The 144,179-nt window shown below is 44.0% G+C and overlaps 1 protein-coding gene across 1 annotated transcript; it reads right to left on the reverse strand.

Annotated features, from left to right (window-relative positions):
• Positions 1-40,980: 40,980 nt before the first annotated feature.
• On the reverse strand, positions 40,981-118,986 carry LOC139538271 (uncharacterized). The gene is made up of 6 exons (XM_071340119.1): positions 118,922-118,986; positions 82,883-83,533; positions 81,965-82,777; positions 79,839-80,566; positions 41,089-41,171; positions 40,981-41,004 (listed from the first exon to the last, which is right to left on the reverse strand). The coding sequence occupies exons 1-6, from the start codon at positions 118,984-118,986 to the stop codon at positions 40,981-40,983; spliced, it is 2,364 nt and encodes a 787-aa protein (XP_071196220.1).
• Between the last annotated feature and the right edge of the window lie 25,193 nt (positions 118,987-144,179).

Raw genomic sequence — 144,179 nt, forward strand, 5'->3', positions numbered from 1 at the left:
ATCGTCTGCGCCCAGGGAAGAAACAGACCAGGGTTTACATAACAGCCGAGTGTTCGCTGAGCTGGATGAGCATCTGAAGAGCTCCGATTGGCTCCCTTCCCCTGTCACTTTCTCCAGTGAGTTATGTTCCACGCCACCCCACATGCCCTCGCTATCATCAGTGATAATTACCTCGTAAAAAAGGACACACACTCTGCCTCCCTTCTGGGGTCGTCAGACCAGAGCTTTTTTTCCCCCTTCTTTCTTTCTTTCACTCGTAGTTTCCTGTTACCAACTGCATGAACTCCTCACATGTCTCTTGCTTCATCTGGGCCCCTGGGAAAGCACGTGTAAACTTTCTCTCTCTCTCTCTATCTATACATCTATATACACACAGAGACACACACACAACTCAATACAAAGGTCGAAGATGACCAGTTATTTAACAAATTAACAATGCTCTAAAAATAGAATATCGTCAAAAATGAATTTGATGTTATTACTCCTCCACCTCATCCCCTGCTCCAATAGGACACACCCCTAGGCCCTGCTGCCAGGGATCTCTTGAGTCTGCCACTCTGATATGACTGGGCCAAATGACTGATTTAGACACAGCTTTTTCCCCCAGCCCATTTGTCCCCGCTGTGATCCTGTCAGCAGACTATACAGCTGACTGTCAATACATGGCCTGAGCCCTGTCATGTGGAGACAGGAGGGGCTGACACTGGTGTTCCACACGTACCATACAGGCACTTCATACTGTTAGTTAGACTGCTGGGTCAGCAGAGAGGAAGATAGAAGAGAGGAGAGGGGACGAAAGGCTTCAGTATAACAGTATAACACGTTCCATCACGCAAGGCAGAAACCGTAATGCAGAGAGCTCTGCTTCAGGGACTCACTCAATGAAATTGACAGCTGAGAAACGGATGCTATCGTCTGAGTTGTAAAAGAAATATAAGGAAGTTGAAAACGTTATGATTGGACACAGACAAATAAAATAACACAAAGAAGGAGATGTTGAAAGTCTCACGTAGCCAGAGAGAAGAACCGTTGAAATGGCAATATGGCAAATACCTGAACAAAGATGTGTGTGTCCCAATGACATTGAGAGTTTTGCCTGTTGAGGGAAATCAACTATTTATATCAGGAGTGTGCTACAAAAGCTGAAAATGGAGAAATAGAAAACATGAATAGAAACACACACCTTGGCTTGGATAACGCCATTACCTCATCTTCTCTAATACAATAGACTACAAGATGAGAGGACAGAAAGAATGGGTGCTTCGAGGATCTTGCCAGAACAATCGTGCTGTCCTCTCCTGGAATAGCTGCTCATCCATGACCTCCAAATGAACCCAAACCAGGGGAAATAATACCAATAGTACTGAATCCATTTAATATCGTCTAGAATCCTTGTCAGTGAGCTGCATCTGACTTATAATTCATAACAGACCAAGTTCCTCACTGCTTCTACATCTGCATTGCTTGCTGTTTGGGCTTTAGGCTGGGTTTCTGTAGAAGCACTTTGTGACATCTGCTGATGTAAAAAGGGCTTTAAAAATAACTTTGATTGATTTGATTGATCAACACTTTCCGTGTTACAGCTGTAGAACGTAGAGGAGGCAGTGAACTTTAGCCATGGTGACGTATTAAATATTGTGTTTAATGTTGAGGTTCACTTCCGGCTCTGCGCAACTCCCATTCCCATGCTCCCTCAACTTTTCCAGCCGAACAACTAGAGCCGTACTACATAAGCACTCTGTCATGTTGAATCAACAGTTTTTAAATAAACCTCTGTGTTGCTGTTAACCTGACTCAGATGTAGAGCAGCAAGGTGAAGCAGTCTCCTGAACGATTCTAACGTTTTCCTCTCATTAAAGGGTGCAGCCAACCAGAGAGACACAGGCTGGATGCAAATGAGTACGCAGTCGGTAGGTTGCTCAATGTAATGCTCTAATTAGGGCAATTTGATCAAATCTGGTCCAGTTATTAGACATAGTTATGTTTCCTTGATCTGTCTTCCCTCCTGATTGTTGAAATGATGAAGATAACATGCTGAGAGCTGAAGAACTCCACTGTGGTTTCTTGTGTCTTTACCTGTGGTTGAAATCAACAAAATGTACAAAATTAGTATTGATGAAAATTATTTGAATATGAAAAGCCTGCATGATTCATTCCATCAATCAATATTTTTCTTGTCATATTAAAATTGCAAAATGTACATTAAGTTACTCTTATACCTATGTAATAATGCTGTAATTACTGAACTGTAATGCATACTTGTGCTTTGGCACAAGCGATACTCAATATGACAGATGAACTACAGTACAGGCTATATGGTAATTATTTGTATAACTATATTTCATCAACAAAGTCAGAATTGTGATGAAGAGTTGTACTGTCTACAGAGAAGAGTCATGTGATTTCACACTGAGTCTTGTCTGGGATGGATCTTTGATGTTTATTACAAGGCCTCAGGCTTCTGTCAGGAGAAGAGGACGATAGGAGGGAGGGAGGGAGGGAGGGAGGGAGGGAGGGAGGGAGGGAGGGAGGGAGGGAGGGAGGGAGGGAGGGAGGGAGGGAGGGAGGGAGGGAGGGAGGGAGGGAGGGAGATACTCTTTGAAGAGGTATGGTTTCAGGTGCTTTCGGAAGACGGGCAGGGACTCTGCTGTCCTAGCTTCAGGGGGTAGCTGGTTCCAACGTTGGAACGTAAGATACCAGGAAAGGGTATATAGTCTAAAGCACACTTAGGCTTACACACTCAGTAAAATGGTATTCTGCCGGATCTTGTATGTTTACAGCTTGTGATGTTACAGGAGCTCCTAACACACCATTAGAATGCATTTGTCACACAGTTATAAAGTAAATATTTGATTTCAGTCAACAATGGTAGCATTTAATGTCCAATGGGACATGTGCATAGACACACACGCACACACACCTGTAAAGGTCTGGGTATAGCTGGTGCAGAGGAGTCAGGCGCAGGACAGCAGAGATGAGTAACACACGTAACTTCACTCAAAATTTCCAAATACATGTAGACATACCAAGCCCACAAAATCGGACGAAACATACATAAAACAATCACGCACAAAAACCATAGGGAAAACAGAGGGTTAAATAAAACAAAGACAAAACAAATGGAAAATGAAAAGTGGATCGGCGATGGCTAGAAGGCCGGTGACGTCGACCGCCGAATGCCGCCCGAACAAGGAGAGGAACCGACTTCGGAGGAAGTTGTGACACACACACACACACACACACACACACACACACACACACACACACACACACACACACACACACACACACACACACACACACACACACACACACACACACACACACACACACGGCCGGTGTTGGGAGACATCAGGTGGTGTTAGCTCAGCACTGGTCCCACAGGGACAGCTCGTGGGTAAGGTAATCTGCCACAGACCTGATTGCTAACCAGACACTAGCCATGCTATTCCCACATGCTCAGGCCATTGTGTAGAATTTACTAGGGTCATCACTAGGTTAGTGACCATGCCGTTTAAAGGGTTAGATAAGTGGTTTCTATATAATCTGTGTGTCACTATTTAAGACACTAACTGAGCAATCACTTTAGCTTACCGTTTCCTCTGCTATATTAAATGAGTGGTGGGAAATAGAGATTCCCCCATTATAGCGTCTATCTGTCAGCATTACAAGCCCACACTAACTTACTCTGCCAAATCTTGTCTGCAAATTCCCATATATCGTGGGAAGCTGAATGTGTCAGCTTAAATTATTTGGTTTGTAGAACTTGATGTATTCTCAAATACCCTTCCTTCACTAACAAGGTATTCCTTCCCTCACTAGCAGGGTAGTCCTTCCTTCCTTCAATAGCAGGCTAGTCCTTCCCTCACTAGCAGGGTATTCCTTCCTTCCTTCACTAACAGGATATTCCTTCCTTCCCTCACTAACAGGGTATGCCTTCCTTCCTTCACCAACAGGGTATTACTTCCTTCCTTCACCAACAGGGTATTCCTTCCTTCCTTCAATAGCAGTGTAGTCCTTCCTTCACTAGCAGGGTATTCCTTCCTTCCCTCACTAACAGGGTATTCCTTCCTTCCTTCACTAACAGGGTATTCCTTCCCTCACTAACAGGGTATTCCTTCCCTCACTAACAGGGTATTCCTTCCCTCACTAACAGGGTATTCCTTCCTTCCCTCACTAACAGGGTATTCCTTCCTTCCCTCACTAACAGGGTATTTCTTCCTTCCCTCACTAACAGGGTATTCCTTCCTTCCCTCACTAACAGGGTATTTCTTCCTTCCCTCACTAGCAGGGTATTCCTTCCTTCCCTCACTAGCAGGGTATTCCTTCCTTCCCTCACTAACAGGGTATTCCTTCCTTCCTTCACTAACAGGGTATTCCTTCCCTCACTAACAGGGTATTCCTTCCCTCACTAACAGGGTATTCCTTCCCTCACTAACAGGGTATTCCTTCCCTCACTAGCAGGGTATTCCTTCCTTCCCTCACTAGCAGGGTATTCCTTCCTTCCTTCACTAGCAGGGTATTCCTTCCTTCCTTCACTAGCAGGGCATTCCTTCCTTCCTTCACTGGCAGGGTATTCCTTCCTTCCTTCACTAGCAGGGTATTCCTTCCTTCACTAGCAGGGTATTCCTTCCTTCCTTCACTAGCAGGGTATTCCTTCCTTCCCTCACTAACAGGGTATTCCTTCCCTCACTAATAGGGTATTCCTTCCCTCACTACCAGGGTATTCCTGGAAAGTTGTAGATGTAGAAACTTGAAGATGCTATAGGAATGTAGTTGGCCATGTTGTTGTATTCCTGTCCATGATTAATGTGCAGAATTTTTTTTTTTAATCATGTGTCATTTTTTCTCTCCAAGAATTAAATATATATAGTAAATACAAGGCATGTGTTCCATCAACATGTGACATAATTTAAAATACAAAATAAAATCCCCTGTGTTCATGTGTAGACTAGTTATTTGCTATAGTCCATTTCCAGTCAGAGAGAGCAGAGAGCCCTTCACAACGATCTGTTATGGTGCTTCATCTTTCCTGTTTTAGCCTTGTGCTGTTGGCGCTCCGGGGCCCTGTCTGGTCTGGTCTCTTAAGGCTGTGTGTTATCCCCTGGGGTGAGGTGGGGATCAGGGCCCCTCAGTGTCTCCGTCCCAGAACAAGAAGAGCCCACTCAGACCAGACCCAGTGAACAGGGCGTCATTGATCGGTGATATCTGAAAGGGTCACATCTGGGCCAAACCTCCACAAGCAGCCCACTGTGTCGCCACAGATCCCCTTCGCTTATGAAATCAAACGCACATTCACAACTGCCTGTGGTTCTCCTCTGTCCTCATTCCTCAATCCTTTCACATCCAAATCGCCTCCTCTGGGGAACGAGAAGAGGATCAAATCATTATCTGTTCTGCCCTTTTGAAAAACACGTTGATTTGTCTCTTTGAGATGTGTTTTTTCTTCTCAGGAATATAAGAGTAAATCACAGCAGGCTGTTGAAACAACAGGAAAGCCTTTGGGAATATCCAGCTTCCTGTGACGAGACTTGACACTTGTGCTGCTTTACCAAAAATGCAATGCTTTAGTATCCAAGGGTGTCCTCAAAATCATTTGAATGGACATCACAATGTACAAATGTCCTCAAATTATTGATGCCATACTTTTTTAAATTATCCTTATTCACATGTGTTTTTCTAAAGGATCAATATCATTACATTAATTTAGAACATGTCCAATGTAGAATATCAGAAAGAAAAGTAAAGATCTGACACTCCCCCTCTGTAGAACTTCTCTCTTTCTTAAAGGTTTGCTTTGGCCTAGTTGTTGAGTTCAAGAAGGTCACTCATGGACCATGCAGGGACAAGTGTTGAGCATAGCATGGGAAGTAAACATGAGATGGTCACTTAATAATTCACAGGAGAGGAGCTGCATACTGTGCCTGGAACATTCAGCAGCTTCTAATGGCTTCTGGCTTCTTACAGGCCATTCATCCGGTGGGTCAGTGGAGGCAAATGTTCATCGGCGTCAATGAATGGTCTTAATCCTAACCTTGAGGAGGTGCTGGGATCTCCTCTGTAAACCATCACTGAGAGACCCAACTTCCTGGTGATTTCTGTAATATTGTATACAACCAACGCAACTTATCATACAGTCATTTGCCTCATCTTCTTGGCTCATCCTCAGGCTGTTTGTACTGACTTCCATGAACCAATATAATAACTCAAACAACTCTAGTGATGCTGCCTTCATTTGCATCCTCTCTTCCCTCATGGGTTAGGGTTAGAGTCAAATTAATTAAAGCCACAGCACATCTCTGTGATTTATGGTTACTTTTAGCGAGACGCACAAACTTAAACAGTGAGTCTCTTTAAGCCTTAGGCCTGAGGAAGATCCGTACAGCGTCCACATTGATATATGTTGTCAGTTGTCCCTGGTCTCGCAGTGCACAGCTGTGACCAGCGGCCATGAACAGTGGTCGTCTCTCTTTTCCCACAATGTCATGCCTGTGATGCCCAGGGACCTCCCTGCTCTATTGGGTCGCCATGGTCACCACTGACCTCCTAGCTCGGGGTAAGTGTGACTCTAAAGACAACAAGAGGTACGGGGGGGGGGGGGGCACTCCAGCAGGTGTCTCTATGCCATCTGTCCTGTGTGAACGCTCCGGCAGGTGTCTCTATGCCATCTGTCCTGTGTGAGCGCTCCGACAGGTGTCTCTAGGCCATCTGTCCTGTGTGAGCGCTCCGACAGGTGTCTCTATGCCATCTGTCCTGTGTGAACGCTCCGGCAGGTGTCTCTATGCCATCTGTCCTGTGTGAGCGCTCCGGCAGGTGTCTCTATGCCATCTGTCCTGTGTGAGCGCTCCGACAGGTGTCTCTATACCATCTGTCCTGTGTGAGCGCTCCGGCAGGTGTCTCTATACCATCTGTCCTGTGTGAACGCTCCGGCAGGTGTCTCTATACCATCTGTCCTGTGTGAACGCTCCGGCAGGTGTCTCTATTCCATCTGTCCTGTGTGAACGCTCCGGCAGGTGTCTCTAGGCCATCTGTCCTGTGTGAGCGCTCCGGCAGGTGTCTCTAGGCCATCTGTCCTGTGTGAACGCTCCGGCAGGTGTCTCTATACCATCTGTCCTGTGTGAACGCTCCGACAGGTGTCTCTAGGCCATCTGTCCTGTGTGAACGCTCCGACAGGTGTCTCTATACCATCTGTCCTGTGTGAACGCTCCGGCAGGTGTCTCTATACCATCTGTCCTGTGTGAGCGCTCCGGCAGGTGTCTCTATACCATCTGTCCTGTATGAACGCTCCGGCAGGTGTCTCTATACCATCTGTCCTGTGTGAGCGCTCCGACAGGTGTCTCTATGCCATCTGTCCTGTGTGAGCGCTCCGACAGGTGTCTCTATACCATCTGTCCTGTGTGAACGCTCCGGCAGGTGTCTCTATGCCATCTGTCCTGTGTGAGCGCTCCGGCAGGTGTCTCTATACCATCTGTCCTGTATGAACGCTCCGACAGGTGTCTCTATACCATCTGTCATGTGTGAACGCTCCGGCAGGTGTCTCTATACCATCTGTCCTGTATGAACGCTCCGGCAGGTGTCTCTATACCATCTGTCCTGTATGAACGCTCCGGCAGGTGTCTCTATACCATCTGCCCTGTGTGAGCGCTCCGGCAGGTGTCTCTATACCATCTGTCCTGTGTGAGCGCTCTGGCAGGTGTCTCTATACCATCTGTCCCGTGTGAACGCTCCGGCAGGTGTCTCTATGCCATCTGTCCTGTGTGAACGCTCCGGCAGGTGTCTCTATGCCATCTGTCCTGTGTGAACGCTCCGGCAGGTGTCTCTAGGCCATCTGTCCTGTGTGAACGCTCCGGCAGGTGTCTCTAGGCCATCTGTCCTGTGTGAGCGCTCCGGCAGGTGTCTCTATGCCATCTGTCCTGTGTGAGCGCTCCGGCAGGTGTCTCTATACCATCTGTCCCGTGTGAACGCTCCGGCAGGTGTCTCTATACCATCTGTCCTGTGTGAGCGCTCCGGCAGGTGTCTCTATACCATCTGTCCTGTGTGAACGCTCCGGCAGGTGTCTCTATACCATCTGTCCTGTGTGAACGCTCCGGCAGGTGTCTCTATACCATCTGTCCTGTATGAACGCTCCGGCAGGTGTCTCTATACCATCTGACCTGCGTGAACGCTCCGGCAGGTGTCTCTATACCATCTGTCCTGTGTGAACGCTCCGGCAGGTGTCTCTATACCATCTGACCTGTGTGAACGCTCCGGCTGGTGTCTCTATACCATCTGTCCTGTGTGAACGCTCCGGCAGGTGTCTCTATGCCATCTGTCCTGTGTGAACGCTCCGGCAGGTGTCTCTATACCATCTGTCCTGTGTGAACGCTCCGGCAGGTGTCTCTATACCATCTGTCCTGTGTGAACGCTCCGACAGGTGTCTCTATACCATCTGTCCTGTGTGAACGCTCCGGCAGGTGTCTCTATACCATCTGTCCTGTGTGAGCGCTCCGGCAGGTGTCTCTATACCATCTGTCCTGTATGAACGCTCCGGCAGGTGTCTCTATACCATCTGTCCTGTGTGAGCGCTCCGACAGGTGTCTCTATGCCATCTGTCCTGTGTGAGCGCTCCGACAGGTGTCTCTATACCATCTGTCCTGTGTGAACGCTCCGGCAGGTGTCTCTATGCCATCTGTCCTGTGTGAGCGCTCCGGCAGGTGTCTCTATACCATCTGTCCTGTATGAACGCTCCGACAGGTGTCTCTATACCATCTGTCATGTGTGAACGCTCCGGCAGGTGTCTCTATACCATCTGTCCTGTGTGAACGCTCCGGCAGGTGTCTCTATACCATCTGACCTGTGTGAACGCTCCGGCAGGTGTCTCTATACCATCTGTCCTGTGTGAACGCTCCGGCAGGTGTCTCTATGCCATCTGTCCTGTGTGAACGCTCCGGCAGGTGTCTCTATACCATCTGTCCTGTGTGAACGCTCCGGCAGGTGTCTCTATACCATCTGTCCTGTGTGAACGCTCCGACAGGTGTCTCTATACCATCTGTCCTGTGTGAACGCTCCGGCAGGTGTCTCTATACCATCTGTCCTGTGTGAGCGCTCCGGCAGGTGTCTCTATACCATCTGTACTGTATGAACGCTCCGGCAGGTGTCTCTATACCATCTGTCCTGTGTGAGCGCTCCGACAGGTGTCTCTATGCCATCTGTCCTGTGTGAGCGCTCCGACAGGTGTCTCTATACCATCTGTCCTGTGTGAACGCTCCGGCAGGTGTCTCTATGCCATCTGTCCTGTGTGAGCGCTCCGGCAGGTGTCTCTATACCATCTGTCCTGTATGAACGCTCCGACAGGTGTCTCTATACCATCTGTCATGTGTGAACGCTCCGGCAGGTGTCTCTATACCATCTGTCCTGTATGAACGCTCCGGCAGGTGTCTCTATACCATCTGTCCTGTATGAACGCTCCGTCAGGTGTCTCTATACCATCTGCCCTGTGTGAGCGCTCCGGCAGGTGTCTCTATACCATCTGTCCTGTGTGAGCGCTCCGGCAGGTGTCTCTATACCATCTGTCCTGTGTGAACGCTCCGGCAGGTGTCTCTATGCCATCTGTCCTGTGTGAACGCTCCGGCAGGTGTCTCTATGCCATCTGTCCTGTGTGAACGCTCCGGCAGGTGTCTCTAGGCCATCTGTCCTGTGTGAACGCTCCGGCAGGTGTCTCTAGGCCATCTGTCCTGTGTGAACGCTCCGGCAGGTGTCTCTAGGCCATCTGTCCTGTGTGAGCGCTCCGGCAGGTGTCTCTATGCCATCTGTCCTGTGTGAGCGCTCCGGCAGGTGTCTCTATACCATCTGTCCTGTGTGAACGCTCCGGCAGGTGTCTCTATACCATCTGTCCTGTGTGAGCGCTCCGGCAGGTGTCTCTATACCATCTGTCCTGTGTGAACGCTCCGGCAGGTGTCTCTATTCCATCTGTCCTGTGTGAACGCTCCGGCAGGTGTCTCTATACCATCTGTCCTGTGTGAACGCTCCGGCAGGTGTCTCTATACCATCTGACCTGCGTGAACGCTCCGGCAGGTGTCTCTATACCATCTGTCCTGTGTGAACGCTCCGGCAGGTGTCTCTATACCATCTGACCTGTGTGAACGCTCCGGCAGGTGTCTCTATACCATCTGTCCTGTGTGAACGCTCCGGCAGGTGTCTCTATGCCATCTGTCCTGTGTGAACGCTCCGGCAGGTGTCTCTATACCATCTGTCCTGTGTGAACGCTCCGGCAGGTGTCTCTATACCATCTGTCCTGTGTGAGCGCTCCGGCAGGTGTCTCTATACCATCTGTCCTGTGTGAACGCTCCGGCAGGTGTCTCTATACCATCTGTCCTGTGTGAACGCTCCGGCAGGTGTCTCTATGCCATCAGTCCTGTGTGAACGCTCCGGCAGGTGTCTCTATGCCATCTGTCCTGTGTGAACGCTCCGGCAGGTGTCTCTATACCATCTGTCCTGTGTGAGCGCTCCGGCAGGTGTCTCTATACCATCTGTCCTGTGTGAACGCTCCGGCAGGTGTCTCTATACCATCTGTCCTGTGTGAACGCTCCGGCAGGTGTCTCTAGGCCATCTGTCCTGTGTGAACGCTCCGGCAGGTGTCTCTAGGCCATCTGACCTGTGTGAACGCTCCGGCAGGTGTCTCTAGGCCATCTGACCTGTGTGAGCGCTCCGGCAGGTGTCTCTATACCATCTGTCCTGTGTGAGCGCTCCGGCAGGTGTCTCTATACCATCTGTCCTGTGTGAACGCTCCGGCAGGTGTCTCTATACCATCTGTCCTGTGTGAACGCTCCGGCAGGTGTCTCTAGGCCATCTGTCCTGTGTGAACGCTCCGGCAGGTGTCTCTAGGTCATCTGTCCTGTGTGAACGCTCCGGCAGGTGTCTCTATACCATCTGTCCTGTGTGAACGCTCCGGCAGGTGTCTCTATACCATCTGTCCTGTGTGAACGCTCCGGCAGGTGTCTCTATGCCATCTGTCCTGTGTGAACGCTCCGGCAGGTGTCTCTATGCCATCTGTCCTGTGTGAACGCTCCGGCAGGTGTCTCTATGCCATCTGTCCTGTGTGAACGCTCCGGCAGGTGTCTCTAGGCCATCTGTCATGTGTGAGCGCTCCGGCAGGTGTCTCTATGCCATCTGTCCTGTGTGAACGCTCCGGCAGGTGTCTCTAGGCCATCTGTCATGTGTGAGCGCTCCGGCAGGTGTCTCTAGGCCATCTGTCCTGTGTGAACGCTCCGGCAGGTGTCTCTATACCATCTGTCCTGTGTGAACGCTCCGGCAGGTGTCTCTATACCATCTGTCCTGTGTGAACGCTCCGGCAGGTGTCTCTATACCATCTGTCCTGTGTGAACGCTCCGACAGGTGTCTCTATACCATCTGTCCTGTGTGAACGCTCCGGCAGGTGTCTCTATACCATCTGTCCTGTGTGAACGCTCCGGCAGGTGTCTCTATGCCAGCAGATGCAAAGGAAGATGCAGAGGAAGGATGACACTTGTCTGTTGACCTGTATGTCACATGATGCACATTCCTTTAACAGCTATTCTTCATATACTGCATATCCATTTAAGTAAAAAAAAGAAAATCCTCAGTTTTATAACACCTGCATGCTAAAAGCTTTACAAATCAGTGGTGATATGTGTAATTCTATATATATATGCATGGTACGAGCATACTGTACATAAACTATAGGACTATAGGAAATTGTCTTTGTTTCTGTAAAGTCTCATCGACCCACACACAACATGGCTATCCCCTAGCTAAAATGTAATAAAATGCAATTGCAAGGTTAAGTATTGATTATTTCCCCAGTTCATACAGTGGCATACTGTTCACGCTGGGAGCTGTTTGTGTTTCCGGTCTGTTTCAGAGTGAGTTGTTGGCTGCTTCATCATTTCAATAATGCTTCCTTCATAAGGGCATTGATATGGTATGTTCAGAAAGGAGAGGATGTCTCACGGCACAAAGACTTGGCAAACAGTTCGATCACATCATTAAAAAACACTGGCACATCTGGAGCACTGACCCACAACTGGAGAAGACGTTTGAAGGACCCCCGCGGGTAGTTTTTTCGACGCGCCCCAAACATCAGTCAAATGGTGGTGAGGTCTGATCTTCCACCAGTGCCACGTAGCACCTTCCTGGACAATGTGCCGGATGGTAACTACAGATATGGCCAATATACCCCGTGTAACTTTACCAACAAATGCACAATGTTCAATCACCACATCACAGGCAAGACCATTAAGATTAAGGGTATCATCACGTATTCTACGAAAAAATTGGCATTCCTGACAAAGTGTGTTTGTGCTATGTAGGAAAAAAATGAAACGAGCTCTGAAAGCAAGAATAGCAGAACACAGGAGTAATGACCGGGACCCTTGATCAGAGAAACCCAGTGGCCGCGCATGTCATGGAGGCCCGTCATTACGTCATCTCTCTGACATACATTGGTATCGAACATGTTAAGACTCCTAGACTCTGTGTGTTGCTCTGGATGGGAGTCAGTTAAATGACAGAGCGTCTTTACGGCAAGTATATTGTTTGTTTCATATATTCAATTTTTACAAAATTAAAAGACTCCTAGAATGTGGAATACTGATAGTTTATTACTAAGAAAATAATTGTATTTGATTCACTGTTTTTCCACCATGTCTCCTAAAGGTCTGAACCAAGAGTTTGATGTCAGACCATTTCTTACCTGAATATGTTACGTTGATTTGTCCGGCCATCCAGGTCTCCACTTGGTCATTTTGTCTATATGTATATATTAGATGATGTGACTACTACATGTGCCCATCTCATTGATTTCAAATGAATAGAGGTGCATAAGTTGATTTTAAATATGGTATTCCAACAGTTTTCAACTTAATGTTTTTTACTGTTGCCTAGGTTTTAACTCGCCCGATTTAAATGTGTATAATCGTTTATGATTAATTAATTAATTATGATTGACTATGCACAACAGTGAAGTGAAGTGAATTGTTTCCACCCCCACCATGTGTCATGTGCGTAATGGTCATGTGAGGTAAAATTAGTATATTTGGGGATGTGAGCACTCAATGTGTTTGACCTGACGAAGATTCGGTTCAGATTGAAAGTTGTCAGTAAAGCGGTGGATATGGAGCATAAACAGTGTCCTGTTCTTTACAAGTATTCTTCATTAGCCCAGCACCTACGTTTTTAAGGATGTGCGTATGACCACAGACCACCCTTCAACCGCGCACACATACACACACACACGCAGAAACACACAGCACACATAAGCACGCAGAAACACACACAACACACACACATAGACTCACTGCCTAGGCCTCTTTCCTCCAGAGCTGTTCAGAGGCACAGCTGGAGGACTCCAGGCAGAGGGGAGCAGAACAGAGCAGAACAGAGCAGAGTAGTGCAGGCCGGTAAGCTGGCCCTCTACCCCCTTTGTGTTTTATCATGTGTAAGACTACCAGACCACACATGAGCATGTGTGTGTGTGAGAGAGAGAGAGAGAGAGAGAGAGAGAGAGAGAGAGAGAGAGAGAGAGAGAGAGAGAGAGAGAGAGAGAGAGAGAGAGAGAGAGAGAGAGAGAGAGAGAGAGAGAGAGAGAGAGAGAGAGAGAGAGAGAGAGAGAGAGAGAGAGAGAGAGAGAGAGAGAGGCTAATGAGAGGTGATGTAAACCTGTTGTTGAGCAAACAGACCAGCAAACAGGAAATTGGGCACACCAAGAGCCTCTCAGGGGAAGTCACATGAGATCAGCAAGCGGGAGCTGTACAGTATGTGGAGGTAGAGGGAAGGGAAGGCTAAGGAGTAGTCACATGAGATCAGCAAGCGGGAGCTGTACAGTATGTGGAGGTAGAGAGAAGGGAAGGCTAAGGAGTAGTCACATGAGATCAGCAAGCGGGAGCTGTACAGTATGTGGAGGTAGAGAGAAGGGAAGGCTAAGGAGTAGTCACATGAGATCAGCAAGCGGGAGCTGTACAGTATGTGGAGGTAGAGGGAAGGGAAGGCTAAGGAGTAGTCACATGAGATCAGCAAGCGGGAGCTGTACAGTATGTGGAGGTAGAGGGAAGGGAAGGCTAAGGAGTAGTCACATGAGATCAGCAAGCGGGAGCTGTACAGTATGTGGAGGTAGAGGGAAGGGAAGGCTAAGGAGTAGTCACATGAGATCAGCAAGCGGGAGCTGTACAGTATGTGGAGGTAGAGGGAAGGGAAGGCTAAGTCAGGCTGGCTGGTAGCACAGTGACAGCCTCAGGAGCAGGCTCGGTGCTCAGTGAGCCGTCTGGCCCTCAGCCAGGTGCAGGCGTGTGCCAGGTGCTCAGTGTCCACTGGGATGACTGCAACTCATCCATGACAGAGAGAGGAGGGGGGAGGAGAGAGAGAGGGTGGAGGGTGAGAGAGAGGGTGGAGGGTGAGAGAGAGAGAGAGAGAGAGAGAGAGAGAGAGAGAGAGAGAGAGAGAGAGAGAGAGAGAGAGAGAGAGAGAGAGAGAGAGAGAGAGAGAGAGAGAGAGAGAGAGAGAGAGAGAGAGAGAGAGGGTGGAGGGTGAGAGAGAGAGAGAGAGAGAGAGAGAGAGAGAGAGAGAGAGAGAGAGAGAGAGAGAGAGAGAGAGAGAGAGAGAGAGAGAGAGAGAGAGAGAGAGAGAGAGAGAGAGAGAGAGAGAGAGAGAGAAATAGAAAGCGTTACGTAGCGTTACACAACACACACACATACACTCACTGCCTAGGCCTCTTTCCTCCAGAGCTGTTCAGAGGCACAGCTGGAGGACTCCAGGCAGAGGGGAGCAGAACAGAGCAGAACAGAGCAGAGTAGTGCAGGCCGGTAAGCTGGCCCTCTACCCCCTTTGTGTTTTATCATGTGTAAGACTACCAGACCACACATGAGCATGTGTGTGTGTGTGAGAGAGAGAGAGAGAGAGAGAGAGAGAGAGAGAGAGAGAGAGAGAGAGAGAGAGAGAGAGAGAGAGAGAGAGAGAGAGAGAGAGAGAGAGAGAGAGAGAGAGAGAGAGAGAGAGAGAGAGAGAGAGAGAGAGAGAGAGAGAGAGAGAGAGAGAGAGAGAGAGAGAGAGAGAGAGAGAAATAGAAAGCGTTACGTAGCATTTTTGACCCATATTCCAGTAGGCAGGAATTACCCGCAAGGCATTACCTGCTTTGACTGGCAGGCACAGTGAGTCACTGGGGCAGGTGAAACGTAATCGAGGAACAATGACATCATCCTTTGTGCTGCTGCATGGCATGAGGGAAACAGGCTTGTGTTGTTGTGTTATGTTGGGATGGGGATTCTCTGCTGTACGTCTGAGGTGACTGTGTGTGAATTCATGAATTCATGAAAAAAAAATGTTGTGTCGAATCGCCAATTGGCAACCCCTCCCTTATGGGATTAATTGACACATAAACAAACATTACAATAATTCACTATAGTAATTAAATGATCATTCTTCTTCCGGTGTTCTCTGCATCGCATAAAGAGTGAAAACATGTAAGGTAAAAATCAATAAATAATAGTAAATAATGTGTTGTTGTGTTGACTGCACATCGGAGATGACTGTGAGTGTTGTTGTGTTGATATGCGATGAAAAAAACATAGCAGAATTGTAAAAATATGAAATACTGTACGAGTTTGTTGATAGCAACAGAACCAGAATGTCTTCAGTGAACATACAGTATGCTAACATCTGTTTTAATAAGGTTAGCAGTGTTATCAAATCAAATATTGCAAATCAGTGTAATTTGATTGAAAATTCGATTTTTATTAGAATATTTGCAGTTTATTTGTCTGATGGTCATTTTTCAATACATGTCAAAGGCACAGAATGTAAAGTTCTCCATCTAGTCCTCCTATGAAATATCACAAGAGTTAAGATGGCTTCCATCATCATTATATAGGCTAATGACATCATGTGTGTCACGATCGTCTTGCGGTGAGAGAGAGGACCAAGGCGCAGCGTGTGAAAAATACATCTTCTCTTTATTTTAGAAGATGAACAAACGAAACAAAACAACAAACAGACGAACGTGAAGCTATGAAAGAACTAAGTGCACACATGCAACATAGAACATAGACAATTACCCACAAAACCCCAATGCCTATGGCTGCCTTAAATATGGCTCTCAATCAGAGACAATGAACCACAGCTGCCTCTAATTGAGAACCAATCTAGGCAGCCATAGACATACAAACACCTAGACAAGACACTGACCCATTAAACATACAAAACCCCTAGACAATCCAAAAAGACATACAATCCCCATGTCACACCCTGACCTAACTAAAATAATAAAGAAAACAAAGTTAACTAAGGCCAGGGCGTGACAATGTGTGACGCGTCTTGATTTGCATGCCGTTACATTGACCATTTAATCTCTTCAAATGGAAGAGTATCGTTGAGCTGCCTACTGTATGGTCCCGTTCATTAGACTTTAAAGTTGAACGTCTCTGTATCAAGTATCTAAAGACATAAATATTGATGCTCCAACTTCAGCATGCAAACAATACCTTATCAATATTCTATTATAAGGAATCAAACTACTTATAGTAGTAAGTTGAATATGACAGTATTGCTAAATATTGCATGAAAAACAGTCATACTTAAACACGTTAAAAGTTGTTTGTTGATACGACTTTAAACCCTAAACCTCTGTTTACACCAAGATAAACTCTCAAATTCATATGGTGAACTGAAATACAGTGATAAATATAATTCCATATGACCAAATATGCTTCTGAGAAAACTTTGAAAACCACATTCTGATTTAATTATGTTACTATTTTCCATGTTATTTAGATTCAAATCGCTAGTTATACACAAGTGACATTGACAAGCACAGTTTTCAACACTGTATTCGATCAGTGAATAACAAAGATTATATTGTTTAGACCAATGGCTACATTTTAACAATGGTAAATCTAAGCATGGCGGTAGCGCTATAGGTCCATGGGTGTGTCAGAAATATTTTGGCTATTTTCACAAACAGAATTATGAGCGCAATAGCTGGCGGTTGTGTGAAAGGGGTGGGTTTTTGATGAATAAACAAGTTGTAGGTGTGATGAGGGCTTGTTTGTCTCAAATTCTGTAGATTATTGACATCTTTGAATTGTCATCAACTCCAATTTGGCCAGAGGCACAGAATATTCTCCTCCTGGTCCATTGTGTTTATTAAATAGTATAACCTAGAGTAATGAGTAATAGCAACAGTAAAAATAAACATCTAGTGTTTGCTCAATAGCGTATGTTTGGAGTGTTGGCATACCACATTGTTGTAATTGGCTTCAATGAGCCTTCATGTCTTTACACATCGCACTTCTCCTCAAATAAAAAATACTTGGCTGCTGTAAATTGTATTGTATATATGAGGCATGTTCTCAATAAGCAAAATATAGCCTAGGCCTACTGTTGATACTGCATTATAGGACTGAATCATTTAAATACATGTGGTAACCAGATGAGAGGCACTCTTTGGAGATGGGATGGATACTTGAACAAGCGAAATGCAGTAGCCCGTGTAAGTAGGCATACAGTGCATTCGGAAAGTATTCAGACGATTTGACTTTTTCCACATTTTTGTTACATTACAGCTTTATTCTAAAATCGATTACATTTTGTTTTAAATCCTCATCAATCTACACAGAATACCCACAATAAAAAACTGAAGAAAGGTTTGTAGAAATTGTTGCAAATGTATTACATTTTTTTAATAGAAATACCTTCTTTACATAAGTGTTCAGACCCTTTGCTATTAGACTCGGAATTGAGCTCAGGTGCATCCTGTTTCCATTGATCATCCTTGAGATGTTTCTACAACTGGATTGGAGTTCAGTTGATTGGACATGATTTGGAAAGGCACACACCTGTCTACATAAGGTCCCACAGTTGACAGTGCGTGTCAGAGCAAAAACCAAGCCATGAAATCGAAGGAATTGTATATAGAGCTCTAAGACAGGATTATGTCAAGGCACAGATCTGGGGAAGGGTACCAAAACATGTCTGCAGCATTGAATACCCCAAGAACATAGTGGCCTCCATCAGTCAGCTCCATCCATCAGCTTCCTAGAGCTGGCCGTCTGGCCAAACTGAGCAATCGGGGGAGAAGGGCAATGGTCAGAGAGGTGACCAAGAACCTGATGGTCACTCTGACAGAGCTCCAGAGTTCCTCTGTGGAGATAGGATAACCTTCCAGAAGAACAACCATCTCTGCAGCACTCCACCAATCAGAACTTTATGGTAGAGTGGCCAGACGGAAGCCACTCCTCAGTAAAAGACACATGACAGCCCGTGAGCTGTAGTTGGTCGTGAGCTGTAGTTAATGAATAGCATTCTCACATAGGTGTTCCTTTTGTCCAGTTGTGAAAGGGCAGTGTGGAGTGCAATAGAGATTGCGTCATCTGTGGATCTGTTGGTGCAGAATATAAATTGGAGTGGGTCTAGGGTTTCTGGGATAATGGTGTTGATGTGAGCCATGACCAGCCTTTCAAAGCATTTCATGGCTACAGACGTGAGTGCTACAGGTCAGTAGTCATTTAGGTAGGTTACCTTACTGTTCTTGTGGTCTTCTTGAAACATATTGGTATTACAGACTCAGACAGGGAGAGGTTGAAATTGTCAGTGAATACACTTGCCTGTTGGTCAGCGCATGCTTGGGGTACACGTCCTGGTAATCCGTCTGGCCCTGCGGCCTTGTGAATGTTGACCCGTTTAATGGTCTTACTCACATCGGCTGGGCGGACTGCTGGGTATACTGGGGGGCTGGCTCGCTAGGATGACTCGTGGTAGGAGGCCAACCGCTAGTTGGAGGTGAATCCTCTCAGGTGGTGACAAGGCGGTGGAGGATGCGTAGGACCCTTTCCACAGCCGCACCCTTTTGCGCTAGCTGATCGTGGTGTTGGCAGAGTAGGTGTCTCTGTTCTTCGACCATCTGGGAGATGTCTTCCTCTTCTGCTGCTTCCATAATATGTGAGGCAGAATTCTGTGACGTATACGCTGGAAGTCAGGAAGCAGGTGCAGAAGGTAAGTTTAATGATAAGAAAAGGAACGAAACGAAACAGGAGAAGCGTACCAAACGTGAACAAAGACAGTACTGCCTGATTACTGAGGCTACTAATTGCCAAATAAATGTAGAGTAATCAAAGTGTTGATGAAGTCCAGGTGTTCGTAATGATGGGGAGCAGGTGTGCATAATGTTGATTGACAGGACCAGTGGTTAGTAGACCGGTGAGGTTAGGCGTAACACCTAACACTTTCTCTCTCTCTCTTGCTTCATTCCTTCCTCACTTCCAACAGTTAAACTAAATACATTTTGTTGTCCTAATCTTCATCAATCTAATGACATACTTGAATAACATAGGACTATAATTAGATGTAGAAGGCTTCTCTGCGCAAAGATTGAATGGTTATGGTCTAAATAACTGCTATAGCCTACCACCATCGCTCGTTCGCTCTTTTTTCAAACTACCTGTGAAATTTATTGGCTGCTGTATTTAACATTCAGAAAACAAGAGCTTGCGTCCTTCTTCACATAGTCTATTGGTATGAGAAATGCTAAGAAAATAATGTCCAGCAAGCTATTCTAATTTAGCTTTTCCTGCATGGGACTCCAAGAGCTAAGGAGATAGGCCAGTGGAGCACATGTGTATGCGTATTGCGCAAGAGACAGTGGCTTGCGAAAGCCCCCCCTTGGCATTTTTCCTGGAATTAAAATTGATTTTTGGGGGGTTTGTATCATTTGATTTACACAACATGCCTACATCTTTGAAGATGCAACAATTTTTTTATTGTGAAACAAAAAAGAATTAAGACAAAAAAACAGAAAGCTTCACATGTACACTGTATCAATCTAGAACAGGATTATCTATTTGGATGCAATTTGAATGTGGATGGAGAGAGAGAAAGACTTTGAGAGAGCGCTAGGTGTGATAGGCTGTGATAGGCTGTTTTAAAACTCTGCAGCTGCAATTTTTAAAAAACGAATCTTACAATTAAAAAATTAAGGTGACCCCGAAAGCAAGATGGAGATGGGTAAACTAGACACGCATTCTGTCTTTAATTACTGTAGCATAGATTATGCTGCAGAAAATGTAGGTCTACCTGTCACAAGAAAGAAATTTACCATGGTGAAATGATAGGTTTACACATGCATAGTGAACTGCACTCCATACTGAGATAGGCGGTCTGTTCCCACCCTGAGCGTTGATGATTTATCATGCAGAGGCCATAGAGAAGCCAGATTTAGACATTGCATATAATTTAACAGTTCAATTTCATGCCATGCTGTTCATATAAATCATTTATCATAATTTACCAGTTTCTCGTAGTTATTTATCCCAGGAACATTTAGTGGTTTTGGGCTGTAAATCCTGGTAAATCTCGGTAACCGGCTTCTCGCCGTTCAACCCTACTACACACAGAAGTTGGCACATCAGCATTATCGATTTTAGAAGAGTCCCGTGACATTTGTGGGGGTCATAGAACAAAACAGAGAACACCATCGAGTCTCCCCTTTCCATAGTGATCATAATAATTTATAGACCATTCAGACTCTACCAGACCGAGTTTCGGGATGTCTCATGTTCTAACAGACACAGCTGTAGCTCGGCCACCTTCCTGATATCTCTAGCCTAAACTGACGGATTTTGATGGGGATTTTTTTATTATGTCACTTAGACTCTCTTATGGAGTTTAAACACCTTTTATGGATAGGCTACTTTGCAAGGACATGATAAAAAAAGACAACGCATCGCTGCTGAACCAACCTTCGTTATAGTAGCCCAGGCCTAGGGTACGGGTAGTAGCCTATGGAGGGCTTGGTTTTAAAATCATATGAAATGGAAAACAAGCTAGACGGTCGAGGAACAGGGTCATCTACTTCACCAACACCACGACCAGCTGGCGCTACTGGGTACGACCATGAAGGAGGTCCTCCGCGTTCTCCAGCACCTCGACATCCCCAGCGAGGTTCTCCATACCTCTGACGGAGGGCATCCTACCACAGGTCGTCACAGTGAGCCAGTCCCTCAGCCTACCCAGCCGGCCACCCATGTCAGCGATGCCCAACTTTCCCTTCCGGAGAAGTATAACGATACTCCTTTGAATTGCCATGGCTTCCTACTCAAATTCTCCCTCTATTTCACCTATCAGACGGGAACCCCCACCACCAAGAGGTCCAAGGTTGCCACGGTCATTTCCATGACCGGACGGGTGTTGGAGTGGGCTACGGCGGTCTGGGAAAGGGGAAAGGATGAGTTGGATTCCTATGAGAGGTTGAAGGCGGTCTTCGACCATCCTCCAGAGGGCAGAGAGGGAGGTGAGTGACATTTTTAGCTCTAGTAGGGTGCCCAAACCGCTATGGTGTACGCCCTCACCTTTCGGACTGTGGCAGCCTCGAGCGGATGGAATGAGCCGGTGCTCTGCACTCTATTCCTCAGTGGACTGAGCAAGTTGGTCAAAACGGAGTTGGCATGTCAAGTTGACAACCTATCCTTGGACAGTCATCTCGATGGCCATTCATCTGGATAACCTTCTTCAGGATCGCCGGTGTCCACCTCGCCACTCACTTCCCTCTTTTGGCTGCGCTGATGCAGAGCCTGAACCCCTGGAGGTGGAAGGCCACGCTCCTCTCCGCGGCAAAACGGTTTCGTTGGAGACAGCTGGGGCTCTGTCCCTATTGCGGCCAGGAGGGGCTTCAGCCGTGCCCGGTGTGAACTAACCCGGGGTCCACTAGAGCAGAGGGGCGGCCTCGTGACCTTCCGTCTCCCAGGGTAGTCATGATTATCCCATCATCACTTTCCGCCAAACCCTTTCTGGTGTCAATTTCACTGGCTGGATGTCTCTCATCTGTTGTCTCTACAGCTCTAGCGGACTTCGGAGCCGCGGTGAACTTCATTGACCAGGTCCTCAACTCCTCCATGAACAAAACTTCATACCCCCTCGCCTTTTCCTGTCCAAGCTCTGGATATGCAATCATTGGGACCCGGCACAATTAGTCACAGCATGTCACGATCGTCTTCGGGTGAAAGAGAGTACCAAGTATAAGTATTTATTTAAGAAAGACGAAGAACACTAAAACAAACTAAACAAAACAACAAACAGACGAACGTGAAGCTATACAAACAATAAGTGCAGACACTGGCAACTTACACATAGACAATCACCCACAACCTACCTAATGACTATGGCTGCCTAAATATGGCTCTCAATCAGAGACAACGATAGACAGCTGTCTCTAATTGAGAACCAATCTAGGCAACCATAGACTTACATAAACACCTACAATGAACACAACCCCATGAACTCTACAAACACCCCCTAGACAATACAAACACCCTAGACGAGATAAAAAACACACACACATCCCCCATGTCACACCCTGACCTAACTAAAATAATAAAGAAAACAAAGAAAACTAAGGCCAGGGCGTAACACAGCACCACTCACCATGGGACCCAAGCACCAGGAAAGCCTTCCCTTCATCATCACTGCACCTGTACACAGTCATCCTCAGCCTCTCATGGCTCCAACTCCATAACCCCACCATCTCCTGGTCAAATAGGAGAACCTGCTTTCCCGCACCCTGTGGTTCCACATTGGTGGAGGGTCCTGTCGGTGTCCTCTAGCAATCCTCCCATATTTTTTGCCCCGTGTTTAGGGACGTAGATGTGGACATCCACCAGGCTCTGGAGAGGGAACCCACTCTTGCCACCTGCCCTCCATAGCGCATCTGCATCCCAACAGGCGTGAGAGATCAGCTGTTGACCTGGGCACACACATCCCTCGCCAATGGACACCCAGGTATAACCCGCACCATCCAATCTCTCTCCGATAAATACTGGGGGTCCACCTTGGCACAGGATGTCGCCCACTATGTCAACTCATGTTCAGTATGTACTCAATCCAAATCTCCCCGGTACGCTCCACCAGGTAAACTACTTCCCCTTCCCGTGCCTCAGTGGTCTTGGTCACATCTGTCCATAGACTTTGTATCAGAGCTCCCCCTTTACCACAATTCTGGTTGTTGTTGACAGATTCTCCAAATCTTGCCATTTTAACCCACTCTCTTGTCTACCTATCGCTCTCCAGGTCGCTGAGGCACTATTCCAGCAGGTCTTCTGGCACTATGGCCTTCCGGAGGACATTGTTTCTGACCATTTTCCTCAATTCAAGTTGCGGGTCTGGAATGCCTTTATGGAGAAGCTGGAGGCCATGGTCATCACATGAGGGTACCGGCTTCAGTCTAGCGGGCAGGTGGAGAGGACCAATCAGGAGCTGGGGACGTTCCTAAGGAGTCACTGCCAGGACCGGCAGGGGGAGTGGGCTCGGTTCTGACTCCCTTCCACTGCGTCCTGGGCTATCATCCGGCCCTGGCTCCTTGGACTCCGAGCCAGACCGAGGCCCCTGCAGTTGACAAGTGTTTCCGGCGCGCAGAGTAGGTGTGGAATGCCGCCCAGCACGTCGTTCAGGTGGACCGCCACCGCAGTGAGGCTCCCATGTACCATCCTGTTGATCGCATCTGGCTCTCCACCAGGAACCTCACACTCCGTCTGCCCTGCCGGAAGCTGAGCCTCTGGTTTGTGGGGCCCGTCAAGGTCCTCCGGAAGCTCAATGAGGTAACATACAGATTACAGCTCCCCACTAATTACAAGATTACCCTCTTTTCATGTTTCCCTCAGGCCGGTGGTTCCTGGTCACTTGGCTAAAGCCGCCCCCCACAATACCCCTCCGCATCCCTTGGACATCGAGGGAAGCTCTGCTGATGCCGTCAGATCCTTCCTGGACTCCCAACGTCATGGGGGTTGGCTGCAATATCTGGTGGACTGCGAGTGGTACGGTCCAGAAGAGTGGTGTTGGGTTCTGGTGGACAACATTCTAGATCGCAACATCATCTGAGATCACCTTCGCTGTTCGGTCCGGTCCTCGCGCTCGGGGACGCCCCCCTGGCCGGCTTCGTCCTGCGGCTGGGGACGGGCTACTCCCCCGCTCTGGCGCACAACGGTTTACTAACCACCGGTCCTGGCAACCCATCATGACGCACACCTGGCAACCCTCGTTACGCAAACCTGGACTTCATCACTACCTTGATTACTTATCCTTTATCTAGCACTCCCCAGCATCACTCTTCAGGCAGTATTGGTTCAGTTTTCAGGGCCAGACTTTTCTCTTGTTTTTGTAACTCTCCATGCTCATTATTATTAAACTCACCATCTGCACCTGCTTCCTGAACCCCTGCGTCTACATTACATAAACGCACTCTCGGTAGACCATTTAAAACCTCTTTATTCATAGGCTACTTGGTCAATGGCCAGGATAAAAAAGATGCATACTGCTAAACCTGCCTTGATTAAGCAGAGGGTAGGCTGTGTTTGGTTTTTAATCAAACGAAATGGGGGTACCAGTTGTTTATTTTATGTTTCTAAATATGAGATTCACTGGAACCAAAAGCACATCTCCCTCCATGGGCACTGTGAGTCATGGCTGGATAGGCTGCACTTCCCCCCTCTATCCATGCCATTATCAACTGCATTACCGTTAAGACCTGTTTTGGGTTGGTCTTTACTTCCCATTACCACTGCATGAAATTGTCACTTTTGTGCTTGTTTTTAAGGACACACCTCAAATATTGCCCACCTCAGCGCAAGCGAGCTGATGTTAGACAGGTAAATTGCAGAACCTGGTGTCAGTGATGAAAAATGTAAGTGTGGCAGTTTTTACATGAAGAAATTGCAAACGAACGTGCTTTTGACAGTTGCGCCTCCTTACCACCAGTCAGAAATAGAGTCCCCAATCTCCACCATTGCTTTTTACTTTCTAGTCATGGCAATACCACTGTTTACAATAGCAATACCTACAACACACAGTCAAATTAAAAGCCCACAGCTTTGTTAATTAAAGGACAAAATGGAAGCTTCTGTGTGGTGTGTTTGTGCCTGCGGTGACATCAAGGTTAGCCTTTTATAGACAACTAACCCTCTGACAAAGACAGGATGAGATTTTGAGAGAGCCAAATCAAAGTATCCCCTGTTCCAGAGAATGCAAAGCAAGATCCCTGTGGGTGAGTAAATACTCTTCGGAAATTAATCATCCTTGAATGTACAAAATTCTACCTCAGATTTGTAAAAGAAATGCATGTTTCACCATATTTCACAACCATTGAACTACAGTAAGGTATTTACATTTGCACGACTTATTTCATTAAGGAAGTTAATGACTTCCAGTCCAAAATCTGAAATAATAAATTTAAAGCAGACTAAGGCCTGGATGAATTCACAATGCTTAGCATTTCTGCGGAAACCACTTGGTGACAAAAATGTAATGTATTGAACTCTCTCTGGACTGTGTAAAAATTGTCTTGGCCCTCTGCCTCCATCTCCTCCAATAGGATCCACAAGAAGACACAGTCCCTGGAATGTGAAATGCAGGGCATAGTTTAGCTATGCAGGAACTGCCAAGTCTCCTTTACACACAGTAGTTAATTTACATGTAGACCTTCTAGAGAGGCCCCAATACTGTATGCCTAAACCTTCCACTGCCCTCATCATACAGTACCTAAGCATGAACCATGGACTGAGACGTTGGACTCCAGCTCCAAAGGTAGAGTGAAGACACCTGTGCCTGCAGCAAATGTGCAAAGTGGCTCAAAACCAACCAGTGTTTTCACAGCTGTGGATAGAAAGAAAGGGGACGCTCTACCCTGTGGATAGGAACTACCCTTACCAAAATGAATTTGTTGCTGCAAAGTTCCCACTTTGGATTTGAAATGATACAATGACTATGAGACTGTGCAGACTGTCAGCTTTAATTTGAGGGTATTTTCATCCATATCGGTTGTATTCATGATTCATTCAGGGTTATCCATAATCATCCACATTAATGTAGAAGTGTTTAGAAACATAATCTATTCTTATTTACAATAAAAGTGTCTCCAAAATGACACAATACGTTATTTACCATTCATTTCTATTGGTCGCAAAATAATCTGAAACACAATACAAAACAAACAGCAAATGCATCCAACAAAGTTGTAGTCACAAGCTTGATGTAATCATTGCGTGCTATGAATATGGGACCAAATACTAAACTTTTTACTACTTTAACACAAACACAGTGCCTTCAGAAAGTATTCATACCCCTTGACTTATTCCACATTTTGTTGTTACAGCCTGAATTCAAAATTGATTAAATATATGTTTTTGTCTCACCCATCTACACACAAAACCCCATAATGATAAAGTGTTTTGAAATGTTTGCAAATTTGCTGAAAAGGAAATACAGAAAAATCACATTTACAAAAGTATTCACACCCCTAAGTCAATACTTTGTAGAAGCACCTTTGGCAGTGATTACAGCTGTGAGTCTTTGTGGAGAAGTCTTTAAGAGCTTTACATACCTGATTTGCCCATTCTTCTTTTTAAAATTCTTCAAGCTCTGTCAAATTGGTTGTTGATCATTGCTAGTAGATTTAAGTCAAAACTGTAACTCGGGAACATTCACTGTCTTTTGGTAAGCAACTCCAGTGTAGATTTGACCTTGTGTTTTAGGTTATTGTCCTGCTGAAAGGTGAATTAATCTCCCAGTGTCTGGTGGAAATCACACAGAACCAGGTTATCCTATAAGATTTTGCCGTGCTTAGCCCCATTTCATTTATTTTTTATCCTGAAAACTCCCCAGTCCTTAAAAGCATACCCATAACATTATGCAGCCACCATTATGCTTGAAAATATGAAGAGTGTTACTCAGTAATGTGTTGTATTGGATTTGCCCTCAAAATAACACTTTTTATTCTGGACAAAAAGTGAAATGCTTTGCCAAATTGATTTAAGTATTACTTTAGTGCCTTGTTGCAAACAGGATGTATGTTTTGGAATATTTGTATTCTGTACAGTCCTCCTTCTTTTCACTCTGTCAATTAGGTTAGTAGTGTAACTATAATGTTGTTGATCCATCCTCAGGTTTCTCCTATCACAGCCATTAAACTCTATAAATGTCTTAAAGTCACCATTAGCCTCATGGTGAAATCTCTGAGCGGTTTCCTTCCCATCTGGCAACTGAATGACGGCGGTATCTTTGTAGTGACTGGGTGTTTTTTTACATTTGATACACCATCCAAAGTCTAATTAATATGTTCAAAGGGATTTTCAATGCCGCCCGTAGCATTGAATAGAAAGGAAGACAGCGAGCATTTGGCCTCCCATGGTAAAAAAAAAAATTTACTTTGCCAATCAGTGTTGAGCTAAACTGAGTGAGCTCAACTGTGAATGGTCCTGGCGCACCAAAGACAAGTGTCAAGGGAAGCCAGTTTGGATTTTCTGTCTCTCCTATCAAATCGAAAGCATACGTCATTGACAGAAAAAAAGTCATTGTTGCATCTAATTGGCGTTTCTCTACAAGTGGGGTGTGTCGTGAATTTACTTTCATTAATCTGATGATTTATTTATTTAATCCACTATGTTTAATTGTTACCCAATTAAATTAATCATATAACAATTAACTCATTAGGATTTGGCGGTACCACGGAAGAGGTTAAAGAGTTAAGGTATACAGTATATCTATTACATCGATAAACAGTCATCTTATTTGAAGATAAGTCAGCCGTGCTGATGGTTCCAGTGGGGTGATGAGAGAAGGGTACTACAGTGATTTGAGACTCATAGTAGGATGGGATGGTTTGAAGAGTTTGAGATATTTGACTCAAGACAGCTAATCAGCTGTACCAGTGATAGTCTGAGGGGAGTTTGTCACCTCTTCCTCCTCGTGTTGATTATTCAGGGTTCAGGATTCAAACCACTATGGACATGAGCTGCAGCTCTTCGTCTCTCTGGTCTAAAGAAAGGTGAGTTTATTTCTTCACCTCGTGTTGAGGTTAAAACTTTCAACAATTTCAAACATGTAGCTACCGCTCCACGCTTGTCTGGTATGTTAATTCTTAGCCAGTCCTTTTAAGCACTCTGGTCAAAAACTGACACGCTCTTCTGACCTCACTCGGGGTGTGGCTACTTAATGTGCAAAATACATGATTAGAAGTTTCTCTTATGACTCCTAAAATCACATGCATATCTTAACAAAAATATGTTAATCGTTTCAATATCATATGCACAAAGTATTGGATGGAAACTTGACAGGTAAAGGGGGTATCCTTTCCAAGTTACAGTATTTCGTCCATACAGTTTTTAATGACACCACAAAATGAAAAACAATATGTCATTAGTTTTCTACATCTCCCCATTGACCATTCCCCACATTCTTTATGTTAGAATTATTGTTCCATTATCCACTTTTTGGACATTAGAGTATTGGGTGGGCAAAAGTCTCTGGAGACAAAGGACATTCCTTTAGCCAATACTGGAGGGTAATGAGAGGAAGTCTAATTCTCTTGTAATTTACAACAGGGTGTGAATGGGTCAGATCACAACAGTCTGATCTGACCCTTTCTGATCCTCACAGGACAGTCATGACAGGTGTGTGTTGTTTTTTCTACTTGCACTAATGCGCACAAACACATACACACACACACACACACACACAAATCAGAACCATGGACAGCCACATCATATTTAGCTTACATTTGATTGGACTAAATAGTTTTTGGTATATTTTAGTTGTCACTGTAATAGACTAAGCATAGGTGATTTGATGATGTTGAAATGTTGCTGGAATAGTGGAGGCCTGCTCAATAGTTGTTTAGTGGTCCGAAAATGTTGGACACATTAACTTCATTGACCATGCTGTCAGTCATGTAACTGTTTGTTACATGCAATATACTTTGTGGACTTCACAGGACAGAGGTTGCTCTACGGTTTTGTGATGAAACAAAGGTGTGGTTGAATTTATTCTGCCACTGTGTCTTCTTATTGTTTCGGCCTTTAGGCCTATATATCATGGTCAATAGGCATATGAACAGTTTATAGAGCAAACAACGCAATTATCACAACACATAGGTTGTAACATGGCTTTTTAATCAGACGTCCCCAGTGATTTTACCCACACACCACTACTGGGGACCTTACAGATAATTGTATGTGTGGGGTACAAAAACCATGTTAAACACCATTTTTGCACACAGAGTGAGTCCATGCAACTTATTACGTGACTTGTTAAGCAGATATTTACTCCTGAAACTATTTAGGCTTGCCATAACAAAGGGGCTAAATACTTTTTGACTCAAGACATTTCAGCTTTTCATTTTTTATTTATTCTCAAAAATGTCAATAAACATAATTCCATTTTGACATTATGGGGTATTGTGTGTAGGCCAGTGACAACAAATCTCAATTAAATCTATTTTAAATTCAGGCTGTAACACAACAAATGTGGAAATAGTCAAGGGGTGTGAATACTTTCTGATGCCACTATAAGTGAATTTGTCCCAATACTTTTGGTCCCCTAAAATGGGGGGACTATGCACAACAAGTGCAGTAACTTCTAAACGGCTCCCACAATATGGATAAAGATACTCTCAAATTAAAGCTGAGAGTCCGCACTTTAACCGCATAGTATCATTTCAAACCCAAAGTGCTTGATTAAAGAGCCAAAACAACAAAACATGTGTCACTGTCCCAATACTTTTGGAGCTCACTGTATGTGTGCAGCAGGTCAAGACTTCTTGCATGCATGGCCTTGAGATGTCAGTTAACAATAATTTTGGAAAATTAGTAAGCATAACTACATTTTAAGTTTATTTTCTTCCACCCAAGCTTTACTGTATACACCCGAGTCAGGAAGAATAGACAACTAGTAGGCTCTTGATGATGACGTCCCCAGTGTAGATTGAAGATCTTTATTAGTTGATTAGTTTGAATCAATTGTGTTGAGGCTTGGCTGGAGAAAATCCTTGTATATGCTCTCTAAGAACAGTTGGCCACACATTTAACAGTAGATTCAGTAGGCCTAAGTCCCAGTTTATGCTAGCTAAATCGTTTGCTTATATAGCATTTATACAAGGCAGAAACATTGTTCCCTTGCTGAAAAATATATAGAATGCCAGTATCAGTGAGAAGCATAGCAACATCAAGGCAACTTGTAACAGCTGACCCCGTTTTCCAAAAGCCAAACCCGCCCATTAGCCGCTGAGTCTACCTTTTAAGATTTCAAAATAGAGCATGATTTCAGTATCTTAATGCTGTTTTGTTGCATCTTCTGATTTGTTTCAGTGCACGCATTCAACAAGATTTGGACAAAGAACTTCCACAGTCCACAGAGTTCATTCAAAATGGCAAAAGTTCTGAACTGGGTTTGATTTTGTTTTTGTTTTTTTATTTATTTAAATGTTGTTCATTCTCTTTTAAACATCCAATGGTTGAAAGCTCATCGCTCAGTTATCACATGGCTCATGTAAATTCTGTAGTTGCCCCTTTAAACATACCAAGGTTAACATCCCCATATAGTGATCTCTCTCATGCAAATGTTGTAGCTACAGTACATAAAAAGATTTATGAACAATTTATCTGGGAAATATTCCATCTTTGTTCTTTTCTTCATTCGCATGATGATGAAGGTTAATATTGTGGCACTGTGCACTGAAATGTTTTCATTGTGAGACAGATAAGAAAGTTGTATTGTATTTATTTTGATCTGTTAAGGAAATTAATAGTTCTTTAGTATAGTTAGCACATTTACTATGTTTAGTTTAGTGTTCTCTGTGATGATAAGCAATTTCATATGAAGTTACCGTTGAAGTCGGAAGTTTACATACAAGTTTATTACAGCCAAATACATTTAAACTCAGTTTTTCACGATTCCCTGTCTTAGGTCAGTTAGGATCGCCACTTTATTTTAAGAATGTGAAATGTCAGAATAATAGTAGAGAGAATGATTCATTTCAGCTTTAATTTCTTTCATCACATTCCCAGTGGGTCAGAAGTTTACATACACTCAATTAGTATTTGGAAGCATTGCATTTAAATTGTTTAACTTGGGTCAAATGTTTCGGGTAGCCTTCCACAACATTCCCACAATAAGTTGGATGAATTTTGGCCCATTCCTCCTGACAGAGCTGGTGTAACTGAGTCAGGTTTGTAGGCCTCCTTGCTCGCACATGCTTTTTCACTTCTGCCCACAAATTTTCTATAGGATTGAGGTCAGGGCTTTGTGATGGCCACTCCAATACCTTGACTTTGTTGTCCTTAAGCCATTTTGCCACAACTTTGGAAGTATGCTTGGGGTCATTGTCCATTTGGAAGACCCATTTGCAACCAAGCTTTGACTTCCTGACTGATGTCTTGAGATGTTGCTTCAATATATCCACATGATTTTCCCTCCTCATGAAGCCATCTATTTTGTGAAGTGCACCAGTCCCTCCTGCAGTAAAGCACCCCCACAACATGATGCTGCCACCCCCGTGCTTCATGGTTGGGATGGTGTTCTTCGGCTTGCAAGCCTCCCTATTTTTCCTCCAAACATAACGATGATCATTAAGGTCAACAAACAGTTATATTTTTGTTTCATCAGACCAGAGGACATTTCTCCAAAAAGTACGATCTTGCTTTTTAATGGTGCTTTTGGAGCAGTGGCTTCTTCCTTGCTGAGTGGCCTTTCAGGTTATGTCAATATAGGACTCGGTTTTATGTGGATACAGATACTTTTGTACCTGTTTCCTCCAGCATCTTCACAAGGTCCTTTGCTGTTGTTCTGGGATTGATTTGCACTTTTCACACCAAAGTACGTTCATCTCTAGGAGACAGAACACGTCTCCTTCCTGAGCGGTATGATGGCTGCGTGGTCCCATGGGGTTTATACTTGCGTACTATTGTTTGTACAGATGAACATGGTACCTTCAGGCGTTTGGAAATTGCTCCCAAGGATGATCCAGACTTGTGGAGGTCTACAATTTTTTGCTGTCTTGGCTGATTTCTTTTGATTTTCCCATGATGTCAAGCAAAGAGGCACTGAGTTTGAAGGTAGGCCTTAAAATACATTCACAGGTACACTTCCAATTGACTCAAATGATGTCAATTAGGCTATCAGAAGCTTCTAAAACCATGACATAATTTTCTGGAATCTTCCACACTGTTTAAAGGCACAGTCAACTTAGTGTATGTTAACTTCTGACCAACTGGAATTGTGATATAATGAATTATAAGTGAAATAATCTGTATGTAAACAATTGTTGGAAAATGTACTTGTGTCATGCACAAAGTAGATGTCCTAACCGACTTGCCAAAACTATAGTTTGTTAACAAGAAATTTGTGGAGTGGTTGAAAAACGAGTTTTAATGGCTCCAACCTAAGTGTATGTAAACTTCCGACTTCAACTGTATATGTGATTTGGTTACAGTAGATAACACATTTCAATGTTGTTATACACAATGCAATCAAAAACCTGATCTAATTTGCACATTCATAATGAGTTTGCAATACATTTGCAGAAAACAGTAGAATTTTCGGCACAAGCTTCTCAGAATTAGTTGGCACAAATGTGTATCAAATTGGCCTAAGATTTGCCACAACTGTTTCCCAGAAGCCTGTTTTTTTGGTAAGGGTAATGGGACACTCTGCCCTGTGGATGGGATCTAAGTTGACACTACCTGTCTCCTGTTCTCATTTTCAATGTCCTACCTGCTTCTCCATATCCTTAATAAACCTTTAAAACCCCTCTCCGAATAACATCAAATGGAATGCGGGGGAAGTGATACGCTCACATGGAAAAGTTAAGCATCAGACATGAGATTATGTTAACAAAAACTAATACTTTCCAAAAGGTTGTTACCACGGTGGGCCGTTCATCTCCATAAGGCTCAGGGATGGATCAATTATTCTTATTGCATTATCAAGAGCGAGGGGTAGTCTTGCTTAGATAAAGACGATGTACTTGCTCATTTTGTCTGTTCATTCGCTTTGTGATTTTACACAATTCTATTAAATTACACAGATCTGGACCCTCCCCAATGATGGATCACCATTCTCAAGGCTGGTTGTCCTCACACAGTACAAATACGTTAATCCTGAGATTATACAAAGATTGATGTGGTTGTAATGAAAGATGAGAAGATACCTTTGTGAGCCCCATTACAAATATTTGCCCAATTAAAGTTGTCATTAAATTGCACTGCTCTGCACTGCTTTACACTGCTCTGCACTGCTTTACACTGCTCTGCACTGCTTTACACTGCTCTGCGCTGCTTTACACTGCTCTGCACTGCTTTACACTGCTCTGCACTGCTTTACACTGCTCTGCACTGCTTTACACTGCTTTACACTGCTCTGCACTGCTTTACACTGCCCTGCACTGCTTTACACTGCTCTGCACTGCTCTGCACTGCTTTACACTGCTCTGCACTGCTTTACACTGCTCTGCACTGCTTTACACTGCTCTGCACTGCTCTGCACTGCTCTGCACTGCTTTGCACTGCTCTGCACTGCTTTACACTGCTCTGCACTGCTCTGCACTGCTTTACACTGCTCTGCACTGCTCTGCACTGCTCTGCACTGCTTTACACTGCTCTGCACTGCTCTGCACTGCTTTACACTGCTCTGCACTGCTTTACACTGCTCTGCACTGCTTTACACTGCTCTGCACTGCTTTACACTGCTCTGCACTGCTTTACACTGCTCTGCACTGCTTTACACTACTTTGCACTGCTTTACACTGCTCTGCACTGCTTTGCACTGCTCTGCACTGCTTTACACTGCTCTGCACTGCTTTACACTGCTCTGCACTGCTTTACACTGCTCTACTATCCTTTTCCCTCTATAAAACATGAACAAATCCTGACATTTTATAAAACTGTTTCATTTAACAAGCAAAAGTCGAATTTGTATGGTCCTTTTGGGCAATTGTTATTGCAGGTTAACAGTGGCTGGACCTTGTCCTTTTCAAATTGAATGATTTAATACGTGTTACAGTAGTTTCCACTTGCCTGAAACGTGCTCCTCCTTCATACCACTCCCTCCTTAAGGGAACCTGTACTGTAAACATTTCTGTCACGAGGTCAAAGGCATGATCTACATCAGATCTGTGTAATCTACATCAGATCTGTGTAATCTACATCAGATCTGTGTCATCTACATCAGATCTGTGTAATCTACATCAGATCTGTATAATCTACATCAGATCTATGTAATCTACATCAGATCTGTGTAATCTACATCAGATCTGTGTAATCTACATCAGATCTGTATAATCTACATCAGATCAAATCAAATCAAATTTATTTATATAGCCCTTCGTACATCAGCTGATATCTCAAAGTGCTGTACAGAAACCCAGCCTAAAACCCCTAACAGCAAGCAATGCAGGTGTAGAAGCACGGTGGCTAGGAAAAACTCCCTAGAAAGGCCAAAACCTAGGAAAAACATAGAGAGGAACCAGGCTATGAGGGGTGGCCAGTCCTCTTCTGGCTGTGCCGGGTGGAGATTATAACAGAACATCAGATCTGTATAATCTACATCAGATCTGTGTAATCTACATCAGATCTGTGTAATCTACATCAGATCTGTGTAATCTACATCAGATCTGTGTAATTTCCATCAGATCTGTATGATGACAGTAGGAGTCCCAGGGTACGGTAGTGCATGGAGCACTCGCACACAGCAGAACAGGAGGAAGAAGGCATGATGAGACCATCTTGATTCTTGATTTCCCTGCTTGGTTTAAATGCAACCCCAGGGCAGGTGCAGGTGAATTCTGACAATTCAGAGCCAAAGTCTGGCAGTGTGTGGTTTGTCTTTCAAACAGTAGAGTAGACCTAGACCCCCTCTCATCCCATAGACCACCTCTCATCCCACATAAAGATGGGGCTCCTGGCCTTAGTTCTTTGACAGCTGGTATGACTTGGGATGTGGAGGGAGCAGAATAAAAAACGATAACTAGGAGCATATGGGAGGAAATGGCGGGGCCAATGTGACTGCTGACTGGGGTCAGAGTACTGCCAGAATGACCCACATCCATCCCTCCCTACCGCCCCCATTCTCTGACACCTGACCCACATCCGGCTACACAGGTGTAATTGTAATCGGCTACATCTACACTTGTCATGTTAGTCATGATCAACTTGACTAGCATTTCCATATGCTGTGAAACATGATATTCAACTACAGCAACTTGGATTAGGTGATTTTGCTGGTAGTATGTAAGGAAACCCTAGATTTTTGCCACCCTGAAACTATACCATAGTTGTTCATCAAGGAGGCCAACAAGTGTTCAAGGAAAGAATTGGTCTGGTACGAATGTAGAAATGTTGATATTCTATAACTATCCGAAACAGTCTTTCCAGTTTGGGGTCTGACAGACAAAAGTACAGTAGGCAAGGAAGCAAATCAAACCAAATCAATAAAGCATATCATTCCTGAATAGAGAGCCCAGCCCCCCCATTTCACACACACTAAAATGATGACACTCCCATTGGGTAAAAAACACAGCTGGAAACAACTGGAAAACAAAATCTTTACAGGCAGATGATGCTAACATATCCTTACAGCAGCCAGCTCTGTCCTCTGTGATCACTGCCATGCTTTCACCTGTCAATCAAAACCCACAGCAAAAAAAAATCTAACTGTTTGAAGTCCAACCAAGTCGACTTCATGGGATGCTGTGTCTGACTGAAATATGTCAGTGTCAAAGAGATGGACTATGCTCAATTGAATATGTGCATATTACATTTCATTTAAAATTTGATTACACATTTTTTTTTTACATTGATAAGATGAAACCGCATAGATTCACTTTACTGCATGGATGGCCCAGATTTCCCTCCCAATACATCATTGAAGTATTTCATGTTAAGTCTAACAACTGAGCAAAATCCCTCATATTGAAAAACCTTGTTTTCTCCCTGCTCAAGGCTGCTGGTATTGTCTAATCATGTTTGTTTGTCTCTTTCTTAAAGATACAGTTCAGAAACTTCTCCACTAAACTCTGAACTTCAAATTACACACCCAAGTCTAATACTATTGAGACACGTCCACTAGTGTTTAAACTCTGGACTTCAAATTACACACCCAAGTCTAATACTATTGAAACATGTCCACTAGTGTTTAAACTCTGAACTTCAAATTACACACCCAAGTCTAATACTATTGAGACACGTCCACTAGTGTTTAAACTCTGCACTTCAAATTACACACCCAAGTCTAATACTATTGAAACATGTCCACTAGTGTTTAAACTCTGAACTTCAAATTACACACCCAAGTCTAATGATATTGAGTCATGTCAAAACTTCCTCCACCTCTAAGTGCATTTGGGGGGAAAAAACTGGGTAAAAGAGGAGGTGGAACTGCTTTCCCTTGTGATTAAAGTGTTGGGAAACACGAGGAAAGTTGCATGACTAAGTCTCCACTCCGGTGAATATAAAGAGCATACTCAGCAGATTTCACCATCCTATGGTCTCACAGGACTCTTCCAGGTAGCCAACAGTGTTGCGAAAAAGACCTGACCTGAACTAACAGAACTAAAGTTCCCCTCTCACACAGTTTCACCAGGAGTGGAAAGGGGGAAGGAGGGATTGTCGACAGATGTTTCTGTTAACTTTCACCTTGGTTATTGTGTAAGGAGCTGTGGCAGACAGAAATTGATATATAAATGGCACTAAGACGGCACTCAACGAGCTGTATAGGGCTTAAGCAAACAGGAAAATGCTCATGCAGAGGCAGCGCTCCCAGTGGCCGGGGACTTTAATACAGGGATACTTAAAACCATTTTAACTAATTTCTACCAGCATGTTAAATGTGCAACCAGGGGAAAAAAACTCTGGACCACCTTTAATCCACACACAGAGATGCGTACAAAGCTGTCCCTCGTCCTCCATTTGGAAAATCTGACCATATCTCTATCCTTCTGATTCCTGCTTTACAAAAAAAACTAAAGCAGGAAGTACCAGTGACTCGCTCAATGAGGAGGTGGTCAGAGGACTCAGATGCTAAGCTACAGGACTGTTTTGCTAGCACAGACTGGAATATGTTCCATGATTCTTTCGATGGCATTGAGGAGTACACCACATCAGTCACTGGCTTCATCAATAAGTGCATCGAGGATGTCGTCCCCACTGTGACCGTACGTACATACCCCAACCAGAAGCCATGGATTACTTGCAGCATACGCGCTCAGCTAAAGGGTAGAGCTGCCGCTTTCAAGGAGCGAGATGCTAACCCGGAAGCTTATAAGAAATCCCGCTATGCCCTCCGGCAAACCATCAAACAGGCAAAGTGTCAATACAGGACTAAGATTGAATCGTACTACAATGGCTCCGACGCTCGTCGGATGTGGCAGGGCTTGCAAACTATTACGGACTACAAAGGGAAGGACAGCCGCGAGCTGCCCAGTGACACGAGCTGCCCAGTGACACGAGCCTACCAGACAAGCTAAATAACTTCAAAGCAAGCAACACTGATGCATGCATGAGAGCATCAGCTGTTCCGGACAACTGTGTGATCACGCTCTCCATAGCCGATGTGAGTAAGACCTTTAAACTGGTCAACATTTTTAACCCGTCCCTGACTGAGTCTGTAATACCAACATGTTTCCAGCAGACCACCATAGTCCCTGTGCCCAAGGCAGTAACCTGCCTAAATGACTACCAACCTGTAACACTCACATCTGTAGCCATGAAGTGCTTTGAAAGGCTGGTCTTGGCACACGTCAACAACATTTGACCCTAGACCCACTCCAATTTGTATACTACACCAACAGATCCACAGATGACGCCATCTCCATTGCACTCCACACTGCCCTTTCCCACCTGGACAAAAGGAACACCTACGTGAGAATGCTATTAATTGACTACAGCTCAGGGTTCAACACTATAGTGCCCTTAAAGCTCATCACTAAGCTAAGGACCCTAGGACTAAACACCTCCCTCTTCAACTGGATCCACCTGGTATGGCAACTGCTCGGACCCCGAACGTAAGGCACTACAGAGGGTAGTGCGTACGGCCCAGTGCATCACTGTGGCCAAGCTTCCTGCCATCCAGGACCTCTATACCAGGCGGTGTAAGAGGAACGGCCAAAATATTTTCAAGGCTTCCAGCCAGCCTAGTCATAGACTGTTCTCTCAGCTAGCGCACAGCAAGCAGTACCGGAGCGCCAAGTCTAGGTCAAAAAGGCTTCTTAACAGCTTCTACCCCTAAGCCATAAGACTTAGACTATTTGCATTGTCCCCACCCCACCCCCCATTTTTACACTGCTTCTCCTCTCTGTTTATTATCTATGCATAGTCACTTTACCTCTACCTACATGTACATATTACCTCAATTACCTCGACTAACCGGTGCCCCAGCACATTGACTCTGTACCGAAACCCCCTGTATATAGCCTCCACATTGACTCTGTACCGGTACCTCCTGTATACAGCCTTTCTACTGTTATTTTGTTGTTGCTCCTTAATTATTTGTTATATTTTTTTTTCCTTTTTCTTTTTTTTCTTCTTAAAACCGCATTGTTGGTTAAGGGCTTGTAAGTAAGCATTTCACTGTAAGGTCTACACCTGTTGTATTAGGCACATGAGACAAATTAAATTTGATTTGATTTTATGTGAAATGCAAACAGGCCAATTTTGATTGATTTGAGAATTTGTCCTGTTATAGACGGGCTGTGTACTGCACAGCTTATAATTTTAACACTAACAACAACACAATAGAGAAGCATTATGTTTCCTAATGTTCTTGTCATGATATGTCATTGTTTATGAAGATAGAGACATAGTCCCCCTAACACAATGAGAGAGTGGTGCAATATGTTTTATTTTATTTTACTTAATTTGAATTTATTTAACTAGGTAAGTCAGTTAAGAAAAAATTATTATTTACAATGACGACCTACCCCGGCCAAACCCAGACGACGCTGGGTCAATTGTGCGCCGCCCTATGGGACTCCCAATCATGGCCGGTTCTAATAAAGCCTGGAATCGAAACAGGGTCTGTAGGGATGCCTCTATCACTGATATGCAGTGCCTTAGACCGCTGTGCCACTCGGGAGCCATTAAGAGTAGCATCCTTTGCTCACATATTATTACTCCTCGAACCGAATCTGAAAAAATGATCACTGTAACTTACCTAGCTCATTAAAGTGAATTATAGACTACAATTTGGTGCCTTTAAGGTAACCCCTCGTCCTCTGATTAGAAACAGATGAGGTACTTGAAACACTTTATTTTCTATTAGGACTGATTAAGGTAGTGCCAAGGGCTACTTCTCTCTGATAAACCAAAAGCTTGGCTAGTATTTATTATTGTTAATCGCTCCTAGTCATCAAGAAGAGGAGAATGTTTGATGGAGCCAGTGGGAGTGGAACTGAATTGTTGAAGGCAACATTTTACCACTAATAAGGACCTGACTCTCTGAGACTCAGCCACAAGTCTCTGCGCCGGTATCATCTATCATTGTGAGAAGCAGATATTCTGATATTCTGCACGAGGAAGCAGGAGTTGAGGATGGGATCTGACAGAGGCATGGGTCTCCTGTCACTCACACTGACACAAAAGGCATTGTGGGAATCTCTCATGGCAGCTCAGCTTTGATGTCTGTGTGTACGCTGGGATGGGGGCTGGAACTGCTCCTTTGTTTATAACACTGACAGAATTCAAAGTGTGCATGGCAGAAATGTACAGTTTGCTTGATGAGTTATTAAAACATGGTAACGTATTCAAAGTGAGAATCACGCAGCTCTAATGTGTTGCAGATGCACAGTAACATGTGTACTGGGGTATATTCTGGCATCAGTGGTGGAAAAAGTACCCAATTGTCATACTTGAGCTCTAATGTGTTGCAGATGCACAGTAACATGTGTACTGGGGTATATTCTGGCATCAGTGGTGGAAAAAGTACCCAATTGTCATACTTGAGCTCTAATGTGTTGCAGATGCACAGTAACATGTGTACTGTGGCATATCCTGGCATACAGTTCAGAGTCATTCCCATACGTTGGTCTTCTATAATGGACGTGTCAATCAATTCATATCAACAATAGCTATCTAGATTATTGTTGGAACATCTCAGTACTAGGGGTGTAAAGTACATATATTCTCGGTTCGGTTCAGGCTATGCCTACGCTGCTAAACCAGGAAGATCCTCCATCATCGTTTAAATCTCCAGTTTGGGAACATTTTGGCTTCACAGTAGATTAAAACAGCGACGGACAGAGAGTTGTGGATAAAACGTTAACAATATGTTGCCACTGCTCAATGAGAATAGCATATGCAGAGTGGCACGTGTAGTTTGTTGTTGTTGTCAGCCAATCACAAGTCATCAAAGTGGCACAAAAGTCATAGAGCCTCAATGTGTGGCAAAGCAAATTAGGAGATTATCTAATCAATGGAAGATGGAATTAAAATGCTGGAATTTAAAGTTAAATGAAAAGGATAGGCTACAATGACCACGCGCCAACAGGTAGGCTGCTACTTAAAGGAAAGGTTGCATGATATATATTCCACAAATCTAAAAACATTGATTGATTATATTCCAACTATATGATCTTTATCCAAGAGTGTATAATTTATTTTCTATATGTATTTCTCTTTTGGCAATTTGAATTACATTTACCAACAACTCCTATACCAACAATAAGTTGCTATAATGACACAGGGCAAGACCCAGATGCAGACACAGGAGGCAGATGGTTCGAGTCTCTGTTATTTCTCTGATGGTCTCTGGGGCGGCAGGTAGCCTAGTGTTTAGAGCGTTGGACTTGTAACCAAAAGGTTGCAAGATCGAATCCCCAAGCTGACAAGGTAAAAATCTGTTGTTCTGCCCCTGAACAAGGCAGTTAACCCACTGTTCCTAGGCCGTTATTGAAAATAATTTGTTCTTAAACTGACTTGCCTATTTAAATAAAGGTAAAAAATGTATATATAATACAATTATTAAAATATAAGTGGCAGGCAAAAGGCAGGTCGAGGACAGGCAGAAGTTCATTAACCAGGTCAGAGTCCGAAAGGTACAGGGCGGCAGGCAGGCACGAGGTCAGAGCAGGCTGAATGGTTAGGCAGGCGTGCTCAGTGTCAGGGCAGGCTGAATGGTTAGGCAGGCGTGCTCAGTGTCAGGGCAGGCTGAATGGTTAGGCAGGCGTGCTCAGTGTCAGAGCAGGCGGAACCGGGAGGGCTAGAAAACAGAGAGAAGGAAAAACAGGAGCACGGGAAAAAACACGCTGGTAGGCTTGACAAGACAAACTGGCAACAGACAAACAGAGAACACAGGTATAAATGCGTTGGGGATAATGGGGGAGATGGGCGACACCCCGAGTGGGGTGGAGACAAGCACAAAGTCAGCTGACACAGATCAGGGTGTGACAGTTGTAGCTTTTACATTAAGAGATGAACACCCTGCTGAAGGCAAATCTGGTAAGTAGATACTAAAGCGTCGAAAGAGTTTTGTTTATTGGCCGATATAACTTGCAGGATATCGTGGTAGCCAATGTTTGAGTTAACCAGTATGCCTGGATTTACTGTTATTGCTGCTAGTAGCATATATATTTTTTATTACTAGTAGATTTAAAATGAAGATAGCCAGCTATCTAAGTGCTCCGTGCCATGCAAAACGAACTGGCCCATTCATATCAAACTAGATCAAATCAAATTGTATTTGTCACATGCTCCGAATACAACAGATGTAGACCTTACAGTGAAATGCTTACATACAAGTCCTTAACCAACAATGCAGTTTTAAGAAAAATACCTAAAGAAAAATAAGAAATAAAAGTAACAAATAATTAAAGAGAAGCAGTAAAATAACAATAGCGAGGCTATATACAGGGGGTACCGGTACAGAGTCAATGTGCGGGGGCACCGGTTAGTTGAGGTAATTGAGGTAATATAAACATGTAGGTAGAGTTATTAAGGTGACTTCTGCATAGATAACAACAGAGAGTAGCAGCAGCGTAAAAGAGTGTGGGGGGGGCAGTGCAAATAGTCTGGGTAGCCATTTGATTAGATGTTTAGTATTCTTATGGCTTGGGGGTAGAATCTGTTTAGGAGACTCTTGGACCTAGACTTGGCGCTCCGGGTACCGCTTGCCGTGCGGTAGCTGAGAGAACACACTATGACTAGGGTGGCTGGAGTCTTTAGGGCCTTCCTCTGACACCGCATGGCATAGAGGTCCTGGATGGCAGGAAGCTTGGCCCTAGTGATGTACTGGGCCATACGCACTACCCTCTGTAGTGCCTTGCGGTTGGAGGCCAAGCAGTTGCCATACCAGGCAGTGATGCAACCAGTTAGGAGGCTCTCGATGGTGCAGCTGTAGAACCTTTTGAGCATCTGAGGACCCATGCCAAATATTTTCAGTCTCCTGAATAGGCTTTGTTGTGCTCTCTTCACGACTGTCTTGGTGTGTTTGGACCATGATAGTTTGTTGGTCATGTGGACACCAAGGACCTTGAAGCTCTCAACCTGCTCCACTACAGCCCCGTCGATGAGAATGGGGGCGTGCTCGGTCCTCCTTTTCCTGTAGTCCACAATCGTCTCCTTAGTCTTGATCACGTTGAGAGAGAGGTTGTTTTCCTGGCACCACACAGCCAGGTCTCTGACCTCCTCCCTATATGCTGTCTCGTCGTTGTCAGGCCTACCAATGTTGTGTCATCTGCAAACTTAATGATGGTGTTGGAATCGTGCCTAGCCGTGCAGTCATGAGGGAACAGGGAGTACAAGAGGGGACTGAGCATGCACCCCTGAGGGGCCCCCGTGGTGAGGATCAGCGTGTCAGATGTGTTGTTACCTACCCTTACCACCTGGGGGGGAGCCCGTCAGGAAGTCCAGGATCCAGTTGCAGAGGGAGGTGTTTAGTCCAAGGATCCTTTGCTTAGTGATGAGCTTTGAGGGCACTATGGTGTTGAACGCTGCGCTGTAGTCAATGAATAGCATTCTCATATAAGTGTTCCTTTTGTCCAGGTGGGAAAGGGGCAGTGTGGAGTGCAATAGAGATTGCATCATCTGTGGATCTGTTTGGGCAGTATGCAAATTGGAGTGGGTCTAGGGTTTCTGGGATAATGGTGTTGATGTGAGCCATTACCAACCTTTCAAAGCACTTCATGGCTACGGACGTGAGTGCTACAGGTCTGTAGTCATTTCTACAGCTTCCCTCACTCGGACCAGGTCTGGATCCAACCAGGTCTATACTGAACTGGTTTAGTTGTCCTCGGGTTCGTTCATAACGGGTCTCTATATTAAACATTTTATTTATGCATATCTGGTCCGGGTTGGAAAATCCCAGGTCCATTTCGGGAATGGAAGCTGTAGAAATAATATATACATTTATAAGACTTGTTCATGATCTCAGGCCCTTCTTATGAACAAATCATTATTTTATGAACAAGTCTTATAAATTGATATATTCTTTCTACAGCTTATTAGCGTACACCTAATATATTCCCCCTGTTGATGATGCTTATTATACATTAAGGTTTAACCGATAATGTATGCTGATGCTAATATGATGTACAATATTCAATTATGTTTCTATATGATAACAATAGCGTAGTTTATATGTATATGGAGTATGCAACTTTTTTTATTTTGATAGTTTATCATTTTATTTGCCGTTAGTCAGCACCTCCACACAAACAAATTTTCTGCATGTGCGCCAGCTCATGTTTTTTAATCAACTGTCAAATTACAACCACCCAGGGGCATGTCCATGGGGACAACAGTGATTTGGCCCAAAATAACCCAATGTGATTTCATAGTTCTGACAGCAATTTGAATATATTTATTTACATAACTGAAATGTCCCATTTCCTTGTCTTCAGGCCAATAATCAAAATACTCAGAATTTCTGTTCTTGTTTCCGTTGCACATAATTCTGTGTGAAGTGGAATTCAATTGTTTTGAATACTAGGCACCCGCTGATGCTTTAGAAATGGCCATTGACGTTTTCATAACCCTTGACTTCAGTGAAATGACTGCTGATGTTCAACTATTTCAGGATGACGTTGTTCCAGTGTGTTACCCACATTTGTTCTACTCTACTGGGTGGGAACGCAGCTCCTAGCCAGACTTGTCTCTCCCACTGAGCCTGAGGCAGAGGTATTTGGCTCTGTAATAGGAAGCGTCTGGTTAGCACTTACAGCTGAAGTGAGCAATCAGGTCTGTGGCAGATTACCTTACCCACGAGCTGACCCTGTGGGACAAGTGCTGAACTAACACCACCTGACGTCTCCCAACACCGGCCGTGTGTGTGTGTGTGTGTGTGTGTGTGTGTGTGTGTGTGTGTGTGTGTGTGTGTGTGTGTGTGTGTGTGTGTGTGTGTGTGTGTGTGTGTGTGTGTGTGTGTGTGTGTGTGTGTGTGTGTGTGTGTGTGTGTGTGTGTGTGTGTGTGTGTGTGTACGTGTGCACGTGTGCGCGTGTGTGTGTGTGTGTGTGTGTGTGCGCGCGTATGTGTGTGTGCACAAAGAACACTGTTTTCTGTCTAACAAGCTCTGGCAGTTATACAGGGCATGTCCAGGACTGGGTACACCCACGGAAGGAGAGGTGACATTCTGTGGGAAATACTGCTGAAATACTGGGAGTGGAGACCAAGTCTGACAGTGCATACCTGAGTCATTCCCAGTGGAGAGGGCGTATCTGTAAAAACTCTGTGTTCATCTCTCATTTTCCACAACTGTAGAACAACTGCTAGAGTGAACATGAATGGCTCCCAGAAGCACTTGATACTATACACTATATGTGTTGTATATGTCACAGGGTGTGTAAATGTACACTGCGTCATATATCTGACTACAGAATAGTAAACCAACATGTACCACCAACGAGTACAATATGTCATATGTACAAATGCAGGGTAAATAGGGAAGTCGACTGTTTTACTGTTAATGTTTGCAGAATAACATTTGTGACCCCAGGCTGCAAAGGTCAAGGTCAGAACCTCCCCTCGCACCCCAAACAGGAAATGAGACATGTGCGTCACACAGTCAAGTGAATGCCTCCACTGTCCTTGAGTGAGATGGGCAGCGTTATACAGTACATGACAGATGTCAACATAGTCCTTATATCTAATGAAAGAATCTGCAACTTTATGAAACAATCAACAACTTTCTTTAATGTGGTCTGGCTTGGCATACAATAAAACAGGACTCAGGCCAGTCAGATTGGGAATTAAATTGCTCATTTGGTTTGGCTAATTAGTCTGAAAATCAGTGAAATGTCAGTTTATTATTATTTTGGGTGACGGGCCAAATAACACATCGATAACGTGTAAATCAATCTAAATCTTCTGGAAACGTCCAACGTCATCATATTTACCTCTGTTAGAGAGAAAATGTCCACAAGACATTACCCCCAATGTATTCACACTTATTAATTTAACATGTGAACTTTGTTTCTGGGAACTGAAAGTTTGGAATATTAATTGAATGTTCACCTCAGGCAACAAAATGATCACCTCACCGTTAAGATGTTGAGAAGTCAGACTTGAAAGAGAAATAGATTTGCTGCCAAACAACAGTGTTGAATCCGTCAAAGAGGCACACATCACATACACTAGTGAATGAGCCACATGTTAGACTGCTGGTTGTTCAGGCCAAGGGGATGAACAGGCTCAGTGTAGTTAGGCTGTAAGTCCAGTTCCTGTCCATTTTCCACCTGCCTGCCTGTTTACAAGCACCTCACCCTTTCAGGGTTCTCTCAGGTCACACATGAAGTGACTAGGAGCCACTCCAGTCGTCCCTCCCCCCACAAAAAAAACCCCCTCTCTGCACTCACTTTAACACATCTTTCCAGAAGTGGCTTCCTCTCCATCCTAGTTTTGGAAATTGAAATGTATTTCAATAACATTTCAGCAGCAGTTGAAGCAAACACAAACCCCATGACTGAAACTTCTTGGCTCGAAGAGCCGCACATATACATTTTTAAATGTTCAAAAAACTGAAAAATGGCAGTTATTTGAAAATATACAGGTCCATTATCTTTTCTACACAATTTCTATCAAGCTTTAGATGTTCAAGTGTGGCCTGGAGTAAAAAAATTATTATAAAAATATTTATTTTTTGTTACTCAAACCTCATGAGTCATCCATATGACACAAATCTGTTGCAGTAACAGATCACTTTAACCCCTGTGTTTAAGCCAGGAGCCACTCCAGCCTACAATATTCCGATAACCCACGAAATGAATTTCTCCTGAACTTCTTCAGTAGCCTTTTTGACCAAAAATTGTTCAGAGGTCAACTCTAACTCAATTCTGTTGAATATCTTGTCAATCTCAAACTCTGCAATGAAACTCTTAAACATGTTACCCTGTTTAAAAAAAAAAATGTGGCACTGCATTTCCGAAACATTGGTTATTAAATTCAGCCATTCATATAGAGTGTGTGACTTCTCTAGCACACACTAATAGTATGATTTTTCTCTCCAGCTGTTTTGTTAGTTTGATTTATTCTGTACGTTTCCCACATTCTTTCCTCTTCAACTACTAGACGAATTGACCACTCTCCTTTGACCTCTGGTTATAAACACAGGAGTGAGTAGGGACACTTTTATACGTGAGACGGCAAGCTACACTGACCCGGGAGGTCCAGAGGTAAGCACCTGACATTTCCTGCTTTTTGCTCGCTGTAAATCGGCCATCTCCTTGGTTTACAACGACTTAAACGGGAGCAGGGAAGCGGGGCGTAAACCCTCGCTGCCATACAGGATGCTGCAGCTTTTGAAGGTTCACCTGCTGGACATAAACTGCGTCTGGCGTGCTGTCAACAGTGCGACTGCCTACCACGTGACAGAAAGGCTGTTGTCTCTCTGACATGTTTGGCTGTTGCTCACTAATTATTTATCCCTAGTCTGGTGTGTTTGTGTATCTTTATTTGGCCCTCCCATCTCTCCATCTTTCCATCGCTCTGTCCCTACCCCCTCTCCTTTATGTTAACTGTGAGCAGTCCCTGGGGAGATATTAACGACGGGAATGTGGTGATGGATGGCTGATTCATTGGGCCCCTGCCCCTTGTGGTGATTACCTAAGGAGATTGGGTACATTACATTACGTTGCATTTATCTCCATCATAGCTTATCAGCATTGCCAGTGTTATACTGTTACACAATAACATGGCCAACACATTTTTTGTCTGTATCGCTTAACATTTCACATGCATTAATTTGATATATTGCATAGCAACGTGAAACATGCAGTTTGGTAAATTTAACTCCTCAAGCAGGCCTCAAATAGTACACCTTAGAGTTGCATAAAAACAATCTATCTTCTTTTCCTTTTAGATTCCTTTCTCTCATGCTTTGGCTGTGGTCGAACTGAAAGGGAACAGGACACGCCTAAACCCTAAAATGTCCCCGGTGGCCAGTGTCAGTTGTGCATGGAGATTGTGGTCCTTGGGCTTTATTGGCTACCGCAATCCCCCAGCGTGCCTTGGGAATGGCGATAGTGTGCCCCACTACCACCCCCATACCCTTTCCTCCCATACCCTGCCCTATTTCTCTGTTTCTCAATCTTCAGTCTCTCTTTCGCTTCTTACCCCTGCTGCAGAATAGTTACAGGCAAAGTTGGTATGTAGCCCTAGAGTGTCCACAGAAACACTGTAATCAACAGAACATGCCAACAGAGAGAGAGTGAGAGACCAAGAGAGAGAGAGAGAGAGACCAAGAGAGAGAGAGAGACCAAGAGAGAGAGAGAGACCAAGAGAGAGAGAGAGAGAGAGAGAGAGAGAGAGAGAGAGAGAGAGAGAGAGAGAGAGAGAGAGAGAGAGACCAAGTGAGAGTAGGAGAAAGAGAAAGAGACACAGAGACACAGAGAGACAGACAGAGACACAGAGAGACAGACAGAGACACAGACAGACAGACAGACAGACAGACAGACAGACAGACAGACAGACAGACAGACAGACAGACAGACAGACAGACAGACAGACAGACAGACAGACAGACAGACAGACAGACAGACAGACAGACAGACAGACAGACCAAATGAGAGAGACCGACAGAGAGAGACCAAATGAGAGAGACCGACAGAGAGAGACCAAATGAGAGAGAGAGAGAGAGAGAGAGTTAGTAGAAAATAGAGAGAAGAAGAAGGGGGGCAGGGAAACAATGATCTGGCATAGGAACAGAGACAGAGAGAGAGACAGAACCAGAGAGAGACAGAGAGAGAAAGAGTCAGACAGAGAGAGAGACAGAGACAGAGCGAGAGAGAGGGAGGTAGAGAGAGAGAGAGAGAGAGAGAGAGAGAGAGAGAGAGAGAGAGAGAGAGAGAGAGAGAGAGAGAGAGAGAGAGAGAGAGAGAGAGAGAGAGAGAGAGAGAGAGAGAGAGAGAGAGAGAGAGAGAGAGAGAGCTCTGCAGAGAAGATAGCACCATCTACAGGCCAGATCTCCAAAACATCTGCTATCATTTGATTAATTGCTAAAAGTATCCACTTAATAATAGCAAACATAATAGTCATACATAACGATCATTCAGTCTTCAGATGATGAAAAAGGCATATTCACAGAGGACACATCTTATTGTTTGTGTTCAGTCGCCAGAAGATATGGGTCATACTCAACCTAAACGAAACAACCGCAAATTTTGTTCAATATACAATGCATTCAGAAAGTATTATTCTTATTCTAAAATGTATTAAAACGCACAATACACAATACCCCATAATAACAAAGAAAAAACAGGTTTTTGGACATTTTTGCAAATTTCTTTAAAATTACAAATTGAAATATCGCATTTACATATGTATTCAGACCCTTTACTCAGTACTTTGTTGAAGCACCTTTGGCAATGATTACAGCCTCAAATATTCTTCAGGATGACGCTACAACCTTGGCACACCTGTATTTGGGGAGTTTCTCCCATTCTTCTCTGCAGATCCTCTCACGCTCTGGTAGGTTGTATGGGGAGCGTCGCTGCACAGGTATTTTCAGGTCTCTACAGAGATGTTCAATCTGGCTGGGCCACTCAAGGACATTCAGACTTGTCCCGAAGCCACTCCTGCATTGTCTTGACTATGTGCTTAGGGTCGTTGTCCTGTTGGAAGGTGAACCTTCACTCCAGTCTAAGGTCCTAAGCGCTCTGCAGCAGGATCTCTCTGTACTTTGCTCCATTCATCTTGCCCTTGATCCTGACTAGTCTCTCAGTCCCTACTGCTGAAAAACATCCCCACAGCATGATGCTGCCACCACCATACTTCACCGTAGGGATTCCTCCAGACGTGACGCTTGGCATTCAAGCCAAAGAGTTCAATCTTGGTTTCATCAGACCAGCTAATCTTGTTTCTCATGGTCTGAGGGTCTTTAGGTGCCTTTTGGCAAACTCGAAGCGGCCTGTCATGTACATTTTACTGATGATTGGCTTGCGTCTGACCACTCTACCATAAAAGGCCTGATTGGTGGAGTGCTGCAAAGATGGTTGTCCTTCTGGAAGGTTCTCCCATCTCCACAGAGGAACTCTGGAGCTCCGTCGGAGTGACCATCGGGTTCTTGGTCACCTCCCTGACCAAGGCCCTTCTCCTCCGATTGCTCAGTTTGGCCGGGCGGCAAGATCTAGGAAGAGTCTTGGTGGTTCCAAACTTCTTCCGTTTATAAACGATGGAGGCCACTGTGTTCTTGGGAACCTTCAATGCTGCAGACATTTCTTCGTACCCTTCCCCAGATCTGTGCCTCGACACAATCCTGTCTCGGAGCGCTACAGACAATTCCTAATTCCTAATTCCATGGCTTGGTTTTTGCTTTGACATGCACTGTCAACTGTGGGACCTCATATAGACAGGTGTATGCCTTTCCAAATCATGTCCAATCAATTGAATTTACCACAGGTGTGTAGAAACATCTCAAGGATGATCAATGGAAACAGGATTCACCTGAGCTCAATTCCATGTCCCATAGCAAATGGTCTGAATACTCTTGTAAATAAGGATAAAATATAAAAAATTATTATTAAATAAATTTGCATCTGTTTTCACTTTGTCATTAATGGCTATTGTGTGTAGATTGATGAGGGACAAAATATATTTAATCCATTTTAGAATAAGGCTGTAATGTAACAAAATGTGGAAAAAGGCAAAGGGTCTGAATCCTTTCCCGAATGCACTGTATATCACTTTCACATCATATTATTTATATTTATAAACTGGGTGGTTCGAGCCCTGAAGGCTGATTGGCTGATAGCTGTGGTATATCAGATCGTACACCACAGATATGACAAAACATGTATTTTTACTGATCTAATTACATTGGTAACCAGTTTATAATTGCAGTAAGGTACCTGTGATATATATATATATATATATATATATATATATGTGATATATAGCCAGTATACTAAACCACGGCTAAGGGCTGTATCCAGGCACTCCACGTTGCGTCATGCTTGGGGCTCCCACGTGGCACAGCGGTCTAAGGCACTGTATCTCAGTGCTAGAGGTGTCACTACACACCCTGGTTCGAATCCAGGCTGTATCAAAACCGGCCATGATTAGTAGTCCCGTAGGGCAGAGCACAATTGGCCCAGCGTCGTCCGGGTTAGGGTTTGGTCGGGGTAGGCCGTCATTGTGAATAAGAACATTTTCTTAACTGACTTGCCTAGTTTAATAAAGGTTAAATAAAAAAGAAATAAAAAAGATCAGCCTTTAGTTGTGGTATATTGGCCATATGCCAAACCTCTTTGGGCCTTATTGCTTTAATTATATAATTTTCAACAATCACAATTGTTATGTAAACTCAGCAAAAAAAGAAACGTCCTCTCACTGACAACTGCGTTTCTTTTCAGCAAACTTAACATGTGTAAATATTTGTCCGAACATAACAAGGTTCAACAACTGAGACATGTGACTAACAGAAATTGAATACTGTGTCCCTGAACAAAGGGGGGTCAAAATCAAAAGTAACAGTCAGTATCTGGTGTGGCCACCAGCTGCATTAAGTACTGTTGTGCATCTCCTCATCATGGACTGCACCAGATTTGCCAGTTCTTGCTGTGAGATGTTACCCCACTCTTCCACCAAGGCACCTGCAAGTTCCCGGACATTTCTGGGGGGAATGGCCCTAGCCCTCACCCTCCGATCCAACAGGTCCCAGGCGTGCTCAATGGGATTGAGATCCGGGCTCTTCGCTGGCCATGGCAGAATACAGACATTCCTGTCTTGCAGGAAATCACGCACAGAACTAGCAGTATGGCTGATGGCATTGTCATGCTGGAGGGCCCTGCCTGCAGGAAGGGTACCATATGAGAGAGGAGGATGTCTTCCCTGTAATGCACAGCATTGAGATTGCCTGCAATGACAACAAGCTCAGTCCGATGATGCTGTGACACACCGCCCCAGACCATGACGGACCCTCCTCCAAATCGATCCCGCTCCAGAGTACAGTCCCCCGGGTAACGCTCATTCCTTCGACGATAAACGCGAATCCGACCATCACCTCTGGTGAGACAAAACCGCGACTCGTCAGTGAAGAACAATTTTGTCCGTCCTGTCTGGTCCAGCGACGGTGGGTTTGTGCCCATAGCCGATGTCCATAGGTGATGTCTGGTGAGGACCTGCCTTACAACAGGCCTACAAGCCCTCAGTCCAGCCTCTCTCAGCCTATTGCGGACAGTCTGAGCACTGATGGAGGGATTGTGTGTTCCTGGTGTAACTCGGGCAGTTGATGTTGCCATCCTGTACCTGTCCCGCAGGTGTGATGTTCGGATGTACATGTGCAGCTGTTGTTACACGTGGTTTGCCACTGCGAGGACGATCAGCTGTCCGTCCTGTCTCCCTGTAGCGCTGTCTTAGGCATCTCACAGTACGAACATTGCAATTTATTGACCTGGCCACATCTGCAGTCCTCATGCCTCCTTGCAGCATGCCTAAGGCACGTTCACACAGATGAGCAGGGACCCTGGTCATCTTTCTTTTGGTGTTTTTAGAAAGGCCTCTTTAGTGTCCTAAGTTTTCATAACTGTGACCTTAATTGCCTACCGTCTGTAAGCAGTTAGTGTCTTAACGACCGTTCCACAGGTGCATGTTCATTAATTGTTTATGGTTCATTGAACAAGCATGGGAAACAGTGTTTAAACCCTTTACAATGAAGATCTGTGAAGTTATTTGGATTTTTACGAATTATCTTTGAAAGACAGGGTCCTGAAAAAGGGATGTTTATTTTTTGCTGAGTTTTCTATGTGTATCAAATGTGTCATATGTGTAAAATACCTTACGACCATCAGGGAAGACCTATGATAACCTCCAACTGAGTAACAGTGGTTTTACTTCCTAACCATTTCCATTGTGTGTATCCTCTCTACCCTTGATACTAGTAGAGGAATTCTCTAGCTGACATCCAGTTGAAGGTCTTCATCGCTTTCCCTCCCTCTCAGAGTTTGATGAAGTTCAAATCACTGCTGGTTCCAGTTAATACACCCCCTTCTCCTACTCCCACCTTAACGATCTACCCAACAGGGACCTTCTCTGTGACATTCCCAATTCTACTTGGGTGGGAACAGTGTGGACTGGGCACATTTCTTTGATTCTTTTCCATGTCTTAACATGGAGACAAGGTATGTGTTTTAAACGGTTTTATTGGTTGGGCAAAAAATTATTGTGCGAGAGTAGAGGTGAGTGATGAAATAGACTTTGACCTGATTTAATATAAAACTAACTGCAGAAACAGCACTTATACTATAGGTGTCTTATTAGTCACCAATATCATGTTGAATTTCCCACCATATTGTCTCTCAGCCCTCTCTTTGTATTCTCCCACTCTCCCTCCACAACACCAACTGTAACAACAGAATGACAAAGCCCAGGGAAGGTAGACATTTGACTTCTGTGAAGCATGCCTATCACAGAGGTCAATGTTTACCCTGAATGTTGTCCTTCTTGCCACTAAGGTTGCCCCCACAATGCCCATGTCCCCTGTCTCTAGCCCTGTTCAATACATACATTAACAATCAGTACAGTACGCTACCAGCCCTCTTGAATAGATCAAATACAGTACATGTAAACCTCTGTCGTACACTGTAATAACTTTTAGATGTTTAAGTTTCTAGTAAAAGTTCAGTGACAAATTAGAAAAGTTCAGTAAAAATTACTCAAAGGAAAGAAAACTTAACAAAGTCATACAATATCTAGTCCACAGTCATACAATATCTAGTCCACAGTCATACAATATCTAGTCCACAGGCTTTTCCCAGCAGAAGACATGTGTATACTATACGACAGTTCAGTTTCTGGACACGCTCAACAGAATGCTGGCCTAATCCATCCAGGTTCAAGTTTGCTGATGAGAAGCAGTATTCTTCCATTGAAAAGTAAACAACATAAGGTTACTCCCAAAAGGGCACATCTGGCTAGGCTACATCTACCTGCGTGTGAAATTGATTTTTCATAAACCAGCATCTCCTCTCCTATCCAATTACAACTTCCACTTAAAGGAATGAGCCCACAAATCCACCCAGAATAAAACCGCTGGAATATATATTCCACTTCTTATTTTTGTGTAATCGCCAATAAACCTGGACGGCACATGAAACAAAAAGTGTTCAGTACTCAACACCACGTTGTTGCTAAGGGTTGTTGCTGTGCCAACGCCAAGAGGGAAGAGAGTGAAAAATATGTTTTAATCTGATAAAAGGGCCAGATTAGGGAGCAAATCGAGACAATTTTGATCTGATTACTATTCAAATGGCTTGTTGGTATTAGGGGACATTGTCCTCTCATGTGAAGGGCTGTGAACATCGGGACCAAACTGCAGACAGTGTTGTCAACATCGGGACCAAACTGCAGACTGTGTTGTCAACATCGGGACCAAACTGCAGACTGTGTTGACAACATCGGGACCAAACTGCAGACTGTGTTGTCAACATCGGGACCAAACTGCAGACTGTGTTGTCAACATCGGGACCAAACTGCAGACAGTGTTGACAACATCGGGACCAAACTGCAGACTGTGTTGTCAACATCGGGGCCAAACTGCAGACTGTGTTGTCAACATCGGGACCAAACTGCAGTCTGTGTTGTCAACATCGGGACCAAACTGCAGACTGTGTTGACAACATCGGGGCCAAACTGCAGACTGTGTTGTCAACATCGGGACCAAACTGCAGTCTGTGTTGTCAACATCGGGACCAAACTGCAGACTGTGTTGTCAACATCGGGAACAAACTGCAGTCTGTGTTGTCAACATCGGGACCAAACTGCAGACTATGTTGTCAACATCGGGACCAAACTGCAGACTGTGTTGACAACATCGGGACCAAACTGCAGACAGTGTTGTCAACATCGGGACCAAACTGCAGACTGTGTTGTCAACATCGGGACCAAACTGCAGACTGTGTTGTCAACATCGGGACCAAACTGCAGACAGTGTTGACAACATCAGGACCAAACTGCAGACTGTGTTGTCAACATCGGGGCCAAACTGCAGACTATGTTGTCAACATCGGGACCAAACTGCAGTCTGTGTTGTCAACATCGGGACCAAACTGCAGTCTGTGTTGTCAACATCGGGACCAAACTGCAGACTGTGTTGTCAACATCGGGAACAAACTGCAGTCTGTGTTGTCAACATCGGGACCAAACTGCAGACTATGTTGTCAACACAGTCTGCAGTTTGGTCCCGATGTTGACAACATAGTCTGCAGTCAGACCCGATGTTGATACAGTAGAAACTCTAATGGACTAATGGATGTGGAGCTGAGTTGGGAGGGGGGCCCATGGTCCAAGTGTTGAACATGTGAGTATAGCGTGGCTGTTGGTTGACACGTCTCAAGTTATGACTAGGGAAGATCACCAGATGGCCACATGACAGAAGTATAATATCCATCACGTCCATACTGCTTCAAGATCATCTGGCCAAGCCTTCCATATTGAGCCACATGCAATACCAAATAGGTCTAGAGTAGCCCCACTTCAATGTGTACAATATAACCACTGTAAAGTGTCCTCCCCATAATCTGTATACAGTATCAATTCAATAAAGGCCTATTCCTCATCCAAAATCCCACACAGCTTCATTGAGAAGCAGCCAGGTGAACATATGAGAGTCTTCTCCGTACTGACAGTGCTGGAGTTCTGGGGAGGCTGTTGACTGGATCCCCTTTCTCAACCCAACCCTGGAGGTCTCTAGTGTACTCTAACTAACACAAACCACTGAGGGTGGCTGCCTGTTGAAAACATTGTGAAATGTCAAAACAAAGACGTAGCGTGTGCCTTAGTTGAATTCATCTGTTCACTATCTATTTGCACATGTGGCTCTGTGAGTGTGTATAGGTGAGAAACGTGTGTTAGTAGATTGAACTGGCATGTTTAGAAAAATGGCAGATCTCTTCAAAATAGTTTTCTCACAGGAGTTAATGATATGAAACCAGCACAAGCCGAGGAATGACTTCACTGTAAATATCATGTAGCCAGAACGTATCCTCAGCTCGGTGGAACTGGTATCCTGGCTCAAGTGTCCTCTCTTTGATCAGAGTTCTCCTTCCTGCTCCGAAGTTTTAGAAGTGGAAATGAATTCTACCACTTCCTGCCACAGCATCTGGAAAGCCTATGGTCCGGTAAGGTGTGTTCATCCTGAATGTGTGGTCAGAAGAGCTAGTCCTCCGTGCAGCTTTTCTACTGTTTAACACCTTGCTACTGCAAAACGTCTGCATACTAGTGATGGTGGAAAATATCGATACCGTTACACATCGGGATATTATTTTTGACAATATAACATATCGTATCGTTTTGACAATATCGCAATACTATTTATACGCTAGCTGGCTGTACCTGCTTCAAAACTCCATTGTTTTAAAGTTTTATATAGGGAGAATTTGTTTTCAGCACTTTTACTTCCATGACTGATCAAAACTAATTTTCTCCTGGCTCTTTTCTCTCTGCAGCAGACATACGGTGAACAATATGTTTGGCACATCGAATCGCAACAAAATCACTGTATCAAATCACAATACATATAGAATCATGAGAATCGCAAATACATATTGTATCAACAGGCAGCCACCATGATAATATCGTATTGTGAGGTCCCTGGAAATTCCCAGCCCTAGTATATAGCCTGTGACAGCTAGTTAACCAATCGCCATTCCCACAGAAACATCAGTAGGATGCACACACACAATACACATTCTAACAATAAGAGGAGCTTACTACCATCGTTCAGAAAACAGTAGGCTACTATTGTTGATACCATTATGAAAGGGCTAAAGATTTTTTAAATGAATTTCATGAATGTCATGTTATCTTATTTCCATGGTCTCATTTCAAAGAATGCCAAAATGCCTTTTGCAGCAGCAGCTATACTGTAGGCTGGACTGTATATATTGTAGTGGGACTAGATTCTGGCTGAGTGGTGATGTTAGCCAGTGCAGTACACTTATAGAAAAAAGGGTTCCGAAAGGGTTCTTTGCCTGTCCTCAGAAGACAACCCTTTTTGGTTCCACATAGAACCATTTTGTGTTCCATGAAGAACCCTCTGTGGAAAGGGTCTTACATGGAACCCAAAAGGGTTCTACCTGGAACCAAAAGGGTTCTACCTGGAACCAAAGGTGTTATACCTGGAACCAAAAAGGGTTCTTCAAAGGGTTCTCCTATGGGGACAGCCAAATAACACTTTTAGGTTCTAGATAGCTCATTTATTCTCTAAAGGTCTATACATATAGCCAGTATCACTACTGTAGTTGGGTGGTGGTGTTAGTCAGAGTCTATACATATAGCCAGTATTACTACTGTAGTTGGGTGGTGGTGTTAGTCAGAGTCTATACATATAGCCAGTATTACTACTGTAGTTGGGTGGTGGTGTTAGTCAGAGTCTATACCTTTAGCCAGTATTACTACTGTAGTTGGGTGGTGATGTTAGTCAGAGTCTATACATATAGCCAGTATCACTACTGTAGTTGGGTGGTGTTAGTCAGAGTCTATACATATAGCCAGTATCACTACTGTAGTTGGGTGGTGCTAGTCAGAGTCTATACATATAGCCAGTATTACTACTGTAGTTGGGTGGTGGTGTTAGTCAGAGTCTATACATATAGCCAGTATCACTACTGTAGTTGGGTGGTGGTGTTAGTCAGAGTCTATACATATAGCCAGTATCACTACTGTAGTTGGGTGGTGGTGTTAGTCAGAGTCTATACATATAGCCAGTATCACTACTGTAGTTGGGTGGTGGTGTTAGTCAGATGTCTATACATATAGCCAGTATCACTACTGTAGTTGGGTGGTGGTGTTAGTCAGAGTTTATACATATAGCCAGTATCACTACTGTAGTTGGGTGGTGTTAGTCAGAGTCTATACATATAGCCAGTATCACTACTGTCGTTGGGTGGTGGTGTTAGTCAGAGTCTATACATATAGCCAGTATCACTACTGTAGTTGGGTGGTGGTGTTAGTCAGAGTCTATACATATAGCCAGTATCACTACTGTAGTTGGGTGGTGTTAGTCAGAGTCTATATATATAGCCAGTATCACTACTGTAGTTGGGTGGTGGTGTTAGTCAGAGTCTATACATATAGCCAGTATCACTACTGTAGTTGGGTGGTGGTGTTAGTCAGAGTCTATACATATAGCCAGCATCACTACTGTAGTTGGGTGGTGTTAGTCAGAGTCTATACATATAGCCAGTATCACTACTGTAGTTGGGTGGTGGTGTTAGTCAGAGTCTATACATATAGCCAGTATCACTACTGTAGTTGGATGGTGTTAGTCAGAGTCTATACATATAGCCAGTATTACTACTGTAGTTGGGTGGTGGTGTTAGTCAGAGTCTATACATATAGCCAGTATCACTACTGTAGTTGGGTGGTGGTGTTAGTCAGAGTCTATACATATAGCCAGGATCACTACTGTAGTTGGGTGGTGGTGTTAGTCAGATGTCTATACATATAGCCAGTATCACTACTGTAGTTGGGTGGTGTTAGTCAGAGTCTATACATATAGCCAGTATCACTACTGTAGTTGGGTGGTGTTAGTCAGAGTCTATACATATAGCCAGTATCACTACTGTAGTTGGGTGGCGGTGTTAGTCAGAGTCTATACATATAGCCAGGATCACTACTGTAGTTGGGTGGTGTTAGTCAGAGTCTATACATATAGCCAGTATTACTACTGTAGTTGGGTGGTGTTAGTCAGAGTCTATACATATAGCCAGTATCACTACTGTAGTTGGGTGGTGTTAGTCAGAGTCTATACATATAGCCAGGATCACTACTGTAGTTGGGTGGTGGTGTTAGTCAGAGTCTATACATATAGCCAGTATCACTACTGTAGTTGGGTGGTGGTGTTAGTCAGAGTCTATACATATAGCCAGTATCACTACTGTAGTTGGGTGGTGGTGTTAGTCAGAGTCTATACATATAGCCAGTATTACTACTGTAGTTGGGTGGTGTTAGTCAGAGTCTATACATATAGCCAGTATCACTACTGTAGTTGGGTGGTGTTAGTCAGAGTCTATACATATAGCCAGTATCACTACTGTAGTTGGGTGGTGGTGTTAGTCAGAGTCTATACATATAGCCAGTATCACTACTGTAGTTGGGTGGTGGTGTTAGTCAGAGTCTATACATATAGCCAGTATCACTACTGTAGTTGGGTGGTGGTGTTAGTCAGAGTCTATACATATAGCCAGTATTACTACTGTAGTTGGGTGGTGGTGTTAGTCAGAGTCTATACATATAGCCAGTATCACTACTGTAGTTGGGTGGTGGTGTTAGTCAGAGTCTATACATATAGCCAGGATCACTACTGTAGTTGGGTGGTGGTGTTAGTCAGAGTCTATACATATAGCCAGTATCACTACTGTAGTTGGGTGGTGTTAGTCAGAGTCTATACATATAGCCAGTATCACTACTGTAGTTGGGTGGTGGTGTTAGTCAGAGTCTATACATATAGCCAGGATCACTACGGTAGTTGGGTGGTGGTGTTAGTCAGAGTCTATACATATAGCCAGTATCACTACTGTAGTTGGGTGGTGGTGTTAGTCAGAGTCTATACATATAGCCAGTATCACTACTGTAGTTGGGTGGTGGTGTTAGTCAGAGTCTATACATATAGCCAGTATCACTACTGTAGTTGGGTGGTGGTGTTAGTCAGAGTCTATACATATAGCCAGTATTACTACTGTAGTTGGGTGGTGGTGTTAGTCAGAGTCTAGACATATAGCCAGTATCACTACTGTAGTTGGGTGGTGGTGTTAGTCAGAGTCTATACATATAGCCAGGATCACTACTGTAGTTGGGTGGTGGTGTTAGTCAGAGTCTCCACATCGCCAGTAGCTGTTTATTCTGCCGACTCTGGGTCATGGTCTTCAGTCCCTTTAAGCATAGTCATGTGACTCCTGTAGGGTCTTGGGTGAATCAGTGTACAACTCCTTGTCGCCCCCCTTCGCCCCCCTGGGATTTAAGCCCCTCCTGACATCCCTCAACCTACTGAATAACTCTATTCACGGACCCCTGAGGGATACCCAGAAACATGCATCACCATCACATGCACATTTTTGCTCATTGAATCTCAAGCTCGCTTGTCGAGGAGGATTTCACGGTATTACTCAGAAAAACACAGCTGTAAATCCCCCACTTTTCTGAATGTTTGTAGAGTCCCATTATAGCATTAATTCAACTCAAGTCTGACTTGGACATATTGTTGTTGCCTGCTTCTGTAACAACTGCCATTTGGAGCGTTACTAAGGGTCACTGGAGGTCAGGCTGGGGTTTCAGATTCTCTTCAGTTCTTCTCATAAGTATAATGCTGTATGTAACTGAAATGATAAGCCTAGTACTCCTTTGGAATGATAATTTTTATTACATTTACATTTGAGTCATTTAGCAGACGCTCTTATGACGGTATAGGGGGAATATTGAATAACAGATGGCAAAAGATCATCAGATTGTAATTAAAATCAGGTACATTAATCATTACGTGCAATAAAGAAAGTCTGAGACCATTTTTCATTTTCACACTTTGTACAACTTAGACAACAGAAGGGACGACAACTATGGAGGCATTCTTCAAAATGAGAGACAAATACAAATCCTGGTATTTGCCGCGGTGTGCTGTTGTGTCAATGAGAACCATAAATGGCAGAGAGAGACCAAAGGCTGGTATCTGGAGACGGAACACGGAACACGGAACACGGAACAGAACCTCAGCTCTAACACATCTGGATGTTCCATCCCAAAGGGTTGCCTAGTGATCTGAGATGTACATGACTGTATGTAATTGTTCCTCTCTGGTGGGCGATATCTCTGTCAATGTTTTCATTTTTTTGAACCTTTATTTAACTAGGCAAGTCAATATGGCCTCAGTGAAGGGGAATCAAACCAGCGCAAACATCTGCCTCTCGTTGGAAGGCAATAGGAGAGGGTAGCTTCTGTACGTTCATATTGACACATTGCCATGGAAGAACTCAGACACACAATAGCATGAAAGTGGCATATGAACATAATGTAACATTTACAGTAGAGAGACCATGTGCATTTTGAGCACAATGTTATTTTTGCAGTGTGATCTATTGTTGTTTAGCCATCCAAAACCTCCGCAAGAGTTTGTGTTAAGTGTGAAAAAGGGCTTTGGCATTCTGTTAATCTAATCCGGACTCAAACTGCTCAATCCTTTTATCGTAAAACATTCTGATGCTTTCAAAACAATGATATGTATGTGTATGGAACTGCTTTCCACACACTTTTGTAATGTGTTTTTATAGGCCCAGGCTAGAGTCAGGCAACAGGGAAAAACACATCACACACGCCTAACAACTGTCAAGTATGGTGTTTGACATAGTACTTGTTGGCTTGGCTTTGGTCAGTTTGCTATAGTTGTATTTTCTCAATCAGATCCTTCAAATAGTGTACATAGATACCAAAGAGAGGCACACTGGCAAACAGTATGTTGTTTTTTTAACCTCTTGATCCTCGTAATACATATAATTCAAGTTTAATTCACTTAAAATTATCAAATTATCATTAGAGGACAGAGCTCTGGGCTAAGTGAGGTTTCTCTAGCGAGTGCCATGTTGTCTAAATGGCTCTGCAAGCAAGTCTCATCTTGAGTTTCCCAGAGATAACCACACTGGACCACAGTCTGACATGAATGACTAGGCAAAAAAACACAGAAAATTACCCATTACAAACCCCTCAGTGATCTAACTTGACTCCTTCAAAATGCTTTCCCCTCATACTCAGGCCACTTGATACCCACTCTGGATGATTATTTGGTGTTATGTTAATCTTGTGGTAATATTTCATTCTGGTGCCCAGTCAGTAACTGTCGTTGGAGAAGTGGTAATCAAGGCTTGTGGCTACAGTAGGTTTCCAGTTTACTTAGCATGCGGCTGCTGTACTGAAGGAATGCAACAACCAATGAAATCGGTGCTTTCCATTTGTCGAATGACCCTGTTTAGCCTATGCTTTATATCTGTTTAATAAGAAAGATTAACTGGCTGTCCTTCCATAAGTTCATTTAAGTTATGGAGGAGGAGGAGGAGGAGGAGGAGGAGGAGGAGGAGGAGGAGGAGGAGGAATGCGTAATGCAGTACAACAATCCTGGTGGAATATAACATTATCACACAAAGAAATGCACACAGACACAGATTAGGCATTAGGCTGCACTAGTCACAAACCCCTGTGCTGCTCTGTTCTGCTGTGGTACCACTGCCAGGACAAAATCACAAAGCCAGTCTTCTCTCAACCTCTGATCTCTGACTGGTCCCAGTCTGATTATCCAATAAGGCCTGGCAGCCTTTATTCCAGTGCCAGGGGCCCAAACTCTCCTCCTCGCCTCACTCTTCAGAGCACCAGCACCCCCTTTTCTGTACCCCAACTGGGCACAGTAGTCTGTCAGAAATAGTCTCTGAACCACTATTATAACAGCCTTATCAATGCTATGTGGTAAAAACAGAACACCCGCAGCTCTGGGTGCAGCAAATCAAAAACTGTGCCCTTCAAATGTTCGACGTGTCTGCAGTCATTTAGATATGGTCTCAAATGCAGTGCACATGCCAGACCTCCAGAATATTGGCAGAGGATCTCAGTGATATTTGTGTGGAGGGCTAAACACATTGGGATGGGAGACTGCATAACCATACAGTGAAAACTGAACACATTTCTGTTAGTAGTTATTATTGAAAAGTAACCCATTTTTGGGGTACCAACAAACTGTATGTTTACAAGTTTTGTCTTTCAACCTTTTTTCAAGTGGTTCCTTTTTCCCTGAAACTGAATGCAGGAGTCAGCCTGCGAGCACAAGAACTACAGTACAACAACAAAGCATCACCCCTAAAACGCACGTCTTTGGAGACAGACGCATAATAAATGTTCATCAATCATTAGTCAAAGAGTACATAATCGACTCCCCCTATCAAAGAACCATCTCTTTAATGCCTGGCTGAGATATCAGTGATTGATCTCATGTGGGTGCTACATTACATTCAATGTATTTCAGATGGGCAGGAAATGAAGACGTTGCTATATGGGTGGGGGGAATCGGGGTGGTTTACTGCGACGTTCAGGCCAGGAGGAACACTACGCACATGAACACACAATGAAGTAATGGCAAACACATGTACCTGGTGTAACGTTTAATGAGCAGGTTTGGGGCAAGTCTTGGAGCAGTAGAAAATTGCACCGTTGATAAGAATCTTGATAATTTACAAATTGATTGATGACAATTACCACCACCATTCTGTATGTCAGGAAGTATTTTAAAAAGTTGATTTGGTTTGAAAAGAAAACTCATCACAACAGTTAATGTGAATATGAGGCCATTCTCTGAGTATTCGATTTGTGTTCGGTATCCACAATGTTTCCAGTAGGGATATTTCCAAAGTGGACATTTTGTAATGAGTATATCAATTCTTCCATTTTAAGCACGTTTCCTCTTTATTTTGAATTAATTTGACATTATTTTGTTTCAATGTGATCCAGAAAACCTTTTCATACTGCACTTTGAATGTAATAAACCACTCGCAAAACCCAATTTTAGGCCCCTTTTTAGATTTTTCCAGCGGACAAGGATCGGACCCTTTTTTTCAAATCTCGCCTAAAATTACATATCAAATCTAACTGCCTGTAGCTCAGGACCTGAAGCAAGGATATACATATTCTTGGTACCATTTGAAAGGAAACACTTTGAAGTTTGTGGAAATGTGAAATTCATGTCGGAGAATATAACACATTAGATCTGGTAAGGATAATACAAAGAAAAAACTAAAAATAATGGTGTGTTTTTTGTACCATCATCTTTGAAATGCAAGAGAAAGGCCATAATGTATTATTCCATGTCACGACTCATACCGAAGGTGGCTCCCCTTCCTTTTCGGGTGGCGCTCGGCGGTCGTCGTCACCGGCCTACTAGCTGCCACTGATTTTTTCCTCCCCCTCCTTGTTTGTTTATTGGTTACACCTGTTTGTAGTTAGGTTGATTAGTGGGGCTTTATTACCCAGCAGGCCCGGGATTGTTTTGTGTACTGTTTGTACATGCTTGTATGTCACGGTTCGTGTACGTTATATTTTCGGAACTATTTAGTTCCCCTTGTGTGTTGGGGCATTTGGTTTTAGTGGCGTCATGTTCACCTCTGTGGTGATTAAAGTTACGCTACTCTGAACTCTCTGTCTCCTGCGTCTGACTCCTTCCTCCACTACACCCCGGGCATTACATTCCAGCCCAGGCGCAATTTAGATGGCAGCAGTGAATGTCCAAAGTTTTTGACTGATCCAATGAACCATAGTATTTATGTTAAAAATGTTGTATCAAGACTGCGCAAATGTGCCTAATTGGTTTATTAATACATTTTCAAGTGCATAATTGTGCACTCTCCTCAAACAATAGCATCGTATTCTTTCACTGTAATAGCTACTGTAAATTGAACAGTGCAGTTAGATTAACAAGAATTTAAGCTTTCCACACAAATCAGATATGTCTATGTACCGGGATTTCTTTTTTGTTACTTACAACCTCATGCTAATCACATTAGCCTACGTTAGCTCAGCGGTCCCGCGGGGGAGACACAGATTCCGTAGAGGTTAACTTCTGTGTATGAGGGGTTTTGGGGAGAGAGAAAAATACAACTTCTTTACTTGCCAGATGATCCCATGCTGCTTTTGAGTCAGCAAATTATTGGCAGAGAAGAACAATAGCCTCTTTCCAAATAGAAATTGAGTTCTTGCTAAATGGCATACTGAAGAGATCACGTATATCTAATTCTGGGCACGGTGGAAAAGTGTCTTTAGGGTGTTTGGGAATAAAGGAACGCTTCAACACAGTTTTTTGAAAATGAACTTCTCAAAATACCTTCTGAATTCACATCTCTCTGCTGGTTTATTGAATGCTGTAGACAAAACTAATTTTGTAAATTTCATGGTTTGAAAGCATTTTTTTTCACAAAATGTTAAAACACCCTAATTCTGGGGTTATAGGCAAAGCAAGCCTCGAGGCACAATGAAGAATATGATCTAAAACACAGCCACTTTTTGTTCTAAATAATTTAAGACAGAACCTGGACTTGTGGATAGGATATTTTTACTTTGGTCTTTGTTACACCATTTAGCCCTGAGGGAAGAGATTATGAAGGCCAGTCTTTCAGGAGTTGATTTGCATAATGTTTGGTGTCAAAACTGCGGTCACAGTTTCCCGTTCTCTCTTAAAGTGGCTCGATATGGGAACTGGAACTGGGGATAAGTAATTGTAAAACAGTTCTCTGACCCACTGAGCGGACCATTGGGGGACTAAATTCCACTCGGTGAGCAACAGAGACAGTTACAGTACTGAATAAGACATTTCAAATACTTGTCAAAATGGAGGGAAAGAACATGAGGCCCTCTTTCATTGAAAGGTTGGATTTCTTCTTTATTGTAAACTCTTTCAGGAAGAATAAGATTTTCTCCTTGCCAGTGTCGTGTCTTTGGCATCATTAAACTGAAGACTTATTTGTAGTTTATCAAATCAATTCTCTGTAATTATTATTACGTGATTAACTAATCAGGTAGATGTAATTAACTAGAAAGTCGGGGCACCAAGGAAAATATTCAGATTACAAAGTTATAATTTTCCTAATATAACTTTCAGATATTTTAATATCTGATCAATTAGTCTTCGAATTAATGAATTATTCTTTACCCCACGTTAGTCTCATTCCAAACGTCGTAAATTGTTGGTTATCTGCACAAACCCAGTCTTCACTATGAGTCATCCATACATCAATTGTCTTAAAATCCTTTATTTACTAACTAAGTAATTCACAGAAATGCATAACACAAACAAACAAAGTAGCTGATTACAAAGAATTGATTGGGGATTGTGCCCTAGTGGGCTAAACCGGCATGGCGGCTTGTTAGACAAAGGGACTGAGGAGGGCGCGAAAGATAAAAGACACTACAAAGTTGATAATTATAACAATTGAAATGCTAATCCTTTGCACATGAACGCTCACTCATTCGGGAACAATTGCAATCAATATATATATTTACGCTCAGTGTGTCGTCGGGGTCTCTGTTGTAAAGTTTGTTTCTGTTGGAGAGTTTGTCCGACCTCTCTCTCTCTGCCGTGGTTAGAATGGATAGTTCAGAGTAACATTCAGCAATGTTGTTAAAGAATAGAGGTTTCGGCGGTTGTCGGTCTTCGCGTTCAATGATACCAAATTCCTAGCTGCAGACTAGTAATTAGTATCAAAGATTTGTTCTTATTCTGTCGGTTCGATAGTCTCAGAGTTTAACCACGTGGTATGGTTAAGAATTCAGCAATGGGCTCAAACCTTAGCCCTCTCGTAATTGAGAGAAGCATGGGCTCCAGATAAATTCCCAAGGTGGGGGTTATATTAGGAAGAGCAGAAAGGGGCTGTCCCACGACGCCAGATCAATGTCTGTGCTCATGGGGCGGGTCTATGATTTAGTTAAACTCCAAAGGGAATTGGAGTTTACTTCATTAAACAGTCTAAAATCACATGACATAATTTCACAAATAGTTTCATCTTTACTCATTCATTTTATACCACAATTAGATGCAAGCCTCACCACTGAGACTCTTGTATAAACAGGGTTATGGTAATGTGGCTGTATTGTCTCTCATGAGTTTCACAAAACTGTACCAAATGGACCAGTTCGTAGCTGGCTACTACACCGTCCATTTATACATTATCCAGAACATGAATATTGTTCAGTTCTCAAGTTCTGTGAGGTGGAAGAAGTTCCTTTGTTTTCTCTATGAAAACTCACTCTCTCTCTATACTGTCTGGACATGAGGAAGAATCTCCTCCAGGAATTTATGACCTGCCTAACAGCAGCCTGGGTGTAGGAGAGAGAGAGAGAGAGAGAGAGAGGTGGATTGTGCAGAGAGAGGGGGATGGTGCTCGCTGTACCCAAAGAGGGCAACGTCATGACACCAGCGATGTCAATATTGTATATATTACAGGACTGTAGGGCTCAATTCAAACTCTTATTGCAGTATCTACTCAATAACATATGCTTTTTGTGTCCATACTGTAAAAATAAGCGAACAAACCCTCTTACAGGTAGATACAGTTAGCATTCAGAATAAGACGTGAATAGCTACCTACATAGGCAGTAGTTGAAGACATAAATGTTACCATTGCAGATTTGATTACAGTTAACCCACCCTTGTGCTCATCATTGATAGAGCTTGTCATCTATATTACTACAATACTTACACTTTAGCTTTGTGGTTCTACATGTGTTTACATTTAGTAAAATCAAACTTGACTAATAATACATTTTTACTTGTTCTGCAAACGTTCCCTTGGGGAACACAGGGATCACTTCCCAATGATTCAGAAGCCGGAGAGGAGAGAGGAAGAGAACAGAAGAGAGAAGAAGCGGAAGGAAGGTGACGTTGCTAAGTGACTGGCATTCAACAGCAGAACCACTCTCCTTCCTACTGGCCTCTCAACTAACACAGCCAAGCTGAGATCAGAACAGACAAGGGCTTCCAAACAAGATAAAAATTAAATTATTCACTTTTATCAACAACATTTCCTGTTGAACCATCCAAACACAGGAGGGAGGCTTTAGTTTGCTTTCTCCTCTAAGTCTTTAGAGAACACTACATCTTCATGTAAACCTGCTGTGATAGAGTAGCTGCTCAATGAGACCTTGTTTTGGGCTCCATTTAAAACGTTCCACTCGATTCTAATCAATGGATACTTACAGAAAACTAAGGAGAAAAGAGGCCGTGACAAAACTGACCTGCTGTCCATTTAACACATTTGACACATCAGAAAGCTGTTGTCTTGACATTTGGACATCATGCTATGTCATTCTCCTCCACTTGGCACATGATACTGTCCCAGTGTCCCAGTGTCCAGTTCATAATGATGGTTAAAAATACTGTAAATAAGATCCAATGGCATTACAACTATGAATAAACACTTAGTTCATGAAAATAGCAGCTAGGATGTTCTAGGTTTTACCCTGAGAGAATCATAGCTGATGGATGTTGGTCTTCAGGCAGCTCTTACAGTACCAAACAACATGTCGGTGCCTATAGACATTAGACCCCCCCTGAGAAAAACTGTGCTCTAAACAAACACAGAACTAGGACGCATAAGCATCAGGAACCTTCCAAGTCATAGTGCTGCAGACAGAGGAAAGCGTTTGAGAACTCACCTCATTTTTTTTTATGAGCTGGGGGTGATTTGTTGAATGTATTAACGCTGTTGCACAGGGACGAATGCCTAAACTGATCTGAAACAATTAACTTCCTGGACTTCAACTCCAGCTTCCTGGTCGGAATATTAGTTCCTTGATGGTCACCGTTTGCTTAATAAATATCTGACTCATAACCTCTCTTCAGCCTTGATTAAAGCAGAGGAAAGACTATCTCATGCAGTAATGTGGAGTTTATCACTGACCTTCTGACAGGGCTATTGGCCTCTATTGACCATGTCATCGCCTCCATCTGAAACACTATTGTACTGGGGTGGACACAATTCGCCACTACCGCTCATGACCATTACACTTTATTTTCCAAGAAGTAGAGGAAATGGTTTATCAGTAGAGTGGACTGATCCAGTGAATTCAATCTCTCCTCATTATTGAGGACATTCAGAGTGGTGGTCTGGTCCTCTGCTTTGTAGGACCAGATACAGGGAATTATATTGTCAAGATGGGTTATCGCATTGTGGGATGTTTTCAGAGGTGCATTGAATTGGGTCTGATATGGAAATCTGTTTCATGGTCTACATGGTGTGTGTTGTATTGTGTCTTTAGAGGAGTAACACGGGGAATAATAGGCTGTTGAAAGGCTGTTGAACCAAGAGCTATGGGTTATGTTCACTTCACAACTTCAAGGACACTCGAGACGTTGTAATATTGTCTTCTATTGGAAATGTTGACAAACATAAAGGGGCATTGTCAAATTTCATCTGTCAGTTTATGAATTGATACAATCTAGCCCTGGTATCAATAAGTAATGGGTTGGTTCCCTTGTATACTGGAAAATTGATTTTCAGTAGTTTATGATACTATCATGACTGTATATCTTATATAAACTGTAGCTTTAATTATATTAATTGTATAATAACTTGAAAGACTGGCTCCTAATTGCATGACTATCCCTGCAATGAACCGAGACTCAGTCAGTTCGGAGAGTCGCTAATTGCAAATAAAATGCAATTTTACGTACGCAAATTATTTCTACCAGTATGTTTATTAATATTTAACTTGACCATTCTCATGGGACTTCCTTGATCTGTTTTATTCACAGCACACACTTGGCATGGTTTCATTGTGGTTCTGAGCACGCCTCTAGAAGGGAGACAGCTTTTGACTCTACGAGCAAGCATGACATGTTCAGGAAAAAGCCAGAAAGGCTTTTGTCAAATAAAACTGCAGGAATGTTTATTAAAGCAGACAAGACCATGCACAATGGTATACACACTGTTTCATGAGAGAGAAGGAACGCAGTGAGCTGTCAGAGACCAGATGTAAGAACTGAACACGTTTCCTCACAGAATCACTCTCCATCTGTAAGGCTTCTCTTCCACAGTGTTTCATCCACACAGAGGATCAAAGGGAAAAGTGGAACTCTATTGATATGCTACAGATGTAGGATCTTAATTTGAGACAGTCTGCTACAGCACGAAAACATTCCTGTAGCAACAGGAAATGTACATTCTTATGTGTATTACTACATTTACCGAAAGGAAAATGAAGTCTGACATTTTTAAGTGGAAATTACAAACTTCAGGAGCATTTTTATACCTCCAACATAGTTGTAGTTCTCCTGCAACCTCTCTATGTATCTCTCTCGCTCCCTCCCTCTTACTCATGACAATCTCTCTCTCTCAGCTTTGTCTTAGGGATAATCCTCTTTCATACCATTTAGCCTGATTACCAGTTCCTGTAAAAGTAAAAAATGTGTAAATAGATGTTCTGCAATACAAAGTCTCTCATTTACTTAACACGTTACAACTGGAGAGGATGTTTGGGGATTGATGTTACTTTGGTTTGGCTCCTCTTCTGGTGTGCCATGTATATTCTTCAGACGAAGTAGGTGATGTCGATCTTAAAACCTCTTTGGTCACATGAACCGCTAGCGGAACACCTACGACAACATTAGGTGAAATTGCAGAGCGCGACGTTCAAAATACAAAAATCGTAATATTAAACATTCATGAAAATACAAGTGTCATACATCATTTAAAAGCTTAACTTCTTGTTAGTCCAACCGCGTTGTCAGATTTCAAAAAGGCTTTACGGCAAAAGCATACCATGCGATTATCTGAGGACAGCACCCCAAAAAAAATACTTTTTCAACCAGCACAGACGTCACAAAATCACAAATAGCGATTAAATAAATCACTTACCTTTGAAGATCTTCCTCTGTTTGCAATCCCAAGGGTCCCAGCTACACAATGTATGGTCGTTTTGTTCGATAAAGTCCTTCTTTATATCCCAAAAATGTACGTTTAGTTGGCACGTTTGATTCAGTAATCCACTCGTTCAACTTGCATACAAACGAATCCAAAAAGTTACCAGTAAAATTCGTCCAAATAAGTCAAACAATGTTTCTAATTAATCCTCAGATATTTTAATATCTAAATAAATGATCATATTTAAGACAGAGAATAGTATGTTCAATAGGGAAGATAAATAACAAAGAGCGCACCTCATTCACACGCCAACAAGACTACTTTTCTAATGAGAGACACCTTGGAAAAATTACAACTACTTGCTCATTTCTCAAAAAACAAGCCTGAAACCCTGTCTAAAGACTGTTGACATCTAGTGGAAGCCATAGGAACTGCAATCTGGGTCCTATCTATTTGTATTTCCCATAGGCTAGCATTGAAATGGCCTGTGACCTAAAAAAAAAAGAATCCGGATGGATTTTCCTCAAGTTTTCGCCTACCATATCAGTTCTGTTATACTCACAGACATAATTTTAACAGTTGTAGAAACTTCAGAGTGTTTTCTATCCCATGCTACCAGGTATATGCATATCCTAGCTTCTGGGCCTGAGTAACAGGCTGTTTACTTTGGGCACGTCAGTCACCCGAAATTCTGAACAATAACCAGTATGCTAATGAAGTTAATAAATCCAATAAAGAGCTGTGAGCTATAGGGTTAGCAAAGTGACTACATCCCAAACGTTCAAACGCTCATGTGAAATTCATACATTTTGTCAAATTGTAACATTTCAAACAGAGTTCGGAAGAAAATGAGAGGGAAAAATGTTTTGTTCCATTCTTTTGGTGACATTGCTAAACAGTCAGATTGAGGGCTTGTATTTGGGCTTGTTAACCCCCCACCCCACCCCCCACGCTGAGCATCCAGTACAGTGTTGAGAGCAGTGTAGCTAGTCCTCTCAGCCAAGTAGGAAACAGAATTGGCTCCCAACCTGCCAGTGAACAATCAGTTATTTGGCAAAATACACTGTGAACTCATCTCACAAGGTATTCGGGGGTCCAAGAAGTGGCCACAAGGACTACAGTACATGCCGAAGAAAATTTGAATATGATTTGTCTCAATATGAACAAACTCAGATTATTCTGATATTTTTTGTGTATAGTGTTTTAATGGCAACATTATAAATTCAACATCATGTCTATACTATCATTCTACAGTGGCATACTAATGGTATTCTACGGTAGCATAACAAAATTATAAAAGATCCACTGTTGTGTAAAACCTTGGTACCATGGCAGAATAACAGGCTGTGAAACAGATGGTTTTGGTTCATGCACCTCATTTATTTCTGCGCTGTGTAGTCTTTCTTTTTGTTTGTTGATATCTTCAAGAGAGTGTTGTTCCATTCCATTTATAAGCAAGGTAAACAAACATGTCTACGCAATGTACCAGAACAATGTGTAACACTGTCGGAATATTTATGACAGACTGCACATGTTGCTTATGCCTTAGCAAAATCATTTGGATATCGACTTCAATTGTCTAAGTGTCATGACTGTGTCGTGCCTGCTGTTTGAACCCACAACTAGCCCGTTTTCTTCTTGAAAGGTATGCATTGTCTTGAAGTATGAAGCTTTGCAGGTGGAAATGGGTCATGATTAACCGGAAGGTCCATCATATCCATGTGTTCTCGATGAGAGCCCACAACGAAGCTCAAAGCAACATCTGACATGATAAAACTCTCTGATAGAGGAGTAGACCGCAGTTTTTACTGGGAGAAAGTATGTCATCCCTGTAGGGTTCAATTGCATCAAAGAGACGGGGCTGGAATCATACTAACTCCAATCCAAACCCCCTAGCACTGAAGAACAGGGAATCTTTCGTTTGACAATGAAAGTACATGCATGGCTAAAGTGAGTCCGCTCTGCAGTCCTCTAACATTTAGAGGAAAAAACATGATCCGTTTGAGGGTGACATGACATTGGGTCTAATACGATCCGTGTGAGGGTGACATGTCATTGGGTCTAATACGATCCGTGTGAGGGTGACATGTCATTGGGTCTAATACGATCCGTGTGAGGGTGACATGTCATTGGATCTAATACGATCCGTGTGAGGGTGACATGTCATTGGGTCTAATACGATCCGTGTGAGGGTGACATGTCATTGGGTCTAATACGATCCGTGTGAGGGTGACATGACATTGGGTCTAATACGATCCGTGTGAGGGTGACATGTCATTGGGTCTAATACGATCCGTGTGAGGGTGACATGTCATTGGGTCTAATACGATCCGTTTGAGGGTGACATGTCATTGGGTCTAATACGATCCGTGTGAGGGTGACATGTCATTGGGTCTAATACGATCCGTGTGAGGGTGACATGTCATTGGGTCTAATACGATCCGTTTGAGGGTGACATGTCATTGGGTCTAATACGATCCGTGTGAGGGTGACATGTCATTGGGTCTAATACGATCCGTGTGAGGGTGACATGACATTGGGTCTAATACGATCCGTGTGAGGGTGACATGTCATTGGGTCTAATACGATCCGTGTGAGGGTGACATGTCATTGGGTCTAATACGATCCGTTTGAGGGTGACATGTCATTGGGTCTAATACGATCCGTGTGAGGGTGACATGTCATTGGGTCTAATACGATCCGTGTGAGGGTGACATGTCATTGGGTCTAACACGATCCGTTTGAGGGTGACATGTCATTGGGTCTAATACGATGCCAGTTACAGAGTACTTCAGACTGTTACAGACCGACCCAGTGGACAACAGGTTCACCAATAGCTCCAACATGAGGAGGGGAAAGAAGAGAGCTTTTCCACAAACTCCCTGTAGCCATCTCGTTGGCAGGGTTGATAACAGTCCCGTGGTGCATCATTATTTGTGACCATTGCGCTAACATCAGAAGGCTAGTCTGTTGGACAGAGAGAAATATCTACACAGAAAAGAGTCCAAGCTTATTATATCTAGTCCCTTTCCCACGCAGGATTATGGAACTACAACCCTCTCTTCTCTCTTTCTGTTAATATGTTCTCAAGTCTAAAAGATCCCTCACTTCTACACAGAACAGAAGAGGTGAAAAGAGAGACTTGCTTGTCTATAATGAAGTTGCTCCAGAGGAGAGGGTGAAAACCCAGAGCTGTGGGTCTCATCTTCCTGATGGCAAAAGAACAGATTGTGTGTGTGTGTGTGTGTGTGTGTGTGTGTGTGTGTGTGTGTGTGTGTGTGTGTGTGTGTGTGTGTGTGTGTGTGTGTGTGTGTGTGTGTGTGTGTGTGTGTGTGTGTGTGTGTGTGTGTGTGTGTGTGTGTGTGTGTGTGTGTGTGTGTGTGTGTGTGTGTGTGTGTGTGTGTGTGTGTGTGTGTGTGTGTACAGGAGGGCTCTGTAGTTCCTCCTCCCACGTAGGTCAGTGGGAATGCATTGGGGCTACATCCTGGACTCCACGTAGGGAGAGTGTGTGTTTGTGGAAGTCCAATCATGTCCACTAAGGCCAGATGACCTCACGTGAAGGCCAGTTATTCCAGCTATTTTCATATTAAATAGATGCTGAGTTCCCAGCAGAGGCAGGTAGAACTGGAGCTCCTAAACCGTGCTGCTATAGAACAGAACCTGCCTCATGGTTCTCTAATCTCTATTTGAATGATGCACTAAACATCCCAGATGTCTGGTTATGTGTTATATACATCACAGTATATATACATTACATTACCAAAAGTATGTGGACACCTGCTCGTCGAATGACTCATTCTAAAATCATGGCCATTAATATAGAGTTAGTCCCCCCCTTTGCTGCTATAACAGCCTCCTCTCTTCTGAGAAGGCTTTCCACTATTTGTTGGAACATTGCTGCAGGGACTTGCTTCAAATCAGCCACAAGAGCATTAGTGAGGTCGGACACTGATGTGGGGCGATTAGGCCTGGCTCGCAGTCGGCATTCCAATTCATCCCAAAGGTGTTCGATGGGGTTGAGGTCAGGGCTCTTTTCTTCCACACCGATCTAGACCATTTCTATATCGACCTCGCTTTGTGCACAGGGGCATTGTCATGCTTAAACAGGAAAGGGCCTTCCCCAAACTGTTGCCACAAAGTTAGAAGCACAGAATCTCTAGAACGTCACTGTATGCTGTATCGTTAAGATTTCCCTTCACTGGCACAAGGGGCCTAGCTCGAACCATGAAAAACAGCCCCAGACCATTATTCCTCCTCCACCAAACTTTACAGTTGGCACTATGCATTGGGGCAGGTAGCGTTCTCCAAATCAGCATGTTCACTCTTAACTACTAGGTGTGGATTAGGTGGAACATCCCAGTGAGTTTGTTGTGATGTGTGGAAAGGATGAGAACGGTCAGAAGAGAATTAGCTGGGTGTGGTTTCTGATGGAACATCTCAGTGAGTAAGGCTTGGGTGACCTAGGTGTGGTGTGGATTTAGTTAGAGTAGGAGTTGAAGTCATGAAGACAATCATGTCAAGATGCAATCAAGAACTGTCTGGGACAAATCCCATAAGATGTGCTAATTTGTTTGTTGTCGTATTTCTCAGGATAGGGTAACACTTAATCAACTCCTTGAGACTATATCTTGAAGTTATGAAGTTTCTTAATCTGAAGAAATCATACATTTATGGACAATCATGGTAGGCCTGCTAACATAAGAGATGCTTTGTTGAGAAAAATCAAATGGAGACACTCGCTGGCAGAGATGTTCGGGGACACTCGCTGGCAGAGATGTTCGGGGACACTCGCTGGCAGAGATGTTATAAGGGACACTCGCTGGCAGAGATGTTCGGGGACACTCGCTGGCAGAGATGTTCGGGGACACTCGCTGGCAGAGATGTTCGGGGACACTCGCTGGCAGAGATGTTAGGTGAACACTCGCTGGCAGAGATGTTAGGGGACACTCACTGGCAGAGATGTTAGGGGACACTCGCTGGCAGAGATGTTAGGTGAACACTCGCTGGCAGAGATGTTAGGGGACACTCACTGGCAGAGATGTTAGGGGAAAACTTGCTGGCAGAGATGTTAAGGGAACACTCGCTGGGAGAGATGTTAGGGGACACTTGCTGGCAGAGATGTTAGTGGAACACTCACTGGCAGAGATGTTAGTGGAACACTCGCTGGCAGAGATGTTAGGGGACACTCACTGGCAGAGATTTTAGTGGAACACTCACTGGCAGAGATGTTACGGGAACACTCGCTGGCAGAGATGTTAGTGGAACACTCACTGGCAGAGATGTTAGTGGGACACTCGCTGGCAGAGATGTTAGTGGAACACTCGCTGGCAGAGATGTTAGGGGACACTCACTGGCAGAGATTTTAGTGGAACACTCACTGGCAGAGATGTTACGGGAACACTCGCTGGCAGAGATGTTAGTGGAACACTCACTGGCAGAGATGTTAGTGGGACACTCGCTGGCAGAGATGTTAGTGGAACACTCACTGGCAGAGATGTTAGTGGAACACTCACTGGCAGAGATGTTAGTGGAACACTCACTGGCAGAGATGTTAGTGGGACACTCGCTGGCAGAGATGTTAGTGGAACACTCACTGGCAGAGATGTTAGTGGAACACTCGCTGGCAGAGATGTTAGTGGAACACTCGCTGGCAGAGATGTTAGTGGAACACTCACTGGCAGAGATGTTAGTGGAACACTCACTGGCAGAGATGTTAGTGGAACACTCGCTGGCAGAGATGTTAGTGGAACACTCACTGGCAGAGATGTTAGTGGAACACTCATTGGCAGAGATGTTAGGGGACACTCACTGGCAGAGATGTTAGTGGAACACTCGCTGGCAGAGATGTTAGTGGAACACTCATTGGCAGAGATGTTAGTGGAACACTCATTGGCAGAGATGTTAGTGGAACACTCATTGGCAGAGATGTTAGGGGACACTCACTGGCAGAGATGTTAGTGGAACACTCATTGGCAGAGATGTTAGGGGAACACTCACTGGCAGAGATGTTAGTGGAACACTCGCTGGCAGAGATGTTAGTGGAACACTCGCTGGCAGAGATGTTAGTGGAACACTCATTGGCAGAGATGTTAGTGGAACACTCGCTGGCAGAGATGTTAGTGGAACACTCGCTGGCAGAGATGTTAGTGGAACACTCGCTGGCAGAGATGTTAGTGGAACACTCGCTGGCAGAGATGTTAGTGGAACACTCGCTGGCAGAGATGTTAGGGGAACACTCACTGGCAGAGATGTTAGTGGAACACTCGCTGGCAGAGATGTTAGTGGAACACTCGCTGGCAGAGATGTTAGTGGAACACTCATTGGCAGAGATGTTAGTGGAACACTCGCTGGCAGAGATGTTAGTGGAACACTCGCTGGCAGAGATGTTAGGGGAACACTCACTGGCAGAGATGTTAGTGGAACACTCGCTGGCAGAGATGTTAGTGGAACACTCGCTGGCAGAGATGTTAGTGGAACACTCATTGGCAGAGATGTTAGTGGAACACTCGCTGGCAGAGATGTTAGTGGAACACTCGCTGGCAGAGATGTTAGTGGAACACTCGCTGGCAGAGATGTTAGTGGAACACTCACTGGCAGAGATGTTAGTGGAACACTCGCTGGCAGAGATGTTAGTGGAACACTCGCTGGCAGAGATGTTAGTGGAACACTCGCTGGCAGAGATGTTAGTGGAACACTCATTGGCAGAGATGTTAGTGGAACACTCATTGGCAGAGATGTTAGGGGAACACTCATTGGCAGAGATGTTAGTGGAACACTCGCTGGCAGAGATGTTAGTGGAACACTCATTGGCAGAGATGTTAGTGGAACACTCATTGGCAGAGATGTTAGTGGAACACTCATTGGCAGAGATGTTAGTGGAACACTCACTGGCAGAGATGTTAGTGGAACACTCATTGGCAGAGATGTTAGGGGACACTCACTGGCAGAGATGTTAGTGGAACACTCGCTGGCAGAGATGTTAGTGGAACACTCGCTGGCAGAGATGTTAGTGGAACACTCATTGGCAGAGATGTTAGTGGAACACTCACTGGCAGAGATGTTAGTGGAACACTCACTGGCAGAGATGTTAGTGGAACACTCACTGGCAGAGATGTTAGAGGAACACTCACTGGCAGAGATGTTAGTGGAACACTCGCTGGCAGAGATGTTAGTGGAACACTCACTGGCAGAGATGTTAGAGGAACACTCACTGGCAGAGATGTTAGGGGAACACTCACTGGCAGAGATGTTAGAGGAACACTCGCTGGCAGAGATGTTAGAGGAACACTCGCTGGCAGAGATGTTAGGGGAACACTCACTGGTAGAGATGTTAGTGGAACACTCACTGGCAGAGATGTTAGAGGAACACTCACTGGCAGAGATGTTAGGGGAACACTCGCTGGCAGAGATGTTAGTGGAACACTCGCTGGCAGAGATGTTAGTGGAACACTCGCTGGTAGAGATGTTAGAGGAACACTCGCTGGCAGAGATGTTAGGGGAACACTCGCTGGCAGAGATGTTAGGGGAACACTCGCTGGCAGAGATGTTAGAGGAACACTCACTGGCAGAGATGTTAGTGGAACACTCGCTGGTAGAGATGTTAGAGGAACACTCGCTGGCAGAGATGTTAGGGGAACACTCGCTGGCAGAGATGTTAGGGGAACACTCGCTGGCAGAGATGTTAGGGGAACACTCGCTGGCAGAGATGTTAGAGGAACACTCACTGGCAGAGATGTTAGAGGAACACTCACTGGCAGAGATGTTAGGGGAACACTCGCTGGCAGAGATGTTAGTGGGACACTCACTGGCAGAGATGTTAAGGGAACACTCGCTGGGAGAGATGTTAGGGGACACTTGCTGGCAGAGATGTTAAGGGAACACTCGCTGGGAGAGATGTTAGGGGACACTTGCTGGCAGAGATGTTAGTGGAACACTCACTGGCAGAGATGTTAGTGGAACACTCATTGGCAGAGATGTTAGTGGAACACTCGTTAACAGAGATGTTAGTGGAACACTCGCTGGCAGAGATGTTAGTGGAACACTCGCTGGCAGAGATGTTAGTGGAACACTCGCTGGCAGAGATGTTAGTGGAACACTCGCTGGCAGAGATGTTAGTGGAACACTCGCTGGCAGAGATGTTAGGGGAACACTCACTGGCAGAGATGTTAGTGGAACACTCGCTGGCAGAGATGTTAGTGGAACACTCGCTGGCAGAGATGTTAGTGGAACACTCATTGGCAGAGATGTTAGTGGAACACTCGCTGGCAGAGATGTTAGTGGAACACTCGCTGGCAGAGATGTTAGGGGAACACTCACTGGCAGAGATGTTAGTGGAACACTCGCTGGCAGAGATGTTAGTGGAACACTCGCTGGCAGAGATGTTAGTGGAACACTCATTGGCAGAGATGTTAGTGGAACACTCGCTGGCAGAGATGTTAGTGGAACACTCGCTGGCAGAGATGTTAGTGGAACACTCGCTGGCAGAGATGTTAGTGGAACACTCACTGGCAGAGATGTTAGTGGAACACTCGCTGGCAGAGATGTTAGTGGAACACTCGCTGGCAGAGATGTTAGTGGAACACTCGCTGGCAGAGATGTTAGTGGAACACTCATTGGCAGAGATGTTAGTGGAACACTCATTGGCAGAGATGTTAGGGGAACACTCATTGGCAGAGATGTTAGTGGAACACTCGCTGGCAGAGATGTTAGTGGAACACTCATTGGCAGAGATGTTAGTGGAACACTCATTGGCAGAGATGTTAGTGGAACACTCATTGGCAGAGATGTTAGTGGAACACTCACTGGCAGAGATGTTAGTGGAACACTCATTGGCAGAGATGTTAGGGGACACTCACTGGCAGAGATGTTAGTGGAACACTCGCTGGCAGAGATGTTAGTGGAACACTCGCTGGCAGAGATGTTAGTGGAACACTCATTGGCAGAGATGTTAGTGGAACACTCACTGGCAGAGATGTTAGTGGAACACTCACTGGCAGAGATGTTAGTGGAACACTCACTGGCAGAGATGTTAGAGGAACACTCACTGGCAGAGATGTTAGTGGAACACTCGCTGGCAGAGATGTTAGTGGAACACTCACTGGCAGAGATGTTAGAGGAACACTCACTGGCAGAGATGTTAGGGGAACACTCACTGGCAGAGATGTTAGAGGAACACTCGCTGGCAGAGATGTTAGAGGAACACTCGCTGGCAGAGATGTTAGGGGAACACTCACTGGTAGAGATGTTAGTGGAACACTCACTGGCAGAGATGTTAGAGGAACACTCACTGGCAGAGATGTTAGGGGAACACTCGCTGGCAGAGATGTTAGTGGAACACTCGCTGGCAGAGATGTTAGTGGAACACTCGCTGGTAGAGATGTTAGAGGAACACTCGCTGGCAGAGATGTTAGGGGAACACTCGCTGGCAGAGATGTTAGGGGAACACTCGCTGGCAGAGATGTTAGAGGAACACTCACTGGCAGAGATGTTAGTGGAACACTCGCTGGTAGAGATGTTAGAGGAACACTCGCTGGCAGAGATGTTAGGGGAACACTCGCTGGCAGAGATGTTAGGGGAACACTCGCTGGCAGAGATGTTAGGGGAACACTCGCTGGCAGAGATGTTAGAGGAACACTCACTGGCAGAGATGTTAGAGGAACACTCACTGGCAGAGATGTTAGGGGAACACTCGCTGGCAGAGATGTTAGTGGGACACTCACTGGCAGAGATGTTAAGGGAACACTCGCTGGGAGAGATGTTAGGGGACACTTGCTGGCAGAGATGTTAAGGGAACACTCGCTGGGAGAGATGTTAGGGGACACTTGCTGGCAGAGATGTTAGTGGAACACTCACTGGCAGAGATGTTAGTGGAACACTCATTGGCAGAGATGTTAGTGGAACACTCGTTAACAGAGATGTTAGTGGAACACTCGCTGGCAGAGATGTTAGAGGAACACTCACTGGCAGAGATTTTAGTGGAACACTCACTGGCAGAGATTTTAGTGGAACACTCGCTGGCAGAGATGTTAGTGGAACACTCACTGGCAGAGATTTTAGTGGAACACTCACTGGCAGAGATGTTAGTGGAACACTCGCTGGCAGAGATGTTAGTGGAACACTCACTGGCAGAGATTTTAGTGGAACACTCACTGGCAGAGATTTTAGTGGAACACTCGCTGGCAGAGATGTTAGTGGAACACTCACTGGCAGAGATGTTAGTGGAACACTCACTGGCAGAGATTTTAGTGGAACACTCACTGGCAGAGATGTTAGTGGAACACTCACTGGCAGAGATTTTAGTGGAACACTCGCTGGTAGAGATTTTAGTGGAACACTCACTGGTAGAGATTTTAGTGGAACACTCGTTAACAGAGATGTTAGAGGAACACTCACTGGCAGAGATGTTAGTGGAACACTCACTGGCAGAGATTTTAGTGGAACACTCGCTGGTAGAGATTTTAGTGGAACACTCGTTAACAGAGATGTTAGAGGAACACTCGCTGGCAGAGATTTTAGTGGAACACTCGTTAACAGAGATGTTAGTGGAACACTCACTGGCAGAGATTTTAGTGGAACACTCACTGGCAGAGATGTTAGTGGAACACTCACTGGCAGAGATTTTAGTGGAACACTCGCTGGTAGAGATTTTAGTGGAACACTCGTTAACAGAGATGTTAGAGGAACACTCACTGGCAGAGATGTTAGTGGAACACTCACTGGCAGAGATGTTAGTGGAACACTCGCTGGTAGAGATTTTAGTGGAACACTCGTTAACAGAGATGTTAGAGGAACACTCGCTGGCAGAGATTTTAGTGGAACACTCGTTAACAGAGATGTTAGAGGAACACTCACTGGCAGAGATTTTAGTGGAACACTCGCTGGTAGAGATTTTAGTGGAACACTCGTTAACAGAGATGTTAGTGGAACACTCGCTGGCAGAGATGTTAGTGGAACACTCGCTGGCAGAGATGTTAGTGGAACACTCACTGGCAGAGATGTTAGTGGAACACTCATTGGCAGAGATGTTAGGGGACACTCACTGGCAGAGATGTTAGTGGAACACTCGCTGGCAGAGATGTTAGTGGAACACTCGCTGGCAGAGATGTTAGTGGAACACTCATTGGCAGAGATGTTAGTGGAACACTCGCTGGTAGAGATGTTAGTGGAACACTCACTGGCAGAGATGTTAGTGGAACACTCACTGGCAGAGATGTTAGAGGAACACTCGCTGGCAGAGATGTTAGAGGAACACTCGCTGGCAGAGATGTTAGAGGAACACTCACTGGCAGAGATGTTAGAGGAACACTCACTGGCAGAGATGTTAGAGGAACACTCGCTGGCAGAGATGTTAGAGGAACACTCGCTGGCAGAGATGTTAGTGGAACACTCGCTGGCAGAGATGTTAGGGGAACACTCGCTGGCAGAGATGTTAGAGGAACACTCACTGGCAGAGATGTTAGAGGAACACTCACTGGCAGAGATGTTAGGGGAACACTCACTGGCAGAGATGTTAGAGGAACACTCACTGGCAGAGATGTTAGAGGAACACTCACTGGCAGAGATGTTAGTGGAACACTCACTGGCAGAGATGTTAGAGGAACACTCGCTGGCAGAGATGTTAGAGGAACACTCACTGGCAGAGATGTTAGTGGAACACTCACTGGCAGAGATGTTAGTGGAACACTCGCTGGCAGAGATGTTAGTGGAACACTCACTGGCAGAGATGTTAGAGGAACACTCACTGGCAGAGATGTTAGAGGAACACTCACTGGCAGAGATGTTAGTGGAACACTCGCTGGCAGAGATGTTAGGGGAACACTCACTGGCAGAGATGTTAGGGGAACACTCGCTGGCAGAGATGTTAGTGGGACACTCACTGGCAGAGATGTTAAGGGAACACTCGCTGGGAGAGATGTTAGAGGAACACTCACTGGCAGAGATGTTAGTGGAACACTCACTGGCAGAGATGTTAGAGGAACACTCGCTGGCAGAGATGTTAGAGGAACACTCACTGGCAGAGATGTTAGAGGAACACTCACTGGCAGAGATGTTAGTGGAACACTCACTGGCAGAGATGTTAGAGGAACACTCGCTGGCAGAGATGTTAGAGGAACACTCGCTGGCAGAGATGTTAGGGGAACACTCACTGGCAGAGATGTTAGTGGAACACTCGCTGGCAGAGATGTTAGGGGAACACTCACTGGCAGAGATGTTAGGGGAACACTCGCTGGCAGAGATGTTAGTGGGACACTCACTGGCAGAGATGTTAAGGGAACACTCGCTGGGAGAGATGTTAGGGGACACTTGCTGGCAGAGATGTTAAGGGAACACTCGCTGGGAGAGATGTTAGGGGACACTTGCTGGCAGAGATGTTAGTGGAACACTCACTGGCAGAGATGTTAGTGGAACACTCGTTAACAGAGATGTTAGTGGAACACTCGCTGGTAGAGATTTTAGTGGAACACTCGTTAACAGAGATGTTAGAGGAACACTCGCTGGCAGAGATTTTAGTGGAACACTCGTTAACAGAGATGTTAGTGGAACACTCACTGGCAGAGATTTTAGTGGAACACTCACTGGCAGAGATGTTAGTGGAACACTCACTGGCAGAGATTTTAGTGGAACACTCGCTGGTAGAGATTTTAGTGGAACACTCGTTAACAGAGATGTTAGAGGAACACTCACTGGCAGAGATGTTAGTGGAACACTCACTGGCAGAGATGTTAGTGGAACACTCGCTGGTAGAGATTTTAGTGGAACACTCGTTAACAGAGATGTTAGAGGAACACTCGCTGGCAGAGATTTTAGTGGAACACTCGTTAACAGAGATGTTAGAGGAACACTCGCTGGCAGAGATGTTAGAGGAACACTCACTGGCAGAGATTTTAGTGGAACACTCGCTGGCAGAGATGTTAGTGGAACACTCGCTGGCAGAGATGTTAGTGGAACACTCGCTGGTAGAGATTTTAGTGGAACACTCGTTAACAGAGATGTTAGAGGAACACTCGCTGGCAGAGATTTTAGTGGAACACTCGTTAACAGAGATGTTAGTGGAACACTCGCTGGTAGAGATTTTAGTGGAACACTCGTTAACAGAGATTTTAGGGTAACACTCGCTGGTAGAGATTTTAGTGGAACACTCACTGGCAGAGATGTTAGTGGAACACTCACTGGTAGAGATGTTAGAGGAACACTCGTTAACAGAGATGTTAGAGGAACACTCGTTAACAGAGATGTTAGAGGAACACTCGCTGGCAGAGATGTTAGTGGAACACTCACTGGCAGAGATGTTAGTGGAACACTCGCTGGTAGAGATTTTAGTGGAACACTCGTTAACAGAGATGTTAGAGGAACACTCGCTGGCAGAGATGTTAGTGGAACACTCACTGGCAGAGATGTTAGAGGAACACTCACTGGCAGAGATTTTAGTGGAACACTCGCTGGCAGAGATGTTAGGGGAACACTCGTTAACAGAGATGTTAGAGGAACACTCACTGGCAGAGATGTTAGAGGAACACTCGCTGGTAGAGATGTTAGTGGAACACTCGCTGGTAGAGATTTTAGTGGAACACTCGTTAACAGAGATGTTAGAGGAACACTCGCTGGTAGAGATGTTAGAGGAACACTCACTGGCAGAGATGTTAGAGGAACACTCACTGGCAGAGATTTTAGTGGAACACTCGCTGGTAGAGATTTTAGTGGAACACTCGTTAACAGAGATGTTAGAGGAACACTCGCTGGCAGAGATGTTAGTGGAACACTCACTGGCAGAGATGTTAGTGGAACACTCACTGGCAGAGATTTTAGTGGAACACTCGCTGGTAGAGATTTTAGTGGAACACTCGTTAACAGAGATGTTAGAGGAACACTCGCTGGTAGAGATGTTAGTGGAACACTCACTGGCAGAGATGTTAGTGGAACACTCGCTGGTAGAGATGTTAGTGGAACACTCACTGGCAGAGATGTTAGTGGAACACTCACTGGCAGAGATGTTAGAGGAACACTCACTGGCAGAGATGTTAGTGGAACACTCACTGGCAGAGATGTTAGTGGAACACTCGCTGGTAGAGATGTTAGTGGAACACTCACTGGCAGAGATGTTAGTGGAACACTCACTGGCAGAGATGTTAGAGGAACACTCACTGGCAGAGATGTTAGTGGAACACTCACTGGCAGAGATGTTAGTGGAACACTTGCTGGTAGAGATGTTAGAGGAACACTCACTGGCAGAGATGTTAGTGGAACACTCGCTGGCAGAGATGTTAGAGGAACACTCACTGGCAGAGATGTTAGGGGAACACTCACTGGCAGAGATGTTAGTGGAACACTCGCTGGCAGAGATGTTAGGGGAACACTCACTGGCAGAGATGTTAGGGGACACTCACTGGCAGAGATGTTAGTGGAACACTCGCTGGCAGAGATGTTAGGGGAACACTCACTGGCAGAGATGTTAGAGGAACACTCACTGGCAGAGATGTTAGTGGAACACTCACTGGCAGAGATGTTAGAGGAACACTCACTGGCAGAGATGTTAGAGGAACACTCACTGGCAGAGATGTTAGGGGAACACTTGCTGGTAGAGATGTTACAGGAATTCTTGCAATCTCCCTGCGGAACCCTCTTAGGTCCTTTGTAATTGAAGCAGAGAATCAGAATTTTGCATTTGCTCTGCTGAAATGGATGTCATACTCCTCATAGATAATTAATTTCAGAGATGCGGAATGTAGCATTCTCTGCAGGATAAGGAGCGCAGGAAACTAGAATGAAAGGAGGGAAATGTCTTTCAATCAGAGTTGGGCCTAATTTTTCCCAAATGTGGGTTTTAATTTAAAAGACATCTTAGTTACAAGCTAAAGGCCTTGCATTGTGTCCTGCCATCTACCTGGAAGTTCAAACTGCCAGCACAGAATGTTTATGTAATAAATATATTCCCAGAATATTCCGGGAGATGAAAGACTGTACATGTCAGCATGGCAGTGGACCAACCAACACAAATGTGTGATCATTGTGCTCAAGGTGTTTCATATTATTAATCTTGTGATGAGCCAAGCTTGATTTGCGCTCTGTTTATTTTTCAGCTCCCATATCTGGGTGGCCAGATGACTGCACTTGTTTCTCTCTGGTGTGGTGGAAGCATGAAAGGACAGAGGAAACACCTCAGATGTTGAAAGGTTAGCGAACAAAACCTTGACTTGAGCAGAAACTCAAAGCAAACATGTCACTCTGCGTTTGATTAAAGGAAAAGGATCTATATGGTCAAGCCAAAAAGTAATCAAGCAAAATATTTGATATAGTGGACGATGGTGTTAACTAAATAAACTGTGTCAAAATGTTGTCATGGCTACGTTATATCATTGTTCATTTTACACATGTTTAGCACAAATGACTCTTTACTGTTTTCTGAATGTGTTTTGGGATTTGAGGGAGCGAAAAGGGGGTTGTCTTGGACTACGTATTGGAAGTTCTATCCAGATTATGGAACAAGATGGGTTTAGTCTGTGGACATCTGAGGGTTACAGTTAAGATTAGAGTGATTGGTTGATTTGACCAAACACTTGGAGTATCTACCTAATCGTTTAATATCTGATCTCGCGTCAGGTTATTCAATGGAGGCTTCGTGAAGCCTCAGTGCTGTAGTAGGATCTCTCTGTAGAAATATCTGTTTAATAATTATGGATTTGACAAACAACCATGTAAAATGGCTGGAGGAACGGTATGCTCCTCTCCCTGTGTTGATCACATGGGTTAATTTCCAGGTAAGGCATGCTACACAGAGTTACTAACCTGCTATTGTCGAGGGAGGCTATGGTTTTAATGAAATATTTATTCAGATATACACACTTGGGCATACATCCCTACACTGCATGTAAATATAGACATGCAGTGAATAAATGTATGAATAGGGCATTTTGACCATTAAGATTAGCCTGACATTTATTAATTAAATTACTTGAATTCAATTACTTGAATGTGTATTTTTCTTCTCAAAGTTTTTCCACTTCTAAATTACATATTTTGTTATCTGTGAAACTTCCTTTCATGTGAAATAGAAAACCCTATCGTTCACACAATGCCAGAGTGCCGATTCTTTACATAGGTAATCAATTAGAGGCATGACGGGAGTCAAAATAATTCATAAAATGTGAGTATTTTCAGAGCTGAAATTTGAATAGGTCTGTTTTAATATGACAGGCTCTTGGTGGAGAATGGTCTGTCCATGTCATTCTAATCTGAATACAACACTGAGGGAAAATGTATGAACATATTTGGAACAAAACTTGTTGATAGCAGTGTTGGCTATCAAGTCCTTTTCATCTTCTAATCTGCCACAAATTCTCTAAATTAGGTTAGTGAAATTACTAAAAGCAATTACTCTAAAGAAGAACACAGTTTTAGACAAACTATAACAGGTCCTATTCATTTGAGTCTATAATAAAGTGTGACAGTCATATCTAGCTATATTTAGAGAATTGTTGTGATATATTTTTATCATTCACTTTTCAGAAATTTGCCAAGTTATATAAACGAAATGGATTCAGTGCAGTAGCTACTCTCAAGTCATGCTAGTTACAGACCTTGAATGTGATCCATTCTGTTTGTATGTAACGCATTACCGGAACCCAATGATGAACCACTATTCTATTCATTCTATTGAGGGGAATGGAATACTTTAGTCTCTCCTGGATTTCTGGTGATTTTTTTTTTTTTTTTTTTTACTTTGACAGGAAACAGAACAGGAAATGATATAATTGCCGCAGCACTAAATGTTTTTCTCCCATACCCTACCCAGCTGCTCTTGGCCTGACCCTCACTTATGACTGACTACTAGGAATCTTAGAGTTGGGGGGCACATTTCTTGCAAAGTTGGTGACAAGGTTTTTCTTCTGCTGGGGCGGTAGGCAAATATTGAAGAGTAACTCCTTGAGGAGTGAGGCGAACTGTGGTATGCTAAAAATAAAGGACAGAAAAATTTAACAAAACATTTTTTGGGAGAGAGAGAAAGAAGAGAGAGAGAGGGAAAGTTGAATGTCCAGATGACGAAACATCCTTAATCAGCAGCATCTCTTCCCTCCTAACCTCCCCTCTCGCTGTGTTTAATGGACTACCAATTATTCAGACTTGATTTAACAGATCGATGAGATGACATCGGCCTGAAACAGAGGAGCTGTTTTATGTAGTTTCAGAGTTTCTTCCTCTCTCCCGAGGTCTTCTGGTCTTCATGAAGCTTACTGAGACATCTGGCTATTGTAAACGAGGAAAGCTTCTATTGGGGTTCAACTGTAATGAATAAATTAACTGTGTTTATTATACAGTATCATTGGGGTTGGAATAGTGGATTTCAGCTCAGATAATATGGATCATGAGGAAATCAAACAATAAAAACATGAGTAACTAGACTTGTTTTGAAACACAGTGATCTCTATCTGAGACAAATCAGATCTGGTCCATCTCCTGCATCACTCTCCTTATTAGTTCATTACCACAGAACAGTGAGGATAAATGTGGGAAAACCCATGGCAAAACAGAACTGTCCCAACCTAATTACAGTACATGACATCATGCAACTTCAGAAAACTGAGGTCATATAAAAAGCCCTTTAGGGCCTTCACCAGACTTCCCATTAGACACTACTACTAGAATGACATTATAGCAATATAGTGACTACATCACAGGTCACAGTACCTTCCTATCCATAGGACTGGATATTCTGTGAACACTTGACTACATCTATAGGGTTTAGTAGAGGAGATAGGGTTCAGTATACATTCTGAACAATGACTTATCAATATAGGGCTTACAACTTCTGTCAGCATCACCTGGAGGTAGACCATTCAATATCCCTGACTCTGCTTGTCTCTGCTATGTACACAGATGTTCAGTGCCTCTGTAATCCCACTTCCTTCTCTTCTAAGGTGGGTGTCATTGCTTACACAACTGAATACCGAGTCAAAGGGAGGGGGTCAGTGGGCCTGGTTTAATGGGTCCAGATAAGGTGATTCCTTTCCGGTCTCATTGTGCTTGAGGTTGATACACAAATGTTTTGGTTAGATGTAGACTAACCACATTACAAGATTACAAGATACACCTGCTATTCATTTGATACAGGAGAATCAGTGACCCACTAACCAAGGAGCACATCCTGTGACTGCTGTCCACATCAAGGTATTCTCTGGTCAATTAGCATTTGGCTACAAATAGCTGCTAAAGTAGCCTTTCAGCATGAGTTAGGTGTAAACAATTTGATGTAGTTTTAATATACTTAAAGGGGAAATCTGCAGTTCGAACAATGAAGCGGTTACCCCGCCACTGATTAAACAGCTGAGGGATGGGGTGGAAAAATGTAACGACTTTCAAACTAATGGACAGATCATTGGATACAAGGACTGACCCGTCGCATGTTGTAAAAATGATAGCAGATCTATGGATAGAAGAACTGTCCATTACGTAAAAATGATCATTTTAACGATGTTTTGAGGCTATACAGTGTTTGTTTACATTTACATTGTTTACAAACGAAGGAGTAACAAGCTTATATTTGGGGTTCTGATGGGGTACAACAGTTGAACTAAGCTCACGTTATATTACGTGATATAAGAATACGTTATATTCTTCAAGAATCAATGGGTATATAATATCAATAAAAGTTTTTAAAAAATTGATGTGGCAACTGCAGATTGCCCCTTTAAACAGTAAATGTACAATATATTTGTTGCAGGTATCGTGAGGAGAGGGCATTTGAACAAAGGGAGGTCAAGGAGTACTGTTTGAAGTTCAAAGTTCAACTGTATAGCGAGAAGTGAGCAAATTAACAGTAACAGATGCCTGGATGTCTGGCTACTGTTTATTTCGAAAGGAGTCGTGCACAATTGTGTTTGGGAGCGATGGCATTGTACCGGCCGAGAAACTCACGTTAGTTTTTCTTGGCAATGACCCTATATTTCTACGGGATTGGACTACTGTATAGCCTTAGCAATAACAATGCATTGTTCCCTGTAAACCTCATTCCTACCTCATGTTTTATCTGAAAGTGAGGTCATTGCTGCACTGGTGGGATATTCAGAAAGCTTTATATAGACCACATGTCCTATTTATGGGTTTCAGAATGGAAGTGGTGTCACGCCCAGAGCCTTTGGTTCTCCATGATGTTTAGGTCAGAGCGTGACTAGGGGGGTGTTCTAGTCATTTTGTTTCTATGTTTTGGGATTGAGTATGGTTCCCAATTAGAGGCAGCTGATTATCGTTGTCTCTAATTGGGGATCATACTTAAGGGTTCCCTGTTCTCACCTGCTTTGTGGGATATTGTTTTTGAGAGAGTGCATGTTGCACCTCAGTACTGCACGGTCGTCGTTGTTTGTTTCTTGGTTTGTTTTAAGTTTCACTAAGATAAAGCTGTGGAACTCCAATCACGCTGCACCTTGGTCCGTCTCTCCACACGATCGTGACAAGTGGTAAATTCCACCGGATTTAAACTGCCTTCTTACAGTATGATATTGAGATGTTGCCATTATCAACCTGGTTCAGGCCTGTGACAACTGAATATAGCTATATAGATTGAGACCAGATGCTAGTATGGTAATATATATATATATATATATATATATAGGTGATATTAAACACAGTAATAAAAGGGGGGGGCTGAACATCAAATTAAAAATCAGTTCAGAATTATCCCACAATAGTCTGTTTTTTGTTTCCCTTGTTGAAGACCAAGAAACAAACAGTTGAACAAATGACCCAACAAATAGCCAGACATGGCATTTAACATTTCACTAAGTCCTCCTCACTGAGGTTTGTTAAAAGAGTGTTGGGTAAACTGTGGTGTGTTCCGAGACAAATGACAACTCTCCTTTGAGAGAGTTTATAGCTGCTTTCAAGAGAACCTCAGAACAGAACAGAGTTCTCTCTCGGTGGACTTGTGATTCCTCCTCTGCTCTGCCACCACTCAAGCATCTCTTCCTCCACTAATCGTCTTGGTGAATTACAGGAGCCTTCAAAACAAAAGCCTAGTGCAGGGGGATTCCTCTCCAAATGTCAGTACCAGGATCACAACTCCTCTCTCCAGTCCTGTGACTAACTCCAATGTCCCTGCTCATACTGTTTTTACTAACTTTGTACGTGTAAAAATAATTACAGTTCTTTCCCATTCTAATGGACTCAATTGTTCAATATTGAGCTTTTTTTTTTTTTTGCCGGAGGGAATGCTTACACAATTTGCTACAGTAACATAGCTACATGGCTTTCCATTTGATGTCTCATTCTATAGCTGAAATGAGGATGACCCCTTCAACTGTGGTAAGAGTGGGATTTTCCCTGTAATATGTGCCATGGGATGCACTCATATCTCCCCATATGTTTCCATGTCTAAAATCCAATCCTCCTGCTGCTTGACAAATATCCCATAGTCTCTCCCCTGTGGTGTCCTCAGTGTGCTCCAATGACTATCGCTGCCTCACTGCCAAGCCTCTCGCTGGCGCTCTGTTAGATTATGTAGAGAAGGTGACGTTTAATATATGTCTTCAGGGGTTTTCTGCAGCTGTGCAGGTTTTTCAGAAATGAATTTGCTGATACAATGGCTTCATCTCAATATCTCAGAGAAGTTAGAGAACACCTCTGTTTACAATCTGATTTTCAAAGGCTGTGGTGATAAAGTGATTGCTTGCAAGTATGCTCTGTATGAGAGAAGAGAGAGAACGTTTTAAAATGTGTTTGCTGTTACCTCATACAGAATCAAAATGTATTCTAATCAATATATGTAGTTCTGTCCTTGAGCTGTTCTTGTCTAATGATGTTCTGTATCATGTCATTCTGTATTATGTTTAATGTTCTGTGTGGACCCCAGGAAGAGTAGCTGCTGCTTTTGCAACAGCTAATGGGGATCATAATCAAATACCAACATATCACTTAATAAATTGTATGCTCTGAAATGGACTTCATGTCACTAAACTTTGACAGCTCTTGACAAAACTGAAGAACCAGACACTTACACGAAAGTACAATCTCATGATTGCCCAACATACAATTTTTATGTATATCCATTTCTGCAATCAGCTACACACATTGAGAATCGAGTGGGCGCCTTCCTTGAGTTAAAATGAACAAGCCAAATGCTTTGACTTCAGTCTATTGCATGTAAAGGGAACTCTATCATTCGCCAATTTCCTCACTCCCTCCCTGCCAAGAGCTATTTAACCCAGGCTTGGGCGGGCGGGAACCATGTGGAGGAATTACCAGTTGCCAGCCTGTCCTCAATGTGGGTGGGACCGAGTGTTTTTAGCCAGCAGGGCTCCTCCATAGCATGCTGTGACAACCTTTCATTACAGGGCCCTGATCTGCTATCAACTGCAGTCTCCTGTGAAAAGACAAATGGACTCTAATGTACTCTCTGCCCTCTTATGTTTTCAGCTCACCTCTTTACTTTGACAGCCCTCAGTCCCATTCAGTTGGTGGTAATTGAAAGGAAAGGGGTATTGGTCTATGGAACATTGTTGGAATACAAATATGGGTTGTGTTTTCTAAGTGCACCAATGTTTCAGACACTTTAGTATCTTTACTGTCAGTTTTAACAGCCTGGTCTCATAGACTAGACGTAACATAGTAAACAAAATCCAGGACACTCAAATTAATATGACAAGTTACATTTGGTACGGGTACTTAAGTCAAAACTGAAAGTAGGGCGGGTGGACGGGTAGGCATATAAAACAAATGTCTAGCAACCCAAAGGTGTTCAAATGAGTGTTCAAATCTCATGGACAACTTTAGCATTTTAGCAACTACTTACTACTTTTTAGATACTTTGAAACTACTTAGCATGTTAGCTAACCCTTCCCTTAAACTTTACCCTTGAACCTAACTCCTAACCCTTAGCCTACCCAACGTTAGCCACCTAGCTAATGTTAGCGTTAGCCACCTAGCTAACATTAGCCATGACAAATTGGAATTCGTAACATATTTTCTCATTCAGACCCCTTTACTTTTTCCACATTTTGTTACGTTACAGCCTTATTCTAAAATGGATGAAATAAAAAATCATCAGCAATCTACACACAATAACCCATAATGACAAAGCGAAAAAAAGTTTAAAAAAAAAGTTTTATTAAGAAGAAAGACCAGAAACACGTTATTTACATAAGTATTAAGACCCTTTGCTATGAGACTAGAAATTGAGCTAAGGTGCATTCTGTTTCCATTGATCATCCTTGAGATGTTTCTACAACTTGATTGGAGTCCACATGTGGTAAATTAAATTGATTGGACATGATTTGGAAAGGCACACATCTGTCTATATAAGGTCCCACAGTTGACAGTGCATGTCAGAGCAAAAACCAAGCCATGAGGTCGAAGGAATTATCCGTAGAGCTCCAAGACAGGATTGAAGACAGCTTGTCTGTCGAAACGTTGGATATTAGGTTATTAAATTATTGCATCTGAGCTCCAAGAGTGTGCGGCTCTGTCACGTTGTATAAATGATTGGAGACAGGCGCAGGAATACGTAATAGGGGGTTTTAATGCTCCACCCAAAATATACAACATGCCATGAAAAGGCACGGGGACGAAGCCCAAAACAAACACGTATACAAAAACACAGGGATGTAATCCAAATAAAAGAGCGAGGTAAAACCTCTACTAAATAAACAGGACGAGACCCGCAATACACTACATGGGGCGAGACCCAAAATAACAAATGCACAATACACACAGCACGAAAGCCGAAATAACAAGGCACAGGTACTCACAGACCAACGGACATGGGAACAATAACCGACAAGACAATGGTGAACAGAGGGCACATATATACAATTACTAATCAGGGGATTTGTAATCAGGTGTGCGTAATGAGACAGTTCAGTGACACCTAGAGGCCGGTGACATAGACCTCCGGAACTGGTGCACGGAATGAGCTGCAGCACAGGGGGAATCCGTGGCAGGCTCTCCTTTTCTTTTTCAAGAATTGTGTCAAGGCACAAATCTGGGGAAGGGTACCAACAAATTCTGCAGCATTGAATGTCTCCAAGAACACAGTGACCTACATTATTCTTAAATGGAAGAAGTTTGGAACCACAGAGATTCTTCCTAGAGCTGGCTCCCCGGCTCTAGGAGAAGGGCCTTGGTCAGGGAGCAAACGGGGGAGAAGGGCCTTGGTCAGGGAGGTGACCAAGAACCCGATGGTCACTCTGACAGAGCTCAAGAGTTCCTCTGTGGAGATGGGAGAACCATCTCTATAGCACTACACCAAGTAGAGGTGCCAGACAGAAGCCACTCATCAGAAAAAGGCACATGACAGCCTGCTTGGAGTTTGCCAAAAGGCACCTAAAGAGTCTGACCATGAGAAACAAGATTATTTTATGTGATGAAACCAAGATCGAACTCATTGGCCTGAATGCCAAGCGTCACTTCTGGAGGAAACCTGGGACCATCCCTACAGTGAAGCATGGTGGTGGTAGCATCATGCTGTGGGGATGTTTTTCAGCGGCAGGGACTGGGAGACTAGTCAGGATCTAGGGAAACAGGAATGGAGCAAAGGTACAGAGAGATCCTTGATGAAAAACTGCTCCAGAGCACTCAGGATGCTCAGACTGGGGCAAAGGTTCACCTTCCAACAGGACAACGACCCTAAGAACACAGCCAAGACAATGCAGGAATGGCTTTGGAACAGGGCTCTGAATGTCCTTGAGTGGCCCAGCCAGAGCCCAGACTTGAACGCGAACGAACATCTCTGGAGAGACCTGAAAATAGCTGTACAGCAACGCTCCCCATCCAATTTGACAGAGCTTGAGAGGATCTGCAGAGAAGAATGAGAGAAACTCCCCAAATACAGGTTGTACAAGCTTGTAACGTCATACCAAAGAAGACTGACTCTAGGCTGTAATCACTGCCATTGGTGCTCCAACAAAGAACTTAGTAAAGGGTCGGAATACTTACGTAAATGTAACATTTTTTTTATATATAAATTAGCAAAAACAATAAAAACGTTGCTTTGTTATTTAGGTGGTATTGTGTGTTGATTGACGAGGGGGAAAAAACTATTGAATACATTTTAGCTGTAACATAACAAAATGTGGAAAAAGTCAAGGGGTCTGAATACTTTCCGAATGCACTGTATTGTACAAAATGCAATTCGAAACACGTCATAAGTATTGTAATTTGTAACACATCTTGAGTACTGTAATTCATAACATATCATACGTATTGTAATTCCTAACACATCATATGTATTGTAATTCGTAACATATCATACGTATTGTAATTCGTAACATGTCACACATTTGTATTGTTTTTTGTATTTTGTAACACATTATAAGTTTTTTAATTCGTAGCATATCAATCGTATTGTAATTCGTAACATATCATACGTATTGTAATTCCTAACACATCATACGTTTTGTAATTCGTAACATACATGTATTGTAATTCGTAACATATCAATCATATTGTAATTCGTAACATATTATACGTATTGTAATTCGTAACATATCATATGTATTGTAATTTGTATCATCATACGTATTGTAATTCGTAACATATCATACGTATTATAATTCGTAAGAATCATATGTATTGTAATTCGTAACATATCATATGTATTGTCATTCGTGACATATCATGTGTATTGTAATTAGGAACACATCATACGTATTGTAATTCGTAACATATCATATGTATTGTAATTCGTAACACTTTTTACATATTGTATTTCATAACATATCATACTGTCACGATGTTCGTAATAATGGTCGGACCAAGGCGCAGCGTACTTTGAGTTCCACATATTTATTAAAGAATAAAGTGAAACTTTAGCAAAGACAAAACAAAATAAAGAATAAACTAACCGTGACGACAATGCAGTGCTAACAGGCAACTAAACATAAACAATATCCCATAACCCACAGGTGGAAAAAATGCTACTTAAAAGTATAATCCCCAATTAGAGACAACGATAACCAGCTGCCTCTAATTGGGAATCATACAAAATCACCAACATAGAAAATAAACCTAGAACCCCCACATAGAAAATATAAACTAGAACAACCCCCCAGTCACGCCCTGACCTACTCTACCATAGAAAATAAAAGCTTTCTATGGTCAGGACGTGACACATACGTATTGTAATTCGTAACATATCATACATATTGTAATTCAAAACATAACATACATATTGTACGTCATACAACATCATACTTGTTGTAATTCAAAACATAACATACGTATTGTAATTCAAAACATTTTTTGATAAGTATAGCCTCTCAATGTCTGTTAGCTGTGTTGGAAAATGTGTGACGTGAATGCAGATCATATACTGTACCTTTTCAAATATGTATTATTTATTGTATTTATTGTATGTATTATTTATGTATTATTATTGTATAATACACTGATCCCTAATTCCAACATGTTTATTTTTCAAAGCAAAACAATGATTTTGACCAACTTTATCTAGTTATAGCAACTAAAATGAGCCTTACGTTTAAATCGTATCTTGTTATGCTTGTCTAAAAAGCCACTATCCACTGGAGATCAGGCATTAGCTAGCATTCGCTGAAAATTGAAAATGGATTATCGTCTGTCACAGACTAGAGACTGCCCTATTCCTGGGACTGGATAAGAGTTGGCGAGAAGGGAACAATGCGCTCTGACCGTGTGGCACCTTGTAGTGTCCCAGAACTGACAGCCAGTACAACACATTCTAGATCACAGAGTTTCAGACCCCAACACATCCGACTGGGGACGGGGAATGAACTTTACATGTTCTAACTTTTCCCCTGACTGCCTGTAATGATGTCCAGAAAACTGCTCAGAACAGTGTCAGATGGAAAAGCACTGTAAACCCTCTACAGGACTGGTGGGTCCCCCGCGGAACGGTTGAGCTAACGTAGACTAATGTGATTAACATGAAGTTGTAAGTAACAAGAACATTTCCCAGGACATAGACATATCTTATATTGGCAGAAAGCTTAAATTCTTGTTAATCTAAATACACTATCCTATTTACAATAGCTATTGCAGTGAAAGAATACCATGCTATTGTTTGAGGAGAGTGCACAGTTATGAACTTGAAAATCTATTAATAAACCAATTAGGCACATTTGGTCAACATTTTGAACAGAAATGCAGTGGTTCATTGGATCAGTCTAAAACTTTGCACATACACTGCTGCCATCTAGTGGCCAAAATCTAAATTGTGCCCGGGCTGGAATAATACATGATGGCCTTTCTCTTGTATTTCAAAGATGATGGTACAAAAAAAATACAAAAAATACATGTATCTTTTACTGGATCTAATGTGTTATATTCTGTTATATTCTATATTCTATTCTGAATATGCATATCCTTGCTTCAGGTCCTGAGCTACAGGCAGTTAGATTTGGGTATGTAATTTTAGGCAAAACGTTTTTATAAAAGGGTGGATCCTTATTAAGGCCCTTTGCTCCTTTAGGAGCTAAAAGCAAGAAGTACAGTTTTCACTGGACATAATATTTTACGTAACAATACATTGATGATATGCTGATCTCTAATAGAACGGAACTGACCCTCTCTGACAGAAATGAATTTGGAGAATAAACAAGCAATTGAAGCCATTTTGGAATGTAGAACATCTGCCTCAATTACAGACCACTTAGCCTTCAAATTATACAACTTGCCAAACCCTCTGGTCATTTCTCTTGAACCACACCTGCAACAATCAGAATAAAGTAATAGCCTAATTATCAGCTATTAGCCATTAGAGGAGATGTATTGGTCAACTTAATACATGTTTTGGTTCACAGTACGTTTATGAATTCCTCCAGACTTACTGTTTATCAATCTCAATTGGATTCAAATTGGATGCTAATATTATTCATCATTTCCTGAGAAGTGATGTCATTCATATTATACATAATTTCCTTATAAGTGTTGTCGTTCATAATAATTTCCTGAGAAGTATAATATTTGTGTTGTGGAGAAATGACCAGGCAGGAGACGGGAGTACAGTTAGTTTTTGTTTAGTCAAACCTCTCGAGCTCTACAGTTCCCGGGCACAATAGTGCGCATGTGCATTTCCTATTAGGTGTAGTAACGTAACACTGTCATAATACATCACCGCTTAGTAACAGCATAGTAACTAATATAAACAGATGTAGGTCCCAGATACTTCAAGAAGTGTTCTTGTTTATATTATTCATTGTTTCCTGCGAATTGCTGTCTTTATATGTACAAGAGATGGTGTGTAATTATAAGCAGGCATCCTGAGCGCTGGTCATATGTTACTTCACATGTCAAGAAGTCATGTGGAACTACAGTATGGCCATACACCTACAGCCTATTTCTCAGTGTGTATAAGTGTGGGTGTGTGGAAGTGGGTGTGTAAATCCCCTGACACTACTCACACACTCGTAAGACTGGCAAGCTCAAATGGAGACAAGAATATCTGACTCTTTTTCATACCATAACTAAAGAGGAAATGAGGCCATTAACCATTCTCTACCTTAACTTCTCACCAGTTTCCAAGTTTATTTGGCATGTGTAATTAAAGGCCCAATGTAGTCATTTTTGTATCAATATCAAATCATTTCTGGATAAAAAATTAAGTACCTTACTATAATACTAATTTTCAAAAAGAACCAAAAAAAGCTTTTTAGCAAAAACTATTTCTCAAGCAAAGAATTTTGCCAGGACTTTGTGGGAGTGGTCTGAGCAGGGAGAGGAAAAGTGAAACTACCGTTATTGGCAGAGAGGTTTGGAACTCTGTTATTGATCTATGAACTAATTTAAAACCTGCTGATTTGAAAGTCCTGTATAGATTACATTTTCAACCAGCAACTATCAGATAATAGCACTGATCAAATGTTCACACAGGAAACATAATTTGGACTGCACTGGGCCTTTAATAAATTGGAACTCTTACTCACTTGAGCACAATAGATCATTTTTCGAGAGCCATCCTCTTCTTTAGCCTACACTTGGTATAGTCTTGAAAACACAACACTAGGCAACAGTGACTAGGCAACAGTGACTAGGCAACAGTGACTAGGGTCTGGTTTCAATTATGGACTCTTTTGGTAACATCGATAAGGGGAGAAAAAACATTTACGGGGCGGTTCCTCTTCAGACGGACAACTTTCCCAACAAATCACCAGGCAGTCATGCCAGAATGTCGTGATTCAAAATCAAAGTTTGCAGGCAAAAACTTTGCAGTGGTTCTAGTGAAAGTATTTGATGCAAACTAGCCACTTGAGAAATGCGTTCATTAAAAATAATCTCAATCTTTCTCGATACTATTTTGTATTTTATTCAAGTGAATAAAGTGGTGATGTAGGAAATGATGTACAGTAGTTCCTATATGCCAAAAGAGCCCAACATTGAAACCTAGTAACTGCAAGTCAGTTAAGAACAAATTCATATTTACAATGACGGCCTACCCCGGCCAAACCCTAACCCGGGCGACACTGGGCCAATTGTGCACCGCCCTATGGGACTCCCACTCACGGCCAGTTGTGATACAGCCTGGAATCAAACCAGGGTCTGTAGTGACACCCCTAGCACTGAGATGAAGTGCCTTAGACCGCTGCGCCACCCGGGAGCCTAGTCACTGTTGCAGGTTTTTGAGACTATACTTACTACACAGTTAACATTCTCCTAAACATATGTCTTCGTAGGCATATAGTCTTACTGAGAGGAGGCATTTTAGCTCAAATCACAAACATTCTCTCATTCAGACTGAGGACTGATGTTGGCGGTTATAAGGCTTTCTACTACAGTTTATAAAGCGTTCTACTACAGGTTATGTCTTTCTACCACAGGTTATAAGGCTTTCTACCACAGGTTATAAGGCTTTCTACCACAGGTTATAAGGCATTCTACTACAGGTTATAAGGCTTTCTACCACAGGTTATGTCTTTCTACCACAGGTTATAAGGCTTTCTACCACAGGTTATAAGGCTTTCTACCACAGGTTATAAGGCGTTCTACTACAGGTTATAAGGCTTTCTACCACAGGTTATAAGGTTTTCTACTACAGTTTATAAAGCGTTCTACTACAGGTTATAAGGCTTTCTACCACAGGTTATAAGGCTTTCTACAACAAGTTATAAGGCTTTCTGCAGTATTGTCATCAGGCAATGGGTGTTTGTTAATGTGACACCTCGCTTTCATCATAAGTGTTATGAAAGTCTGGAGTTATATTTGTTTGGAAATATAACTCCAGAAAAAGGTCCTACAATGGTATAGCTCCCTCTAGTGTGATAATTAAATAATGTACTGCAGATGTGGACTATTGTATTGTCTCGATAAGGTACAGGTTCTCCATAGCTAAATAGCCTTCGGTGATACTGTGGTAATCACCGAAACTTTTTTTTTGAACTATTTTTTACTAAGACTGTAAGTCAATTCCTTTTTATGTCACACTATATGCAACTGTCAAACACCGATTTACAACACCAATCTGTAGGCTATTTCAATCCCAAAATCTCTATTGACAAAAACATCCTTCGACTTCATCATTGACTGATGTCACTTGTTGTTATTCAACTGGAGGTCAAATACAATAAAGAGAGGCCAAACATAATAAATGGAACCATTAGCAGATAATTGCGGTCAATATCACCATTCAACAGCACATGATGCTTTGTAAATGTCTTGCTACTGCTGCATCTTATACAATTAAAGTATGTGAACACTCCATTCTCCAGAAATGTATAGGCCTACAAGAGGAAAATCAAGTTAAGAAGCACTTACTGCGGGAGAATTCATCTTAATCTCAGCAAGTAATTCACAGATTTTACACCATTATAAACTATGATTTTGTCTTACTTTGTCCAACATGCTGAACAAAGGTTTCCACTGATGATAGACAATTGTCACTTTATAAGGTTGTTAAGGTTGTTACATTACATATTCCTTCAAGATGATATTGTAGTCATTACTTACAGAGGTATGGTTTTTCCCATCATTTATTATTTTATTTTTTTTCACCTTTATTTAACCAGGTAGGCCAGTTGAGAACAAGTTCTCATTTACAACTGCGACCTGGCCAGGATAAAGCAAAGCAGTGCAACAAAATACAACACAGAGTTACACATAGGATAAACAAAAGTACAGTAAATAACACAATAGAAAAATGTATATCTAGTGTGTGCAAATGGAGTAAGGAGGTAAGGCAATAAAAAGAACATAGTAGCGAAGCAATTACAAATTAGCAAATTAACACTGAAGTGATAGATGTGCAGATGATGATGTGAAAGTAGAAATACTGGTGTGCAAAAGAGCAAAAAAGTTAATAAAAACAATATGGGGATGAGATAGGTAGTTGGGTGGGCTATTTACAGATGGGCTGTGTACAGCTGCAGCGATCGGTAAGCTGCTCAAATAGCTGATGCTTAAAGTTAGTGAGGGAGATATAAGTCTCCAACTTCAGCGATTTTTGTAATTCGTTCCAGTCATTGGCAGCAGAGAACCGGAAGGAAAGGCAGCCAAAGTGGGTGTTAGCTTTGGGGATGACCAGTGAGATATACCTGCTGGAGCACGTGCTATGGGTGGGTGTTGTTATGGTGACCAGTGAGCTGAGATAAGGTGGAGCTTTACCTAGCAAAGACTTATAGATGAACTGGAGCAAGTGGGTCTGGCGACGAATATGTAGCTTGTTCTTACAGTACACTCTTAGAAAAAAGGGTTCCAAAAGTGTTCATCGACTTTCGACTGTAGAAAGGGTTCTTCGTGGAACCAAAAAGGGTTTTTCAAAAGGTTCTCCTATGGGGCCAGCCAAAGAATCCTTTAAGGTTCTAGATAGCACCTTTTTTTTTCTAAGAGTGTAGATGTGTTTCCAACTGACCACTAGAGGGGAGCAGTTAATAACATACCAGCTGAACTAAAAGTAGGGAGGTCTCAGTGGTGTCGTTGTTTCACACAAAAGCACAAGTTGTTGCGAAAGCAGTTCTCTATTGCTGCTGCCCAAACCTTGGTATAATGCATGATGCAACCATATGTAAGACCTACAATCTATTATTAGACGGGCTGGGAAATATTTGGAGAAAAGGACTCCTATTCAAAAGAATCTGTGTTCTGTAACTTCCCTTGTAATTGGGTTGTAGTTCATTCTCACGATTCATACAAAATATATATCAGGAGTTTATTAATGTAAAACTGTTTCATATGGTTGGTTACATTACATCATTATTTTCATATCAGCGTCAAATTTTCAGTCCCCTCTTTATTAAGTTAGGGACCGTTTCCCGGACATTGATTGAACCTAGTCTTGGACTAAAAAAGTATTTCAAAGAAGATTCTCTGCGTTGTAGTGCAGGATCATTGGCTTAATCTGTGTCCGGAAAACTGGACCTTACTGGTTCAGTTATAGCACCAGATTGTTTCCCTATTTCCCAGTGGCTTTCAGGGGTTGTGGGGTAACTTGTGTCTGTATTGATAGTGTTCATTCTTGAGGATTGGTGGGTGGAAGAAACATTTGCATCCCTTCCCATTTTAAACCTACCTTTCATGTCTTTTAGATCTAGATTTATTGGGGGCAGTACTGTACATCACATCTCCCTGCAGGAGATCAAAGGACGTTACCTTTCTAGTATCCCCTTTCACTCTCTTAAAGGTATCTGACATTCAGCTGGTGGCACAAACAATCTCTCATCCCAACATCAAATACCTCACTCTTCTATACCTGCAAACCAACTCAATCCACATTTACAGTGTTCCGCTGTACAATTCAAATAGTGTTTTACTCATTCATCTAGGATCGTCTGACATACTTTATTTGCTACCTAAATGTTATCTCAATAGACATTGAGGGCTTGTACTTGTATTTTAACTTGTGAATATAGAGAGGATATGAGCTGTTTACAGTATCAGCTGCCAACTATTTAAATTGGTCTCAGCATTGTATCTATTTCTAAACCGTGAAAATGTAATGTTTCTAAATTGGAAATAGGGCTTGCTTGCACATACTTTTTGGTGAATGCCGTGTCAAGGGATTAGAGTGCCCTAAGTTTGAGAGCATGTGTTCGTTGGAGCTATTTTTGTAAATGAGTGCGCATACTCATTTTACGGAGGACATGTGTGAGGGACAGTTGTGGCCCTTCTAGGTCACACACATCGACCATGGGTATGTGGTCCGGGGGTTAGGCCACCGTGGGGCCGTGTGGGGACTGCTGTTTCAGCTGTGGAGGATTGAACCATCTGCCCTGACATTAATGCTACCCGCTGCTGGCACGGAGGACAGCCTCTCACACCCAGTCACTCACTGTTTGTGCGTGCGTATCGGCCCCTTTGCTTGCTGAACTGGCAGTATTGTTATTCTAGAACACAAGACAAAAAGCCATTATCCAGGACTTTATGATACCAGAAATATTACCCACAGATTCAACCTCAGTTGTAGGTGTGACTACAGCACTCAAAGGAAGTCCACTGTGCTTTTGTGTATCTTCTTCCCCTCTCACTCTACACACTATCCATGACCTGTCCCATTTAATCTGTTTCCTGTTAATCTCCTCTCGGCCTGTTCAATCGGATGGCAAGGCAACAACACAGGGCTAAAAGCCAGGTTGGTCCTCCACCTCGGCTCTGGTGTGGCATGCAGCTATACTCAGAAGGCCTTGAGGCCGATATGTAAAGCTTATTAAAGGGCAGTGATACTGCCAAGAGCAGTGATACTGCCAAGAGTAGTGATACTGTCAAGAGCAGTGATACTGTCAAGAGCAGTGATACTATCAAGAGCAGTGATACTGTCAAGAGCAGTGATACTATCAAGAGCAGTGATACTGTCAAGAGCAGTGATACTATCAAGAGCAGTGATACTATCAAGAGTAGTTATACTATCAAGAGCAGTGATACTATCAAGAGCAGTGATACTGTCAAGAGCAGTGATACTGTCAAAAGAAGTGATACTATCAAGGGCAGTGATACTATCAAGAGCAGTGATACTATCAAGAGCAGTGATACTGTCAAGAGCAGTGATAGTGTCAAGAGCAGTGATACTATCAAGAGCAGTGATACTGTCAAGAGCAGTTATACTATCAAGAGCAGTGATACTGTCAAGAGCAGTGATACTGCCAAGAGCAGTGATACTGTCAAGAGCAGTGATACTGTCAAGAGCAGTGATACTGTCAAGAGCAGTGATACTATCAAGAGCAGTGATACTGTCAAGAGCAGTGATAGTGTCAAGAGCAGTGATACTATCAAGAGCAGTGATACTGTCAAGAGCAGTGATACTGTCAAGAGCAGTGATACTGTCAAGAGCAGTGATACTATCAAGAGCAGTGATACTATCAAGAGCAGTGATACTGTCAAGAGCAGTGATAGTGTCAAGAGCAGTGATACTATCAAGAGCAGTGATACTGTCAAGAGCAGTGATAGTGTCAAGAGCAGTGATACTATCAAGAGCAGTGATACTGTCAAGAGCATTGATACTGCCAAGAGCAGTTATTCTATCAAGAGCAGTGATACTATCAAGAGCAGTGATACTATCAAGAGCAGTTATACTATCAAGAGCAGTGATTCTGTCAAGAGCAGTGATACTGTCAAGAGCAGTGATACTATCAAGAGCAGTGTGCGGGTTTCTTCATTTTTCTAATTTTATTCAACTGTTACCATGCACCTGCAAAAAAAGATAGCTCAGATGTGCGAGTGCCTTTTGAATTTTGAACACCGAGAACATTGACATGCAGTGGGACTGTGTGTGCTGCAGCTCCTGTGGGGGATGGGAGGTCATATAGGGGGATTTAAAGGGAGAGGAGGCTGGTTGGTCTCAATGGAGTAGCGTGACCAGCTTTAGGAGAGTGAGAGAGGGAGAATGCGGGGGTGTTTGCTCACGCACAGCACAGAATCAGCTGGGTCTGGGCTGCATTTCTCCCCCAGGCACGCGCTGGTTAACGTAGCAGGGGAGTCCGGGGACACGCATCAGCACGCTCCCACACGGAAACAGCACAGTTAATCCTCCCAGTAGCACGGAGAGAAGATCCTGTGCCCGGGCCCCAATCAGATCACTGGGACACAGAAATGTGTGGCGAATGGAACTACAAGCGGATTGGACAGGAGCGCACTACATGGGTAGAAGGGCTACCATTGGACAAGAGCTGGGGCTGGCTCTGTGGAGGAGAGGAAAGGACGTCACGTGGATGGTTAATTACACCAGGGTAAAGATAAGTGGCAGTCAGGATTGAGAAGCTCGGAGCCTGGAAATCGTGCCAAAGAGGAGGCAGTGTTGTAGTCAGTCAGGTCTGAATGAATGGGCCGAAAGAATGGCAATGTTTCAAGGAAAACTAAAGAGCTTCTAGGCACATGGTTAAAACTGCATGTAAGACTATTGGAGAAACGTGATGCAATAATGTGCAGGAGAGTGAGATGTGAGTGAGTGCACAGGTGCAGAACCACAGGCAAGGATGCTCTGCACCACACCACATACAGTAGAGATCACTGGTCTTGTGGTTGGGTCTATGTCAACACAGCACAGCTAGAACTGTAATGAAAACTGTACTGTTCACGTATATTGAATGTAAATAACCTCCAGGATATCTCATCCCGTTAACAAAACTAGAGGTTTCTGTTTGATTAATTTCCCTTTCTTCATAAATTGTACCATCTTAAGTACAATACAGGTTTTGTACTTCAGAGCACACGTGTAAACATTAAAACAAGCACTTAAACAAATGAGCAATGTTAACACCTTGTTATCACTCACAGACAGTTGGTCTCATTTGAATGCAAGTGTTGACAGTTACACAGGATGACACGTTTGGCACAATAGTGATAAACTGTCAGGGAGTTGAACTGGTGTCAAGGCATCGTCAAGTCTAGTCAGAAACTGGCTCAATGATAATCAACCGCATCACCTCCATAGGCCCCACTAGAACCTGATAGATGGCACTGCAGTGACCAAACCTATAGTAGTTATGTTATCAAGAAGTCTATGGATAAAGAAAATATGTGCTACATGTTGTGCCATGTAGTTTGAAACCATGTGTTTGACGTATTTGATAGCATTCCACTCCAGTCATTATCACAAGCCCGTCCTCCCCAATTAAGGTGCCACCAACATCCTGTGGTGGAGACAGATAAACAGCTTTCTGGGTCTCTTAAAATGTATCCCATGTTCCGTCTCTATACCTCCCTGTCTTTATCTCTGACTGCCTCTAAGTTCTCCATGTTCAGTCTCTATACCTCCCTGTCTTTATCTCTGACTGCCTCTAAGCCCTCCTCCATGTTCCGTCTCTATATCTCCCTGTCTTTATCTCTGACTGCCTCTAAGTCCTCCTCCATGTTCCGTCTCTATATCTCCCTGTCTTTATCTCTGACTGCCTCTAAGTTCTCCTCCATGTTCCGTCTCTATACCTCCCTGTCTTTATCTCTGACTGTCTCTAAATCCTCCTCCATGTTCCGTCTCTATATCTCCCTGTCTTTATCTCTGACTGCCTCTAAGTTCTCCTCCATGTTCAGTCTCTATACCTCCTTGTCTTTATCTCTGACTATACCGCCTCTCTAAGTTCTCCTTTTACTCCCTCACCTTCTCTCTCCCCCTCCATCTCCCCCTAACTCATCCTCTCTCTGTCTCTTCCTTATCTTCTCCCTTCTTCCATAATCTCTTTCTCTCTCTACGCCCTTAACCCCATCTCCCCTCCACGCCTCTCCCCACCCTCCCACCCCGACTCTCTCCCTGGCCATTCCAAGTGACATTGTCAGTAAGCCTAATGGCTGATCGCTGATGAGTGCTCTTACTGTCACATGGCACAGGACAACATGGTTCATGGGTTGACCTCGTGGAGGGACGCGCTACTTTGGACGAATTAGGGAGGAAGGTCACGAGTTTATCATTAAATTGGTCAACATGATTAGACGGCTAAGATCCCAGCTAGTGTCCATTTACTCAATTACCCGAAATGTCAATGTGGCTCAAAGCATTAGGATAGAAGACCTCTCCTTTCTCATTGTGTGACTTTCAAGTTAGACAGCTACACACATCTCTTTTTCCATGCACTGCAAGTAGCTAACAACAAGTAGTTAACGTAATATGAAGACATTGTACACACCTGACCGACATTGAAAGGGATTTTCTCTTTCTCCGTCTATATATCAAAGCTTTCCAAAAATAACACATATTCTAGGTGAGTGACAAGGCAATCCATTTTGACACCTTTTCCCCCTCTGGAATGTAATTGGAGCCATCAGCCTTGGTATTACAGATACATGTTGGCTTATACCATGCTTTATCCATGCTGGTTTATGCCATGCTTTATCCATGCTGGTTTATGCCATGCTTTATCCATGCTGGTTTATGCCATGCTTTATCCATGCTGGTTTATGCCATGCTTTATCCATGCTGGTTTATGCCATGCTTTATCCATGCTGGTTTATGCCATGCTTTATCCATGCTGGTTTATGCCATGCTTTATCCATGCTGGTTTATGCCATGCTTTATCCATGCTGGTTTATGCCATGCTTTATCCATGCTGGTTTATGCCATGCTTTATCCATGCTGGTTTATACCATGCTTTATCCATGCTGGTTTATGCCATGCTTTATCCATGCTGGTTTATGCCATGCTTTATCCATGCTGGTTTATGCCATGCTTTATCCATGCTGGTTTATGCCATGCTTTATCCATGCTGGTTTATGCCATGCTTTATCCATGCTGGTTTATGCCATGCTTTATCCATGCTTTATCCATGCTGGTTTATGCCATGCTTTATCCATGCTGGTTTATGCCATGCTTTATCCATGCTGGTTTATGCCATGCTTTATCCATGCTGGTTTATGCCATGCTTTATCCATGCTGGTTTATGCCATGCTTTATCCATGCTGGTTTATGCCATGCTTTATCCATGCTGGTTTATACCATGCTTTATCCATGCTGGTTTATGCCATGCTTTATCCATGCTGGTTTATGCCATGCTTTATCCATGCTGGTTTATGCCATGCTTTATCCATGCTGGTTTATGCCATGCTTTATCCATGCTGGTTTATGCCATGCTTTATCCATGCTGGTTTATGCCATGCTTTATCCATGCTGGTTTATGCCATGCTTTATCCATGCTGGTTTATACCATGCTTTATCCATGCTGGTTTATACCATGTTTTCTCCATGCTGGTTTATAACATGATTTATCCATGCTGGTTTATACCATGCTTTATCCATGCTGGTTTATACCATGTTTTCTCCATGCTGGTTTATAACATGATTTATCCATGCTGGTTTATACCATGCTTTATCCATGCTGGTTTATACCATGTTTTCACACACGACAGTGACTAGGGTTTACCACGAATGGTGCGAGAAACAAAAAACATCCAGTCATCGGCAGTCCTGTGGACGAAAACAGCTCGTTGATGAGAGGTCAAAGGAGAATGGCAAGAATTGTCCAAGCTAACAGGCAAATAATGTCTCTTTACAACAGTGGTGTGCAGAACGGCATCTCGGAACGCACAACTCGTCGGTCCTTGTCACGGATGAGCTATTGCAGTAGTCAACCGCAACAGGTTCCACTCCTATCAGCTTAAAACAAGAAGAGTCTCCAGTGGGCACCGAATCACCATCACTGGACAATCGAGGAGTGGAAAAACATTGACTGGTCCAACGAATCCCAATCCTGTTGCATCATGCTGATGGCAGATTCAGGATTTGGCATAAGCATCATGAGTCAATTGGCCATCCTGCCACGTGTCAACGGTACAAGCTAGTGGTGGTGGTGTGATGGTGTGGGGAATGTTTTCCTGGCACACATTAGGTTCCTTGATATCAATTGAGCAAAGTTTCCATGTTCTGGAGGCAAAGGGGGGTCCAACCCGGTACTAGATGAATGTACCTAATAAACTGGCCACTGAGTGTATACAGTGCCTTCAGAAAGTATTCATACCCCTTTAATTATTCAACATTTTGTTGTGTTACAGGCTGAATTCAAAATTCATATCTAGAAATATCTCATTTACATAAGTATTCACACACCTGAGTCAACACATGTTAGAATCACGTTTGGCAGTGATTACATCTGTGAGTCTTTCTGGGTAAGTCTCTAAGAGCTTTGCACAACTAGATTGAACAATATTTGCAGATTATTATCTTTTTAAATCTTCAAGCTGGTTGTTGATCATTGCTAGACAGCCATTTTCAAGTCTTGCCATAGATTTTCAAGTTTAAAAAAATCTAAAAACTGCTCAAAGGGATAATCAATGTCTGCTTTTACATTTGTTTACCCATCTATTAATAGGTGCCCTTCTTTGCAAGGCATTGGAAAACCTCCCTGGTCTTTGTGGTTGAATCTGTGTCTGAGGGACCTTAGAGGTGAGGTAGTCATAAAAAAAAAAATGTTAAACACTACTATTACACACAGAGGCAATCAATCAATCAAATGTATTTATAAAGCCCTTTTTACATCGCCGATGTCACAAAGTGCTGTACAGAAACCCAGCCTAAAACCCCAAACAGCAAGCAATGCAGATGTAGAAGCACGGTGGCTAGGAAAAACTCCCTAGAAAGGCCAGAACCTAGGAAGAAACCTAGAGAGGAACCAGGCTCTGGGGGGTGGCCAGTCCTCTTCTGGCTGTGCCAGGTGGAGATTATAACATAACATGGCCAAGATTTTCAAACTTTCATAGATGACCAGCAGGGTCAGATAATAATAATCACAGTGGTTGTAGAGGGTGCAACAGGTCAGCACCTCAGGAGTAAATGTCAGTTGGCTTTTCATAGCCGATCATTCAGAGTTAGAGACAGCAGGTGCGGTAGACAGAGAGTCCAAAACAGCACGTCCGGGACAAGGTAGCACGTCCAGTGAACATGTCAGGGTTCCATCATGCCAGGTAGTCCTGAGGCATGGTCATAGGGCTCAGGTCCTCAGAGAGAAAGAGAGAGAGAGAGAAAAAGAGAAAGAGAATTAGAGGGAGCATTCTTAAATTTACACAGGACACCAGATAAGACATGAGAAATACTCCAGATATAACAGACTGACCTTAGCCCCCGACACATAAACTATTGCACCATAAATACTGGAGGCTGAGACAGGAGGGGTCTGGAGACACTGTGGCCCTGTCCGACGATACACCCGGACAAGGCCAAACAGGCAGGATATAGCCCCACCCACTTTGCCAAGGCACAGCCCCCACACTACTGGAGGGATATCTTCAACCACCAACCTACTACCCTGAGACAATGCCGAGTATAGCCCACGAAGACCTCCCGCACGGCACGAACCCAAGAGGGCGCCAACCCGGACAGGAAGATCACATCAGTGACTCAACCCACTCAAGTGACGCACCCTCCTAGGGACGGCATGGAAGAGCACCAGTAAGCCAGTGACTCAGCCCCCGTAATAGGGTTAGAGGCAGAGAATCCCAGTGGAGAGAGGGGAACCGGCCAGACAGAGACAGCAAGGCAGGTCGTCCGGCCAGGCAGTTCGTCGCTCCAGTGCCTTTCCGTTCACCTTCACACCCCTGGGCCAGACTACACTAAATCATCGAACCAACTGAAGAGATGAGTCTTCAATAAAGACTTAAAGGTCGAGACCAAGTCTGCGTCTCTCACATGGATAGGCAGACTATTCCATAAAAATTGAGCTCTATAGGGAAAAGCCTGCAGCTGTTTGCTTAGAAATTCTAGGGACAGTAAGGAGGCCTGCGTCTTGTGACCGTAACGTACATGTAGGTATGTATGGCAGGACCAAATCGGAAAGATAGGAAGGAGCAAGCCCATGTAATGCTTTGTAGGTTAGCAGTAAAACCTTGAAATCAGCCCTAGCCTTAACATGAAGCCAGGGTAGAGAGGCTAGCACTGGAATAATATGATACAATTTTTGGGATCTAGTCAAGATTCTAGCACCCGTGTTTAGCACTAACTGAAGTTTATTTAGTGCTTTATCCAGGTAGCCGGAAAGTAGAGCATTGCAGTAGTCTAATCTAGAAGAGACAAAAGCATAGATTAAATATTCTGCATCATTTTTGGACAGAAAGTTTCTGATTTTTGCAATGTTACGAAGATGGAAAAAAATCTGTCCTTGAAACAATCTTGATATGTTCGTCAAAAGAGAGATCATGGTCCAGAGTAACGCCGAGGTTCTTCAAAGTTTTAGTTGAGACGACTGTACAACCATCAAGATTAATTGTCATATCCAACAGAAGATCTCTTGTTTCTTGGGACCTAGAACTAGTATCTCTGTTTTAAAAGTAAAACATTTGCCGCCATCCACTTCCTTATGTCTGAAACACAGGCTTCCAGGGAGGGCAATTTTGGGGCTTCACCAAGTTTCATCGAAATGTACAGCTGTGTATCGTCTGCATAGCAGTGAAAGTTAAACATTATGTTTCCGAATGACATCACCAACAGTTAAAATATATAGTGAAAACAATAATGGTCCTAAAACAGAACCTTGAGGAACACCAAAATTTACAGTTGATAAGTCAGAAAATAAACCATTCACAGAGACTAACTGATATCTTTCGACAGATAAGATCTAAACCAGGTCAGAACTTGTCCGTGTGGACCAATTTGGGTTTCCAATCTCTCCAAAAGAATGTGATGATCGATGGTATCAAAAGCAGCACTAAGGTCTAGGAGCACGAGTGAGTCAGTGAGTCCATGCAACGTATTATGTGACTCGTTAAGCACATTTTTACTCCTGAACTTATTTAGGCATGCCATAACAAAGGGTTTGAAAACTTATTGACTCAAGACATTTCAGCTTATCATTTCTAATTCATTTGTAAAAATGTCTGAAAACATCATTCCTTTATGGCACTGTATACAGTTGAAGTCGGAAGTTTACATACACTTAGGTTGGAGTCATTAACTCATTTTTCAACCACTCCACAAATTTCTTGTTAACAAACTATAGTTTTGGCAAGTCGGTTAGGACATCTACTTTGTGCATGACACAAGTAAATGTTCCAACAATTGTTTACAGACAGATTATTTCACTTATAATTCACTGTATCACATTTCCAGTGCGTCAGAAGTTTACATCCACTAAGTTGACTGTGCCTTTAAACAGCTTGGAAAATTCCAGAAAATGATGTCATGGCTTTAGAAGCTTCTGATAAGCTAATTGACATCATTTGAGTCAATTGGAGGTGTACCTGTGGATGTATTTCAAGGCCTACCTTCAAACTCACTGCCTCTTTGCTTGACATCATGGAAAAATCAAAAGAAATCAGCCAAGACCTCAGAAAAAATGTGTAGACCTCCACGAGTCTGGTTCATCCTTGGGAGCAATTTCCAAATGCCTGAAAGTACCACGTTCATCTGTACAAACAATAGTACGCAAGTATAAACACCATGGGACCAGGCAGCCGTCATACTGCTCAGGAAGGAGGCGTGTTCCGTCTCCTAGAGATGAACGTACTTTGGTGCGTAAAGTGCAAATCAATCCCAGAACAACAGCAAAGGACCTTGAAGATGCTGGAGGAAACAGGTACAAAAGTATCTATATCCACAGTAAAACGAGTCCTATATCGACATAACCTGAAAGGCCACTTAGTAAGGACTTTTTGGAGACATGTTCTCTGGTCTGATGAAACAAAAATTAAACTGTTTGGCCATAATGACCATTGTTATGTTTGGAGGGAAAAGGGGGAGGCTTGCAAGCCGAAGAACCAACCGTGAAGCACAGGGGTGGCAGCATCATGTTGTGGGGGTGCTTTGCTGCAGGAGAGACTGGTGCGCTTCACAAAATAGATGACATCATGTGGAGGGAAAATTATGTGGATATATTGAAGCAACATCTCAAGACATCAGTCTGGAAGTTAACCTTGGTCGCAAATGGGTCTTCCAAATGGACAATGACCCCAAGCATACTTCCAAAGTTGTGACAAAATGGCTTAAGAACAACAAAGTCAAGATATTGGAGTGGCCATCACAAAGCCCTGACCTCAATCCTACAGACAATTTGTGGGAAGAACTGAAAAAGCGTGTGCGAGCAAGGAGGCCTACAAACCTGACTCAGTTACACCAGCTCTGTCAGGAGGAATGGGCCAAAATTCACCCAACTTATTGTGGGAAGTTTGTGGAAGGCTACCTGAAACGTTTGACCCAAGTTAAACAATTTAAAGGCAATGCTACCAAATACTAATGGAGTGTATGTAAACTTCTGACCCACTGGGACTGTGATGAAATAAATAAAAGCTGAAATAAATCATTCTCTCTACTTTTATTCTGACATTTCACATTCTTAAAATAAAGTGGTGATCCTAACTGACCTAAAACAGGGAATTTTTACTAGGATTAAATGTCAGAAATTGTGAAAAACTGAGTTTAAATGTATTTGGCTCAGATATATGTAAACTTCCGACTTCAACTGTAAAAGCTGAAATAAATAACTTTCTTTACTATTATTCTGACATTTCACATTCTTAAAATAAAGTGGTGATCCTAACTGACCTAGATAGGGAATTTTTCCTCAGATTGAATGTCAGGAGTTGTGAAAAACTTGGTTTAAATATATTTGGCTAAGGTGTATGGAAACTTCCGACTTCAACTGTACATTTCCACCGACATGGTCAGTAGGTTCAAGATGCATTGTGGGAGTAGATACAATACAAAATATGGGTATTCAAAAATAACTTTTACGCATTTTCAATAATCGGAGAGGTACATGTTGGGATTAAGGATTAAAATAATTGCATATACAGTATTTGGGGATGGGATCACTCAGTATGACCACAAACTTTTTAGATAGAAATATATCACCGATTGACCCCAAACTGTTTATGGGAGAGGGGGATAGGTAGAGTACCCTTCAACCTGACGCAGCGCATTGCATATAAGTCTGCTGTTCTGAAAGTCATCAATTATCCATGCAACACACTGCCGCTTTCCTACAGCCCACACACTATTCATAGACACATTATGCAATTGCCATTCAGCCTCTGCAAACTTGTTTTATTCTGCGCTGTGTGGTGTGGTGTGGTGCTGAAATGGTCAGATGTTCCTCCATGATGAAAACGGCATGCATTCCAAGTCCATGTGAAGCCTGAAAACCAGATAGACAGAACAAACTGTTTTTAGACAACATGGTAGAGACAAGACAACATGGTAGAGACCAGACAACATGAAAGAAGCTAGACAACATGGTAGAGAGAACATGGTAGTGTCTAACCAACATGGTAAAAACTAGACAACATGGTAGAGACTAGACAACATGGTAGCGAATAGACAACAATTGAGAGACAACATGGTAGAGACAACATGGTAGAGACAACATGGTAGAGACTAGACAACATGGTAGAGATAACATGGGAGACACAACATGGTAAAAACTAGACAGTTGGAGAGAAACTAGACAACACTGTAGTGACTAGACAACATGGTAGAAACTAGATACTATTGGAGAGACTAGACAACATGGTAGAAACTAGACAACATGGTAGAAACTAGACAACATGGTAGAAACTAGATACTATTGGAGAGACTAGACAACATGGTAGAAACTAGACAACATGGTAGAAACTAGACAACATGGTAGAAACTAGAAAACATGGTAGAAACTAGATACTATTGGAGAGACTAGACAACATGGTAGAAACTAGACAACATGGTATTAAATAGACAACATGGGAAAAACTAGATAACCAGGGTGGGAGACCAGCCAACATGGTAGAAACTAGACAACATGGTAGAAACTAGAAAACATGGTAGAGACTAGAAAACATGGTAGAGTCTAGATACTATTGGAGAGACAACATGGTAGAGACTAGACAACATGGTATTAAATAGACAACATGGGAAAAACTAGATAACCAGGGTGGGAGACCAGCCAACATGGTAGGAACTAGACAACATGGTAGAGACTAGATACTATTGGAGAGACTTTGACAACATGGTAGAAACTAGACAACATGGTAGAAACTAGACAACATTATAGAAACTAGATAGCATGGTATAACTGGTATAACTGCAGACACAAACTACTGCAGCATAAATACTGGAGGCTGAGACAGGAGGGGTCAGGAGACACTGTGGCCCCATCCGATGATACCCCCGGACAGGGCCAAACAGGAAGGATATAACCCCACCCACTTTGCCAAAGCACAGCCCCCACACCACTAGAGGGATATCTTGGTCAACATGGTAGAAACTAGACAACATGGTAGAAACTAGACAACATGGTAGAAACTAGACAACATGGTAGAGACTAGACAACATGGTATTAAATAGACAACATAGGAAAAACTAGATAACCAGGATGGGAGACCAGGCAACATGGTAGAAACTAGACAACATGGGAGAGACAACATGGTAGAGACAACATGGTAGAGACAACATGATGAAGACAACATGGTAGAGACTAGACAACATTTTAGAAACTAGACAACATGGGAGAGACAACATGGTAAAAACTAGACAGTTGGAGAGAAACTAGACAACACTGTAGTGACTAGCCAACATGGTAGAAACTAGACAACATGGTAGAAACTAGAAAACATGGTAGAGACTAGATACTATTGGAGAGACTAGACAACATGGTAGAAACTAGACAACATGGTATTAAATAGACACAATGGGAAAAACTAGACAACCAGGGTGGAAGACCAGCCAACATGGTAGAAACTAGACAACATGGTAGAAACTAGACAACATTATAGAAACTAGACAGCATGGTAGAGACTAGACAGCATGGTAGAGATTAGACAACATGGTAGAGATTAGACAACATGGGAGACACAACATGGTAAAAACTAGACAATTGGAGAGAAACTAGACAACACTGTAATGACTAGCCAACATGGTAGAAACTAGACAACATGGTAGAGACTAGATACTATTGGAGAGACTAGACAACATGGTAGAAACTAGACAGCATGGTAGAAACTAGACAACATGGTAGAGACTAGACAACATGGTATTAAATAGACAACATGTGTCACACCTTGACTTTAGTTATATTTGCTTTCTTTATTATTTGGTTAGGTCAGGGTGTGACAAGGGGTGGTTTGTTTAGTTTTTGTCTTGTCTAGGGGTTTTTGTTATCTATGGGGATTTTGTATTGTCTAGGGGTTGTAGGTTTATGGTGGCCTGAGTGGGTTCCCAATCAGAGACGCTGTTTATCGTTGTCTCTGATTGGGGAGCCTATTTAGGTTGCCATTTTCCATGTTGGTTTGGTGGGTAGTTGTCCATGTTTAGTTGCCTGTGAGCACTACGTTGGCGTCACGTTTCGGTCGGTTGTTTGTTCGTTTGTTAAGTGTTCTTCGTTGTATTAAAAGATGTATTCCGATCGCGCTGCACCTTGGTCCACTCCTTTAAACGGCCGTGACAACATGGTAGAGACAACATGGGAAAAACTAGAGAAAACCAGGGTGGGAGACCAGGCAACATGGTAGAAACTAGAAAACATGGGAGAGACAACATGGTAGAGACAACATTATGAAGACAACATGGTAGAGGCTAGACAAGATGGTAGAGACTATACAACATGGTAGAGACAAGACAGCATCGTAGAGACTAGATAACATGGTAGAGACAACATAGTAGAGACTAGACAACATGCTAGAGACAACATGCTAGAGACTGGAAAACATGGTAGAGACAACATAGTAGAGACTAGACAACATGGTAGAGACAACATGATAGAGACTAGACAACATGGTAGAGACAACATAGTAGAGACTAGACAACATGGTAGGGACAACATTACATTTAACATTTAAGTCATTTAGCAGACGCTCTTATCCAGAGCGACTTAAAAGTTGGTGCATTCACCTTATGATATCCAGTGGAACAACCACTTTACAATAGTGCATATAACTCTTTTAAGGGGGGGGGGGGTTAGAAGGATTACTTTATCCTATCCTAGGTATTCCTTAAAGAGGTGGTGTTTCAGGTGTTTCCGGAAGGTGGTGATTGACTCCGCTGACCTGGCGTCGTGGGGGAGTTTGTTCCACCATTGGGGTGCCAGAGCAGCGAACAGTTTTGACTGGGCTGAGCGGGAGCTGTACTTCCTCAGAGGTAGGGAGGCGAGCAGGCCAGAGGTGGATGAACGCAGTGCCCTTGTTTGGGTGTAGGGCCTGATCAGAGCCTGAAGGTACGGAGGTGCCGTTCCCCTCACAGCTCCGTAGGCAAGCACCATGGTCTTGTAGCGGATGCGAGCTTCAACTGGAAGCCAGTGGAGAGAGCGGAGGAGCGGGGTGACGTGAGAGAACATGCTAGAGACAACATGCTAGAGACTAGACAACATGGTAGAGACAACATAGTAGAGACTAGTCAACATGGTAGAGACTAGACAACATGGTAGAGATAAGACATGGTAGAGACTGGACAACATGGAAGAGACAACATGGTTGAGACTAGACAACATGATAGAGACTAGACAACATGGTAGAGACTAGGCAACATGGGAGAGACAACATGGTAAAGACTAGACATAATGGGAGAGACTAGGAAACATGGTAGAGACTGGACAACATGGGAGAGACAACATGGTAAACATGAGACAACATGGTAGAGACTAGACACCATTGTCGAGAAAACATGGTTGAGACTAGGCTACATGGTAGAGACAACATGGTAGAGACTAGACAACATGGTAGAGATAACATAGTAAAGACTCGACAACATGGTAGGGACAACATGCTAGAGACAACATGCTAGAGACTAGACAACATGGTAGGGACAACATGGTAAAGACACAATGGGAGAGACTAGGAAACATGGTATAGACTGGACAACATGGGAGAGACAACATGGTAAAGATTAGACAACATGGTAGAGACTAGACAACATTGTCGAGAAAACATGGTTGAGACTAGGCTACACGGTAGAGACTACACAACATTGTAGACACTAGACAACATTGTTGAGAATAGACAACATGGTAGAAACTGGACAACATCGTTGAGACTAGACAAGATGGTAGAGACTAGACAACATGGTAGAAACTATAAAACATGGGAGAGATTAGACAACATGGGAGAGACTAGACAAAATTGTAGAGACAACATATTAGAGACTAGGCAACATGGTAGAGACAACATTGTAGAGACTTGACAACATGGGAGAGACTAGACAACATGGGAGAGACAAAATTGTAGAGACAACATATTAGAGACTAGGCAACATGGTAGAGACAACATTGTAGAGACTTGACAACATGGTAGAGACTAGACAACATGGGAGAGACTAGACAACATGGGAGAGATTAGACAACATGGGAGAGACTAGACAACATGGGAGAGACAACATGGGAGAGACTAGACAACATGGGAGAGACTAGACTTTATATTAGAGAACATGGTAAAGATACAGATAAAGTGTGTTTCTGAGTCAGCAGTGTTGCAGGTACCACCATTGGATAACATTAGCGATGACCATCCCAAAACAACAGTGTTCAACTTTTTAATTTCAACTAGGCCTATCCGTTTCATTACAAACACCATTGACCTTAAGGAGCTATTCCCCTTTCATTACATCCAAGTCAAACCTTTCAGAGTAACAAGCCCAGACTAGTTCATAGCTTATTGGAAATGGGAAAGTCACACTATGTAATTTATCTAGCGTGTGTGGATTACATTGTGGTTGTAAAACAGATATTTCTTATCTTTTCTCAGGTGGCTCTGACATTTATTCAAAGGACTCCTCGTCATAAGAGAGGGAGGTAAAACGTATTATCCGGTTCAAGAGCTCTTTCACCCCCAGGTGAGAAACTGGATGATTGGCTCTGTCAGCCAGCAATGAATTGATTGGCGTTCATGTGGACACTGACATAAATCATAAAATGCCATTTGGGAGAGGCGTGGGCCTGTTCAAACAGTCAATTTAATCAACACTGCAAATACGCCTAGACCTGAAAATGTACTTTACATAAGAAATCTGAAATGTGGTTTCTTCTTCAAAGAGGAGTACTGTCATATAATATTTAATGAATTTCTGTCTCTTTGTGAACAAAGATGTGAAATAATGTTAAAGGAAGATAGCGAGGCATACATGTAAAGAACTGTTATGATCCTCATGCATCATCATTAAGTACTGGTCTGCAATAAGTATGTGTCAATGTCTAATGGCAAAAGTTATTTTCTTTTCACTAAAGGTTTGTTGTGTTTAAAATGCATTGAATGGATCCATTGCTGGATCGAATCCCTGAGCTGACAAGGTAAAAATATGTTGTTCTGCCCCTGAGCAAAGCAGTTAACCCACTGTGCCCTGGGCGCCGATAACGTGGATGTCAATAAAGGCAGCCCCCCTTACCTCTCTGATTCAGAGGGGTTGGGTAAAATGCAGAAGAAACGTTTCAGTTGAATGCATTCAGTTGTACAACTGACTAGATATCGCCCCTTTCCCTTCCCTTTCCCTTCAATACAGAAAAAGTTTCTTAATCTCAAGTCACATGACAGGAGCTTCAGTGAGTAATTTCTTGTTGACATCGACTGGATTAACGTGTTATTGTGAAAAGCTATATGTCAACCCCCTGTAGCTTTTGCAATCAAGGTCATTGGTATGGTATGGAGAAATTGTCCATTTTGTGGTTCCAACGGCTCAGTGGCTTAGAGCATGGTGTTGACAACAACCTCAAGGTTGTGTGTGTGATTCCCTCATGGGTCATACTTACTAAATACATATGTCCCTGTGAACTGTGTAGCTGCTTTAAATAAAATATTTAATCAAATAAATCCTACAGTATCTATGGTCCTACACACATAATGTATGTATAGTGTTAGTAGCACAATGAACTCATCCTTTGGTAAAGGGGAAAGCCCAAACTGTCAGAGTGGCACATTCCTCTAGGGTAGACAGAGTTGGGGGAGGGGCATATGGAGCCCCAGTGCTGTGTCAGTCTGTATGGCAGCAGGACTGGCTGTACTATACTGTAATGCATTGTCAGATGTTGGGCCAGCCCAGCGGATTAAACGGGGTCAGGTGATGACAGAGACACATCAGCCATCAGCAGGGAATGTGTTTAAACACAATGCCCTTATCTATCACCATGTTGGGAAAACCACACTGAGGATTGCCAATAGTCTCATGTGATGTAACTTTTCCCTGTTGTTCTGTTACAGGGAATAATATAGTAGGCCAGCTAGTGACCTTTGAATAAACAAACTGAAATGCCCTAATCAAGAATTGATTAATATAGATTACAACAATGATCAATATATGAACTGCATTAACCCAGGGTTGTATAAAGGTTGCAAATGTTTTGACTGTTCAGTATTTCTTCTCAGTGCTCTCAGTAATCAATCATAATATACTCTCAAAATATGCTTGTTTTTATCTCTCTGGGTAATTCCAATGTGTTAGTTAGAGGTTGGTAGATGATTGAATGAGGTCGTTCCCCTGCGGGATCGTCTGAGACCAGCCACCCGGACAGCTGATGAAACTGAGGAGTATTTCTGTCTGTAATAAAGCCCTTTTGTGGAGAAAAACTAACTGTGATTGGCTTAGCTTGGCCTGGCTCCCCAGTGGGTGGGCCTTTGCCTGCCGAGACCCACCCATGGCTGTGCCCCTGCCCAGTCATGTGAAATCCATAGATTAGGGCCTAATTTCAATTGACTGATTTCCTCATTTGAACTCTAACTCAGTAAAATATTTGAAATTGTTGCATGTTGCATTTATATTTTTGTCCAGTATATATTGTCTATGCAACTTGGCTTGCCTGTCTATACCATTTATTACAATCTTGTTATGGAAATATAACCGCTTTTTAAAACAGAATATGGAATTCACATAATAAGTGCAACATGAGTCATCACGTTTCACGTTTCATTCACCCACTGTATGTAAATGATGACAGTGATTGGCTTGGCTGCAGTGGGGTGTATACCACTACTGATGGAGGCAGGGCTCCCAACACAGATTCCTTGTTGTGGTGGATCGATCAGATGTCCTGCTGGCCTGGAGTGATTACTACCCTGTCACAATGTACACTCATTCATCAGCAACTACATCCCTCTGCCCTGCGGAAACCTGCCTGTGCAGCACAACTGCCCAAACACCAAGCCTATTTAGATTGATACTTGTCTAACAAAAGCTTTGGGACCTGGTCTGATTGGTATTATGGTATTTCTTTACTTACATTTGGGTTGTCCTTACATGTTTTGATATTCTGCAGTTAAGCCTGAAACATATTTGTGGTGGGTGTAGTGGTCTAACCCTGTATTAGGCCCATGCACTGTCATTAAGTCAGTTTCAGACATAAGAGAAAGATTTAGGCCATTAGAAAGAATAGAAACAAGTGATGACGCGGCATGAGAGGAAAAGAGAGAGAGTAATAGCTGTGAGTGTGAATTTGACCACCCTGTGAAGCTGTGCTCACGGTGTGCCAGGCTGGACATGCATTTAGTATCTGCTAACAACACTCCAACTCCCACACCTCTGCTGCTTTTGTGGAAACCCACTCTCCCTACACTCTCTCCCTGACACTGGCAGCTCCTGCCCTGTCTCTAGTACCGACACTACCACCATCTCTCCCTGTTCAGCTCCAGGATCAGTTCCAACCCCGACCGACACACTTCCCACCTCCAGACCCATCTCTCCCTGTTCAGCTCCAGGATCAGCTCCAACCCCGACCGACACACTTCCCACCTCCTGACCCATCTCTCCCGGTACATTTTCTGTGAGGCCTGAGGTGAGGGAGATTAAATGGATTGTGCAGCACCCTGTACCAGGGAGGGAGAGAATGCCACGACAACTGGCGGGCAGGAAGCCTCAGCCAGTGGCATAGACATATAGGGCAATGATCCACAGATTCCCATGCCCTTACATTCATTTCAAAAGGTCAGAAGGGTGGCATAATGGCCGCTATGGTGTTTATGAGTAGGAATAGGAAGCACATTGGGAATGTGAATAGGAAGCACATTGGGACATTTAATTTCATACTTTGTGGTTTCAGTATAAACATTGGTTATATGGAAGTGCTCAATCTATGAACCCATGTTGATTTTTTTTTACCACAATCCCTATAGATCAATCAACTCAATGCTACAACATACTGCAAGTCATTATAACCAAGTCACTTCTCAACCATTTCAATTGACAGCCATAATCTCTCACATAATCACTGGCTATCATCGTGAGGGTAACTTGTTGTTCTACATGGGTCTGAATTTATTGTGAACAAATGGCCCCTTCAAATCACTGCAATGTTCTCACATTGCAAATGATCAGATAATCGCCTAATTAAAGTAATTACACATAAATTGCCTTTTTAATTATACCAAGTTAACAAGTATCCCTCCTAATCACACGCTAATGGTTGTGTGTCGCCTGGAAAACTAATTACACAGCAAGTCACCGGCATTACAGCAGATAAGCACTTGCCAAACAACCAGTTAGGGCCAATATTCTTAGGGAAATGCTTAGGCTATGCCAGTGTAGCTGCAACATTTAGATACGTACATGTATGCTAACCATTTCAGCATACTGTCAACGGGTATGGATTGTAAATGTTATAAAAAGGACTTTGTATTGCATTGTTGAGAATCAAATCAAACTTTATTTGCCACATGCGCCGAATACAACAAGTGTAGACTTTACCGTGAAAAGCTTACTTACAAGCCCTTTACCAACAGTGCAGTTCAAGAAGAAGAAAATATTTACCAAGTAGGCTAAAATAAAAAGTAATAATATTAAGTAACACAATAACAATAACGAGGCTATATTCAGGGGATACTGGTAACGAATAACTATCACTCTAGTGTGCCAACTAGCAGTTTGGCTATAATAATGGGCACAGATTGTCAGAAAGCCAACATTTGGGAGTAAAATAATCTGCCTCATTCATCTGGAAGTATCCATTCTGATTGTGTTTATATTTTTCCACAACAAACAATCAGACTTTAATCCTTTACCGCAGCTGAAATCAAAAGAGACTCATGGAAACTCATGTGGGAGCTGTACTGTTAGATTTCAGTGCAGCCTTTGATATTATTGACCATAACCTGTTGTTGAAAAAACCTCTGCCATATCGTGGATTCAAAGCTTTCTATCTAATAGAACACAAAGGGTTTTCTTTAATGGAAGCTTCTCTAATGTCAAACATGTAAAGTGTGGTGTACCGCAGGGCAGCTCTCTAGGGCCTCTACTCTTTTCTATTTTTAGCAATGACCTGCCACTGGCATTAAACAAAGCATGTGTGTCCATGTATGCTGATGATTCAACCATATACGCATCAGCAACCACAGCTAATGAAGTCACTGAAACCCTTAACAAAGAGTTGCAGTCTGTTTTGGAATGGGTGGCCAGTAATAAACTGGTCCTGAACATCTCTAAAACTAAGAGCATTGTATTTGGTACAAATCATTCCCTACATTCTGTCACGAACCGGCTCAAAGCCCGTAACAAAAGGGAGACCACGTGGAGATAAGGAGTAACAAAATATATATTTATTAAATAAAGTAACTAAGTACAATATACAATGGTGTGTGTAATCAGTAATCAGTAGTGTAAGTGAGTGTTTAGCATGCATGAATGTGATAATGCAGGGTGTTGAAAGGTGCCAAAGCAAACAACCAAAAAGCACCACGAAACACAACAAAATCTATCAATGTGTCTGCATGGAGAGAGTCTCCTCCATGAATGGGGAAGTGGTGCATTTATCCTATGACAGTGGGCCCAGTTGTTTCCCATGTAGCTGACGACCCTCCCAACTCCGCCCACCGGCATCCTAATAAGGAAACAAGAACAAAGAGAGAATACGGCAGACAGAGTGGGAGGGTCGTCACATCCCCCCCCATAAAACCGGGGACCAACAAGGACCCCGGAACAACATACCAGCCCCTGCGTCCCAAAATTGACACAGCCTCTGCGTCCCAAATTGACACAGCCTCTGCGTCCCAAATTGACACAGCCTCTGCGTCCCAAATTGACACAGCCTCTGCGTCCCAAATTGACACAGCCTCTGCGTCCCAAATTGACACAGCCTCTGTGTCCCAAATTTATGAGGGGTTACGTGTTCACACTTCCAATTTGCCCCAGCCAACCTCCTCCTCCCCAGACCTCAGCAACCTTTGCGCACGGGAAGCAACATTTAAGAGGAAAGAAGACTCCCCAGACCTCAGCAACCTTAGTGCATAGGAAGCAACATTTAAGAGGAAAGAAGACTCCCCAGACCTCAGCAACCTTAGGGCATAGGAAGCAACATTTAAGAGGAAAGAAGAACACAAGACCAGGAGGGAATAGACAGGAAAGACAGAACCTGACAATACAAACATTCAGGAACAGGGCGCACGAGAGACCACATCAACTACAAACTCCAACGAAAAGAACATCAAGGTCCTTAATTTAACAACTCCCAACGATTCATAGTCACTTCCCAACGATTCACAGTCACTTCCCAACGATTCATAGTCACTTCCCAATGTAACAGAATAACTAATTTCAATCATAATGTTCAACGATCTTCAACATCAGTACATCATTTTAACAGATCCTGATGGAAAGCAAATGAACTCGTCCACATGGTGGTCACAATTCTAGACCTCAGCTGAATCTGGTAATGGTGTGGCTGTTGAAAAAGTTGAGGAGACTAAATTATTTGGAGTTACCTTAGATTTTAAACTGTCATGGTCAAAACATATAGATTCAATGGTTGTAATGTAAGTTACGACCATGTAAGTCTGTCCATAATAAAGATATGCTCTGCTTTTTTGACACCACATTCCAAAAAGTCCTGAAGGCTCTAGTTTTGTCTTATCTTGATTATTGTCCAGTCGTGTGGTCCAGGGCCGCAAAGAAAGACCTAGTTAAGCTGCAACTGGCCCAGAACAGAGCCACACATCTTGCTCTTCATTGTAATCAGAGGACTAATATAAATACTATGCATGCCAGTCTCTCTTGGCTAAGAGTTGAGGAGAGACTGACCACATCACTTCTTCTTTTTATAAGAAACATTAATGTGTTGAAAATCCCCAATTGTTTGCATAGTCAACTTACACACAGCTATGACACACACTTACCCCACCAGACATGCCACCAGGGGTCTTTTCACAGTCCCCAAATCCTGAACAAATTCAAGAGAGCGTACAGTATTATACGGAGCCGTTATTGCATGGAACTCCGTTCCATCTCATATTGCTCAAATGAACAGAAAACCTGCTTTCAAAAAACAGATGAAGCAACACCTCGCGGCACAACGCCTCACCCCTATTTGAACTAAATAGTTTGTGTGTATGTATTGGTATTGCTATGTCGGCTATGAGTGCCTTTAAAAATGATGATATAGTTCTGTCCTTGAAAAAAAAGAAAGAAAGAAATAATCTGATCTAAAAATGGCAGGTACTTGCACAATCTCTTTTGTCAGGTGCCCAGAAGGTCAGAACTCTCAGCACGGCAGCCAGAACATGTGAAATGTGAACATGTGAAACTCAACATGTTGAATTTGCTTCACGGTCCTCTCTCTTAATTCTATAAGTCTCTCTTTACCGATTGTTCCTTTTGAATAAGCCACTGACGTACAGTATAGTATGTTGACGTAGTTCAGACCCTTTCAATGTGATTCAATTGTCATGCATGTATGATTCTAACCCTATCACAGTAAAATGCTCAAAATGGTTACCATTGTCATTACTGATCAGATGTCCCCGGTGCCCTTGGGGAGGTTTAAATAACATTCACTCGTAGTCCTCAGGCTATGTAAGGTCATTTTCACTGTGTCTGCTTCTCTTTCTGAGTTGACGTACCTATTTTCATCTCCTCTTTACCTCTCTTGTCTGTCTGTTGTGTTACTCTAACCTTCGTCAACGACAATAGAATGCCAATGCCAAACATCTAGAAAGCTCTGAAAACATCAGTCCACGACAATAGAATGCCAATGTCAAACAACTAGAAAGCTCTGAAAACATCAGTCCACGACAATAGAATGCCAATGTCAAACAACTAGAAAGCTCTGAAAACATCAGAGGAGGAGACAATTAGAGCAGTGCTACTAAATGAGGCGGTGCATCTCTGTCACATTACCTTCAGTTGCTGATGACCTTCATGATAAAATGCTCACCATGACTGGAAACCCACTGCCAATCGTTAGATAACTCTGGTATCTTTGCCATTGTCAGGCAGTAATGGAGTATCCTATTGATTTGAGATATATTCACAGTTTTGCACATAAATATCTCAAATTCAAGGGATCAAATACCACCCATTTCAAGGGTGCTTGTGATTGTATAGCTCTGGTGTGGTGTATATTTGCCCTATTAAATAACAACTTCTAAGGCATGATACACTGTGGCATTAGTTGAGTTTCATTCATTTCTATAGATAGTTGATGAGGGGAGAATGTACATACAGTACTGCAGCGTTTCCTAAACTCAGTCCAGGGGACCCCAAGGGGTTTGGCCTAACACTACACAGCTGATTCAAATAATCAATGAATCATCAAGCTGTGTAGTGTTAGGCCAAAACCCTTTGGGGTCCCCAAGATCGAGTTTAGGAAGCGCTGCAGTACAATCAATCAATCAGTCAAATGTATTTTATGAAGCTTTTTTTTTTACATCAGTTGTCATTGTGATTTACAGATACCCGGCCTAAAATCCCAAAGAGCAAGCAATGCAGAGGCAGAAGCTCCCTAGATAGAAGACAGGAAAATAGGAAGAAACCTACAGAGAACTAGGCTCTGAGGGGTGACCAGTCCTCTTCTGGTTGTTACGGAGTAGATATTTAAGAGTACAGATCAGTATATTTTAGCATTAGGTACTCTCTCTCTCTCTCTCTCTCTCTCTCTCCCCCTCCCTTCTCTTTATATATCTCTCCCTACTCTCCTCTCCATTGTAAACATTGTTAACCTAAGAGGTCTGGGAGATCCATCATTGCCAGCCCTCAATGTTAATGACCAGTCAGTCTATCTCTTTGTGAGCATAAGTGACGGTAATCAGTAACCTCCTCTCATCGCTCCAATTCTCATTACCACAGTCATCTGCCTCTGATGAAAGAACCCTCAACTCAATACTCTTTAGAATTTATATGACAAGCTATGATTGGTGGCACAATGGCATTTTATTTAGAGAGATCTGCCTCTGTATCAGATGTGAGGATCAGTAACACAGAGACGCAAGACTAACTAACTACCCAAAAATATGCTACTCAAAACTCACTTGCTCTCTCATCCCTGCCATCTTCTCCACCGTGCCCTGGCTCAAAACTGGAAAAAGATACAAGTGACAGATCAATGTGGGGCACTATTTTAAGTGACAACGTCGCTCTTGTACTTGTGAAGTAACAATATAATTTCTCTAGTAAGAACATTTTATTGACAAAGAAATTCTTAAATTGCACATTGTCATTAATGCATGATTTACTTGAAATGTCAAATTAGGCTTGATCAGTTAGGTCAGTCCTAAGGGACTCAGATGTTCCTGGCCTTGCTGGTACACTTGTTTGAGTTCTGTAATGCTGTACTGTAATGTAAAAGTGCTGTAATGTAATTTTCTGCTGTGTATATGGGGTCATAAAGGGCTATGATGTGTTTCCTAAACATGTTTGGTCAGGCCTCTCCAAACTGCGCCTCATCGGCTTCATTTAATGAGCTGCTCACACGTGGAATCTGCAAATTTATGAATACATTCTAGATGGATGCCCTTTGCAGAACACGGTATCAGCAATCAGTGTGTGTGTGTGTATGTGTCTCTCACCATCATGGAGTGTAGAACACAGAACATTGTTATGGAACCTGAAGGATAATGTTTTTCCAAAGAATATATGTGTCTCATAAGTTACTTGAACTTGACTTTCAGTTAATGCTATTGCCTTCATATCAGGTCATCCTTCTATTCAGAGAACGCTTTCTCTGCTGTCGGGCTACATCTTTTCATTACCGTCTTTTTCTGTAGTCTCCATCTCAATAGTATACCTTTTCAGATTTGCTAAATTAAACATTTTCAGCTGAATTCCTGGTGATTTTAGTATTTTTGTCATATATATACAGTACCAGTCACCCCCAAAGCCAATTCCTCCTTAAGCCGCCTTTCCTTCCAGTTCTCTGCTGCCAATGACTGGAATGAATTGCAAAAATCACTGAAACTGGAGACTCATATCTCCCTCACTAACTTTAAGCACCAGCTGTCAGAGCAGCTCACAGACCACTGCACCTGTACATAGCCATCTGTAAATAGCCCATCCAACTACCTCATCCCCATACTGTTATTTTTTTTATATATATTTTTTAATCCTTTGCACCCCAGTATCTATACTTACACATTCAGCTTCTGCACATCTATCACTCCAGTCTCTATCACTCCAGTGTTTAATTGCTAAATTGTAATTATTTTGCCACTATGGCCTATTTATTTCTTTACCTCCTTTATCTTACCTCATTTGCACAAACAGTATATAGACTTTTTTTTCTATTGTGTTATTGACTGTATGTTTTGTCTATTCCATCTATTCCTTTGCTTTATCTTGGCCAGGTCGCAGTTGTAAATGAGAACTTGTTCTCAACTAGCCTACCTGGTTAAATAAAGGTGAAAAAAAAAAGTTCAATAAAGTTTGGACACACCTACTCATTCAAGGGTTTTTCTTTATTTTTACTATTTTCTACATTGTAGAATAATAGTGAAGACATCAAAACTATGAAATAACACATATGGAATCATGTAGTAACCAAAAAAGTGTTAAACAAATCAAAATATAATTTATATTTGTGATTCCTCAAAGTTGCCACCCTTTGCTTTGGTGACAGCTTTACACAGGTGCACCTTGTGCTGGGGACAATAAAAAGCCATAAAAAGCCAAGAAGGACATTGGAATTGGCATGCTGACTGCAGAAATATCCACCGGAGTTGTTGCCAGAGAATTGAATGTTAATTTCTTCACCATAAGCCACCTCCAACGTCACTTTAAAGATGTTGGCAGTACTTCCAACCGGCCACACAACCGCAGACCACTTGTATGGCATTGTGTGGTTGAGCGGTTTGCTGATGTCAACATTGTGAACAGAGTGCCCCATGGTGACGGGGGGGTTATGGTATGGGCAGGCATAAACTACGGACAAAGAACACAATTGCATTTTATCTATGACAATTTGAATGCACAAAGACACTGTCACGAGATCCTGAGGCCCATTGTCGTGTATCCGCCTCCATCACCTCATGTTTTAGCCAATATCCAGAAACTTCATACAGACATTGAAGAGGAGTGAGACAACATTCCACAGGCCACAGTCTGATCAACTCTATGTGAAGGAGATGTGTCGCGCTGCATGAGGCAAATGGTGGTCACACCAGATACTGACCGTTTTCTCCAGGCCCCTACCTTCTTTTTAAGGTATCTGTGACCAACAGATGTATTTCTGTATTCCCAATCATGTGAAATCCATAGATTAGGGCCTAGTGAATTTATTTCAAATGACTGATTTCCTTATATGAACAGTAACTCAATAAAATAGTTGAAATTGTTGCGTTTATATTTTTGTTCAGTATAGATTCTCGCATGATTTCGTCAGATGCTTAAAGGTATGACCTTCTAAACATTTAAAATACGGAAAATGTGAAACACAATACACGGTTATACAATCAATGATGTTTCCACTGGTGATATTAATGCAGTGATTGCACCCTTGTGAATTAGACCTGAGACTAACACCTGGATCACACAGACAGCGTCATCGTGTTTTGGTACACCAGAAGTAGCCTACATTCATTTCCAATGGAACGCTGCATTTGCCTTGCAGCATTGTGTCGCAGAGGCAGTTGCAGTGTGTTTCTGTGTGTTGCATACGTTGGACATATCCTACATATGCATCAAATTGTATTCGTAGTTTTGTAGACTAGACAAAAATTGTAGCAAAAGGTGAATATTGAACTTTTGTTGCACACATACCCAGTAAAATTATTGGATTACATAATGAAAAGAGTTTGACTGCAGAATTTATTACGTGGCATTGATGCAATGACGCTGTTAGTCTGATCGAGCCGTAAAGCTTTCCTTGCAGTTTTCACTACCATCATGTTGACATGCCAAGGACTTTACTATGAAAGTCAATGGTCATTAGCAGATGGAATGGTTGTCCTGCCACTGCTGTTTACTTGATCACACTGCGCAACGCTCTGAAACAAAGGCTCTGCGAGAGGCCTCTGAATGAGTGTGAAAAACATGCTAATGCTCACCATAACGGCAAGACGCATGGGTCTTTTCGAGTCGACCCAATTGAAAGGATTGAGTCCAGCGCTGGGGCCTTAGCTTTGTGTGAAGAAGGGGCCTTTTGGTCCTGGATGATGAAAAGGGTTCCCAGGGATAAAGCACAAAGAGACCTGTCCATCAGAGCAGCCTGCTACTACCGCCTTAAAGCACCATGGCAGCTGTTGCCGCGGTGCCCTTTCAGTTTCAAAACAACGTCAGAGATATCAAACTTTGGCTCACTTGAATAATTGTGAAAATTTGAATGGGAGGATATTCAAATACATTAAGCAGGCTATTCATGTTTAAGCGGACTACAGCCAGGGATAAACACTGATTTGAAACCACAATCCCCAACCTGTTCTCAGCAGCGATGGCTAAATGATTTCACACAAACAGTGCATAAATGCTATCTGATTCCTGTTGCTCTGCATCTTTATAACTGGTTTCAACTGGTGTGAAATGAACCCCTAGTAAGATGAGCATCTCCAGCACAGTGCCAGCTCCCCAAGAACATGTCTAACCTAGTGAATCCTTCAGAAAAAGGAGGAGAAAATGTGAACAGAATAAATATCTCTGAAACCCAACAAGAGTTTACTTATTATTGTTTCAACATCCTTCCAGCTCTAAACTATGAATAGTATACACCACAAAATAGATAAGCAGTAATGATTCAGTTTGGTAGAATCTTCTCACAGACTCAATCGTGTCCGTTACCCTGTATAGTAAGTTTTCGGAGGAGCTCCTCAAATTCCTTGCCTCCCTCTCTCACATGGTAATAGGACTTGGTAGGCCATGAGAGGATGGTCAGAAGGCCAGAACATAGTTACAAATCATTTGTAGACTCAAATTGACCGCTAGAAGCCCAAACAGATATAATATTTGTCTCAAACATAATAATTTCAAACCTTGTTGACATTTATACGATCACGTGTCTCTTTATTATGCGTGGGAATACGTGGGAACAGATTCCCAAAATTAAAATCACTTGGAGCTGATTTGCTGGTGTTTTTACAGTCTTTTATGTCCAACAATAAAAATTACAAAAATCACCCGTAGGCCAAATTTGGCCCACGAGCCGCCAGTTGGGGAGTGCTGTGATAGGCTCTCTGGCCCCAGGTGTCACATTGCATTTTCATTTCTGATCGTGATCTAATCAGGCAACTATTTGCAGACGCCACCGCGCTCCAAACGTATCCGTTTGATCACATAACGACGATGGAGAATGTGATATCAGCCACTCGTAAAAAGAGATGGCCATCGTACAAAATGGTAGCAGTGTGGGTGTGTGGGTGTTTATTCGGGACATGAAAGAGCAGTGAGCGATCCGTGCTGTCGTTTAGCAGTTAACCGAGAGGCTAGTAGAAGAGGACTTTATTTCATGCTAACACAGGAAATAATCATGTGGTCACTATACGCAGGTGATATTGATGACTCCTCAAGCGATGGGAGTTATTGCAATGGGTGGAGGATGATGCTGAAATACACTGTAGGCTCCAGTAGTTATTCCCAACTTCTGTATTGTGAGGGAAATTCCCTGAATTAGAACGCCTCAAATGACCTCTGTTGACCTGAATTTCCCAATGTTCACTTCTCACCTTGTCTCACCATTACATCTAGATTGGCACCCCTTTTACACACACCTTTAACAATAGCTTTCTTTAATGTGTATTTGAAATTCAGGTTTTCTGTTTCTACAATAGAGACAGATATGCAATCACAACCTGCTTTGCATGTTGGTTACCAGTAGGTGTGTGTTTAGTAGAAGTAACACAGCTCACTCAAACACTTATCAGGCTTCTGTACATGTTCTAACCACAAACAGAACATGTTCTATCAGCTCTTCGATAATGCAGTGTATCATATCCATTTTATCAGATCATAACGTTGACAAAATGGACGTTGGGCTACAGATTTAAGCAGTGCTCTGAGAAATTACTATTTTAGTAGCACTAAAATGTCTAGTGATCGATGGTGGAAGATGAAAGAGGAGCCGATGCTGGCTACGCTTGAAAGAGACATAGCTCGCCAGAATGACTTTCCAGTGTGCAGGAGCTCCCACCAGGCTGGTATCTTGGTTCACACGAGAACATAAGGGTTGTCACTGCACTAAAGTCACTCAGTCGCTGAGTCAGTCATCACAAGTTCAGCTGTAAGTGTAACGTTCCTGACCTGTTTTATGTTGTTTTTGTATGTGTATATGGTCAGGGCGTGAGTTTTGGGTGGGCAGTCTATGTTTTCTGTTTCTATGTTGGTTTTGGTTGCCTGGTATGGCTCTTAATTAGAGGCAGGTGTTTTGCGTTTTCCTCTAATTAAGAGTCATATTTAGGTAGGGTGTTCTCACTGTTTGTTTGTGGGTGATTGTCTCCTGTTTCGTTCATGTCTGTACCATACGGGACTGTTTGGCTGTTCGTTCGTTTTGATGTAGTCTGTTCCTGTCCGTGAGTTCTACGTTTAGTTATGTAAGTTCATGTTCAGGTTTTCGTCTACGTCGTTTTCTTGTTTTGTAATTTTGTAAGTGTTTTGTTTTCGTGTTGCCGTCGTTTCAAATAAAGAGATGGCTTATTTCCCTACTGCTGCGTATTGGTCCACTGATCCTTCTCTCCTCTCCTCGTCCGAGGAAGAGGAGGACAACAGCCCTTACAGAATCACCCACCAAACTAGGACCAAGCGGCAAGGGAAAGCTCAACTGAGCAACAAGGACTCCTGGACTTGGGAGGAGATCCTGGACGGTAGAGGACCCTGGGCTCAGCCAGGGGAATATCGCCGTCCCAAGGCGGAGTTGGAAGCAGCGAAGGCTGAGAGGCGCTGGTATGAGGAGGCAGCGCGGCGACGCGGTTGGGAGCCCGTGAGTCAGACCCAAAAATTTCTTGGGGGGGGGCACACGAGGAGTGTGGCAAAGCCGGGTAGGATACCTGAGCCAACTCCCCGTGCTTACCGTGGAGGTAGAAGGCGTCGTACTGGTAAGACACCGTGTTATGCGGTAAAGCGCACGGTGTCCCCAGTACGCGTGCTTAGCCCAGTGCGGGCTATTCCACCTTGCCGCACTGGGAGGGCTAAGTTGGGCATCGAGCTGGATGTCATGAAGCCGGCCCAACGCATCTGGCCACCAGTGCGTCTCCTCGGGCCGGTATACATGGCACCAGCCTTACGAATGGTGTCCCCGGTTTGCCAGTATAGCCCAGTGCGGGCTATTCCACCTCGCCGCACTGGCAGGGCTACGGGCACCATTCAACCTGGTAAGGTTGGGCAGGCTCGGTGCTCAAGAGCACGTGTCCTCCTTCACGGTCCGGTATACCCGGTGCCACCTCCATGTACCAGTCCTCCGGTGGCAGCCCCCCGTACCAGGCTGTCTCTCCGGGTTCTCTCTCCAGCTGTTTCCTCCTCTCCAGCGCAGCCAGTGCCTAGACCACGCACCAGGCTGTCTCTCCTTCTCCTCCCTACAGAGCCGTCCTGCCATGACCAGCCAGAGCCGTCCTGCCATGACCAGCCAGAGCCGTCCTGCCATGACCAGCCAGAGCCGTCCTGCCATGACCAGCCAGAGCCGTCCTGCCATGACCAGCCAGAGCCGTCCTGCCATGACCTGCCAGAGCCGTCCAGCCAGGACCTGCCAGAGCCGTCCAGCCAGGACCTGCCAGAGCCGTCCAGCCAGGACCTGCCAGAGCCGTCCAGCCAGGACCTGCCAGAGCCGTCCAGCCAGGACCTGCCAGAGCCGTCCAGCCAGGACCTGCCAGAGCCGTCCAGCCAGGACCTGCCAGAGCCGTCCAGCCAGGACCTGCCAGGGTTCCTCAGCCAGGACCTGCCAGGGTTCCTCAGCCGGGACCTGCCAGAGTCCCTCAGCCGGGACCTGCCAGAGTCCCTCAGCCGGGACCTGCCAGAGTCCCTCAGCCGGGACCTGCCAGAGTCCCTCAGCCGGGACCTGCCAGAGTCCCTCAGCCGGGACCTGCCAGAGTCCCTCAGCCGGGACCTGCCAGAGTCTCTCAGCCGGGACCTGCCGCCCCTTATCCCGGTGCTGCCCCTTGTCCCGGTGCTGCCCCTTGTCCCGGTGCTGCCCCTTGTCCCGGTGCTGCCCCTTGTCCCGGTGCTGCCCCTTGTCCCGGTGCTGCCCCTTGTCCCGGTGCTGCCCCTTGTCCCGGTGCTGCCCCTTGTCCCGGGGCTGCCCCTTGTCCCGGTGCTGCCCCTTGTCCCGGTGCTGCCCCTTGTCCCGGTGCTGCCCCTTGTCCCGGTGCTGCCCCTTGTCCCGGTGCTGCCCCTTGTCCCGGTGCTGCCCCTTCTCCCGGTGCTGCCCCTTATCCCGGTGTTGGCTGTTCATTTAGGGGATGTTAGTTTGAGGGTGGTCATTGGGAGGGGAAGACAGAAGCGGGGAGTGACTATGGTGGTGTGGGGACAGCGTCCAGAGCCTGAGCCACCACCGTGGTCAACTGCCCACCCAGACCCTCCCCTGGACTTTGTGCTGGTGCGCCCGGCGTTCGCACCTTGAGGGGGGGGTTCTGTAACGTTCCTGACCTGTTTTATGTTGTTTTTGTATGTGTATATGGTCAGGGCGTGAGTTTTGGGTGGGCAGTCTATGTTTTCTGTTTCTATGTTGGTTTTGGTTGCCTGGTATGGCTCTTAATTAGAGGCAGGTGTTTTGCGTTTTCCTCTAATTAAGAGTCATATTTAGGTAGGGTGTTCTCACTGTTTGTTTGTGGGTGATTGTCTCCTGTTTCGTTCATGTCTGTACCATACGGGACTGTTTGGCTGTTCGTTCGTTTTGATGTAGTCTGTTCCTGTCCGTGAGTTCTACGTTTAGTTATGTAAGTTCATGTTCAGGTTTTCGTCTACGTCGTTTTCTTGTTTTGTAATTTTGTAAGTGTTTTGTTTTCGTGTTGCCGTCGTTTCAAATAAAGAGATGGCTTATTTCCCTATTGCTGCGTATTGGTCCACTGATCCTTCTCTCCTCTCCTCGTCCGAGGAAGAGGAGGACAACAGCCCTTACAGTAAGTGGGAGATGCTACTATCTATCTTATAGGTTCATCTGATGTGAGAAATTAGTAAGGTTCCATAACAGCTTAACCTAGTGGTTTTATTGAAAACCTCTCCCCTGCCAAAGCTCAGTGTAAATCTGAAGGAATCTGCTGTTTGGCCAGGAGTGCTTCTCAATGGGTGTCAGGAGGGCCGTATTAGTCTGCTCTCTCTGCATGATGCGCCTGGAGAGAAGTTGTCCAAATTCCAACTAATAATAGACAGGGCTAGCTAGCTCTTCTCCTCTGAGGACTGGCCCTGTGGACAGCTCCACCTTCATGGGTATGAAGTGAACCTTGGAGGGAATGCGTGAACCTGAATCACACACAGAGTAAACCTCTACTCATTGCGAAGGACAAATAATAACCTATCAATATAATCCAAAAAGGTATGCAAAAAAAGATAGCTTTAGCTAGAGTCATCATCAAGAACAGGTAAGGGCTCTATACGGACTTCTGATCCTCTGCTGTCATGTCATGTCATTTGATCAATCAATTAACCCCTCTGACATTAGAATACCCTGCTAATAAGCTATCTAGCTGATCACCATCCCATGGAACTGATATAGATGTCAGACAGACAGGTTAACCACAAGGTAACCCTCACTGAGCAGATCCACTGCCATATCATTACCTAACGAGATTAGGGGGAGGGTGACAATCCTGCCAACAGTTCTACCACCCCTAATTAACATATACTGTACTCACCCCGAATTAACGTATGATGTACTCACCCTTAATTAGCATATGCTGTACTCCCCCTTAATTAACATCTTAGTTACTCACCACTTATTAACATATACTGTACTCACCCCTCCAAAGTAGGAGAAGGGGGACAGGGCTCCTACTCTTAATCTAATACAGTAGCCTAGTAAAGCCCATAAGTGAACCATGCTGGCCTTCCCAAGTTACAAAGCACAGGGTTGTAGTCTACAAAGAGGTTGTACGTGATTGCGGTAAAGAGAGTAGAAACGATACCGTTCTAGGCGTTACTACACAAACCAGGCCTCTTATGGGGTGGTAACTGTGTTAGGTGGTACTCTGTTTCAAACTTTTCAGAACCCACTGTTGTTTTCGCCATGCCCTCCAGAGTCAAGCACAGAGGTAGACATTGGAGAGCGCTCGCAAATAACAATGAAGTGCTTGATGAAATAAAGTGGCTTTTTAATTACTGGAGAAAGGCCATTAGCTGCACCCACCCACCCACACATATACACAAAATACACACACACACACACACACACACACAAAATACACACACACACCCACACATGGCTCAGGCTGGCACAGCAACTGCACCTCGGTGGAAAGACACAGCAGGGATCTCATCTCCCAGTCAAGAGAGAGGAAATTGAATTCAAATTAAGATTTTAGAGAGAGAGAGAGAGCGAGAGAGACTCTTACCCTTTCAAAACATTACAAAACTGTGTGATGTTTCTGCCTGGTTGAAGTTAGCTTTATCCTTATCACTTACACTTTAATGTAGATCTCCTCTTCTTGACAGAGTCTTTTTCTAATCCTGAATGCTGATTGGTTAAAACTGTACTCCAGCCGGTGTCTATTCCACAAGTTACCACCGGCTAAATCTATGACGTTAAAATGCCTGTTCCATCTGATTGCGCAATCCACTGTCTCATCAGCTCGGCTAGGCACTTTATAAACTTTATAAAAAGCATCTAGACATTATCTCACATTTCTTTTAGACTAACACAGTTGACTTTGTCTTGGGCCTAACAACACCCATGTCAATATTTCCTCCAAACACCGGCTTCTCTGGCATTTTCACTTAAATACACATCGAACTGGGTTAAGAGCGGGGGGTGGTAGAAATGGAGAAGCTGAAGAGAAACAAGGGAATCTATTTACTTACTCTACTTGTTTAGCACATGTTTATTGCCATTTGACATTTGACTGTTGTTGATTTTCAGAAATTTCCTACTGACCTGTGAACCTAATTTCTTAATCCTAACAAAGCTTTTGTTTCCAACCTCCCATTCAATTATCTAGTTAGTTTGAAGGATGTAGGCAAGGTCTCTGTGGCCTTGTCACGACTTCCGTCGAAGTCGGTTCCTCTCCTTGTTCGGGCGACGTTCGGCGGTCAACGTCACCGGTCTTCTAGCCATCGCCGATCCACCTTTCATTTTCCATTTGTTTTGTCTTCCCACACACCTGGTTTACATTTCCCTCATTACTTGTTGTGTATTAACCCTCTGTTCCCCCCATGTCTGTGTGTGAAATTGTTCATTGTAAGTGCTTGTGCACATTAAGACTGGTGCGCGACGGGTTTTTGTACCCATATTTTGTTGTTCTGGATGCCGTTGGTTTTGATAATTAAACTGCTCCGGTTATTACCCAGTTCTTCTCCCCTGCGTCTGACTTCCCTGCCACCAGTTACGCACCCCTTACAGAATTTCACACCCACAATATGGAGTCAGCAGCAGCAGGTGCCCCTGGTATAGGGGTCGTGGAGCGTGTCCGGGAGCACACGGCGATGCTCCACCATCTCGGCGTCGCCATGGACCGCATTGTTCAAACCATGGACCGCTGGGAGAGACAGGGAGTTACTCTAGCGCCTCCACCAGCTCAACAAGGGTCTCCACTACTCGCCCCCCCCTTCACCCGGTCCTAGTGGGATTCGTCTCGCCCTTCCCCGGGAGTACGACGGGACGGCTGCACACTGCCAGGGGTTCCTGTTGCAGCTGGATTTCTACCTGGCAACCGTCCACCCGGCTCCTTCGGGCCGTGAGAAGGTGTCCGTCCTCGTCTCGTGCCTCTAGGGGAAAGCCCTGGAGTGGGCCAACGCCGTGTGGGGAGAAGGAGATGCGGCGCTGGACCATTTCGAGGATTTCACCTCGAAATGGTGAACGCCTTTTCCAACTGAGGCAGGCGAAGAGGAGCGCCCAGGAGTTCGCGATGGACTTTCGGACCCTGGCCACCGGCGCAGGATGGAACGACAGGGCCCTGATCTATCGCTGCAGTTTGCGCGAGGACGTCCGTCGAGAGTTGGCCTGCAGGGACACCACCCTCACCTTTGACCAGCTGGTGGACCTGTCCATTCGGCTGGATAACCTGTTGGCTACCCGCGGACGTCCAGAGCGGAGTCTGTCGGTTCCATCCCCCAGCACCACCGCTCCGATGCTCATGGAGCTGGGAGGTGTTGCGCTCAGGGATACCGGAGGAGGTTCCGTCTCGTGCACCATCTGTGGCCGCAGAGGTCACACTGCCGGTCGGTGCCGGGTTGGTCCCTCTGGGGGTCGAGGCAGCAGGCATGGCACTCTGGCATCACCCCAGGTGAGAAGGCACCATTCTCACCCAGAGCCCTCTGTTGCACACATGTTTTTGTTTGTTACCTTTCCTGAGTTTTTCCCGCATTTCCAGCATAAGGCGCTTGTCGATTCAGGCGCAGCTGGGAATTTTATAGACAGATCATTCGCCCATCGTTTAGGGATCCCCATCGTTCCAGTGGCTATGCCCATCCCAGTTCACGCCTTAGACAGTCGACCATTAGGGTCAGGGTTGATTAGGGAGGCCACCGCTCCTCTGGACATGGTGACGCAGGGGGGTCACAAGGAGAGAATCAGTCTCTTCCTCATTGACTCTCCTGCATTTCCCGTGGTGCTAGGCCTACCCTGGTTAGCTTGTCATAACCCCACTGTTTCATGGCAACGGAGGGCTCTCACGGGGTGGTCGCGAGAGTGCTCGGGGAGGTGTTTAGGGGTTTCCGTTGGTGCTACTACGGTAGAAAGTCCAGACCAGGTGTCCACCGTGCGCATTCCCCCCGAATATGCCGATTTGGCTCTCGCCTTCTCCAAAAAGAAGGCGACTCAATTACCACCCCATCGATGGGGGGATTGTGCGATAAATCTCCTGCTAGACGCCGCACTTCCCAGGAGTCACATGTATCCCCTGTCACAGGCGGAGACGGCGGCTATGGAAACATATGTCTCCGAATCCCTGCGTCAGGGGTACATTTGGTCCTCCACTTCACCCGCCTCCTCAAGTTTCTTTTTTGTGAAGAAGGAGGGAGATCTGCACCTGTGTATTGACTACCGAGGCATCATTCAGATCACTGTGAGGTACAGTTACCCGCTACCTCTGATCGCCACAGCGATTGAGTCAATGCACGGGGCGCGCTTCTTCACCAAACTAGATCTCAGGAGCGCTTACAACCTGGTGCGTATCCGGGAGGAAGACGAGTGGAAGACGGCATTCAGTACTACCTCAGGGCATTATGAGTACCTCGTCATGCCGTACGGGTTGATGAATGCTCCTTCAGTCTTCCAAGCCTTTGTAGACGAGATTTTCAGGGACCTGCACAGGCAGGGTGTAGTGGTGTATATTGATGACATTCTGATATACTCCACTACACGCGCCGAGCATGTGTCCCTGGTACGCAGGGTGCTTGGTTGACTGTTGGGGCATGACCTGTACCTCAAGGCTGAGAAATGCCTGTTCTTCCAACAGTCCGTCTCCTTCCTAGGGTACCGCATTTCCACCTCAGGGGTGGAGATGGAGAGTGACCGCATTTCAGCCGTGCGTAATTGGCCGACTCCCACCACGGTAAAGGAGGTGCAGCGGTTTCTGGGGTTTGCCAATTACTACCGGAGGTTTATCCGGGGTTTTGGTCAGGTAGCGGCTCCCGTTACCTCACTGCTGAAGGGGGGACCGGTACGTTTGCAGTGGTCGGCTGAGGCGGACAGGGCTTTTGGTCACCTGAGGGCTCTGTTTACCTCGGCTCCCGTGCTGGCTCATCCGGATCCCTCTTTGGCATTCATAGTGGAGATGGACGCATCCGAGCCTGGGATAGGAGCCGTACTCTCTCAGCGCTCGGGTATGCCACCGAAGCTCCGCACCTGTGCTTTCTTCTCGAGGAAGCTCAGCCCGGCGGAGCGAAACTATGACGTGGGGGACCGGGAGCTGTTGGCTGTCGTCAAGGCTTTGAAGGCGTGGAGACATTGGCTTGAGGGGGCTAAACACCCTTTTCTCATCTGGACTGACCACCGCAATCTGGAGTACATCCGGGCGGCGAGGAGACTGAATCCTCCCCAGGCAAGGTGGGCCACGTTTTTCACCCGTTTTGTTTTCACCCTTTCTTACAGACCAGGTTCCCAGAATGTGAAGGCAAATGCACTGTCCCGGCTGTATGACACAGAGGAGCGGCCCATGGATCCCACCCCCATACTCCCGGCCTCCTGCCTGGTGGCGCCGGTAGTGTGGGAGCTGGACGCGGACATTGAGCAGGCGTTGCGTGCAGAGCCCGCTCCCCTCCAGTGTCCCGCTGGGCGTCTGTACGTTCCGACTGCTGTCCATGACCGGCTGATCTATTGGGCCCACACGTCACCCTCCTCTGGTCATCCAGGCATCGGTTGGACGGTGCGCTGTCTGAGTGGGAAGTACTGGTGGCCCACTTTGGCTAAGGAAGTGAGGGTTTATGTTTCCTCCTGCTCGGTGTGCGTCCAGTGTAAGGCTCCTAGGCACCTGCCCAGAGGTAAGCTACACCCCTTACCTGTTCCACAACGGCCATGGTCGCACCTGTCGATCGATTTCCTGACCGATCTCCTGCCATCACAGGGAAACACCACGATCCTGGTTGTTGTGGATTGTTTCTCTAAATCCTGCCGTCTCCTTCCTCTGCGCGGTCTCCCTACGGCCCTACAGACACGGAGGCCTTGTTTACGCATGTCTTCAAGGCACTACGGGGTGCCTGAGGATATAGTGTCTGATCGGGGTCCCCAGTTCATGTCGAGGGTCTGGAGGGCGTTCATGGAACGTTTGGGGGTCGCGATCAGCCTTACCTCGGGTTTCCACCCCGAGAGTAACGGGCAGGTGGAGAGAGTTAACCAGGATGTGGGTAGGTTTCTGAGGTCTTATTGCCAGGACCGGCCGGGGGAGTGGGCGGCGTTCGTGCCCTGGGCAGAGATGGCCCAGAACTCGCTCCGCCACTCCTCCACTAACCTCTCCCCCTTCCAGTGCATACTGGGGTACCAGCCGGTTCTGGCGCCTTGGCATCAGAGTCAGATCGAGGCTCCTGCGGTGGACGACTCGTTCAGGCACGCCGAGGAGACATGGGACGCCGCTCATGTTCCCCTTCAGCGGGCCGTGCTGCGCCGGAAAACCAGCGCAGACCGTCACCACAGTGAGGCCCCGGTGTTTGCACCGGGGGACCGGGTCTGGCTCTTGACCCGAAACCTGCCCCTCCGCCTGCCCTGCCGGAAGCTGGGGCCGCGGTTTGTGGGGCCATTTAAAGTCCGGAGGAGACTGAACGAGGTTAGTTACAGGTTACAACTTCCCCATGATTACCGTACTAACCCCTCGTTCCATGTGTCTCTCTTCAGGCCGCTGATGGCTGGCCCGCTCCAGGAGTCTGAGGTGCGGGAGGTTCCTACGCCCCCTCCGGACATAGAGGGGGCCCCGGCGTATTCCGTCCGCTCCATACTGGATTCGAGGGGTCGGGCGAGGGGCCTTCAGTACCTCGTGGAGTGGGAGGGGTACGGTCCGGAGGAGAGATGCTGGGACATGTTGGACCCTTCAATGCTGCGGGAGTTCCACCGTCACCGTCCGGATCGCCCTGCACCTCGCCCTCCGGGTCGTCCCCGAGGCCGATGTCGGCACGCTGCTGGAGCCGCGCATCAAGGGGGGGTACTGTCACGACTTCCGCCGAAGTCGGTTCCTCTCCTTGTTCGGGCAGCGTTCGGCAGTCGACGTCACCGGTCTTCTAGCCATCGCCGATGCACCTTTCATTTTCCATTTGTTTTGTCTTGTTTTCCCACACACATGGTTTACATTTCCCTCATTACTTGTCGTGTATTTAACCCTCTGTTTCCCCCATGTCTGTGTGTGAAATTGTTTGTTGTAAGTGCACATTTTGACTGGTGCCCGACGGGTTTTTGTACCCATATTTTGTCATTCTGGATGCCGTTGGTTTTGATAATTAAACTGCTCCGGTTATTACCCAGTTCTGCTCTCCTGCGTCTGACTTCCCTGCCACCAGTTACGCACCCCTTAAATCAAATAAAAAACAATCTAATCAAATTTATTTATATAGCCCTTCTTACATCAGCTTATATTTCAAAGTGCTGTACAGAAACCCAGCCTAAAACCCCAAACAGCAAGCAATGCAGGTGTAGAAGCACGGCCTTATATTTTTTGGACATAGACAACTATCTACTCTTAGTTACTAGTAGTCTCATGGTAAAAGTAAACAACCTACTGTTATGAAATGTCTGCATCAGACATTGGATTGGTTCAGCGATGGATGGGTTCATGGGGTGAAGGTGAGTGGACAACTTTCTTTAAATCACAAGGGTTTAGCAGTGTTGGGTCTAGTGGCTGTCACAGCGCCCGAACAAACATAAACTCTCCTTCACCCAGCATGGGTAGTCGCCCCTGTCAGAAAATTTGATGACCAATGGCAAAGATAAACACACAATCCGCTGAAAAACAGGAAGCATGGTGAGGTGTGGGGCGGGGCGGCAACACTGCAGGGGTGGACTGCATGACCTTTCAAGGGCAAAATACAACACACATCCCTTAGTTTACCCATGTCATACTGTCACAATCACTCTACACACTACTCCATCCACTGTTGTCTATAAATGCTGCGGGAGGTTGAAGTTATAATACAAACCCAAGCTGAAACTTCACTAGAGTTCATTTGAAATTTCAGTCAAAGACCTGTAGAGGTTACCCACGAAGCATACAAACATACATGTTCACACAGGGACAAAGCTTTTGAAATCCTGATTAGAATTATTTAACAAGAGTACATTCAAAAGCCATTCGTAACACAACAAAGCCTTTGCATATTTCATGAAGGACACACCGACTGTCACATCTATGTCGATTACTAGATTATCAAAATAGAACATTAAACTGATAGGTTTTGAGACTATTCATTATCAGAGCTCTATTGACTAACCAACACCATTACTACTTCTGGAGAATCCCTACAGCAGGTAGAACACAATAGCCAAATTCAGAACCCTTACAGGTGTTTTAATTCCAATAGAACTTCAGATAATGATGAAGCCATGCAGTACTAGAGGAGTATTAGACGAGCAGTTGAATGCCTAGTGTGAGGAATGCATTGCCATGGCACTGCCTTTTCTCCTCTGTGCCAAGCCGCCGGGCCTTGGCCGCTGCCCCACTTGGCAGGAGCCCTCCGCTTTTTATTTAATCCACGGGCGAGCGGCTAAATCAACAGAGGCGGATGGGAGCTAACGTTAGTTTAGCATCACTCCTCGTTAACGTTAACAGGATGGCTTCCATGGGAAAGATTGATCTGAATATGATCACCTTCTCAGCATCAGAGTTATAGGTGGAATTTATTATTATGTTTTTTCTTTACTTTGGGATATTTGACAGTCCTCATCGACCAACTAATACACCCACTCTCATGAGCGAGCGAGCGAGCATGCCTTCGCACACACTTACACACACACACACACACACTAAAGAGCTGAAGCGGGTCAGCATTTACTTGTTGAGACATTGTTTTGTGTTTTGTATGTAACACTGCCTTGTTGACAGTCCTAACATAACTTGTGCATCCTGCACCTCAGAGACCATACAGAGAGCATGGTGGTTGAAGAACACACAATTGTTACATAAAGGCAGAGAGAACTAGAAGGAACAGCTTGTACCATAAGCTTTCATTTTAAATGCTATTCCTCTGCAACATCCCCTGAAGCGAAGCTTGCCTGGAGAATAAGTCTCATAGGTCCCCCTAGCAAACAGAATAACTCCCCACAGGCGGTAGAGTGTGTGTATCCCTGGTGGAGTTCTGTTCACTGTGGGTTGCATAACATACGGATGTGGTAGGAAATTGGGGCTGCAGTGTTTGTGTTTACGAAACTCCATCCTGTGTTTTTGCCAGAGCAATCAAATTAGAATGTCATAAATTACAGATCCAGCATTTGTATTACTGGTATGCCGTAGAAGTTCATTTAGAAACCTAGTTTACAGTAATTTATATCACGCCGGTATCCTTGATTTAGGGAGTACTGGTGGATGACAAGGATTTACTTGCAGTAAGTAATGGCCTCCTAAAGGAATTGAGACGTCCTATTCTAGCAGGGTTAATGAGGTATGCTGCACCATCTGATTCCTCTGGGTTTCCTGTTTCACAGTGAGATACGGAGGATATGAGGGTGTGGGAGAGGGAGAGAGTGAGGGAGAGAGTGTGGGAGAGGGAGAGAGTGAGGGAGAGAGTGAGGGAGAGAGTGAGGGAGAGGGTGTGGGAGAGGATTTGGGAGAGGGTGCGGGAGAGGGTGCGGGTGTGGGAGAAGGAGAGTGTGAGGGAGAGGATGAGGGAGAGGGTGTGGGAGAGGGTGTGGGAGAGCGAGAGGGTGTGGGAGAGGGTGTGGGAGAGCGAGAGGCTGTGGGAGAGGGAGAGTGTGAGGGAGAGGATGTGGGAGAGGGAGATGGTGTGGGAGAGGATGTGGGAGAGGAAGATGGTGTGGGAGAGCGAGAGGGTGTGGGAGAGCGAGAGGGTGTGGGAGAGGGAGAGGGTGTGGGAGAGGGTGTGGGAGAGGGAGAGGGTGTGGGAGAGGGAGAGTGTGAGGGAGAGGATGTGGGAGAGGGAGATGGTGTGGGAGAGCGAGAGGGTGTGGGAGAGGGAGAGGGTGTGGGAGAGGGAGAGGGTGTGGGAGAGGGAGAGGGTGTGGGAGAGGGAGGGGTGTGGGAGAGCGAGAGGGTGTGGGCGAGGGTGTGGGAGAGGGAATGACAAAAAATTCCTGATAAAGAAAGTTGATTAGCAAAATATTATGGTAAGTCGTCAACATTGAATTGGCCTCGCAGTAAGTGCCTTTCAGTTGGGCGAGGCCAGTGTAGCCACTAGTAGTGTAGGTCATTATATGTCATTAAAACCTAAGGCCCTCATAATGGGCTCCCTGTAGAGCTAGTAACTATCATCAGCCATTGCCTTAGTTAGAAAGTAGGCTATGTCAACTTCTAAAACATGAACACACTCACACACTGCAGCCTAGGTAACGTCAGGGAGGATATGAGATTAGTGGAGCAGGGAGGAATGTCATAGCTGCCCAAGTCACACTGGTAATCTGCCGTCACCTCTACTCCCTCTGTCACCAAGCAGCCACACACACACACACACACCAACCCCTCAGCTCTCCTCTCATCTTCAATTAGTGTTGATTTCCAATGGTGACAGGGAGCTTTGCATTGCCAACCCACATTAACCAGTGCCAGATACTGTAATGAATGGCGCACAATCCTTCTCACAATAATGCTTGTATAACCTGTCATAATCCAAAACTGACAAAATATGCTGTGGTTTTATTGTAATTTCAATGCAATAGCAACATCAAGTGAAGTAGCTGGAGGGAGACTACTGCTGCTCCCTCCCTCCAATGGCTTGTCCCCTGACAACGGTTCAAAATTAAAAGATGGTTTCTGCTATGAACATCCCGCAAAGTTCTGTATGCATGGATAATTTAATTTCACTATAGCAACGTCATAAGTGATCATATACATCTGGCAGCCATTTGCCAGTGCAATTTAACATGCAGTTTCATATCTGCACAACATTACATTAGCAAAGGTCTAAAATATAGCTGTTAAACA

The sequence above is a fragment of the Salvelinus alpinus genome, chromosome 14 (assembly GCF_045679555.1).
Source record: "Salvelinus alpinus chromosome 14, SLU_Salpinus.1, whole genome shotgun sequence".
Classification (NCBI taxonomy): Eukaryota; Metazoa; Chordata; class Actinopteri; order Salmoniformes; family Salmonidae; genus Salvelinus; species Salvelinus alpinus.

What these genes read in the sequence shown, in the direction of transcription:
- LOC139538271 (XM_071340119.1), bottom strand. Translation starts at nt 118,986, where the DNA reads ATGGGTGGGTCTCGGCAGGCAAAGGCCCACCCACTGGGGAGCCAGGCC. An exon ending in ACTAACATCTCTGCCAGTGA is followed by an intron (nt 82,778 to 82,882) that starts GTGTTCCACTAA and finishes CATCTCTACCAG; the next exon opens with TGAGTGTTCCACTAACATCT. An exon ending in ACTAACATCTCTGCCAGCAA is followed by an intron (nt 80,567 to 81,964) that starts GTGTCCCCTAAC and finishes CATCTCTGCCAG; the next exon opens with CGAGTGTTCCACTAACATCT.